Below are 144,179 nucleotides of genomic sequence, written 5' to 3' on the forward strand. Positions count from 1 at the left end.
TGAAAATATTCAATATTTCAAAACTTTCTTACAAAGTTATATATACAAAGGTCAGTCATAGAGATTTAGATCCTGTAGCCTTTTTGAAATTTGGAGCATTTTGAACAGTGGGTCATGGAACAAGAATATGTCAACAGAATATACCATTTACAGTGTGCTTGGCTATGTATCCAACCCACACTGAAAAAAAAAATCCTGAATAATAATATCTAAACATATTTAAACAAATATTTTTATAGTCAGAAATATAAGTTAGGTTCTTTTTGCAGCTTTTGATAAGCTTCTTGAGGGCATGCTTGCTAATAAGGATGTTCTAATTATTTATCAGCTCCAAATCTGGAGTAGCAATCTCTGTTTTTTGTCTTTACAGCTCAGCTGTAAAGATGTGAGCCCAGACCTCAGATGTGATGACAGATGTGAGCCTAGACCATAGAGGGAAATTAACTTTTCTCACAGGATTTAATAAATACTTTCAGACAGTAAAGGCCTGCTGAGTTTTAGAAGTCCAGCATTTATTTCAGCTCTGAAGAATATCTCCTTTAGGGTTAAAATGCCTTTTCCTCTGAACAATCCCCTTTTCAATTTTCTCTCCTTGCCTTTTTCTCCCAGCCTCTTCTCTCTGACTCTTATCCCAGGCTTGTATTGTCCCAGTTTGCCCTCTTGTAAACAAACAAACAAACAAACAAACAATTGGCAGCTTCTATTTGTGCCCTTCAAACATGAATTTGACTGCCTTTAGTTGTGTCTTTGAGCCATCTCTGAGCTATTTCTTTCTTCTGAGCAGCAGAAAACCTGCCATAAATGCACATTTGCAAGTGATACAAGCAGCTTTACATGCAAGCTGTAAGAAAAGTTTCTGTGACTAAGTTCTGAACATCAAGATCTAAATCTGGTGCTTCATTTGAATCATCCCAGTGAGCTGGACTCAATCAATAGCAGTCTTTGCTTTATTCAGGAGCAAACACACTCCAGGTTATTCCTGTTCTTGTAAAACAAAATTATTTCCTACTGTCTGTTTGCATCTCGATTTACTTTAGCTGAATCTGATAAGGGTTGCATTTTAGGACGTGAAATTAGCAGGAGCTACCTAAAATTTGTGTTCTCTCAGGGAAACCAGGAGTTGTATGTCCCATTTATGACTCATTTTTTCAAGGGGAGCAAGGAGAAATTAATTATGAGTCTGGTTCAAAGTACAGCTTTGTAAAATTATTATAAAATGTTCAAGGCGAGGCATAAGAGCTGTCTTTCCAGTAAAAGAGAGGGGGAAAAGGGAAAAAAAGCACCCCAAAATACAGAAAAAAAAGAGAACTGCAGGACCTGCTTCAGTAATGAGGGAAAGAAGGACTGAAGCTCCTGCACACACAAAATCTCCAGGTCCCCAAGACCCAGGGGCTCCCAAGGTATTACAGGATTTCTTTCAATGCTTGGTGCAATAAAACTCAACTGAAAAACTCCTTGTGCTCTACAGAACTCCTGCATTGGAATTGAAGAAGGGTTTACAGGCTGGAAATCTTGTCCAAGTTTTTTTTTTCTCCTGCTGTGCCAGCTGCTCTAGGAAAAGTTGTGATCTCCTGCAAATCTTTCTCCTCAGAAACAGTACTGTATTTATGGTGTTTGTTTTGGTGGAGGTTTTTTCACTTTCAGGACTGATTCATGCAAGTAAAAATCTTGTTTCTGTTTTAGCAGAAATTTAAGAGATAGAAAATCATTTGTAAATCCCTCTACTTTCTGAAAAAGGAGTTAAATGCTAATGAAGAGGCCACTTTAAAAGGAAAATAAAAGATAAAGTAGAGCATGTGCATGTGCATTAATATTTTGCTGACTATGGTGAAATTAGGCATATTCTTAAGTGAAATAGGGCCAAAATATCCTCGTTCTCCCTGCTGGAATGTTCAGGGGGGGATGAGGGTGCCAAGGGGAGGCTTTTAAACAAAGATGTATTAATTGAGTAATTCCAGTTTCTAGGCACAGTCTGTTTGTGAGAGAGGGAGGCTGGTCCATGATAAACACACTGCAGAGGAGCCCTTTGGAATTATTTCATGCTTCTATTGCATGAAATTTTGCTTTTTCTGTCTGTAGTTAAAGGCAGAAGAAGCAGAACTGCATTACCTGAGCAGGGTCTGTTTGTGGAAATTTGTGGTTTCAAAAGCATACAAGGAGTAGGGAGACAGTGGAATTAAGCAATATACAGAAAATTTGCCCATGGATCCTAGAATATTTGCAAAAAGATTGAAATTCAGTTTCAAACAACCCAATTTTAAAAGTTGTGGTAATGAGCACCTTGGCACTCAGCACCTGTGGAAAGCAGATCTTTCCCACCATGTTTTTTTCTCCCAGATTTGCTTTTGAAAAAGAATGCTTGGAGAGAAGCAAAACATAATTGCACCTCCCAGGGATTTTTTTTGTTGTTTTTGTTTGTTTGCTTGTTTGTTTTTGGTTTTGGTGTTTTGGGGTTGTTTTGTTTTGTTGTTTTGTTTTGTCTTGTTTTTTAAGTTGTAAGATGCCTCCAGAGACTGGTAATTCAGCAAGACACAGAAGCTAAACTTTTTTAAAACAGTGGCTTTATTTGGTCATTGTTTTTATGCTGAGAAAGAGAAAATTAGTGATAAAAATGGCACTAAAATTAGTCTGGTAACTTGAAAAAGCAGCTCAGTTCAAGGCAGTGAGAGTTGTGAGTGGAGAGAAGGTGATCTCAGAAAACAAATCCTGGGGTGTCTTTACAGAAGGATGAATTATGTTGAGAATCAAGTGAAGGATGCACTTGAAAGACAAAGGTGCTGCTGGGATATTTGACTGTGGTGCTCTGAGACAAAGCTCAAATAAAAAACAGAGAGAACAGTCAATCTTCCACAAATGCAGGATTGTGTCCTGCTGCTCCCCATACAATGGCTCCTTTATGGGCTGCCTCCTGCCCTCTGTGCTGAGCCCCAACTGACAGCACAGGTATGACTTGGACCTTTGAAGATTTTATATGTTGGGCTGTTTATTTGTTTTGTTGTTTTTTGGTTATTTTAGCACACTTCAGGTCTCCCGAGCAACACAAAGGCATAGCTTGTTCTAAACCTAGGATTTTAAAATTCCCCTCAAATATGAAGAGGAAAAATCAGTACTTAACTCCCTGATATATAAATAAAGCATCCTTTGACTACAATTATCGAACCCTGGAAAAATATTAAGATGCAATTTCCATGCTAAACATCATTCAAGCTCTATGATAGTAATGTGGAAACAGGGGCTGTGTGAGGGGGAATTACTGCTCATGATGAAAGCAAAGGAGTGCAGTCAAGCAGCAAGAAAGGAAAACACGAAATTAATGCATTTCCCTCATTGTTTTAACAAAGCCTGTTTACTGTAGAAGAAGAAAAAAGGTCTTCAGATTAGGAAATCTTACTTCTGGGTTAGGAAAAAGCCTCCATCACATCCAGTAGTTTTTCCCAGGATATATACCGTTATATTTTGCCTGAATTCTTCTCTTCTGCTATGAAAGAACTGCTGTCTTAAATGAAAAAATGCTACAATGTTTCAGCTTCCAATGTACAGAAGTTTTATTGCTTCTGTGAAGTTATTGCTTTGGTCTTTGCTGGATACTGGGCTGGCTGAACACCTGATGCCTGCACTTGCAAGGTCTCTCCCTGCAGACATCTGGCAGAGGTCCCTTGTCAGCTGAAGCCACCAGAGTTCCACACTGATGCAAGAGGAGCATCTCTGCCTTTGGATTTGGAGCTCTGCTTGCTGTGCATCCAATGAAAATTGCCCTTCCCAAGTGTTTTGTTGAGTCATCTCAAAGCACAAAGTGCTTGTTAGTTTTCCCATCCAACATTGGACCTCACTCAACAAATAATGAATCATGGGTGTGTTGTGCTTCTATCCTTTTTCACCTTTACCACTTGCTAATTTTGGAACTTGCAGTTTATAATTACAATGCTGAGCCAGGGCTCTTGGCTTGGGAAATGAGAATGTTTTAAAGGGAAGCTTAATAGCTGCATCTTGGTTGAATACATTGTGAAGAGTTGAGTCTGACCTACATTAAAAGCTTAGCGAACTTCTCATTCTGCAAATGAATAGAGGACCCTAATGCTGAGAGAAAAGCCCATATTAATTTCTCTCTAAACCACTGGGATCCACAGAAATAGAAATGGAAGGGGTTTTGTGGGATCTCTCAGTGCTTGCTTCAGGATGTTATGTGGCAGTGCACTTTGTCAGGGTTTGAGGCAGTATCTGCTGCAGTAACCTGCTGTAAACTGGACTAAGACAATTTGATTTGTCCTAAAACATCTCTGGGATGCCAGCAAATCAAAGACCACTTCTACATTATATGTTTGATTAGTTGTTAAGTAATGTTGGTAAAAGAACAGCTGATTATCTGCATCAGTGAGTTCTGCCTTTCAAGCAGAAGACATCCTTGAACCTTGGTGCAGAGTCTGTATCTGTGATATTCTTGTCATGAAGAAGGGAAGCTTTTGATTAGGGGGAAAACAATTTAAGAGTAATTTCCTTTCCTGAGGCTGCACCTACAATCAAAGCAGGATATAAACTACTGCAATACCCTGAGCATGAGAAATTTTGCTCCAGAGGAAGTCAGCGATCCGGGTTCTTCTGTCTTTTCCTCAGGATATTAAATATTCTCTCAGAGTAAACCATCTATTTGATAATTTTCCAGTGACTGCTACTTAGCTCTGGGAAAGGACAAGCTCATTTTGCCAAAATTGCCTGTGGTTTAGGGTGTTGCATATCCCATTGCTAGGAACATGGCCTACTGAAGAAAATGTTACAATTTAATTATATTGGTGAATGTAATATTATTTGTGAAATAAAACTGCCTTATTAGGATATTTAGCCTTCCTGGATCTTTAGAGAACCGTTAAACAAAGTAATTCCCTATTACCTCAGTGAAAAGGAATTAATGAAAGAGCAGAGTTATCAGAAAAGTCTGAAAGGAAATGATTATGAGGTATCCTGATGTCAGCAGATAGAGTTAAAAAACATTTACATTTGTCATGTGGTGGTCGTCAGTCCTCTGGTGGACTTTTGAGGAAAACTTCTGTAGCCTTCCTCAAGTTTGAACTTTTTACCTATATCTTCAGTGTATACTTTTTTTTCAGCCAAATTTGTTTTTAGGTAGTATTGCTGTCTGCAAGTTCTGTTAAAACTTGCTATCCTGCTCCTGATGGAGCAGTGTAGCTCCCTGGGTGTGGACCAGCCTGTAAGCAGGCTGCGGGTCTGGGAGCCTTTGTGCTCCCTTCAGCTGGCAGCCTGCGTGGGGCACCTGCCCCGGAACTGGAGCAAAGGAGCCTCCGTAGGCCTTGGGGACCAGGGCTGCCCTGTAAGTTGGGGGCAGAGCTCTGGAGTCCCGGGCACTTTGAAGTCCAGGTAGTAGCATGAGCCCCCTGCAATCAGGGCTGGAGCCTCTCAGCCATTGCTTTTCATGCCCTGTTTCATTTGCCCAGAGGGCCTCGCTCCCAGCAGCACATGGGACTGCACCAGATGTCACGATGGTGAGTCCAGCTGAAGTTGGAGGCTTTTGGGCAGCTGGAGGCAGGGGGTCTGTGGGTGGTGGCTTGAAGATCTTGCTGTGAGGCTGTTGGGTCACAGTTTCCTTCGGGAGCTGGAGCTCCCGAGGCCCGAGCATGTCGTCGTCCATTGACAGAAGCTGAGGGACAGTAAGGTAAGCAAGCAAGACCAGCAGCAGCTTCCAGCTCCGGAGTGGAACGGTGAGATAGGAGCAGCAGGGATTGCTGGCAGGTCTGGGAAGAATCCAGGGTCTCTACTGGGACATAATGGTTCTGGCAGCTGAGATTGCTGCAGGGAGGCAGACACTCTTTGGTCTTCCTGATGGGGTATGGGATACGAAGGTAGCGTACCTGAACTTCCACTCTGGCCACAGTCCTGCCCACCCTCTTCCCCTCTTCCTGGTCCTTCCATCATCTCCCCTGGCCAGGAGCCTCCTTTCCTGGCCTGTCAACAGACTGTACAGCAAAACCTCCCTGCCTTGTAGTGGCCTGGGATCTGCTGGAGAACCTATGGAGATGATAAGATATTGTATCAGGCACTGAATGCCACATCTGGCCCTTCCCCAGCCTCACCCCAGGCTTTTATTTTGCTCATTTACCCAGCAATGATCTCACCAGCTTCAGCTTCTACCAAGGCTTCTGAATAGGAGAAGGGGTTAAAGGAGAACAAGATACAATATCAAATCTTCCAGAAATTTCATCAGGCTGCAGATCTATTCCTGCTCCCTGGGAGAGTAAAACAACAGTCTGGGAGGGAAAAGAATGCCTCCATGTCCTTCTGTAAGCTAGTGATGTGTGATGAAGGCACTGCCAACCCAGCCTCTTCTAAACAAGTATAAAAGCAAAATTAGGAGAGTGGAGGGCTGTAAACGTGGTCGACTGGTCAGCTGCCTCTCCTTTTGCTCAGGCTTACCACTGCCACTGCAATTCTGGCTGGATGTCATTTTTCTGCCCTGCACCTCTGTAGCTCCTGTGACTAACATAGCCTGAAACATGAAGGCAGAGCCCTATAAACGGTGAATACAAACCCCACATGGGCTTTGCTGGGCCGGTGTTCCCAGCCCCCAGTGAATCAAGGGGGAGGTAATGTCTGGGTTGCTGCCCTCTCTCCAGGGGTGGCTTACCCTTCCTCCCGCCGTCCTTTTCCTCCTCCCACGTTTCTGGCTCTGCCCGGAGAGAGCTGCTGGGAAAGCAACACAACAGGGTCCATTCAGTTCTCACTTCTGCAAGAAGAGCAAACACCAGTGCAGGAGCTCGTCAGCTGCTACACAGGGCAGGGGACACTTTGCTCTCTTCGACACATCTTGAAGTCCAGGTACTGCAAACCCCAGGTATGTGAACCCTCCAGGTGTGAGGGAGGGAATAATGGCACGATGTCAGTGTGCTCCAGGCACAGCACGGGGACTGAGTTTAGGGACATTATGTTGGTGACACTGGGCCGTGGGTGTGCAGGAGAGCGCTGCCACAGTGTGTGTGTATGGGCTGCAGCAGGACTAGACAGGGTGACAGCAGGAGGGCAGTGTTGGGGCATGGGACCACAGGAGACAATGAGCTACAGCGGGTATGGAGCTGTGTGCTACAATGGCTTCACAGGTTTGAGCCTTGCAGACCCTTCTGATGCTGTCTCAAAGTTTCGTGGGATGTACTGGTCATATCTGCAGCCTGCTGCCTCCTCTGTGTTGCTCCCAGCTTTGGCCTCTCTCTGGTACCTTCGCCCCAGGGACTCACTCCTGCCCAGCCAAAACCAACCTCTCCTTCCTGCAGCTAAACAGTGGAGTTCTATTCCAAACACTGTTATGAATAGCTTAGGAGGGAAGCACGGAGCTTGCAGTGCAGTAGGCAGAGAGCTGGGAAGCAGATGACCAGGATGATGGAGACAAGGGACATTTGCCATTTAAAGAAGGGTAGCAGCTCAGAAGCCTGTGTGATCACATTCCCTGGATGGCTACATCTGCTTGCCTTACAAAAACAATTGTAAGAGATGTATTGATTGCCCTCACAGACCAAGGCAATCTAAAGTTAGTGATATTTGAAGAAAATGTAGGGGTGGGGTGGATGTCTGTTTCAAGCCTGCTCCTTGTGAGTGACCTGCTAGCTGGGACCTTCACTTTTCATTCCTCTCTTTCTTCCACTCTTCCTCATTCATAACTTGCAAAATCATAGTGTGAGAGCAAGACAGTGACCTATCTCACTAGGTGACAGCAGCAGCTCTCTTGGCACATGGGGTGCCAAGCAGGTGATGCTGTTTGGGGATGCATGGGAGCCTGGCCTCTCTCCTGGCCTTACTGCTGTCTCTCCCCCAGTCACAGGTGCCCTCCAACATGGGGCCATCCTGGGTCCTCCTCCTGCTTGCAGTGGCCCTGAGGGCAACAGCTGCTGCCCGCTGCCCTGCACCCTGTGTCTGCGATAACCTCCGTGCCCATGTCCTGTGTCTCAATGGGAGCCTGACTGCCATCCCTGACACCATCCCAGAGGTGGGGAAGAGGAAGAAAGGTCGAGGGATGGGGAGAGAAGATAGGTATGGCAGCCCTGGGGTAACTCAGTGTTTCATTTGTGTGATTGATAGCTCACCAGAGAACTAGACCTTCGGGGCAACAGTTTCATGGTCATCCCAGCCAGAGCCTTCCTTGCCACCCCCTACCTGACACACTTAGACCTGCAGCGCTGCAAGGTGGAGAGGCTGGAGGAAGGAGCTTTCCGAGGTCTGGGGAGACTTGTTTACCTCAACCTGGCCTCCAATGGCATAGCCCTCCTCTACCAGGAGTCCCTGGATGGGCTCTCCTCCCTCCAGCAGCTCATTTTGGAGGGGAATCGCATTGAGGAGATACAGCCGGGTGCTTTTGGCCATCTGGGGTCCCTCACCGTCCTCGACCTGAGGGCAAATGCTTTGGTCTACCTTCCAGACATGGTCTTCCAGGGTCTGCAGGTTCTTAGATGGCTCCGGCTGTCCCACAATGCCCTCCATGTGCTGGGCAGTGAGGCTTTTGCTGCTCTCCCTGCCCTGCGCAGGCTGAGCCTGGACCACAATGAGCTGCAGGCACTGCCTGGTGAGGCCCTGGCCAGGCTGGATGGGGCTACTTGGCTAGACCTGGGCCACAACCCCATCACCTACGTGGCTGAGGAGGCCCTGGCTATGGCCTCGCTGAGGCACCTCTTCCTGGACCATGCCTCTCTCCAGGATGTGGCACCCGATGCCTTTGCCCGCAGTCCCCAGCTCCGTATTCTGGATCTCCGGGAAAACCAGCTGCAGGGGCTGCCACCCCTAGCTGGGGTGGTGGGGCTGGTAAGGGTCAGCCTGGATGGGAACCCTCTGCTCTGCTCCTGCCTCCTGCGCCCCTTCCACAAGTGGCTGGCAAGGGCACGGGTGCATGCTGAGGGTGCCTGTGCTGCACCCCCTACCCTCCGTGGCCGGTCCCTTGACTCCCTGAAGTCCCCTGAGATGAGATGCAGTCGTCTCCGGCCACCCCCAAGCCCCATGGCACCACCAGAGCAACCAAGGGCAGCCACCAAAAGGCAGTGCCCCATGGGATGTGTCTGCTCCCCCGATTTCCATCATGGGTCCTGTGAGAACAGGAACCTGCAGGAGATCCCTCGGGACTTCCCTGAGGACACCCGCCTTCTCGACCTGCGCCGAAACCCCTTCAGGACTGTGCCACCAGATGCCTTCCCTGGCCTGAAGGAGCTGGTGTCACTCCACCTGCAGAGGTGCAGCATCAGGGTGCTGCACCCTGGGGCACTGCGGGGGCTTGAGAGCCTGGTCTACCTGTACCTCACTGACAACCACCTCTCCACCCTGGCGGCTGCTGCCTTTGAAGGGGCCCCACAGCTGGCCTACCTCGACCTGGACCACAACGCCTTCACCCGCGTGCCTGCAGGCATCTTCCGGCTCCTGCCCAACCTCATCTCCCTCCATCTGCAGCACAACGCCATTGGGGAACTGGCAGAGGGTGACCTGGCTGGAGCCAGGGGGCTCCGCTGGCTCTACCTAGCTGGGAATGCCATCAGGCACATTGCCCCTGCTGCCCTGGCTCCCATCAGGATGCTGGAAAAGCTGCAGCTGGAAGGAAACCTCCTATCGGAGGTGCCCACAGCAGCCCTGTGGGGCCTGCCTGCCCTGAGTGAGTTGAAGCTGTCCCGGAACCCCATTAAGCACATAGGGGACAGTGTCTTCCTGCCAGTGGCCTCCAGCCTGCAGCACCTCTACCTGGACAACATGGGCCTGGAGTGGGTGAGTGTTTTATGGGACTCCTAAGGGGCAGTGGCACCACAGGGCATATTACAAGTTCTGCTGCCCAGGGCTGGTGGCCCCTAAAGGGGCATGCAAACAGAGATCATGAAATTCCCAAGCCTTCAGGAGATGTTCCATAGCCTGCCTGGGAAGCCACATTTCTTCAGGCTCAGCTGTAGTATTGCCTCGCTTCAACCTTGCTCCTGGCTCCCCTAGGAGAAACTTACTCCTTTCAGTCCTTAAACACCCAATTTCATTGGGATACAGATCATTCCCTAAATCACTCCCTTCCCCCAGCTCTGGCCAGATTTATCTTTCTCTTATTACAGGCTGTCCTGCATGACTCTTCACTGCTATTATCCTGAATATTTCCATCCTCTCAAGGAAGTGGTGTTATCAGCACCCTCATAAAAACTGTATCTTAACTGCCACCCAGGATCACTCTGAGACCTCCTGCATGTGACCTTCTTTTTAAGAAGGCTGAACAGGAGTCTAATGAGTTAAAAAATGTGATTGAAACTGCTTGAATTAATTCACAGTCTGTTTAAAGCAGCTCTTCCATGCGGCTGCCAGGTTCAGGACAGGTTGTCAGGCCCCCCAGGATGATCAGAAGTGCAGGGTCAGAGATCCTCTCCCCTGCCTTGATCAGCATGCCCCTGACTTACCCCACTTACCCCTCTTCCATTGCAGATTTCCCCCCATGCCTTCACTGGCCTCGGACCCAAGATCAGAAGCCTCTACCTGGAGAGCAACAAAATGAGTAACATACCTGACATGAGCAACTTCACGGGGTTGGAGATCCTCAACCTGCAGGATGTGCCTTTCCACTGCGACTGCCAGCTCCTTCCACTGCGCAGGTGAGTGCCATGATGGGGGCAACAGCCTCAGGGATCTGCCTGGGGGAGTAGCTGCACCTCCCATGCTGAAGGCACAAGCTCACAGCACACTGGACATTTTTGGTCTTCTCCAGTGTTGGTGAGATGTAGCACACATCTATGTGCAAGGATGGAAGCTACCTGGGCTTTCTCAGTGTAGAGAAAGAGGCCACAAGCTGGGGTGGGCAAATATTCAATATTCAGAGGTCACCCGGTGACCTGACCTTACTTTGACTTGATCCTCACTTATGGGCATAGACTTTTGCCCTTCTTTTCGCCCTGCCTCATTCCTTTCCCTGATCTTCTGCCACATTTCCAGGTGGATCAGCAAACTCAACCTCCGTGTAGGGGCCACCTGTGGATCCCCTGCAGAAGCCAAGGGGCTGAAAGTGAAGCTTTCCACAACTTTCCAAACTTGTCCTGGCTGGGGACAAGGCAAGGCTGGGGAAAACAATCCTAACAAGACTAAGGCTGCAAGCAAGTCCAGCAAGAAAAAGAGGTCGGGGAAAATCTCCAGCCAGAGGCTTCAGTGAGAGCAGAGCTTAGGGTTTCCTAAAGTGTGTAGGAATGTGCTGGACACAGGACCATACCTACAGTCTGCCTAGAGCAATTTTTATAGATTTGTCCCCACCATGGAAACATGAATATTGCCCAAGTGCAAAGGAGAGCCTGGTGCCACCAAAACAATGCTGATTTGCCAAAGATGCAGGGTTTGGTTTTGCAGGACACAAGTACGTTCCATAGAGTCTGCAGCATACTTTGGTGATGCAAACAATGAAGCCAAATACTTCTTTCCAAAGCTTCCTCCAGCCATGTGGAAAAGCTACTATCCACAAATTTGGTTTTGTTTTTGAGAGCACTTTCACAGCTTCTAAAATCATAGAAGAGCCCTGAGTGGGACTGCAAGCAGCACCATCCAGTAAGGTCCTGCACTGGCACAAATCTTATGCTAGAAAGCTTAAAAATTATTATTCAAAATATTGCCTTATTTCCCAGCAGTTCCTCAGAATTACAACATATGCACATGGAAGCCTTTTTATTTCCTGCAGAATTTGATCAGTGATCCGTAAGTGATCCCATGATAAGGAATGTGCTCAACCTATTCCACATGACTGCATAGGTTGGGACCTATGAAGTTTGTTTAAATTGAAAAGGCTTCAAAAGATAAATTTATAGGTAAAGATATGTTTTGACTAACTGCATTTTGGTGGCCTGGAAAGCAATAGGCAAGCCTTGGGCCTCTTCCCGAAGTTGGTCACAGGGCTTTAGGGTACAGATTGTAGATTAAATTTACAGTACAACTGTTAAAATAATTAAAAACTCAAACCATGGTCCAAGTCCTCTGCAGTTTTTGGTTCAAAAGCAAGAAATGACAGAAGCAGACACATAGTGCACATGAGGCTGATCCCACGGAGAAGGTTTTGGCTTCTGTGAGAATAGTGTGTGCTTTAATGATTGTAACATATTAGGGTGGGTGTGCTTTAATGATTGTAACATGTTAGGTGGATGGGATCTACCTGTCTATAAAGGGTAAGAGAATTTTTGGAAGCAGCCTGCCTAATTTGGTGAGATGGGCTTTAAACAAAAGAATCCAGTGCAGCTGAGGTCCAAAGTCCCATGACTTCCTCTGGGGAGTAGATTATACCAATCAGTGCAGTGAAAGGTGTTTCTTGACTGTCCCTCAAGGAGAGCATCAAAGAGCTACCACTGAAGTTGTTTATGGTAGAGGTAAATCTTCCTAAACTCCTTCTTGGGTAATCCAATTGCTTGATTAAACCAGATGAGAGGGGGACAATTTCAGGTTCTTCCCTGGCAAGCTGTGGGATGGTGTGAAAAGGTGAGAGGGACAGGGTGCTAACAAGTCTCTCTGCAGGCGACTTGAAGAGGTAGCAGACACAGGGCAGCACGCTTGGAGTCTTACAGAGGTGATCCAGGGACTCCTGAGGTAACAGAAGCCAAGAGGGATAGAGCAGGGAAATATCTCAAAGGAATTAAGGGCTGTTCCTCTAGGAAGGTGATGCAGCCAACAGCCTGGCCAAGGTGCCTTTACACCAATGCATGCAGCATGGGCAACAACAAGGAGCTGGGAGCCACCCGGCTGATGGAAAATTATGATCCTGTTGCCGTTACTGAAACTTGGTGGCACAAATTGTGTGACTGGAGTGTGACTATCAATGGCTATGAGCTGTGCAGAAGAGACAGAAAGGAGGGAGAGGTGGAGGAATTGCCCTCTACATCAAGAGGTGCAGCAAGTGTGAAGAGCTGTCTCTGAAGAAGAGCCATGAGCAGGTTCCAAGCCTGGGTAAAAATCAGACCCTGAGGCACCAAAAGCAACTTTGTGGCTGGGGTCTGCTACAGCTGCCTGACCAAGGGGAGCCTATTGACAAAGCCTTCTTGCCCCAGTTACAGGGGGCATCGTGCTCACACGCTCCAGTCCTGTTGGAAGGACTTTGGCCACCTTCATATGTACTGAGAAAGGCAAACAATACTAAGGCAAACTGCAGACAACCCAGGAGACTCCTGCAAAGCATGAAGGATAGCTTCTTGAGCCAGGTGGACTTCTGTAAAGCTTTTGACACAGCCCCCCACAACTATTCCCTCCAAACTGTGATGGATTCCATGGGTGGACTGTTTGGTGGATTAGGAACTGGCTGGATGGTTGCCTTCGCGGGTAGTGGTCAACAGCTCAGTCCCAGTGAGCATCACTGAGCAGTGGTGTCCCTCAGGGTTCTGTACTGGGACCAGTGTTATTTAATGTCTTCATTTATGACACAGACAAAGGGATCAAGTGCACTCTCAGCAAGTTTGCAGGTAACACCAAGCTGAGTGGTGCTCTTCACTCACCTGAAAGACGGAATGCCAGCCAGAGGGATCTGAACAGACTCAAAAGTGGGCACATGGGAATCTCAGGAGGCTTAACAAGACCAAGTGCAAGGTGCTGCACCTGCGTTGGGGCAACCCCTGGTATCAACACTAGCTGGAGGATGAAGGGATCAAGGGCAGTCCTGCCAAGGACTTGGGGATACAGGTGGATGAGAGACTGAATATGACCCAGCAATGCGCACTCACACCCCAGAAAGCTAATCAAGGATCAAGAGATGAGTGAAAGCATCAAAAGCAGCATGGCCAGCAGGGTGAGGGAGGGGATTCTCCCCCTCTGCTCTGGTGAGACCCCACCCTGCAGTGCTGCATCCAGCTCTGGGGTCCTCTGCACAAAAAGGATAAAGGCCTGTTGGAGCAAGTCCAGAGGAGGCCATCAAAATTATTAAAGGGATGGAGCACCTCTCCTATGAGGAAATGCTGACAGAATTGGGATTGTTCACTCTGGAAAAGAGAAGGCTTCAAGGTAACCTAACTGCAGTCTCCTGCTACCTGAAGGGAACATACAGGCAAGATGGGACAAGACCATTTACAAGAGCATCTAGTGACAGCACAAGGAGGAATGGGTTCAAACTGAAAAACAGTAGTTTTAGATTACGTGTTAGGAAAAAATTCTTTATTGTGAGGGTGGTGAGGCACTGGAACAGGTTGCCCAGGGAAGTTGTGGATGCCTCATACCTGGAAGTATTCAAGGACAGGTCAGATGCGGCTCTGGGCAACCTGGTCTAGTGTAAGGTGTCCCTACTCACAGCTGGGGTATTGAAACTACTCACAGCAGGGGTATTGAAACTAGATGAGGATCTTGAGATCTTTAAGATCCTCTTCCAACCCAAACCATTCTATGATTCTATGAAAAAAGATCTCACTTCTTCAGCAGGCATCATCATCTCTTTTTGTTTCTTCACCTCTTTCTACTCTTCCTGTCCTGATTTTCTTGGAGTTTGCAGCCCATAGACCAGACAGTATAGCACCAAAGTCCTATGGGGGCAGCTGCTTTCCTGATAAATCCTGTACTCATGTTGGACAGCAGCTTGTCACCTCCAGCCACAGCCAAGAACCCAAACTGGCCTTTTGTGCTCCAGCAGCCTCTTTCCCTCTTTCGAGCTCCTGCTCCAAAAGGTGCCTTCAAAATCAGGCATGCACAACCACAGAAGCCACCCTAGTCATGCTCCTCAGCATGCCTGCAGTCTTTCTGCTGTTTCCCAGGGCTTAATATTACAAGTCTGGGGGAAATTTCCTTGCACACCAGGAAAGCAGAGTTATGATGCTGCAGGGTGGTCTGCTTTAAAAGAGGAAGGTCTCTTTGGTCCTCTATTTCCCTTTGCCAGGACCTTCCCTAAAGAGCCACAAGATGAAGCTGCTGTGGGCAGCTAGGGAATGCTCCAAATCAGTCTGTGTCTTCCTGCTTTATGCTGCTGATGGGAACAGGAAGCTCTGTCTCTCCAAATTCTGCATCTGAAGGATCAATGGTTTCTTCTTTCACCCGCACAGCAATGACTAGCAAGAGACAGACAGAGAGAGGGAAAAATAAGTACATAAAATCAACCCATATTGACTTGCATTGTCTGCAGCACCTCCAAATCAGCTCTGTCAATGCAGGTACTCAAAATGCCACAGGCCCTGGGGCCTGTCCACTTCCTGAGGGTCCCTTCACCATAGGCAGCCCTGTCATGCCACTGCAAATCTATCCATGGTCACAGCAGCAATCAGGATGGGACTAAACCCTGGCAGCATTCAGCTGCTGGCTCCCAAAAACAGCTCCTAAGGGAGGAAAAGCAGGTGTGGTCCATTTTCAATCTGCCTGTGTTCAGCTTAAATGAATAGAAGGGGCCTTCATGACTCTCCAATCCCCATGTGCACGAGGCACTTCACCCACCCTCCTTCCCCCTACCCACTAGGGTTGGCAGGTGACCCAGCTGCTCTTCTGGTCACCACAGCACAAGAGACTGTGTTCACATGCTGCAACAGCCCTTATGGGGATTGGGATGTGACAGCCACCTCCGACACACCCACTTTGTCTCTCCTCCCTGACCTCACACAACCAGAGTGCTCAGCAGGGCAGCCAGGCCCTCAGCAGGCATTAGCAGCATTGAGATATTGAGCACTACTGGTCTCACCAAACCTTCTCGGGAGGCAAACCCTTCCAGGGAAAGCAAATGTTTTCTACTCTTTGGAATCTCTCTGGAGGAGTAGGGAAGGATATTTGACATGCTGCTGCCTTTTCCTGCCTGTGGAGGCATCCATGACTTAGTGACCAAGAGGGTGTACAGGGAAAGGTGGATGTGGCAGCAGGGTAGAGTAACTCATTCCCTTACTCTCATCAGGTGCTGGTTCTGGCAAAGCCTGGCTGGTAGCTTTTGCTTCTCGTTTTGAATTCGTGGCAGAAGGCTTCTTGACAGTCTGCTTGACACTGCGGGCTTTGGCAGGTAACTTTTTTCCTTAACAAAGAGAGATAACAGAGTGTGAGCAAAAGTGTGTTTCTCTTCCCCTGAAAAATCAGCAACCCTGCTCCTCCGAGAAACCACAGGCCAGAGACCAGCACAACCGAACAGAAAGCTACGTGGTCATTAGCTGCCAACTGGTTAGGCAACAGAAATTGCCTACTGGAGAAAAATTCTAGTCATCATCTCAAAATATGCTCCTTCATGCTCTCCTTCATTAAAGGCAAGGCCCTTCAGCATGTGTTTAACTTCCAAGGAGCAGGTCCTCTTGGAATCAGTGTGGAGTCAGCTCTGCTTACCTGTCTGGGTCTAGTCCTAGGCAATGAGCATTATTTGCTGCAAGGCGCAGATGTTGTAACTGTAATGTTCTGGTTTTTAGCTGACCTTTTTATTTAGGTTTAAAATCTTTATATTCTTTCAATTTCCCTCCACTTCCCAGGAAGAAATTTTGTCTGCCTACATGATTTGCCACAGCTGCTCTAATAATGACAACAACAATGACAAGATGAAACAATAAAATGGTTTTTCCTGGCCTCTTCAGCCATCTTAACGCCTTCTTTCCCTCAGCACAAAGCAGAGTTGCTCTCCAGCTACCCTCCAGCGGCAGCAAACATCTCCCTCTAACCATGGACACAGTAGGGAAAGCAGCACAATCTCACACCTGGAAGCAAGTGCCATATGTACCTCGGCCAACAGAAAACAGACTGCAAAACAGATCCTTCCCACACACAGCTCTCTGCTCTTTACGTAACAGGGCAGGTAAGAAAGATGAAGCTGTGTAGGCAAACCCACAGCCAACTGAGGGCATCCACAGCAACACAAGGCCTCTCTCTCCTGCTCTGATGGGACATGGACAGGGTTCCTCTAACTGGGCCCAGCCTGCGAGCGAGCGGGAGGGCACTGATCAAACATCACTCACTCTTCTTTCCATAGGGTTTCTTCTTCTTCTTGGGCACCTCCTTGGCCTTCGCTGCAGTTGTGGGCTCTGTCATGGAGACGAGAGGGAAACGAAAGCCAAGTCCCATAACCAGTAGGTAACTGGGATGAAGTGACATAAGCGAGAAACAGATATACCCGTCCCCCCAAGCCAAAGCCCTCTTCCCAAGACAACCTGCTGAGAGGAAAGCAAGACTCTAGGGTAGTTGCTCTCTGTGTTTCCAGGTGAGGTCCCAGGGCAGCAGGCTGGGGCAGCACAGGGGAGAGAGGCCCAGTACAGACTTGGTAGGGGCAGTAAAGAAACAAGATTCATAGTCTGGGACAAGAAGGAAAACATCTGCAAAGGTGAGGCAGTGGCCTCCCTGTGACAAGGGAAGGAATGAACTCTTGAGAGGATGCTCTTACCTTTTACAGACAGAGCCAGAGAGTTGATGAAAAAAGGGAGCATGGGGTGAGCTCCTGCAGCTATCTGGCTAAGGTTATAGAGATGCTTTATAAAAGGGAGCTGTGCAGGGATAGGACCACCTGGAACTCTAGCCAACTTCCTCAGGAACAATTAATTCTCTGTTGGTGTGGGGGAACAGAGCCAATCTCAGAACTCAGGCTGTTTTCTCCCCATCAGGCTCCTCCCTCTGCCAGCTGCTAAAATGTGGCAACAGAGGAAAATTTATGGCAGCCAGTGTAAATCAAGGAGGCCATTTGCTTCTCCCTACAAGGCCCAAAACTCAAAGAAGCCATTCACACAGCAAAAGGAAGGAAATCTTTATCTCTAGCATTAAAATTCACAGTAAAATCTTTAGTCACCTGGAACCACTGGTGGTTGAAGCTGGTAGCCTGTCAGCTCACACCATCCCACAGGATAAATGTCTGGAGACTCGCAGTCCACCCACTGGTCATACTCATTGTCCCAGCCATCAAAATGGATGCTAAGGAGACGTTGGACTACACGCTTCACCGTGGCCACACAGATGAGCCGGGGTTCCATCAAGTCCACTGCCTCCACCTTCATGCCTGCCTTGAAGCCATGGTTTGGACAGTCCTGGGTGCAGAAAAAATGAAAATGTGAATAAAGAAAAGCCAAGGCCATTGCACTCAGTCCAAACCCATATTGACCAACATCGCTCTCACACAGGCTGGCCTCCAGCCTAAAGCAAGCAGACAGACAACAAGCCCACAGATCCAAGGCCAGCTGTGTCCTTGGTCAATCTCAGCCCAGCCTTTAGAAGCAAGATCCTGATGTGTGGGGAGCAGCAGCTCAGGAACACACAGTCAGACAATTACCTGACATATCCCTGGGAAATCAGAAAGACCAGCATAGGCCCAGGTGCTGCAGCAGTTTTGTTGATGTAAAACAGCTCCCATCCTCCACCCAACATGCCAGCCACGCATCCACAGGCAATGAGCAATGCAGAGCTCACCAGGAGCCTGGAGCTCACAGAAATACTAGAGAATCACAAGTGACACTCAGAGGGACCCACAAAGGCAAGACACTGATGTCCCAACTTGGGGAGCACATACTGCTGGGCCTTTGAGCTCTCTTTAAAGTGCTGACAGTCAGGAAACTGCAGGCCAATAGAGACTGCATATATTGCATATACTGCATATTGTCTATCCTGACTTCAGGAAGGCTTTTGACACTGTCTGCCATAAGAATCTCATAGAGAAGATGATTGAACTATACACGTTGGAGCAGACACAGCAAGATAGCCCGAAAACTGGCTGAGTGACTGAGCCCATAGGATGGTTATTAGTGGCATGAAGTCTAGTTGGAGACTAGTAATTAGCAGTGTACCCTAGGGGTCATTACTGGATCCAATCCTATTCAACATCTTCATTAACTCTCTGGATGACATGTCAGAGTGTCATATCAAACCAAGCAAGCTTGCTTCTGGTAGAAAACTGGGAGGAGAGACAACATACTAGATGGTTGTGCTGCCCTCCAGAGGCACCTTGACAAGCTGGAGAAATGGTAGAATCCCATATCTGCAGAGGAAGAACCCCAGGCACCAGCACAAGCTGGGGGCAGACTGACTGGAAAACAGTGTGGCAGAAAATGGCCTTGGAATCCCAGTAGACATGAAGTTGAACATGGGTCAGGGATATGCCCTTGGGACAAAGAAGGCTAATGGTAAGCTGCTCTCAGCAGACCAATGGAAGTGACCCTTCCCCTCTGCTTGGCACTGATGAGGCCACACCTGCATTGTTTCCCAGTACAAGAAAGATGTGGACATATTGGAGAGAGTCCAGCAGAGGCTCAGGAAAATGATGAGGGAACTGGAGCATCCTTTCTATGAGAAAAGGCTTAGAGAGTTGTGACTGTTCATCCTGGAGAAGAAAAGACTCAAAGATACCTCATATATGTGTATAAATGCCCAAAATGAGGGTGCAAAGATGGAGCCAGATTCCTCTCAGTGGTGCCCAGTGCCTAGACCAGAGTTAATAGGCACAAACTAAAACACAGAAGTTTCCTTGTGAACATCACGAGACACGTTCTACCATGAGTGCCAATGAGCAGGGGCACGGGTTGCCCACATGGTGGTAGAGTCTCCATCCATCTGGACATGGTCCTGAGCAATCTACTACAGGTGACTCTGCTGTAGCAGGGATGTTGGACAAGAAGTCACTTCCATCTCAGTGATCTTGTGACAGCCAGAGCTGCTGCACTCTTCCTTGCTTACTCCAAGCATCACAACACGTCATTTCTTCCTGGCAGTACTCACTGTGTTGAAGAGACGTGATGGAGCAGGTTTTGATTTGGTCTCTTCCAGGTAACGTTCCCAGTTGAATGTCTTTGCATCATGCCCTGCAGAAGGAAGAAACACTAAAAGGTAAAAAGGCAATCACTGGGTAGACTAAATGGGACAAAAGGCAGAGTAGGCAGGAGGAGGCATAACAACTGGTTGCAGAGTAGGTCAGAAAACCAGCACATACAGCCTGATCTTGGACATAATCCTAGTGCATCGATTCCATAGGAGTCCAGCACCCCTCTCCAGCAGGCAAATACAGAAAAGTGCAAGTTGCAGCTCTGAGCATTTGTGTCAGCCATGGACCCAGATCACAGAGAAAGGGGAGGACAAGTAGCAAGTAGGAAGCAGTATGTTCAAAACACACCACTAAGGCCAATCTTTCTTTCTCCCAGCAGCAGGAACATCAAAGGAAGATGGAACAGCACTGCACAAAAATGTTGCATCACAGAAATTTAGAGTATTGTTGGGTACGGCAAGATGAGGCAACAAAAACACTCCCAGGGTGATAGTCTCTTAGGAGTTTGAAGAAATAAATGCACATCAGATCTATTAATGGAGAAAAGAATACAGATGACTCTGGACACTTTAGCACTGACTCCTGCAGCAATGGCTCTACCCTTCCCACCCTCCTTGTTCTTTAAAAGCTTTTATTCTGTTCAGTTTGGGGATCATACACCTCTCCCACTGATCTGCCAGGAGCTAACCAAGACTTGGTATATGGGCAGAGCTCAAACAACCTGGGTCTCTGAACTAGCCCTGTCTCCCCAAAAAACAAGCAGATTGGGACCTTGTTTTGATTCATCTGAACCTGACGCCTCTCAGAAATGCAACAACCATCAGATTCTGGATGCAGGTTTTTACCACAGGGCAGAGTCCAAATCTCACCTTTTGGAGGGGTCAATTCAATGTTGTTCCTCTTACAAAAGTTGGGAGGGAAGATGGCATGTGAGGAGGCATGATAGCAGAACCAGTCAGAGCCATCATCAGACGTTGCTCCATCAATGCTGATCATGAGATACCCATCCAAGAGAACCTGGGATGGGAGTGAAGGCATGAGTGTAGAGCTCTAGTTGCTCTAAAGCCTCTCCTCCTCACAAAAGATTCTCTCTAGAGTCCCTGCATATTGATTGCAATTGCCACTAGACAGTAAAATGCAATGTTACATGACCCAAGCTTCTCCTTGTGGGCAACTGTCTGAGGCCTAGGAGAATCCAGCCAGGATTTTTCCCAGGCTGGATGAGCTTTGCTGTCACGGTTCTCAAGGACAGGAATCCAAAGCAAAGATTACACCTGGTAGCATACATGACTAATGTCATGGAGTGTGTTTTTAAAAGGGTGCTCCTCCTCTGTCCAATGAACTGTCTGTAAATTGTTTTGCACGATGTATACTATTTAAATCCGTGATTTCCTTGAATAAATGCTCTTTCTTGCTCTTGTAAGAAAGTCACCATGTTACTGTGCCTTTTCACTGCTCAGAACCACATACAGTAACATCTAATATGTTAGTCAACACAAGCTAATCCTCAAAACAGCAATTTCTGCAGGACCGGGACCAACACTAAGAGCCCTGTGAAAGGACTATGTGAAAAACCCTAAATGGTCAGGAGCTCTGTTCTCCCCCAGAAACACTTTATTGACAGCCCAAAAAACCTCTACACCAGCCAGATCATGAATTTGTTACTGGGTAGAAGGGCAGGAGCACCACCCTTGGATTTGCTACTTCGTACAGCAACAAGACTTGTCCCATCCTGTCACTCAGTGATAATTGGTGTCTAGCAAAAGCAATAGGCATGCCTGTCCCAAACTCTGCCATTTCCAAGCAGAGGCTGAAGGAATATTTTACAGACACAAACAGCTCTAGCATCCTAAACTCCAAGTGTCAAAGTCTTCAGCTTGCTGTGAGGGCAAACAGCTTGAGGAAGCAGGAAAATCCCAGATGGATGCTATACTTCCAACATTCAACACACTTCACTGAGGAAATCTGGACAAGAAATTTACTTCTCAACATTAGCCCAAGAGTAGAGCTTACAACTACCTCAACAATAGAGACTGATGGAGACACGCCCATCCTCAGCTTCCTTGTGCTATTCCCCACATGGAGGTCACTTCACAACTCTTCCCTTCTTTCCACAGGGACCTCTCTATGCTCTTTCAGAACTGGAGAACAGATCACTACTGAATGCCCGAGGGTGGAAAGAGCGTGGTTGCCAATCACACACACTGGACACTAGCTGGCAGACCAAGCATGCTCATCTTCATGCTGTCCATTTAAGTACACATGGACATTGTCAGAGCTGTGGGGTAACCTTCCAGTTCCCTCCACACAACAGTTGTCTGCCTCTCTTGACAGCCTTCTCTGCTCCCCCATGCAAAATCCTACCTGGTCTCGTTAATTTGGAAAGATCTGAGGAGAAGCTGTATTATCTCAAGAAAACACAGCAGACTCCCTTAGGCTTACTGAACTTACCTTGCATACAGTGGCCACACAGATGTTGCCCAAGTTCAGGGGGTCAATGGCTTCCAGTTTCATGCCTCGCTCAAACCATCCACCTTCAGAATAGACAGCTCGTACCTAAGGGAGACTCTTGTTTAACATGTGCTGCCAGGGTATGGGACAGTCCCATCCTGACACCAAGCACAGCAAGTACAAATAGGATTAGAAACTCTTCACTTGGATCAACGTGGGATGGGAAAGCAAAAATATTGAAAGAAACACAAAAAGCCAGCCAAACCAGCACTATGTTTGTGTCAACAAAACTCTTGCCATGCCTCTGGTCAGTCAGAGAGCCAAGCCCAACTGCTTTCAGCTTTCTAGTTTGACCTGCTCCTGCTTAACAACAGCCTTGACACCCTAAATACCTTACTGCCTTTAGCTATAAGAAAGACCACCCTCAACAACCCCCACAGCAGCATGTACGCCCAAGCAAGAAGCGCAATCACTGCTTCCCTTCTTTGTGACCCCCACAGAAAGGCAGACTTCTCCTACCTTCTTAAACAGATAGGGGACAGCATCACAGTAAATCTTCCGGAAGGTGGGATGGTTTGCCATGTCATTACGTTTTTCTTCTGTGAGGAATGGAAGAAACAGAGAGGTAAAGAACCTGCAGCAACTGCAGTAAGAAAACAGACTGGTTATTAATTTTCCTGTGAGAGCTTAGCTGCTATAATCCCCCTCATATAAGACCATTTAATAAAAAGAACAGGTCAATCCCTCTACACTTTTCATAAAATGGGCTGTGATGAAGGGCTTGCTCAAAAGCAAACGGCTCCACTTCTTGAGCACTACTGATAACACCTCTACACGCAGCTGTAATCAACAGGGAGAGGCAGTAAGGAATGGAGACACAACTAAAAGGATCAGTAGAGCTCAAGTCTTGCTTTTTTCTTTGTCTTTTACTTTGTCAGAGTAAGCTGATCAACAATTCCTCTTGGTAAGTTCCAGAAAAACACAACCCTATGGCATTCAGTGTTACAGAAGCCAGTATGAATTTCCTCAAAAAGACTATAAACATCTCTCATGTTGCAAGGTCTGCATTCTCACACTAAGGGACAGACTGCCTGCTTCAGGTAAGAAACCCTACAGTCCCCTGTTCTGATCTGTGATCTGCTTTTATCTATCCAGATAAAAAAACCAGCAGACACAAAAGTAAGCAGACTTCACCTGTTAGATCTTGAGGGAACTGCTTCACTCCCAGCATGCCAAGACTGGTGTCAATAGCAGGGTTCAGGCAGTTCCCAGCAAATCAAAAGATGGTTGCAGTGGCCTGATCCTTACCTGTCTTCTTTATGTCATGGCCCACTCTCCGTGACCAGCCCACAGGATGGATGAGGGGACTCCACATGTGGCACCAGAAGTCATCATCACTGTCACCGTCCTCATAGAGGAGTCTCAGCCTGCCCCCAATTACTGTGTCCACCACTGCCATACGTGTCTGGGACACGTGGTTCTTATCCACCACCTCAACCCGCATGCCCTGCCGAAACGGGTACTTCATGCTCTCCGCCATCTGGCAACAATCAACAGACGTGAGATCAACCACAGTTCTATAAACACTCCACAGAACAGCTTTCCCCACAGACATGCACCCTGGTAGTGTCCAAAGCTGACTAGGAAGGCATGCATAGGAGTTGGTTCATTGCTGGAACAGGTAGCTCGCAGCCCCAGATATTACAGTGTGGCTGGGCACACACCCTGCATCTCCCTTTTGTCATGAGGCCTCACAAGAGCTCCCCCAGCCCAGCCCAGCAGCGATGCCCAACCACCACCTGTAAATGTTCCCAGTGAGAACTTCTGTTCATGAGAAATAAGGAATTGTGTGTGCCTTTTGCAGTCCATGAAAGAGATCACAAGGGTTTTGAGGGCGCAGTTAGTTGGAGGTGTAGCTTCCCAAAGGGCAACAGATTTTTAGTTGACTTCAAAAGAGGTTAGGTTCTTATTTTCACCTTTTTATTCTGATCATAGGTTGAACTACGTGATGATCTATCTGTCAACTCCACATCCAAAACCAGTTACTTTGCAGACTGACCCAAAGGCACAGGCATGTGGTGTCACTGGCTGCTTTCTGACTTTTTTTGAGATCTTCAGTTTGCTCATACAGCCCTGTCCTATTCATCCACAAATACCCAATGGTGTTTATAGAAACCCTGACATTTTGGAACTGAGATCCCAAGATGCTGTACAGCAACTAGGAAACACAAAACAGATACCCAAACCAGCCTACACCTGAATCCAGAAGAACTTTTAAGCCGAGATCTTCCCCTTCTACCTCCTGTTTATTAGGTGGGAATAGAGATACTGAGGGGAGAAAGACAAAAGCAATGTCTGTTTCCCTCCACCACTTCTCTTCCAGCTACAAGCTGAGGCGCAGGAACAAGCAGATATAAACAACCTCTTATCCTTCTGAGAAGCAACATGGGAAGCACTAACTGCATGCAGATCTCCAGCTCAGTGTCATCACGTACCTTGCACACAGAACAATCTATCCTCTGCCTTCCTGCCTGCTGTCTCTGGGATTGTCTTCCTTATCTTTCCAAAGCTCCTAGCCACTGAAGACCCTCTTCCCTTTAACAAGGTCTAATCTCAGTGCAGGCTAGACAAAAACAATCATGAGAACTATAAAGATGCCAAGGCCATGGCACTTAAAGGAAGCCTGTGCCCTTCTCACTCCCTGCAGGCTGCTTTTCTACCCACACTGAAGGCAAAGTTTTTTGACTCTAAGAGCTATTCCCTGGCACTCAAACAGGGCAGAGAAAGGCCAGGTTGCAGCTGCACTGGCCTCTCCCTTGAGCAAAATGTCAAACCTCATCCCCCAGTACTTCCCAGCAGACCGTGTGACAACAGCTTTTAAAGCCTGCCTGTGACCCAAAGCAGACACTGTTGTGTTGAGAGGGCATGGAGGCTGTGCCATCCATTACTCACAGCATCATGACAAGTATCTTAGAAGCATGTGGAAGCACTCATTGCCCCTGCCCTGCCCAGGTTTCAAGACACACAAAAGTTGCACAGATCAGAACCAGAAGAGACATGTTGAGCATATGTCTTGACTTCAGCTTCATTTCCCCCACGCAAAATGACAGCCTCCCACATTTACCTTCATGTGGAAATCCACTGGGATGGTCCTAGCTCCCACCAGCTTTTTCATGAGGTAACTTCTCCAGTCAGTGTACTTGGCATGGATAGCTACATATGGGCAGGGAAAAAGTCCATCTTTATGACCAAAATAATTACCGCACCACACCTTTCATCTCTCTGACAGCCCATTAGCACTAAAAGGCCTTCTTCACACTCAGATTCTGTACTCTGTTTTGCCAGCTTGCCCTCACATCTGGCTGAAAGGATCACCATTACAGAATGAACTGGGCCAAGCAGACATTCAACTCCACTAATCTAGATGAGGAAGTGGTAATACAGCAAAAACACATGAGCCATATCAAGCAAATCTCAGCTTGTCACTATTCCACTAAACTGGCATCCCTCTCTGAACTGCTAGCTGTGCAGGGACTGGAGCCACTGCACTTACTAGAGACACCGCACAGGATATAGGATGAAAAAGCTCCCCCGAAGTTCAAGTTCAGCCACCATGTGGGTTAGAAGGAGGAAAAGCCACCTGCATTAGCCCCCACAGGTCTGACATCAGCTCTGCATGCAGCATCCACAGGTCCATGACAGGGGGATGCAGAGGGAGCAGTCCAAGCAGTCTCCAGCTTTCCAAACTCAAACTGCTAATGGTAACAAATGGAGCTGCAGTCCTACATGCAGCACCTGCTCCCCTGTGCTAGGCATAAACCAAAGCTTCTCCATGCCCAGGCACATGCTGACCTCTCTTGCCCCACACTCACTTTGTGGTGGTACCAGGATTTTGCTGTTGATGGCACACCAGCCAATGGGGTGAATATCCACTGTGCCCAAATTGCACCAGAAGTCATGACCAGCATCGTTCTCAAAGCCCTCATACCGCAGAAGGGCCCTGTATCCTGCCAGGACAGAGGAGACACCAAAGTCATTAGAGGTCAAGAATTTGGCACCATAGGTTTAGTACCCACAGTATGGCCTTCAGAGCTCCACATAGGTTACCAGAGCTTCTCGAGCAACTATTCCAGTAAATTGCCCAGCAACCAGAAGAGGAATCACATGCTGGTTTCCTCTCACTCTTGCATCATGGTATTTCCTGCTCCAAAATCTCTCAGCAGTTGTAGAGTCCAAAGAGCTGCTGTTTTGCTTGACCAGCTACCCTTAGCTCTCTAAAGCTTCCCTCAGAGCTTAGATGTGCCCAGCTGTCAAAGATTACTTTGGAGACTTACCTACAATTTGGATGACAGATGCAATCCAGTACACACGGCTGGGGAGCACAGCATCACTGTTCAGCACTTCCACTTTCATACCTTTCACCACATCATCCCACTGATCGAAGAGCGGCACCTGAAAGATTGAGGCAGCCATGTTGGGAGAGGGATGTGGGAATCAGAGCAGGCTTCAGGCCCTTCTAGCTTTCAGAGACATGTCTCAGGCAGCTACACTTTCACCTTAGATACAGGCTTGCATGCCTTACCTCTCCTAGTTCTGCCAACATCTTGAAATACAGTTAACTGTCCCAAACATCTCATTGGGATGTACACTGATGATCCCAAAAGGCAGAATACCATACAGCAATACTTGACTGTTTCACTACCAGATGTCCTATTATTCCAAAGTAGCAGCCAACATTCCTTTATAGCATAAAAACACTTAACAATCAATAAAAATGCCATATCTGCCTGACCTAGACTTAAGAAAAAGGAAATGTTGTCACTATTATCAGACCACAACTCAAAAGGAACATAACAAGTCTTATAAAAATTGGACATGCTGGAGGGGCAGTCACTGCCAGGCTCACATAAACTGAATTCCTCTCTGCACATGACCCTGGGCTATACTCAGCCATACAAACTGCAAAATTAGCTTCCCACTATCATCCTCAGTCAGAACTAATTCTGTTCCCAGTCAGCACCGAGACATCGCTACTGATGCCTAGAAAATAGATCTTTCCAACAATGTTAGAGTGAATACAAAAGCAAGCCTCTACAAAAGCTTTCAGGTGACACATGACAAAAATCACATGCGGTATAATAACTCTACAATTTTTATAAAGTTAGTCAATTAGTATACTTATCATCTACTGTCAAGTTATAACATTAGTTGGTTAGGTAATAATTCCTGGGGTTCTGACCCACTGGAAGCAGTCCAGAGGTTTCTTTTGCCCCTCTTTCATTATGTCTGGTTCATATTCTGGTTGGAAAACAATGTTCTTGTAGTTGGTTCTTTTCTTAGAATAAGACTACAACATTTCTGAATATGTTTATGAAGTTGACTTACTGTTCCTAAACATAGGGAAGAAGAATTGGAAAAATACTAGAAGCTACAGCCATGCTTTAGCAATCTCCACTCCAAAGCTACAAATATATGAAAAACATAAAAAGCTAAAAATCTCAAGCATCACTACCAGCGGTGCTTCTATGAAGTCCCCCTGTGCTTCCTTCCCCCCAAATTCCTGGACTCTGTGAGACTCCCATTCTCAGCTGCAAGAAACCCTAACTTCTTTCCTTGCATCACCTGGGTCTCAATAAGCCCCTGATGGGCCTCTGCTCACCACCTGTCTCAGGAGCACAGGGCCCCATGCATATGACACACCCCGAGTGCCCTGTCACACAAAGCAAAGTAAAACTCACATGTTTGAAGCAACTGACAGGAGCTGCCTTGTAGCCGTGCTCCTGCAGGTACTTTCCCCAGTCAAAGCCCAGGACGAGTGCTACAAGCAGACATGAGAGCAGAAAATCAGATGAGATCACAGAACAGGCACAGAGATCAGTTACCTCTAGACTACAGCCTGCAGCCTCCAGGCACTAGGACACAGCACACAGGGATTATACATTCCACTGCATTTTCTGTGGTGGGAAACTAGACCTTATGTGAGTGCATAGTCACTAATCCCCACAGGAGGCAAAATATATTATTAATCAATATTTGCTGTCACTTGCTTCTGGAAAAGGGGGAGCAGAGAGGGCAATAAAAGGGGTCAAGTCCAGCCCAGGGCTAAAGCACTCCAGGGAGAGTGCACCCTTTCACATTTAAACCACTTCACATCTTTGCCTCTCAGCAGTAACACTGCAGGGTCATATCAGCAGCACTTGCTTTCCCAGAGGGTGCTGAGAAAATCAGAGATACTAATTTGAGAGATTAATCCCACAGTCACTCCTGGTTGAAGGCTACAGCTCTGCTCCAGCAGCAGTCTGCTCAGGGATCACTACCTGGTGCTGCCATGCCCCAGTACTGCCCTTTTTCCTAACACAGTAAGTTGCTGCTCCTTCAGCTGCAGTGAGTCCTTATTGCTTAAGCTGATCAGTGAGTGGCTTGGGGCAAATATAACTCCCCATGAGCAGCGGGGCAGCAAACGGCTGGCAGAAGCAGGAGACCTCTAAATCACCTTTGCCAGCAGAAGTCAGCACCTCGTGGGTGCTGGGACCACACAGCTTACACTTCAGGTCAAGTCATACGAGAAGTGAGGATGAAGCTACAATAGTGGATGGGCAGGAAGAGGAAAAAAGATGTGCCCTGTGTTCTACCAGCCTGTGTTAGAGTGATGCATACACGTCATACACAGCAGTGTACCAGAAAGGAGGAGGAGGAGGACTGCAGAGCTTACAGCCCTCAAGGGGTCCCCATTTCTGTGACTCCTGCAGCTGCACCTCCTCACACCTCACCTACACTCACCATCCTGACCTGTCAGTGTCCCATCTGCGAGCTGTCCCGTGCCCTGCGAATGGAGGAAAGCCCCAATCTTGGCTGACCAGGATGCCTTGTGCAGAACTTTAGCTTTCTTTGTTGGTGGTTTCCCCTACAAAAGAACAAACATTAGAAATATTAATGGCACAGAAGAGTAAATCACCTCCTGCAACTGGGTATGCAGCTCTTCCTTGGGACAATTTTCAGATTATTAATATTCATTAATGGTCACAGGAACAAGAAACAGCAAATAAAATATCAGTGTGCCCTTTCTTAGCTTTAGGGAACACCACCTTTAAGCTGTCATGTCTTTTCTGGGGACTTCAGGCAGGAAGAAGCCACTGGGAATGTCAGTCTGATATTTAATTACAGAGCAATCACCTACCTCTACATACAGACACATCCTGCTCCATCCCCAGAAGAGCTCACAAAATTATAAAATCTCCCTGAAGAGCTGGAAGTCTGCCTTCCTGAAGTTCAGGAATGTGACTTTACTCCTTAGCTGACCTATATTCCTCAAGATTGAAAATTCCAGCAATGCATGACCACTGCAGCTGGAGCCACTGCCTCCAGTACTGACATCCCCAATTAGTTCACTCACTTTGCTGACCATCATATCTACTGTTGCATTCCCTGTGCTACAGCTGTCTATTCCCTGGCTTAAGAAATTACTTCCCATGCATTCCAGGAGTCTCCTGGATTACCTACAACTTGTCATGCTACTTTTTGCAGGTATAGGGGTGATTGAAGTCCCCCAGCATGACAAGACCCTGCGAGCATAATGGAGCCTGAGAGACAGATGGAAAGGTTTTAACTGACCTGCAGTCTGGCCAAGATGCTGGCCTTTTTGGAATTTGAGGAGTAGCTCCTGGAGCAGGAGACACTACAGAAACGTTTGGTCTTGGAGAAGAAAGCCTCTCTGGTGCCCACGATTCCACACATTTCACACACAGCTGGGAGAAGGAAGGCCAAAAACGTGAGCATTTGGCAGAGTCAATGCACTACAAGGACAAAGCTGAGACCAGCTAACTGTCATTATACAGAGCAGATCCCCCACATAGCCCATAAAATGCAGTCTGAAGCCAAAGCTGCTCCCAAAGCATCTCCAAGGTACAGCCACACACCCTTCACTGCCCCTGAAGATGTTTCAGGCAGCACAGGCAGTACCTGGCTCGGAGCCACTGTCTTCTGTGAGCCGGCCTGTGGATGGCTGCTGCATCAGAGAGGTCGAAAGCTCTCCAGCTTCCCGGTCTGCCACCTCATCATCACTAGACTCCTCCAGACAGGAGCTGCTGTCACTACCCATGCTGCTGTTGTAGCACGTGAGGCTGTCATAACCCCCAAAGATGTCCAATTCATCATCCTCCTCATCATCATTGCCTTCCTCCTCCATCCGCTCCAAAGGTGAAGTTTTGTGGCAGAAGGCAGACACCAACTACAAAAAGAGCCAGTTTGCTTTAAAATAGACATTTTACACCACACTGCGCAATAAACCTGCCTTTGCTACTGTGGGAGGCCGTCTTGGTCCAGGGAGTGACCTCAGGGTGAACAAGGAGTCCACATAACAACCCCAAAGGCAGGACACTGAATGCCTTTCCCCAGACAGGTCCTTTTACTGGTATTCCACAGGCTGCATTCTGCTTCCCAAGAGGAAAGTGCCACAGGGTTGTAGCTAGATAGAAAACAGCTTGAGGAACATGGAAAAATACAGGGCAAAGCACTGCCCATGCTGATGAAGGACAGATGAGATTGTGTCCTTCCAGGCAATTTTCCTCTCAACATAGTTGCACAGCACCACAGTACAGACACAACCACAATAAAGCAAGCACAGGCTTCCAGAACGAGGCACAAGCTGAACATTCCTGCCACCACAGCTCACAAGACCAGCACATCCTGGAAGTCAGCAGAGGCATAGTCAGCAGTCCATAGCTGACCTTGGTTCAGAAACTACACCTGCAGGATAGCAGAACGTTTGCTATAAGTTCTTGCATAAAACCAGATGCCTCCACAGCTAAACATCTTCACTAGCTCTTTGTACTTGCTGTTACAGCAGGAGAGCTGTGAGGAAGAGACTGAAGAAAGAGCACAGAAAAACAGCGTGTCTCAGACTAGAACAATCTTGAACCAGGCTCCAAAAAGCACAAAAGAAGCTGGGAAAAGGTGTTACCAACTCATGAAGGAGCAGCAAGAAGTCACCATCAGTACAGGAAGTGATGGAACAGAAAGGCAGATACAAACAGCTACATGAAGCAGGATACAATTGTTCCTCCAAGTGGGCAACAACAAAAGATCAGCAGCAAGCCCATCACCTTCCAGTGCTAAATTCCTTCTGATCCCTGGCTTCTGGTTATCATTATAGAGTCGTGGACAGGGAGATCAGACTTCACTCACTGCTATCTCCCCGCATCCTCCCCGGCTTTCACACAAACAGACCCAAGGTTGCTCCCTGAACAAAGAGCTGCTCTACTGCGGATCCACGTCCTCAGACAGCATTCCTGACATCCGAAAGGCCTGAACTCCTCTAAAAACGAAATATTTTCATCGCCTTCTAATCCCTGTGTGGGTGCACCTTACACCAGCTCGTAGGATGTGAGCACCACTGTCTTCCACAACAGGACAACAGGTGAGTGAAACTTGTGAAAACGCTACAAGTGCCCAGAGCTGCCAAGCAAGGGCAGCATCACCCGAAGCCTCCTCAGGAAGTTGAGGGGGACGCAGGGGCCCATCCCGCCGGAATCAGACGGACCCACCGTCGCCCCCAGGAGCATCCCAGCCCGGGCCCCAGCAGAACCACCGTCCCGTCCCGTCCCGTCCCGCTCACTTCTCCCCGGTCCGGCTCCATCGCTGCCCGGACGCGGCCAGCCCGCCTCACGCGCGTGGACAGCGTCCCCCGTTAGCTGTGCGTCTGATTGGTGAGAGCAGGGGAAAGCACAGCAAATCAGCGGGGAGCTTGTTCCACAGCGCTGCCCGCGGGGCACGACGGGAGCTGTAGTTCTTTCACCGCGGCCAATGCTGCTCGCGGCGGTCCCGCCCATGAACAGGCCAGGCCCCGCTGCCGCTTCCCCGACCCCGTTCCTGTTTGTAGGTCGGGATTAGCCCGCTCGGTTCTAGAATGGCTTGGATTGGACGGTACCTTAAAGATCATCCAGTTCGAACCCCCTGCGGAAAGCAGGGTCGCTTTTCAGTAGAGCAGGTTGCTCGGGGCCCCATCAACCTGGCCTTGAAACATTCCCAGGGATGGGACGTCCACAGTTTCTCTGGGCGACCTGTGCCACTGCCTCTCCACCCTTACCATTAAGAATTTTTTCCTGTATCTAATCTCAGTCTGCCCTCTTTCAGTCTAAAACCACTACCCCTTGTTCTGTCACTACGTGCTCATATCAAAAGTCCATCTCTCTCCTTTTTTATAATCTCCCTTCAGGTACTGGAAGGCTGCAGTGAGGTCTCTCCAGAGCCTTCTCTTCTCCAGGCTGAACAACCCCAGCTCTATCAGCCTGTCAAGAAGCTTATGTAAAGGTAAGTCCCTGAAGGCAGTTCTATTTTCCACCTTACCCCTTTTATTTTGTTATCACTGTCACCGAGTTGATGTTGTAGGAGGGAAGAAGAAAAAAGAAAAAAAAAAAAAAAAAAAGGCTGTACTGTACATTTCTAGTCTTTATGAAATGGTGCCTTGGGTTTTAGCTTTTATATTTTTCAGATTCTCTGCTTCTTACTGTGTAACTCTGAAACTTCATGTTAGGTGTTAGTAAGTTCTCTTCACAGAGTGGTTAGATAAAACAATCCCTTCCCAGCTAGAGAATCAAGGACAACTAGCACCCAAAAAGCATAAACAGCAGCAAAGGAAAGGGGGCAAACAGGGGGCTGATACTTCGTTGCCTGGAGCTCTGGTTGGATAACTGACCCCAATATGTAGATGAACCAAAACTTATAAAAGTGTAAAGACTTGTGACCGAGATCCATTTGGATTTGACTTGGGTGTAGCTCTGGCTGGGCTCTTGCACTGCCAAAAGTGTATCCTTTCAATAAATACCTATTTTATCCCTTTTGCTCTGTCTGATCTCTGTTCCAGGTCAGCCCTTCCAGGCATCAATAGGCTTTGTCGTGAGTGGCTGAACAAATAATGTGTGAAGCACAACTCAGTACAGTTTTAGCTGCAGGTGAGAGTAAAGCAGCATGGAAAAGGTTCATTGCAAAGGCTTACCTTACACGTGGATTGCTCTTCCAGACAATCCAAAGGCTCTAACATGAGGCTAGCCTGTTGGTCTATCCTTGTGAAACACACTGAGAATTGGGATAGTGGTCATAGCCCAAGTACAGAGGGACAGTGGCAGGGAGCTGGCAAAGCCAGTCTGCAGCTTGATCAGCAAATTTCCATAGCATCAGGGATTCTCCACATTCAGGTTTTTAAACAATCCTCCAGCAATGTTAAAACTAGAAAATTGTTTTAAGAAATATAGTTAATAATGAAATAAATCATAATAACTGTTATTCCCTTGTAAAGACTGCTAGATATTGCACACCATGAAAAGACACAATACAAAATTAAGGCTCATTAAGTCTTTCTACTGTGATAATCTTTCATGGAACACATTGTGAGCTATAACTGGTGTGCATCCCCTGCTCCCTTCCCAGAGTGCAACAAGCAGCATTGCTGCCTTAGGTCACACACAGGCTGGCTCAAGGCTTTTTGAAGGCTTAAGTAGAAATGAGTTCTGTTCCCAGTCAGCACTGAGCCGTTGCTACTGATGCCTAGAAAATAGAATGGCACAGAACAAACTTAAAGCAGTCCCCACACCATGGCTGTTCATTTTTCATTGCGGTTCTAAATAAGCATTTTCAATAAATAATAGCATTTAAATACCTGAATTAGCTTCAATTTGATTGAGGAATACTTATATTCTTTTCAATAATAAAATCTCTGTTATGTAACAATAATCATAATAACTCTGTAAACTCCTTTCTTTAGGGAGAGAACAGCACTAAAACCCAACACTTAGATTAGACTTCACCTTTCCCATCTCCTTCCCTACTGCTGTTCTGGGCTTGGTCTGTGTTTTGACATCATCTGCAATAAAAGTTTTAGAAAAGATCAGTATCAAAGGGCCGCTGTCAGGTGCAATGACAGAAGGAGTCCCAGCTGCAATGGGAGGGATTATTGCCGCAGGACAGGGGGCCAGGCTGCTTCCTCAGGCACTCAGCTCCAAGGTGTGCAGCTTTTTGTACTTCAGCATCTGCTCTGTCCCTCATTACCATAACTTCCTTGAGGAGCTTTGTCTCACTGGCTCATTGCGCTTGTCTACTGGTACTGTTCTCTCTGGGATGCTGAGCTCATGTTCCAGGTCCCCAGGCTTCATAAATTCATTTGCTGCTTCTCCCGAGCCTCCTTTTTCACTTTTCTACTCAGTTATTTCAAGGAGCTCATGAGAATCCTGGTGTTCCAGGGGCCTTTTTTCACTTGCAGCATTAAGTGGCAGCCATTCGGTTACAGGACTTCCAAATTCTTGTGTGCAGTGGGAAGTGGCACATGGCTTTCATAAGGCTTCTCCTAGTTGACATAGTGAAAAAACAAAAGACATTGCAGGGTTTAATTTCTGTCATGAGGACTGGGAAGGGAACCATTTTGAAGAAAAAGTACAAGCCTTGACTATACATTCACAGTACTGTCTTTGAAAAAGGAAAATATGGTAGATGAGCTTGGAAAACCAAAAGCAAACAGAAGGAATAATAGAAGAAAACACATTCTGTTTAACCTTCGGCAGACTAATTTTACCAAGGTAACTGTGAAATGAAGAGAGGCGTGTCCTGCACTATGTAAGAACAGGCAACAGCCTCCTTTCAGGTGGGAGATTTGAACAGTTGCTGGTTTTCCTTGTCAGATCATCCTTAATGTTACACTGATGTTCTTCTGCACTTACAGCCACTTGTCATTAAGTTACACTGTACTATAGACATAGTAATTGAGCAGTGAATAATCCAACTCCAGACACAACAGGCAACCCAGTTGAGGGCACAAATACGTACTTAGCCTGTCCTTCCTTGCTATTTTAGTACCACATTAGATCTTTTTTACTACCACATTAGATACCACAGTATATATCAACACAACTCTACATACAAATACTAATGAAAGTAAATATTTTTGTCCAAATTTTAAAAACTCAAACAAACAAACAAAAACCCCAAACCAAACCAAAACCCCATAAAATAAATAAACCCAGTTCCAAGGCTGTCCTGATAAGGAGAGGGAAGAGTTAACTTCCTAGGAGATAAATCTCAGTTTGAAGCATTTACCCCATCCCAGACCCCCAAGAAATCTGGCTTTTGCAAGCTGAGCTGTGCTGCCCCTCAGTCCCTCTGTAAGGAAGGACCCCTCGATCCCTTTTCAAGAAAGACATGGGGCACCACTATGTCCTGCCAGGTTACCTTCCCCAGCAGAAAGGACAGCCTGGAGCAGTAAGTCCAGGTAATGGCAGAAGATATCACCATCCACAAGGCCTGACACATAATATGCAGCTTACCAAGATGGAAATCCCTTTACATGTCCTTTTCTGAGTCCCAGTTAAGGGCTCTCTCTCACTGTTTGTGGTGACATGGGAGAATTGGGCCCACCTGGCCAAAAAAACGGCTTGAAATCCTTTAATACAAGCTCGAACTGAGATAACAGCAGGCAAACAGAAGAGCACCTGAGGTCTTTTGTGGGTTTTTTTTTAACTCATTAGTTTGGAGTTCTAACTTCTGGTGGCTGTAACTAAGGCTGTGGATGTGGTTACAAGCCCTGGCAGTATGGATGGTCATAGACCCAGGTCATTCCTCAGGCTGCTCTGCCTTTCCATCAACAGGCCTGCTGATCTGATACATCTGCTGGATGCTCCCAAAGCCCTGGTCACCACGACATTGTACTGGGAGCTCATTTCAGTGCCACACTGGTGTGGGACAACACAGACAATGGAAAACAAAAGTGAAGAGGAAACAAAATTAAAGACTCCTTGCTTTTCAGGGCAACAGAAGCTCTGGACTTTCAGCCAAAGTAGCAGGGCTGGCAAAGAGTTTTCTTCTGGTAATGACCTTTCAAATCCTGCTATTGCACTGGGGACTGTGGGGACATGAGGAGAACCAAAATACCCACTTGTCAGTGCTTGTTGCATCCCACATAGCTCTGTGCTCCCAAGATATGCCAGAGCCTGCCACCACCCAGCATACCTGGGGAAAAGCACAGTCTGAGCTGTGCCAACTTCACCCAGAGCTAGGAAAGGCTTTAAAGATGACTGAGATAGATGGTGGCAACAGTAATTTCTCCACCCACCCGAAATCCACCACACTCCCACCAAATCCACCAGAACCACGGCTGATTGCCCATAAGCTACCCACAGCATCAGTCATGGAACAGGTTTCCCTTCCAAATATCCAATATCCCCTTCAGGAGAGTTGAAACCAAGACCCTGTTCTAAGGGAGTGCAACTGAAGCAACTTGAGCAAACCATCAAAAAACATTTCTAAACAAAATGTCAGATCACAGGCAAATACTGATGCACATGCCACACCTGCAAGGCTGATAGAACAGCTCAGTAGCCATGATGCAAGTACAGATGTTGCTGAGATCCCTGTGATCCCTGAGATCCCCTGTGGATGTTGTGATTTCACATTTTTAGGGGCCAGGCTAGGATCTGTCTCAGGCAGGGATCTATGACACACAATCTGCTTTGTCAAGCTGAGGGAAGAAATGGCTCCTTGGGCAAACTGGCAGATACCCCAATGTTGTAGGAAGGCAGCTGCTGAGAGGGTTTGTAAAAATAAACATTCCCCAGACAGAGCATCCTGTGGCTGGTCTTCAAATAAAAGCTCATTTTTAGGGTAGGAAGCCTCATCACACATAGGCAAAACTGGTCATTAGGAGCAGACTCTTCTGGCTGCTTCTGTCAGGTTCACTACAGGACCTGCTCCAGACTGTCCAGAGAGGCTGGGCTGGAGTCCTTGAGTTTGGCTGAATCTGGAAGCAGCAAAAATACCATCTTGAAAACACGCGGTGGAGTTTCTTGCAGAGAAACTGTGTATCACACACTGGAAAAAGCACTGGAAAAATGAAACAGACGCTGGAATGGCTGTCACTTGTCACCATCATTTACCTCAGCCTTGTCATGGTGCTGCTACTTCCAGTAAGAGGCCACAAGCTCTGTGTTACATGGGGCTCTGTCAGGCTTTGCCTGGGCTTGTCTTGGCCTGCCAGGAGCTGCTGTAGCTTGTTTTACTGGTACAACAGTTGTCTAATGACCAGGTGACTGCTCCCAACATTATCTTGGGTTTTGTGCAATTATCTAGTGTTTGGGCTACCCAGTACAAGAGAGACATGGGCATAGTGAATCCAGCAAGTGGGCAGCATGGCAATGAGAAGACTAGACCCTATGTCAATTGGGGAGAGGCTGAGAGACCTGGGACATTAGAAGGTCAGACATTAGAAAGTTTACATCACTGATCTACATGTTGAGTATAACCATTAGCATCATTGTAACTGGACAATGAATATCTGACTGGATTGCTAGAACTTTAGGTGCGAATTGTTTTTGCTGGTCCAAGAGTCTAATAAATAGGACTCAACTGAATGGCAAGGGATACAGATGACACCCTAATTTTGTTGTCACCCTGAAATCTTCCCACTACTCAAAACAGCCATAGTAGTTCCCCAAATGCTGGATTCTGGTTCTCCAGTAGAACTAGGGAAAGCAGAAGTGGAGGGATGTGAGGAAAAGAAACCCTATGCAAATTTGAGACTATTGATCATCCACACCACCTCAAAATCTGAACTTGGCTCAGAGTCAATGCCTAGAAAGAGGGACAGAGCAGCTGTGCTGTCACACAGAATACATCATGGCATCTTTCAAGCAAGTCTTTATGTTAACAGCTGAAGATCTGTAGTGTGCTCTGCAAGGTCCCAGGACTTCCCCCACTTCACCTGCTTTCATGCAAGTCAGGACAAATCCTCACTACGGTTTATGTGCTCACTCAGTGGCAGAAATAAAAGCTGTTTGCACTAAAAGCATATAAGTTAGAAGGCTGGGCACATTTTTCACTTCACTAGCCTGTATGTGGTCAGAAGGAATTTTATTTATGCTCCATCCTGAGAAGTCACCCAAGGCTGAAAACAAAACTAGACTTTGCTTGGTGGCTGGAAAGGAAGAGGAAAGCTTACTGCAGAGAGCACAAAACTAAACAATCCCAGGCTTCTGTCCTGGCATTCAACACATGGGGGATATTTTGCTTTCTGCTCTCCTGTGAGTCAGGAGCAGTCCCTCCCCACTGCACCAGGTAACTGTGGGCTGGGTGCAGAGCTGGTCTGCACCACACTAGGGTGAGCAGTATGAAGTTTAGCCAAGGGTGAATACCAAAGCCCAGGGCTGTTTTCCTTAAGCGTCCTTAAGCCTGCCACAAACTTTCCACCATATCTTGCTGAAGGCTGGCCACCAACCCCATTTTAAATACAAGCTTCATTGTCCTAACCGTTTTTATATCCAAAACCCAAGCATTTTCCTCCCACTTTGGAAGACCTCCAACATCCATTCACATTGTAATACACCATTACTTTTGTTTGGCACTTGACTGAGTATCCCATTGAGCCACGCTTACCCCCTCCATCATCTTCCACCAGCAGTTTTCTGAGGTCAGCTTGCTCATGTTATTTGTCTGGGATCTGCAACTATGCTGATGCTCCAAAACAGCTGGCATTATACAATCATGCTCTGGTCACATCCTTGGTCCCATCTGGGTCTTTCAGGTAGGTGTGTAACGCCCTGGTGGTGGAGTTATTCCCTAGGCAGCCAGAGCTGTATGCACATACACACCATAAGACTGGATTTTGGAAAGCCTTCAATGAACCAGCTTGAGCACAAGACGCAACGGAACCGGATTAACTCCATGTGTGGGCAACACACAACTGGGACCACTGCACGCGCGGTCCATGGTGACAGCATTTCTGTTTGGGACTGCCCCTGCGTCCAGCAGGTCACCAGCTGTGACACAGGGTGACTGGACAGCCACTCAGCATCCTGGTGCAGCACCTGCCTGCAGGAACATCCACACAACCTTACCTCGTGCTCACACTTCAGTGCCAAAAGGCGTACAATATACTCCAAGTGAAATAGGATCTTTTAATATCACATATCCAAACAAATAGTTCTCATTTCAAAATGCAAAATAGGTCCTTTGAAGATCAGCTGCTCCCAGGCTGTGTGAGCAGGGCGGGGCACAGCTGACTGGCACGACTGTCGAGGTCAGACCTCGTTTCTTTGGTAAGATACATGCCGGGAACAACGCGAATGCAGAGTTGTACCAAAAGAGTCCATTTAGAAGACTACTTAATACTCCACATCCCTTATTAGAGATTTGCATTTTAAAACAGTCATATACATTAAATAGCTCTCCGACGCCTAGATAGCAAACATTTGAAGTAGCACAGATTCCGCTACCCCCACCATTCAAAGAACAAGCAACACATGTGGGAGAGAAGGGAAACATTAAAAACAGGCTGTCTGTCTCACACAGTTTATTTAACAATAGGTAATAAGAAATCAATTTTAACAGTCTATACAGTGATTGAAAGTTCTTATTTATAAGTAACCAACTTTAATTGCATGATATACAACATTTGAGGGTTTTTTGCTTTCTATTTTCAAGTTTTACAGAAAATGGAAGAGGGTGGGAAAGGGGTCATGGGAGAGAGAAAGCAAGCATAAAGAAGAAACCCCAGGGACTTTTTCTCAGGTTGAAATAATCCTGTTGGAATTGTTTCTTACCCTCTTTTTTATGTTTTTTTTCCTTTGTTAGATGTAAAAATAACAAAAAAAATTCTTTCAAGAAAACAGAAACCACAATATATATACTACATCCATTTGGCAGCTGCCCCTGTGTATTTCCAAAAATGTTCTCTTCTCTCTACATGTACAAATTACTTTAATACTTGAAGATTTTTTTAAGCTCAGACTCTTGTATAGAAAATTCTTGGAGGACAAAAGTAGACTTCAGGAGGGGACTGAGTTATTTAATATTTTTACATTTTTCAAAGAATTGACATATTTCCAACCAAAGAGGAAAAGATTGGTATTTATTTTTATATATATATATTTATATATGTAATGTAGTTTTAAAGCAACATTAACCCCTTTTGTCCTCCGGTTTTAGGAAAGATTCTCCTGTGTTTTTCAGTTGTTCTGTTTTTGTGGTGGTTTTTTTTTGCAGTGACATGAAGAAAAACCAGAATAGGGAAAATGTTTACCATCTGCCTCAGTAAATAATAACTATCAATATTACATATTTTCATTAATTTAAAAAAAAATAAAACCTATTGGAGGCGTGAGCAGGGCATCCTTTGGTGAGCAACCAAAAGACCAACTTCCTCCCCCGACCTCCCCAACGCACACGAGGAAAAAAAAAAAAACAAGAAAAAGGACTGGTTATGATTCCAGCCATAACAAAAATATATTCTTTGTACTCTACTGTCCCTCAGGTTCATTGTCGGTTTGTTTTTAAAACCACAAACTACTGCTGCAGAGTTCAGATGTGTTCCAGGGAAAAATGTCCTTTTAGCTAAGAAAGATTCAAAAAAATTTGTCTTCAGTACAAAAAGTCTTGCGAAAATAAGTTTTTTTTATTTTCTGTTTTTTAATTTTTTTTTTTGCTCCCAAAATGCTACAACGTGTCTAGTGTATGTCTAGTGTACTCTGTGAAAGGTTTGAATTCAAGTCTGAGTTCTCAGAGCTGAGCCCCAGTTCCGTGGCGCTTGTACCATGGAGGCCTGCCATGCCGGGATTGCTAGCAAGCTGGGAAAGCATTGCACTCTGGTCCGGGCTGGCAAAGTGCCCTTGATCCATGGGGTTAGCCTGGGCAGCTACCAGTCCTGGATGTGGGGAGCTGGTCTGCGGGGAGACGTGGTGTGGAGAAGGCTGAGGCTGCATCCGAGGGGATGGGCTGGAATGAGGGGGCTGGGACTGGGGCCGTGGTGAGGGTACAGGCTGCGGAGAACGCACTTGATTGGTGAGTGATGAAGGGAGCTGCTGGCCCTGGAGGTGCGGGGACTGGGCCTGATTGGGAAGCATGTGCTGCTGGGGGCTCATAGGATTGGGTTGAGCTGGGGACCCCATCTGCTGCTGAAGCAGCCTTTGCTGGAAAGCCTGTTGCAAACTGGCTCCTGTCTCTGCACTCATGGCCTGTGGAAGCTGGCTTATTTGTCCCATATTTCCTTGCTGCATCTGCTGCATGTGATGCTGCATTCGCTGCTGCTGCTGCTGGGGATATCCAACACCCTGGGGCTGCTGAAACTGGTTGTGGTTGGCCATCCCTGGGCCCAGCGCTGGTCCTGCTCCCTGCTGCTGCTGCTGCTGGTGGCGCTGCTGCTCCATCATCTGGTGCCGTCTCATCAGGAGATCTCGGAACTGGGGAGCCATCCCCGAGTGATTCATATTCATCTGCTGCGCCTGAGGATTCATCCCAGCCATGGCCTGCTGCGGCTGCTGCTGCGGTTGCTGCTGGGGCATGCTGGGCCTCTGCACTCCTGCCTGCATGGGGTTCATGTTCTGCATGGCTGGATTGGGGTGCACCCCTGCTTGCTGCCCTTGCATGGCCTGCTGCGGCTGGAGCCCCGGCTGCCCCTGAGGGATGCCAGGCTGCCCCGCCATGCCCTGTGGGTTCTGGGACCCTGCGTACTTGGCCGCCCGCTGCTTGATGAAAGCAGCCAGCAGCTGAGGGTTGGAGTGAAGGATGTTAAGCACCTGCTGCTGCTGCATGGGTGAGCTGGGAGACCTGAGAGTCCGCAGTAGGTTTTGTAAGGCCGCCTGGGGCAGAGGTGGTTGCTTGGACTGAGCAGCGCCAGGTACCTGACCCATCCCTGGCTGAGGGGCCATATTCATCGGTTGACCAGGCTGAGCTACTGACATCATGGATGGCCTCTGCATTCCTGGCTGCAGCTGAGCTTGGGGTAAGGCCCCCTGCACCCATGGTGGCTGCTGCTGAATTCCTGCTGGCCCCATTCCTTGATCTATATGGCCACCAGGACCTCTGCCTATCTGAGGAGGGTTCATTCCCATCGGTGGCATCTGGGGCATCTGGTGCTGAATCGGCCTTTGGAAGATCTGAACCTGTGCCATCTGGCGCTGGGTCTCTGCTGCCCGCTGGATCTGCATGGCCATTTCTACTGCTGCCGGAGGAGGACCCTGAACCGGCGGCTGCGGTGGCTGAGGTGGAGTTGGAGGCGTCACCTGGCCCCCTGCCTTGCCCTGGGACACAGCGCTGGGGGGCTGAGTTCTTGGCATGGTGTAAGGTGGCATGCTGTTGGGAGGTGCAGGCTGAGGCTGTGACACAGGCTGGGGCGGAGGCTGGGGTTGTGGGGTTTGTGGTGTTGGGGGCTGCTGGCCTGTCGGAGTTGTCGGTGTGGCCGGCGTTGGCGAGGGCAATCCTTGCTGCTGGCCCGCCACACCCGTACGCTGCATGCTCGCCATCCTCCTTCGGAGCATCTGCGCCTGCTGCAGGCGGTGCTGGAGCTGCTGCTGACGGAGCTTGTGTTTGATGTTGAGGCAGAAGGGCACAGGGCACTTGTTCTCCTGGCAGTGCTTTGCGTGGTAGCAGCAGAGAGCAATGAGTTGCTTGCAGATGGGGCACCCTCCGTTGGTCTTGCGTTTGCAGCCTTTGGTGTGTTGGACAACCCGTTTCATCTTCTGACAGGACGGCAGCGAGCAGTTGGCGTTGCGACACTGGCAGGCGTGGACCAGAGACTGGATACAGCGCTGGATGCTCAGGCGGCGGGAATCGCCGGGGCTCTGCGTTGTGGCAGTCTGCTGGTTGTTGCTCTCATCATCTAGACCAAGGCCTAATTTTTCCATCTTGTGGTCGTGGTTTTTAGTGTTATAGCAGGTGATGCACAGGTCATAATCCTAAAAACACAGCAAAGGATAAGTTATCAGTGGTCCTGAAACTCCATACTATAAATGAATAAATGATGTCATGCCACCTCAACAAATTACTCCCAGTCTGTTCCAGGCAAATTGTTGCTCTAGGGAAAAATTCAATTTTTCATGCCATATTGAGGTACTACAGAAGGAATAAATCCAAATTATAGCCAGGGAAAGTGTGTGGGTGTAAGGGTGTCTGAAAGCTACACAAATACATAAACCCTGAAAAACAAGTTGTTTCTGAGCTAGTAAGTCACACACTATTCAGCTGGGCCAGAAAAATGCCAACAAGAAAGGAGAAGAAACAGGCAGGGGACAAATAGCCACTCATCTGCTCCTGCTTCAAAAAAGAGGGGAGAAGTGGCAGAAGAGGTACCAGTTTTCAAAAAAGAATTAAATTCTTCAGTTTTTTCTGCAAATTTTCTGTTTGTAAATATGAGTTAAAACAACTAAGAATGCTGAAAGAATAGAAAGCATTCTGTGAAAGCAACAGCACATGAATTTGGGTTCAGTAATGTATCTTTAAGAAAAAGACCTCAGTTCTTAGGATTCATTAAATCATAGGAAATTTAGAATTTGCTCTCTGGTATATACCAAGAAGGTAAAAGAAGGGGGGTTGTGTGTGTGTGTATTTATAGATACATGTAACCAGGGGAAAATGAAGTATCAAACTGTAATTAGGATCAAATCTGAGTTAGTCAATCCCTTCCAGCAGGCTAAAAAACTAAGAAGCCAGATAGAATAATCCAGTTTCCAGTGGGCATTGAACCAAAACCCTGGACTCAATTTTCAAACACACTGGTTTTGCAAACACTTCTGAAGACACAAATGCTGCTTACAGCATTCTATAGAGACATAACAAGAGCACTGAAGGAGTCACAGGAGTTTTGGGATCTGACTTGCAGCACAGCAAAACCTCTGTGCCAGTAAACCAGAGAGCCCTCTTTACAGAAATACTGCAGCCCCACACTTCCGACTCTGGAAGGAAAATGTATGCATTGCTCTTCAGAAAAATCACCTGATCCTACCATTCCAGTTCAAGCCATGACTACAGTTCCCAATTTCTTAGGCAGCAGAATCTTAAATAAACTACAGAAAACAGAACTTTATTTCAGCTCTCCACAAAGCAGAAATCACACCAAGCAGCACATGAGTAGAATCACTTGTTAAAGAAAATGTTTTCCCTCCCTTCTGAACAGCCTGCACAGATCTTTTTTCATCATTAATAATGAGAAATCAGTTCATGTAAAGAACACTCTGGGCACAAAGATACAGGGACAGAAGCAGGGAAAACTTCACCAAACATACCTCACAGACAGTGCAATGCCATCTGGTCTCCACATGATGCTTGCACTCATTGCAGGTGTAAACAAAGCGGTCTTGGCTCTGGGTATGCAGTTCCACCAGCATGCACATGGTTGACCACTGAGCCCTTCGTAGTGAGGAGAACTCCAGGTGCTTGTCTCTAGCAAGGGTTAGGAAAGCATCACGCCCATCCATCAGGTCACATGGAATGAGCGGGTCAGGCTCAATGATGGGGGGCAGGGAGTTGGCTGCAGGGCCAGCAATGAGACGGATGACAAAGAAGACCTGAAAAAATAAAAAGGCTTAATATGCTAGCACTTATCAAGAAGTTTTGGTCACTAAACCTCATCACAGAGTGTACAGTTCCAGGATCAGCTAACACTTGAATGATCTGCCGCCAGGTGGGGTGTTTCTGAGGCCTGGGAAATCTCAGACCTCTGGGTGCCCTGCAGGTTAACTTTCCTCTGAAGAAATACGAAAGGGGCACCGGACTGAACAGTAACAGTAGAACTGGTGCGACAGTTTAGACTGTTAAGAAGTTCTACACAAGCTGCATTTGTTCCCACTGCCCTTGCAGCAAAGAGCACCCAGACTTACTGGTACTGGTCTGTCTGGGTGAGCCACTCAATTCTCCAGCCAAACCTGTATAATTTACAGGGCACAACTCTGTTTGAAGTACCAAAGCTTTGTACACCTCTTTACTGAGGTAAAAGACACTGCTCATTCAACCAACTCTTACCTCCTTGTGCTTCTCCATAGTGGCATACAGTTTTTGGGAGAGGTCATTGGACACATTGGGCATGCCAGGCTTCTTCTTATTGCCACGACTCAAGCTGCTCTTGTTTTTGCTAGTCTTCTTATTGTTCTTCTTTTTGGCATTTTTGCTGTCTCCCTTGCTCACCTAACAATTTTAAAGACATTTTATGTCAGGTATATAAACACCACCACATTATTTTTACATATTCTATAACTGCAGGACAAAACACACTTCACTCATTTACTCTGAAGACACATACTAGGGTCTCCAGAAACATTAGATTAACTCCATTAGATTACTCCTAAAGATAGAGATCAGTAACACATACATCCAAAAATATTAAAAGCATAGATGTTCAGGGCATACAAGCAAAACATCGTATAATGAAACTTGTTTGTCTGTTACAGCTACACAGTCTTGAACAATCACAAAGGGGTTCAGTAGATGAATTCTCAATGCACTTCAAAAGTAAAAGTGACTGCAAAGTGCAATTGATATCACACTAAACAAAGGTAAAGACTTAAACCACCTAGATTTAGTTTGCTACAGCTCTGACGGATTTACTTCTAACAGACTGCATTAAACTGATTTTGGTATGAAGCTCTTGTTCTGAGTCCAAAAGGCATTACAAGTGTGACTTCTAGCATGCACCTGTCATACCCTGCAACAATCAAACAAAAAAGGTCAGCTTAATTTCAACTATATTCTGTTAGCAATGGACAGTTTATTCCTTGCTGGGCTGCTCAGAGAATCCCTCAAAACCCCACAGCATAAGATGATCAAGGATCAAAGTAATTGTTAGCCAAACAAGCATTTTTCCTAAGCTTAAAGTAACTTTGCCAGAATGGAAATTCCCAGTGAACATGGATGACTATCACATCACTCGACAGTACAGCTTATTACTGCCCCTTCTTCAACAGGGAAATATAGGATCAATAAAGAGTTAAAAATATATTTTTTAATAATAATAATAAAGTTAAATAGTAATGTACTGCAAGCTGGCCCACCTCAGGATTTTGGGGCCAAACTGCTGTGAAGGCTCAACGAAATATTGACCAGCCTCACACACAGAGCTAAACGATCCTTCACAAGTGGTTTCTATACAAGTGGGTATATTAGAATGATGAGGACTTGAAACTATACCTTGTGGAAAGCAAACAATATCTTCCTAAGAAGGATGTTACTTAATGCAAATTTGATATCATGTTGCCCGATTTCCTGCACTTTGCTTAATCGAAGTCCTTGAAAGAAGGTATTGCAAAGAGCAGCACAGGAGGATCACAATTTTTAATTGTAACATTAAACCTAATGTGTTTTGATCCAAAGATTTTCCAGCCAAAAAAATTCTAAACCACCCAAAAAATCTAGTATCTGATAAGGTGACAAAACAACAGAGTTTAAACAGTTCATTAACAAGTACTACTGTGTGAGCAAAACTACTAATCTTGTCTTAGATTCACCACCTCTTCCATAACAGCTCAGAGCATCCAAGGATTGGCAGATGCATAAATTCTGCACCTGCTCACTTTCAAACTTATTGTTGAATTAAGAGGCATCTCTTATTTTTGAGGGTTTTTTTTGTTGAACTTCATAACACACTTGTACACTCTCAAAAAAAAAAAAAATTGCACTAGACACCAGCAAGAAATTTCTCTAGTTTAAAGTAGTCCAACAACAGATCAGCAGTAATTTGTGCTTCAGATCCTCAATGCCTCAAAGCTACTAAACAAACCTACTGAGAGTCAAGTACTAACTCACAGCATTCCATTACTTTCTCAGAACATTCTGCTAAGACTGTTGTTATAATATATAAGTTAAAAAGAAAAGAGTGAGCCACTATATTTAAAAGCTAATGCTTAAACTTCCAAATCAGGTGGCAACATCATCATTGATAACAACTGCATTTCAGCAACAAAATATTCAACTAGCAGCTATTTCAACAAAATTGCCTTTGGTAACTAGATAGTTTATAACCATATCAATACCTGCTGTAATATAATGTAGCTTAGTGGCATTTTACCAGCTCTAATTTTTAAACTATATTAGAGCGAAGTGTGAAAAACCCAGTTAACCAAAGTGCCTTGCCTCCCTCTTTTTTTTATAATTAGCCATATATAATCAGAATTTTTACATTAGATCTTGAAAAGCAGAAGCATCCTTACATCAGTGCTTTCATTACTAGTGTTTTCTTCTCTCTTCCGTTCTTCTTCCTCTTGCTCTAGTTCCTTAATGCTCTCCTCCAGAACATTAGGCCAGAAGTCCCCTTCAAAGTAAGGGAGCTCCTTTGCACTTGTCAGACGGTCTTCCGTTGCCTGCTTAAATATATCCTGAAAGAAAAAAAACACTTTTGGTTACCACTATTACAAGTCACATAATGAAAAGTAGCCTTCTCAATGAGTGACAAGAAAAGGCATCAGCACATTAAACAAAGGAAAGCTTAGTATTTAAATTAATTTTATGAGAGCATATTCTAAGTGCAAATTTAACACTGTATCTGTTACAGATATCAAAATGTATCAAATACCTTTCAAATATTCCCACTCAGAAGAAAGAAATCATTACTGTGTGCTAGATTTCAATGTGCATTCCTATCAACTGGAGCAATGTAATCACCATAATCTCAACGCTCATCTAAGTCCTGATAATTCCAAAGATTTTACCTACTTCTAACTGTACCAGCATCCTAACACTGCAATTTGATCTAACACAAGAAGATTTAAGACTCCATATATGTTCTTTTGCTCTTTTACAATATACCTCAAGAATTCAGTTTGTTCTAAGAAACCATTTCAAGTCTTTTGCTAGAACCATTTCAGAAGCTACATGTTTTTAAGAGAACGTTTTAACTCTAAACTTTTGGTGCTCAATTCACTTAAAACTAATGCAGTAAACACCAAGAATCAGGCACAATGCACAAGGCAAGGAAGAAATGGGTCCATCTCCCCCAAGCACACACTTAACACACCTTGTAATCATGGACGATGCGCTCCGACACAGACTTGTCCAGCATCTTTTTGTACCACTCTTGCAGTCGCTTGGGTTTAGGTATCTTTTGATCAGGAGGATGGCAGTGGAAGATGTAGTCATCTCCTTCACTGGGTGGGCACGCCCAGATGTGTCCAGTAGTATACCTGGTGTGGTCAAACAAACCGGGACATGTGGGCGCTGACAATGGACTCCCCTGCGCTCCCCTCTCTGACACCAGGTGGCGCCACCCCCGAGCTGGCAGCTGTTCCCGGACATAACGTTTCCATCTTTTCACTAATTTTCTAAAAATCCAGCACGATATATGGAGCATTTATATGTGAAGGGTGCACATTTTACAGCCTACATAAAAAACAAAGCCTGACACAAACTGCAACTGCCATCTCCCTAAAGGGGGAAAGATCAAGTCTAGGTATTTCAGTAGTGAAATCTTGAGACAGAGCAGTAATACTTTATCTAGCAACATTTGAAAAACAGATTTACTTAAAGACAGAACTCACTTTTCTATTGTTAATCCTCTGATTTTTGAGAATCAGTTTGAAAAAGTCTTAGAATTATATCTGGGAATAAAGAGACGCTGCCGACCTATGGTATTGGGTGCACAATCTAGAGTACTACTAAGATAGATGACAGCCAATTAGTAGCAGCTGCAGCAAATATAACATCTAAGATCACTTCTTCATCCTCAGTTCTTCTTTATTAGTTTTTGAAGAGAACTCTAGTAGGAGGAATAATCAGTTAGAGAAAAATAACAATCCTTGCCCTGTTGAGAAAAAGCTCTGCAGAATCGTCCCCAAGTCCTGGGAGCTGCATCCAGTTGTCATTCCTTCTGCCTGAGAATTCAGCTGATACTGCTTGACCAAGATTGTTTTCCCAAAACGAGAACCTCATGTTACTCATTAGCATAGAAAATAGCATTAAGTAAAGCTGAGGCTTGAGCTCTATGCAGCAAATGTACAGACTCACAGGTTAGAAAACAGACAACAAAAAAAAGGAAGCCTAATGTATGCTTTTGAAGTAATAAAGAACACACCACCTCACTGAGGTACTGAAGATAGAACAACTTACCTCCATTTCAGCTCTTGTAACTTTTCTCATCAGCTGTTTTAAACACAGTCCCTAAAAATTTCTCCACAAATAACTTCACCAACCTACACCAGGTACTGACAATAGAGTGATGTCTACTTCACTGGCCTTTCTACTTCAGTAATCATGGTAATTTAATTTCCACTTGTTACTGCAGTTATTGTGAGTTCTTTTGTGCTGTCCAAGTATATTTTCCTCTTTCTTTCCTAACTCTCCAGCTTCTCACAATTTCAACTACTCAAGATTTCTTAGTGGCCTTATACAACTGTTACAGAGTTAATCAGTGAAGACAAAATATACAACTTAAAACAAGGGTAAGAAGTTACTTGCTAGCCCAAAGGAATGACCTAATTAAACCCGTGGCATTGCATACTGTCAACATTTTATGGGCTGGAGAAGAGGCTAACTGTTCCTACTTAAGTTTTTATGTAAGTTTGGAAACAAAAATACCTGGAGCGGAGGCCTCCCCTGAAAAGGCTGGAATCCCTTTTTCTCTTCTCCTTTTCAGCTGTACACTGTACAGTTATTCTACCACAGGTTGATACTTGGGCACCATATTCTTTACTATAGGATGTAGTAATTTAATTTGCAGCAAGAACTACTCAGCACAAATGCTGTGCAGAAGAAACTGTTGTAAGATACTTACCCTAGTTTCTTAACATATTCTAGATATCCAATTAGTATTTCATGATAGACAGCAGTCCTCAAGCATTTAGGGCGGAAGAAATGAACACTGTCAAGGTAAGATATATACACTCGCCTAAAAAAAAAACCAAACAAAAAAACAAAAAAGTATGAGAAAGAGGAGAGATTTTGAAGTAATTCTGCAAGATTATTAATGTTATTTTATGTATCTGAAGCATCCATAACAACAGCAATCTGCAAAGCCTCGGATTCTAATTTACCACTAGAAATCTGGCCTACTTTTGATACACTAACCTCATCTCCCTAAAACTATTCAACCCCTTCCTTGAGAATGCAGGTGTGTGATCCTTAAGGCAATACTGTGTGCCAGCCAGCATCTCCAGTAAGAAACAACTCTAACATTACAAAAGCTATTTTGTTTCTAGAACCTAACAGCACACTAAGGGTCTCACATGAGCAACAGGGAAGCTCTATTCTGACCTACAGGAGGTTCATCCAAACCAGAGAGTACCAAAGGAAAATCGACTTTTGTGGGGTTCCTTACCTTTGATTGGGTGGAGGGCAGTCTGAGCCATACTCCTGCACATGCATCCCAAAGAAACACAAGTCTACACCATCAATCTCCTCAAAGGCAAAAAGTGCTTTTGTTCGGTAAGGGAAAGACTCCGCCATCTCTCCACTGTCTACAAACCTGCAGACCAGAGGGTAAAGAGGAATTCCAAATACATTCACATATCAGAGACTGCATGTTGCTAGGTGAAGGCAACAAAGATGAGGGCTACTCTAAGTGCAATTTTAGTGCAATTTTGAAGTTAAATGTTTAGAGACTACTCAAATATGAGGCACCTGGTTTTTACTGTGAAAAAGACACAAAAAATTATTATGCTGCTGGAACACCTGTTTGTCTCAAACTGGCTGATGATGAGGTTTTAAATACAAGTCTTTTTTAACTGGACATTAGAAAAAAACTTATTTACAAAAAAGACTCTCAATATTGAAACAGGCTGCCCAGGGAAGTGTTTGAGTCACCATCCCTGGAGATACTTAGAAGATGTGTAGATGTAGCACCTGGAGACATGGTTTAGCAGTGGCCTTGGCAGTGCTAGGGTAACAGCTGGACTCAAGCTTAGAACTATTTTCCAACCAAAATTATTCTATTTAATCAAAGTTTATTATGTAAGTACAAACAGCTCCCACTTTTGCCAAAAAAAAGCAAAACTAGAAACAAACAAACCTTGCTTTCATTCCTGGTTTTACTTCAACAGTTTTGTCAGATGCATGTACCACTCTAACTGTGACCTCTCCTGCCTCTGGGTGATTCTGTCGTCTTAGGAAATCATTGACTCTGTTCTCCAGGAAGGTACCAAGTCTTGTAGCTGGTAACCCTACAAGAGGAAAATACAGCTTTAAACATACATAAAACTGAACTGTTCATATGTGGTTTCTCTACTGAGATGTTAGATGAAATATTAATTTTAACACATGCAGTATGTTAACATAAATTAAAATTTATCTTAAAACCCTACCACTTCTAGATGGGGTGAGCTGTCTTTCCCCTGCAGGCACATTTGTGGGTTATACATTATTTAAATGAATAAAGAATCTGTATTTCAACATAATTTCTATCTTGTCTTAAAAGTCAATCACAATTAAGGCTTCTCCTGAATTGATGTTATTAATTACTTAAACTAGATTACAACATACTGCTTTCAGACATCTTCACAAGCAGTTTGAATTTTGCATTTGGGAGTATATTCTGTCTATAAAGCCATACTAAGTATGGCAAGGTACAAGTTAATACCTCCACTTACCAAAAGAATGTATTTCTGTAATGGAAGTGCTCCAAAATATATGGTAGCCCTCTAAAACAGACTATTAACTAACACTATCACCTGTGAATGCAAACACTCTGAACACTACAGAACTCATGGTCAATACCGACCAAAAGTGTCCTCCTTGAGCTCCAAAAAACTTAAATACAACACATAAGAGCCACCTCTTCCTCATTCTTAACATATTCTTTAAATTTGCTGGTGCAAATGCCAGAATCTTACTTTTAGCAGAGAATTTGTTCTCTTTCCTGGTTCGTCCCGTCTTCTTTAGGCAGCCATCACAGACGAAACTGAAGCAAAAAAAAAGAGAAAGTGAAGTCACCCCATGTCAGACCACCAAGTTCGCTAGCATCTTTCTAATGGTAGAAAGAAAATCTTTAACCAGATCTTATCTGGTCTGGAAAATACCTTAACAGAAATTTGAAAGAAAAGCACAAGAAACAACCCAACTGTTTCAGAGCTGCAGAGGAGGATCTAAGTTCCAGGTGCTGCATACCCTATCAGTCACCATCAGAATGCCAGGGAAGTCTCCACTGGAAGGTCTGACAATATCAGCTCAAAGTATTCTTGGAGCAAATATGCTCAAACTGTTGTCTCTGATGATAAGACACTGCAACACCAAGCATAAGGCTAATTTTTTTTCCTAAATGCCCAAATAGAGTGTAGACTGAAATGATTCTATGATTCTTCCTCACTTATAGGACATCGACCCTCTTCTGCAGCAATGCAGATGTGACAACAGAATGTTAAACTCAGTTTCTTTTACAAGAAATGGGACATTTAAGCTCTTATAAAATTTTAACACATAATTCATCATCCTTTCTATAGTTTTTAAATCAGAAGAAAATATGTATGTTGATCAAGAACTGTGGAGCATCTAAAGAAAACTACTTTGGTTTTTAAATTTAATCTGAATACTGAGGTAAAAAATGTTGATTTGCCTGTTAAATACTTGTAACAAAATTTTTTGAAGATGACAAAGCAGTATGATTTGAAACAGATCAGTCTGAAACTGTTACCAGAACTAAAAACATCTTTTCATGATGGGCTGGTATCTGTAAACATAAAAGGCTGAAATGCTCTCTTCCACACAAAGAAGCATTGGAAACATTAAAGACTAGAAAACTTCACACACAACAATGTAAGATATACTGTCTAAATTTGATGTTAACCTATAGATTGTGTAAAATTTTCAGGGAATGTAACTCCTTCCATTAAACAGTCTTTTAAATATAAGCAATATAAGGAAGTTTATGCATGAACTCCATCAAATAGTAAATATCCTATCTACTTAATAAGGAGAAATTCCTCACCCAGAAGGCCAGATTATCTCATTATGAAGAACACAGATCTGGTGCATTTTTCTTCCACACTCTATACATTCAACAAATCTGTATAAGGCAAAAAAAGGCAAAGGGAAGCAAAGGTTAGTAGCATCATTGCTTGTTTGTATATTTTGTAATATTTTGTTAGAGCACTTCCAGCATTTAAACTTTTGAGACTATTTAACACAGAGGTCACATTTATGCTGAGAACAGCCTTCAAAACAAATTAAGAACCTGCCAGCTCAAGTCAGGCAGACAATGTAGGGACACATTATTACCATTTGCTTATCTTACCGCCATCCACTTTTTTTTACTCAAATGAAGCCCTTTTAAGGATAAAATCTGTAAACTGCTTGTTGCTATAAAGAGTAGAGGAAAATGGATTCACACGTCAAAAAGGAAGAAGTAGGTGAAATATTTGGCTGTTAGTTGCTGCACTATATTTGACCCCTGGGATATATTACAAATATACCACAGAGAGGTAGGAAGGAAAAACCCAGAAGCAAATACCTAACTCACTTTCAGAAGATTAGAAGAGATTTAAGCACGACTGAGGTAAGTCATATGGTTTAGTTCCCAGATGTTGGTGAATATAATTCTCCAAAATACTTAAGGTTGCTTCAGGTATTGGGACAATTTGACTCCTTTTGAACATGCCTGTCTAAAAGTTTGAGACTTTGAATGAATAGTTGCAATCTACGTGCATCATGTAGAAACACACTGTAAGTCAGGCTTATATTCTATCTTCCCCTTAGACAAAGGGAAAGAAAAGTTATGAATCAAACTACTATTCTCTGCTTCCCTTGTTAAACAGAAGAACTGGCTGATCCTTGTGCCTTTACAAGGATGGTGTGGTAACAATAAATATCCTTTTCGCTCATTCATTTGAGAACTGAGCTAATGTTTGCAAAATAGCAGCAGAGGTGTATGATGCAGGACTGTGTAAAGCAGCTTCAAAAAACCACTCAGGAATATCAAGAAAAGCAGCTGAGTCACCATCATCTTAATGTTCCTGAATGACTACAGTTCTGCTTCCAGAGAAGTACAGAATAACTGGCTGATTCAAAATACAGCAACTTTTCCTTCTACTACAGCTGTCTGTAAAATGCAGCAACTAGAAACACCGACAGCGCTAAGAGCTACTGCCAAATGACTCAAATCAGTTCCGAGACTTGAGCATTTGCCACAACAAAGTTTCAAAGCAGAGCTATCTGCATTCATCCTTCTGTTGAATCCACATGCAAGACAACCAAATGGAGTCATTTCAGCCTATACATCCAGTGTTACATATTTCTCAAGCATAGCCACAGTGGTTTGGGCTCTCAGCACTGAATGCCAGATCTGATGATTACTGAGCAAGCAACCCCTACCCAACCAGCAGAGCTACATGAAACTGGAAAACATTCAAAGACAAAGCTGATGGTGAATGAATAACTCATATCTTACAAAGTACTTATAATAAAACGAAGATCATTCAAAGAGTGACAGCAATACTTACAGCTCAGGATCCAGTGTATCATTTTTCCTTTTTGAAAACTGTTCTTTGTTTATCGTGCTATGGAGAAACAGGCAATAAAACTCAGTTTTAACACAAGACAACAAACATTCATGCAATACCACACCTATCCACCAAAACTTACAATCAGATTTTTTAAACATTCACTGGCACTACAAGGAAAGTAACTGTATTTTACATGGTGTCAGACAACCGAAGTGTTAGCCACTCCACTTTGTTTGTGGAAAACATTTTTCTCTTGTAGAGAAAAACAGTGCTCCCTTATTCAGTTCTACTAGAGGATAAATATTAAAGCTTCCTGACAATTCAAATTTTGGATAGGTCTGATCACTATTTAATGGCAAAAAGACTACTTGATATACCTCTCATATTCTGCAGGCAGAGAATTCCAATTATCTTTGATTACTGAAAAAGGCAGGTTATCTTTTTTCAGAGTCTCCTAGCCCTCCTCCTACATCAGCTTCAAAGGATAAGTTTCAGCTCCCACACCCTGCAACCCCAGCCCATCCACTACTATACATTATCTTTACCTTCTCTACATAATTTTCAAGGCCTAAAATTCTATCTTTTTGACACTGAGATCCCAACTATCTTTTAAACAACCTGGTTCAGAACATACAAGAAAACTCCAATTTGTGAGAATTTACCCCAAAGAATGTTCAGCATAACATGAGAAGATCAGTATGTCCCTCTCAGAGAAGCAATGACAGACTCACTCCAGCTTGCATGAGATGAATTAACCTTCCTATCTCCTCTTATTTCAGTGTTTATTCTGAAGAGTACCACCTGCAGAATACTTGAAACTCCTTATAAAATAAATGATCAAATATCTCAATTACCTCAAAACTATTCTTATAATATGATGCATGGAACTTAAACAGGACCCATGTATATTCCTATGATGTACTCTATACTGATTTGAGAAGCACTGACTCTATATTGACTAAATTTTGGATCTTTGCTTCTACCATAATAGCAATTCACCTGTCCAGAGGGAGATGGCATGGCCCGTTGTACTGACTAGCATACATTATTTCTTCCTTTTTCCTTCAAGAAAGGTAGATCACAGAATCCTAGGGTGGTTTGGGCTGGCAGGGACCTTAAGAAATCATCACCCTCTGCCATTGTCAGGGACACTTTCCACCAGACCAGGTGGTTCAGAGTTCCACCTAACCTGCCCTTGAACACTTCCAGTACTGGGGCATCCAGAACTTCTTTGTGCCATCTGTTCCAGCGCTTCACCACTCTCTTTGTGAAGAGCTTTCATCCAATCTCAATCTACCCTCTCTCAGTACACATACATCATCCCAAGCCAAAACAGATACTCCCAGTACTGTTCTGCATGTATCCGCTAGTGCATCCAGGATCTGGATCCAAATGAAAGTTAACTCAGTTTGTCCAATTATCCAGTTCAACAACTCTCCCTCTGGTTTCAGATTTCCCTGAATTCCTCATTTTGTTCTACCTGCAGAGTTGTTGCACTGCCTTCCCCCAAAGGGATTTCTTGAATAGCTCAAAGAGTAACTGCTTGGCACTCATTTGTCCCTCAAGGGCTTCCTTGGTCTCCAAAAATTCCGTTTCAAGATATTTTTTTGTGGGGAGGTATGAGGAGGATACAGCAAAATGAGAGATTGCCCCAACAGTTTTCTACCAACATGGTAAAATCCATGCACAGCCTTTTATGATGTCCTCAACAACTGCACAGAATTTCTCATAGACAGATGGCATTCCAGTAGTGAAATATTTGTACAGCAAAAGGAGGTTGCCTGTTTCTAATTTGGATGAAAAACGACCTGATGTTGAATACAAGTCTAATAGCATAGCTAGGGTATAAAGAAAATGGTACATTTGACATTTCAAGCTTTGTCTGTCACACACTTGCCTGCAGGTATGGTTATTTTTCAGCAGTAGAATACTTCTGCTTTTTTTTTTTTTTTCAGGGAAAGAGCCATTTTCTCCTTTCCTTCTATTGGTAGAGTTGCAATTTCAAGCACTAAGTGCTTATTTTTCACTAGTTCAGTTAGTCCAGGTTTTCAAGACAAGCACAAGTCCAGGCTTTTATGAAGGATCCACCTGCTACTAGCCTAAAAACCCTACAGCTGAACTCCCCTTCCCTAAAGAAAGTACTGTTGGCCATGATACAGCTCATGAAAGCACAGCCCAAGCAAACACAAGTAACTCACGTTTGAGGTTGTGATGGGTCATCTCCCAGAGAAACGCTCTCCCCTTGGATTTCATTGAAGCACTTCTCACAGAAATGATACCTGTCAGCAAGAAGGCCATATTTGGGTGAACTGCTCCGTCCACACAACACAGCCCAAGTCAAGCAACGGAGCCACCAATCACAGCAGGCCAAGGAAGGGACAGGAGCAGAGAGCAGGTCATCAACGGCGACAAGGATATTCAATGATGCAGATATATGGGCCCCACATTGTGTTTGGTTGGTTTGGTTTTTTGGTTTGGATTTTTTTTTTTGCGCAATCAAAGCCAAGTGCAGACAATGACAAGCATGAAGGAGAAATTAAAAAAATAACACACACACGAACAAAGAAATGTGGGTTTGCAGGACAAAAACAAAAACATAGAAGCAAGACAAGACAACACAAAGCAGAAAGCCAAGGCAAAGCACAGATTAGCATTAAATCTCTCAAATGGGTTCACAAGCAGCAAACGATAAAAACAAATTAAACAAGAGTATTCCATTTTAGCATACCCATACCCTCTTCATTTTAATAATCCATGCCACGTACAGCAAAGAATTAAAATGAGACAGGGGAAAGAGCAGAAGGAAGAAGGAACTGCTTCTCTGACTTGTACATCAGCACAGCAGTTCTGTTGGGAGAAGGATCTGCAGGAGATCAATGGAAGAGAGGAAGTCTTCCATCTTAAATGTATAAATGCTGAAAGGTCACAGAATTCTCTCCCAGTTGAAAGGAAAAGCTAAATACCAGAAACTTTAGGAACAACAAAATCTGTCCTCAAAATTCTTACAGACTAATAGAATTGTCAAACTCCATATTAGCTAACATTAACTAGACACATGGATATGATTCTGTCATAGCCCAGTCTGCCCATAGAACAGTCCAACCATCACTACAACAAGCATCACAGAGAACAGTTTCATTTTTACTTCAATAAAATAGAGACTAATTCAGGATTCTACCCTAGCCTTCAAAAATGTTCTAAAGCTGTGGCTTCTCCATTATAAGGCATGCTAATTGAGTGCACGAAGACAGCTAAAAATAGAAATTTAAAAATTCAAACAAGTTCATTATAAAGTCACAATCTATGTTATTAGCAACTGTTAGGCTAAAAAGACAGTTCTCAATAGCCTTTCTCAGTTTTCATCTGAGATAATGCAGAGAACTGTATTTCTGAAATTATACATTTCAATCTATAGATATATGCATCTGTATATATGATATAATCTACAAGTCACATGTAAGCACCTGTTACAATGCAGACATTCCCATCTAACATTTGAAAATACGTCAAATGTCAGATTTCTGAGCTATAACCTTGGTTTACCTAGTACTTGCAACAGACAAACATAAGCAGAAGATACTGATATGATATGACATGACATGCTCTACACTACATACAACTCTAAAATACTTGTTGTGGGGTATTATAGGACTAAAGAAGTAGATGCTTAAAAACCACCATTTACTTCTATAAACCTCTATGAAGCTTTAAAAGGTTAAGCTACAATTTGTATAATCTTTGATTGTTTTCATCTGACCAGGTGTTTAAAGAAACTACAATTCTTGGAAAATTTTGGCTTTCAGGTGAAATCCTCCATGTTTCTGTCATTCTGGTTTGTTTTGGAATGGGTTTTTTCATTTGAGGTTTTGAAATGAATGCAGAGCAGGAACTAAATAAATTTATGCATCTTGGAGTTAAGTGATTCTCTGCTCTAGTACGTGCATTCTGGTGGCAGGCAAGTGAAAATGGGAATGTTAAAGCATGTGTTTGCCTGCTTCTTCCTTCCTCACTTCCCCAGTTGTCAGAGACAACTAGCAAGGAACCTCCTTTCAGAAGTCAAGTAAGTTCAAATGCTTTAATAAACCCCAAGCAAAAAAGATACTCTAAAGAGTTGCAGAAGGGACAGCATTTTACAGAGCTACTGATAGCTACTGCCAAGACAATTCCCTTTACGAAACTTTGTGAGGAAAAGCAAGCATCAATCTGCTGAAGATCTGAATACACAGGTCTTCCAGTTAAGATGGGCAATACAGGAGTAAGTTTGCTCTTTGGTGTTGACATCATGAGAAAAACAAAGACTTGCCAAAAACAGTATGTATTATGAGTATTAATACACTTTCTGCATAGTCTACTCAGTGTTCTGCATGAAAAATGCTGCTGCACAGTAGGAAGCAAAGGCAACAGACTTGTATATATGATTTGTAGGTAATTGAGTATTTAATTAACCACAGGATCAAAATGTAGCAAAATTTAACATTTCTGCACACAAAGGAGGGAAGAGCAAAGGCTGCAGTGAACTTTTGCTCAAAGAAATCATTATTAACACACAAGGCAAACTATTCAAAAGCACTTTCAGCAAAAATTTTTATCTTAAAACATAAAGATGTACACATATAAAGAGGGTGTCTATGTAAATGCATGCATGCCTGTAACAGATTGATTGCAGCATGCACAAAGCCGCACCAACGGAGTTTTCCTTACCTGTTCTGGTAACTGTAGTAAGTGGCATCTCGAGGGATTGTGCATAGCTGTTTGCCATAGCAACACAAAGTCTGTGGTGAGAACTCCAACTGCAAAGAGGAATGGGTCACCTTAGTATTCATGCATTTTCACTTGCTCTCGTGGGAAGCAAGTGTGACCCAGACAGTGAACACTTCCACCTTACTCTCTGCACAGATCTCTCTGTACAGCAAAGTGTACGAAGTGCTAGTCACAAAAGACATTAAGTGGGCTGTTATTATCAAATTAATTCTTCTCCAAAGACAGAAAGCACATCAAAACAAGAGAAACAGAATTCCAGTATACAGTGAAATACAGAACTTCTGAAGTAAAAAAAAAAACCTGCCTAATTTGCAATAGGAAAAGTTTGTCCTTATCAAAATAAGTCTTCTGTTGCTGACTTTCCCCCCACCTCCACCAAGGACTTAGATACAAATAGATTATTTAAGGGACTAGATAGAATTAGAAGATTCACAAAATGCTCAAATTCACATTACTCAGGATTGCTAAATCCTGGTAAACTTTGGGAATTTTTGATGCACCATAACTGATGACAATTGCAACTGCTGTATTTCCCCCCTTCAATTCAAGAAGCAAGCAACAGACTAAAGATATTTACTTTCTTACCTTTCTTCCACAGCAATAACCAAGGCTCTGCATAACTGGGTCAATTTCTTGCTCAAACACCTCTGCCAGTTTGGAACAGTACTTGTATACCCGGGATGTTTTGCGGTTATACAACCAGGCATTATTGAACATGAGCCAGATGTCATCCACATACTGCCAGGGTTCCTGATACTGTCCTGTGTCCAGCTTTCTCTTGATGGTAGAAAGATCCATGGGGTTCTTTACTATGTCAAAATAATCCTGCAAGAAAACGCAGCACATCAAAACCCTCCTAGAGAATGATGTTGTGACATGGCAGCATGCACATTCTCAGCGTATAAATTCTTCTCATCAAGAAAAACAGGTTCCTCCCTGACTTGATTGTCAAACTGCTTGTGACACATAAAATGCAATTCTCAGTAGTACCATATAATTCCCCAGTGCTTTCTTTTCATTATTCCTTTATTTCTCAGGTGCTGTTCTTATTCACAACTAATGAAATCCAGTCACTCTAATTTTAATCAGTAAAACAAGTATTACAATTAGTAGAAAATGCCAATGTTTTTGCAGCCATTGTGATCCCAAGACATACATGGGACTATTAATATAAAGCAACTGTTTTCAGTAGCCCAAAAAACCTAACAAAGATAAATAACTTTATTCTATGATAAAACTTACGTCTCCTCTAAAGAATGCCTTTTCCAATCCATCATTGATTACAGTGTAACGTCTACAAAAGTCTGCAGAATGACAGTCAACTGAAAGCTTATTAAAAATACTAGCAAGTGTATAAATGCTTGTAATACAGCAGGCCTTAACATTTTGCAGCATCTGAGTTAAAAAAACCCCACACCAATAGCAAATAAGAATTCTTTCAGGCAAAAAACATGGTCTGAAGCACCTAAAAAGGACTTCTATATCTGTGCATTTGTTTATATTTTGTAAACTTGTGTGGTGAATTCAAAGAGTTTAAAAACACAGATCCTTGAATGGTGATTGTCTTGTCAAGACAACTCTAAAACAAGCAGAAAATTTAACCTAAACAAACCTTAAACTGTTTCTTCCTTTCCTATAACAGATAATTGTCAATGGACATTTTTAAGTTAGTTTGATCTGCCTAATTTCCCACATATTCAGACAAGATTTATACATGATGAGAAACACCTATGAAATTCAGCAATAAAAGCATCACAACATGAAGCAACAATCATAAAAAAGCCATATAGCAGTGGGGTTCTGTTGGCAAATCATTCCAGTGCATGCTGTATCTGCTTATTTAGTACAAGGAACACAGAACCAAACAAACATTCCTAAGTCAGACTTTGTATGTTCCACTAAGTTAAACCTCCTCAAACACATCAATATGAAGATGTTAACAAGACAGACATAAGTTGTTCTCAAACAGGTATATCAAAATACAGTAGTTTTGAATTAAAACCAGGAAATTATCTTCCTAAGACACTCACAGGAATTCCTAGTAGCTGGGGATCCACAGGTTGTCGAAATGGAAGAGACTCTGGATCCTGACGGTAAAGTGCCTCCAGTGTTGGCATAAGCGCCTGCCGCAACTCTTCTGGTTTGAAAACTTTGGGAAACAATCAACATTAGAAAGATAGCAGAAACAGCTGGAAGGAAGAAACCTGCTAGAAAACATGATGTGTGTGGAAAAAGACACAGACAATGGGTTTAAGGTACTTAGCATGGCTTGTTTATCCCATGCAACCCTGAGTGGCGAGGATGATATTAAAATGATCATCTGAAGAAAAGATGATCATAAGATGACATTGATGAGTAGACATAGTTCACATTCCAAATACATCCCCTCTCGGAGGCCCCGAGAAAAAAAATTGTCTAGAGGATCTGTAACTGAGTATTTCAAATCTCCATTGTATTGACAATTCTACGACGGCTTAGTGTTTAATACTAAAGGCTTAAAGAACTTGCCCAAAGCCAATTATAAGCACACGTATTATTAGATATTTCTGTCCAAAAGCCACAAAGAACAATCCATATAAGTAGCACATAATCCACTAAGTACCAAAAAGGAAAGCCCAGGTTTTTTTACCCCTGCAGAGATTTCTCTAGGGAGATGCAGTGAATTTAAGTCAAAACAGTCTTTCTGCTTACTTTTTTTCTTAGACTGCCCAGCTGCTGGAGAAGATTGAGTTGCTGGAGTAGTAGGTCGATCTTCCCCCTCTGGTACTTCAGTCTTCATTTCAGGTTTCTTCTCCTCTTGCTCCATTGGGTCTGGTTTACTTTCCTCCACGACTGGTTCTACTTTAACCTGGAAAGGAGTTAGGAGCCTGTCACTTAAATCTTCTGGGAGGCCACCCATTTCCATCCTTTAAACCTGTCATGCTGCCCACTCACTCTTCTATCTCCTTTGTAGTCAAAACTTGCCTAAAACTCGAGCAAATGTGTTAGAATGCATCTTTAAACATTGCCTAGTAGCAATGACGAGCTGCTAACAAGTTCTGAGCTGCAAGCAGACACATGGGTACCTCTTCAGGCAGCTCTCGCAGCCTCTCATACAGCAGAGCTGCCAGGATGATGCGACTGGCAGCCGCACTCCTGGCTGTCCTTGGTGACAAGTTGTCAAAGCCCAGTAAAGCAGCTCATCATGTACATATAGAATCATTTAGTTCGGAAAAGACCTTAAAGATTAAGTCCAATATTAATGTGAAATTGCCCAGTCCACTACTATGCCACATCCTAAAGTGTCACAGTTACACATCATCTAAATACCTCCATGAATGATGACTCAACCACTTCCCTGGGCAGCCTGTTCCAATGCTTGACAACCCTCTCAGTGAAGAAACTTTTCCTAATATCCAAACTAAACCTCCCCTGGCACAATATGAAGCTATTTCCCCTCATCTTAGTATCCGCTATTTTAACAGCTCTAAGATTGACCTGAGTGCATTCTCACACTGGCATTTACAAAAGCTAAGCTTCATAACAATCACATTATAATGGTCCTTCCTGCAGCCACTGATTTTTACACAATTTCACCACAAAACACAGACCCTTTTTTAGGGATAAGGTAAGACAACAATCAGAACTGGAGCAGCAGCAGGTAGCACCTACAGCTCACTGAATTCTGGAAGGAATTACCAAAAGCATCCAGTAGTAGTAGATGAAGGTATTCTACCCAACAGCTGGTCAACAATCTCACCTCAGATTTCTCCTCCATTTGCATCTCTGTCTGTTCTGGTTCCCCTTCTTCAGTTTTAATCTCCATTTTCACTTCCTGCAAGGGTGGCTGCTGCTGTTCTGGAACAGTTTGCTGAGAGTTCACCTCTGTGCTGCTGGTGGATGGGGGATTGGATACCTGTCCATCAATGCTCACAGCTGGCTGTGAAAGCTGAGGGAACAAAACACATTACAAACAGGCTTCTAATGAACCTATTTTTCTTTTTTAATCTTTCACCCACGCTACATTTCCACTGAATTTAAAAACACTTTAGTACTTCTACTTGCTTTCCCTGAAGAATATAGTGTCCCACAACCTCAGCTATTGGAAAACATTATCAGAGGCATGCATTAAAAGGTCTTGTCTACAGAAAATTATATTGTTTCCCCTATTGTACAAGCACTATGCTTACATGTATGTATAGGTAATCAAAAACCTCATCCATGTTTCACAGTGAACTTCAAAACATGTACAAGAAAACTGTAAAATACTTCCTCTTTGTAAACAACAGATGATCTACAGACTTGTCTTGATGGAAAAAGTTTACTCCCCAAATACAAAAAAAAACCCCTATTTTAATACTAAACATGCCAGGAACACACAACTGAAAATTAAACCTTACACACAAACATCAGCAGGAAAAGCACAATGAAGTATTTCCTTACAGGTGTTGTGGGGTGCTGAGGTTGCAGCGGTGCTGTTGGTGTGGGAACAGATGCAGTCGTGCTTTGCTGTGACAAGGGCTGCTGTTGTTGCTCTGCGGAAGGGGTAACTGGAACTGGAGGTTGGACTTGTGGAGGCAGCTGTGTCTGTGGAGGCGTTGGAGTCTGCCTTTGAGGGGGGTGCATAGTTTGGGACTGTGGTCCAGGTGGCATTGCCTGAGGAGCAGGTGTGGGGGCAGTGGTGGCAGCAGCTGCTGCCGCCTGCTGTTGCTGTGATCCCAAGCCTGGGGGCGTGTGGTGAGGTGTTGGGGTTCGGCTAGGTACCGGAGAAGGAGAATTTTGGTGCATGGGAGGCTGTGGAAGAGGTGGGCAGTGAATATGGCTCCCTTGAGAACCTGGAGCCATTGCAGGAGAGTTCACAGGACAGGAAGAGCTGGTCATTTGTGCCTGTGGGAAAACAGGTACACATTTGCAAAGACTTGAAATAAAAGAGCAAGAGAAATTACTGTCAAATGTCTGCTTTCCTTTAAAAAAACGTGACAAACCATCTGCTTCACTTTTAAAAACTCTTTCAAAAGCAGAAACTGTCTACTTGATTTATTTTGTTCTACACAAAGATAAGGCTGTTTTATAGTTTATTTTTCTCTCTTTGAGAAATTTCAATAGAATAACTTATACTTGTTGATATACTTAGAGAACAGCACACCTACACTTTGCAAAACATTTCTTTCTAAAACTGCAGATTTGTACATCCTGAATATGGGACAATGCACCACAGTGAAGAACTGCATTCAAATACACTTAGTGTGCCCATGCCTCCACCCCCAAGATGAGAAACTGAATTTATCATCACAAATAAGTACAGCTGTAACGCTAGTATTATAAAATTATAAAAAAAAAATTGTATTGGTCAAGATAAAAAACTGTAACTCCACAATAATCTTGCCTGCAAACTAGGAAGAAGCATCAATGAGAAGCAAACTGACGTTCCCTACTTCTTCCTGGCCTGAAAGGTTCTTGCTGAAAAGGGAGAGGGAGAGGACAGAAAGGAAACTGCTAGACTGTAAGTTCAGATGGTGAGTAGTGATAACCCTCTTAATCCCCCAAAGCCAGCAACGCACAGGTGCGGATAGACATGCCTTTTTATGACATATTATGCCATCTCTTAATTTCTCAGGCTCTGCTGCTTCGCTGTTCAGCAGGAGAATCTTAACTACTGCATGCTGAGTCACAATTTCTTCTTTGCTCCATACAAACAAACCTAAAACAATTTCTCTTAAATTCCTTAAATTTAAGCCTGAGAAGTCAACAATATTTCACCCTTGCCATTCCCAGTGCTACACCAGGAAAATGAAAAGTCTCAATAAATTAATTTGGTTAACTATAATTCCAAAAAGTCTCTCAGGGAAACAAGTTGTTCTTCACTACTACAAACTGAATAACCATAACCAGTATAAGACAAAGGTCACCAACACCACTTCAAGGAATCAGAAACTTACTTGGGATACTGGTGTCTGATTGCCAGGCTGAGTCATAGGCATGTTCGCTGTGTTCATTCCTGGGGAAGAAGCAGGGAACTGAGTCTGTTGTAGAAATTGATTCTGACCAGAAGGCTGGCCAACTCCTGGTTGCTGCATACGTGAAGGAAATCCCATCTGGTGGAAAAGAAAGCAATTAATTTCTCATGATGCGCATATACCTTTGAAACATTTTACACAAAAAAAAACCCCAAACCCCAAAAACATTTATCTTATTGCAGAAATTGATGCTTGCCACTTATCTGTAGGATAAAACGTGAAAAGCCTGCTTATAGCTCCTCTCAAAAGACAGATTTTATGATGATTTCTCTTAAAAGCTAAGTAAAAGGATATTGATTTCAGACTGGGACTGTGACTTAAGATTCATTTTGGTTCCTTGTTTTAAGAATGCAACAAAAAGCCACTTCCACTTAATTTTTTTGGCAATTCTCACTGCAAAGATCTAAAGATTTACTATAGATCAGGTAAATGTTACAGGAGAAGCAAAAGACAGAAACCAAAGGGCCAAGAGAATGAAGAAGTGATGCTTAATTTATTTTCAAATTTCTTTTATTTATTGATTTTAAGGAAACCACAGACAAGAGAAGCAAACCTGTGAACTCAACCATGGAGGGAAGGCACACTGACCTGGTTCATGGCCCCAGCCTGACTTAGCTGTCCAGGGTGCTGAAGAGGTGGTGTTTGTCGGGGTCCCATTGGTGACAGCTGCATGTTCATCTGGCCAAACTGATTCATTCCTGTGAGTTTGTGCCAAAAAATCATGTGTAAACAAAGGCCTGAAATCTCCTGTAGGCACCATTCAACATTTGGAGAAGAAATGCTGTTTCTTTCTAATTTTGCTTTTCAGCAATCAGCTTTCAATCAAATTTTGCTTTCTATTAACTAGTTATGTGGAATGATTTTAGTGTTCAAGTTACCTACTCTTTCAGAATACAGACCAGCTCTTCCCTCCTCAAGAGATCTGTTTCCACTGTTACTAAAACTGATTAAGTTTGAGAGCTCTGTAACACGCAAAAAATACTGCTCATCACACCTGCTACTGAAGATGAACTTTCCACAGAAAGTTGCATTACCTTAATTACATATGAGAAATTCACTTACTGAATATCAAACTGTATCTTAACTTCAAGTAATTTGCATGTTGGCTATAACACATCTTGAACATGTAACAAAGGTTCTGACACTTTTTTCTGAGCAGTAATTGTCACCACATTCCCTCTGCCACCAACATATCCCTCACCTGAGCTGGCTGGGTTCACCATGTTTGACTGATCCCACCATCCTATGCACACAAGACCAGAAATTCCAAAAGTATCAAGGTCTTTATCTAACAAAGCAAGCAGCTAAAGTGCAGCTCAAAGTCATAAGATGAAATACTACTAGAGATACTGTTTTATATTTATTATATAGTTATGTTAAAATTATCCAATATAGATAGCTATTTTCTTAAATGTTAATTAAAACTGTACATGATACAAGGTCTCTGATGCTTCAGTAAGAGCTGTCCAATTCCTTTACAAATCACAGTAGCAAATTTTCTTCAAATACTCACCTGGCTGTGCCTGCATGCGGTTCATCATCTGGTTTGGCACATTGGCACGTATCAGGGTTGGGTCAGGAAGAGGACCATCTGCAAAAAAAGACATTGAAAAAGATAATGTTATTCAGAAGACCACCAGGATTTATTCATCAAACATTTTAGTGAGAATTACACATTAAAACTAATGTATAAAGAAAGTAAATGCATACAGTAACTAAGCATTATTAAAGAGTTCTCAAAGTGTGAGGCAAACTCAAGAACTTCTCTGAAAACAAAAGTACATCTCAGTGACAGAAACATTCTCTCAGAGTGAGCTATCAGAAACTGGGGACAAAGTCGAAGCATGTTCTCAAGGCACAACAATGAACAGTAGCTCAAAAACAACTCAGGTACCTATTAACAGGCTACTGAAATGACAGTACAGGATTTCCTGCACCAGGTAATCAGTAACCCAAAGGTTCTTACTTGCAGACATTCCTGGCTGTGGCTGTCCCATATTGGGTCCTTGATTCATGGGAGCTTGTGGCATGCCTGGAGCATTCGGGATCATATTTTGCTTCTGCAGCCTGGTTCTTCGTTTCTCCTCCAACTCTTTCTGAATCTTGTAGATCTTCTCTGCTAGCAAGTGATAGTACTCTGCCTGTTGGGGAGGAATAAAAGCCAAGAAAGGTGATGAAACACACTCTAAGAAAAGGCAAGTGGTCCCAGTGATTCAAATTTGCAAAGCAGCCTTACACACATTTTGGCTTGGGTTGGGAGGCAGTCTTCCCCTTTGCAGGGACTGTCAGATAAGAGGGGGAAAAGGGGCATGCTAAGAGCCCTGCTCTCAACTATTACACCAACACCAGATTTTTCTCATGTCCAACACTTTTCTGGAACAATCACAGTGAAGAGCTTCAACACTGCCTTTAGGGGACTGTGACAAGTCTCAGGCACAGCACATCTCAACTCCTGGCACAATCAGGCAGCAGCCTTCAACTTGCTGGTTCCTAGAGCCCATCTGGCAGCCCCTAAGCACTTGTTTCCTCAGCTTGGGAGTCTCATCTATGCTTTCATTTCTCTTCCTCCCCAAACACTATAGGATCAAGGTAGAAATAAGCAGAAGTAGACAACAGGGGATGGCATCTCACCCTGCTGTTTGCTGATTCATACATATCTCCTTCCACCTTCCGAGCATATGCCACCAGATTCTCCATACGTCGATCCTTCAGTGCTGCAGGGTCAGGAGTAGGAAATATGGCTTGGACTCTGAGGAGGAAGAAAAAAATTACAGAAATGTATGTAAGTGATTAGAATGTTCCCAACCAGCATTAACCCCAGCAGTTTTAACACAAAGCAGTAAGCAAATGTGCTGACAGACTGCATCTACTGCTACTTCTTCCAGGGGCAGTAGAGGTTGTAGATAGCTTGAGTCCTTGCAGATGGCCTGAGTATGGAGCACAAAATTTCCATTACAACAGCCCCACACCAGCAGATGCAGTTCCATCTTTCCTGCTTCTGCTTTCCCTTCTCATACATCCTGACAAAATTCACTCCTTGGTCCTCTAGTTTTGCAAGTCAGGCTTCTGTAACCCCTCTGCCTCCAATACACTTCTGGGGCAGCAGCTCACGAAACAGAAGACTGTTTTGATATTAGCTACTCACAATTTATGAACAAGGTGGTTTCTGAGATCCTGAGTAATGTCTTCATGCCACTGCTTTCGAATTCCAGTATTGGATGGTTGAGCTGTTGGCATGGCTCCCAAACTGGCAACGTTGGCGCTTTCACTCATCATGGGGCTTCAAAAACAGAGTGAGAATTGAGTGCAAAAGTCTAGCCCCAGCTTAATTATCTTACAGTCATAGCCTCTTTTAGAATAATGTTAGGACAAAGTGCTAGTTCAGCCATTTCCTAATCAATGGACAAACTGCAGAAATAGCTGCACACACACCAAACAACACCATGAAAGAGTACATGCTGTTCTACCCAAGGACTTGGAAAACTGCAACAAAAGCTACAAAATCCAAATGGAGAGATAGCCATCAATGGCATTTACTCCACTGTTTATGCAAGAAGTGCCATGAGATCAAAACAACATCACTGGGGTACAAAGGAATCAACTTACTTTTGAGAATTCATGGTTGAATGTAACATTGAGTCAGGCAGCAGATTAGGGGGTTGAACCCCTACTCCTCCATTCACTCCCATTGGATTTGCATCTAGAAAACAGAAGAACACAGAAAAAATGAAGAGCTCATTTACCACGCAAAATCAGTAACTGTTCAGCACTAACAAGGGTTTATACTTTCAAGTACTTGGACTTTTGTGAAGGCAATTTAATTACCCATTGCTCTCTTCACCCTCTTTCTTTTATAAACTTAGAAATGAGTCTGAGGCACAACACTGGTGACCTCCAAGGGAAGCATCAAACCCATTAACTCTGCACATCTTCCTGAACTTATCAACAAAGAAGTGATTTTAATTTGCTGCAAATATTATGTTCCACAGACCTTTCCTGTGACTCTGTAATGAAAGATTTCAATCACTACTTTTTTGTTTAGAAGCAGTTGGATTTTTTTTTTTATTCAGAATCTTAGGATATACATTCACAAAGGTTTCTAAAACTTAAAACATCACCTACCACCCACCTCAGACAAGATCCTTCCTCACCCACTTCATACTTAATGATCCTACAACTAACTCCAATGCCTGTAAGGAAAATCTGACAATCTTTTGCAGGAAAAACCTCTAATTTCTGAATAACAAAATCTGGTTTTCTGAATCATACCAGATCTTGATGACCATAAAAATCACCTGTTTCCTTCACACACTACAGTTACCTCTCAATCAGTAAAAAAAAATGCAGCAGATTTTTGTCTGGAGCTTCCATACAAATCGTTTTGTAAAGCTGCAAGTAGCACGAAACCTGTTACCAAGCTTCACATGTATTTAGGACATTTGAATCCTACAAATGCATATTTCAAGCAAAATTACACACTGCATACAGGAGAAACCCACTGAAATAAAGTCTATCGAGCCTAATACATACCCCTAATATCACAACCAAGTACTCCACAGATTTTTCATAAATCTGTTCAAAATCTCCCTTCCTTTAGTCCTTTTCTTCTTTCCAAATTGACTTTGTCCTCTGAAAGCACGCTAGCATGCAAGACAACAGTCAACCTTTACCTTAACTCACCCTTTTCCAACTGTCAAAACCCACCATTTGTTTGAGCTACTAAGGACTGCATTTTTTCACATAGCAGTCCTCATCAAATCCTGCTACTTCTCCTAAACTAGCCCTGTTGTTCTGTAGGCCATGAGCTGACAATTCCTAAGCTCACCTGCTATAATTCCCTCCTTGGCCACCTACTCCTAATAAGGATGCAACAATCAAAAGTCTACACTCTCCATGCTTGTCCTTTCTACACCAAGTTTCAGGTCTTCACACTCCAAGAGTTTTTTCTACCCCATTTCATTGGATTTTCTTAGCAATTATACAAAGAATGTCCACTGTTCTGCAAGGAATGCACAGGCAAAACACTGTCTATAAGTAATTATATACATAAAATAGGAATCATTTTGCTTCAGAAAAGCACAATAGAAAGATTTAGAAAGAAGCAAATAGAAATATTTGCTTCTAAGGTACAATAGAAAATCATATTATTTTAATCTAACTTTTAAGACTAAGCTCTCAGGACCTTTGCCCTTTCACTTGTTTTTACACACTGGAAGACAAAGTTTTAGCAAACTACATGCAATCTGTGAGGGCCAGTCATCTCCTTAACAAGACTATTCTACCCAGCAGTCTTTTCCCAAGTAACTCAAGAGCAGCATTCCCTTTGCACAGCAAAGTAGAAGTTAACCAACTTCTGCTGGCTGGATTTTGTGTGTTTCTGCACCAATCTCACATTCTGCACACAAGCTTGTCATGGGACACGTAGGCACGACCACTGCAATCCCATACAAGCTTGTGAGAAATCACTGTCAGCTCTTTATTCCTCTTTTCTGCTAAAAAAGCCACATCTACTTATGCAACTCAAGCAAAGAGCTTGAGTGAGAAAAACTCCTGTGATGCAATTTCAAACTATCAAACAGATTTGATGGTTAAAGGTGACTTCATCATTGATAGCTAGGTTCCAAATCTGTGATATTGCTTATAAGCTATCTAGACAATTTAGAGCTATGTGAGATCACATGACAGGATTCAGAGAGGATTCAGCTATTTACTATTTTTCATTTTTAAACAAACTTTACACATCTGAGATACAATGTAAAATGCTCTGAGTGACAGGGAAGTACACCTGAATGCTGGCATTCCAATGCTTGCGTATCTAATTAAAAACTTCCCCAATAGCCTGAAACTTTCATTACAGTACAATTATAAAGCTAACAAGAAAAAAAAAAGCCTTGGGAAATTATTTTTTTTCCAAAGAGACTAGTTTTTCCAGAGAACTTGTCTTCCAGGAGAAAGCACCTGGGCCCCTCTAATGTTCCTGTTCCAGTGAGTAACTTGCTATTTCAAGTCTAACATATCACAAAGCCCTACCTTTTGCAAATTAACTGGCAGTATTAAGTTAGTAGGTCAAGAAAATTTGCATTAGATGTAGCATGGGGAAGTTGCCTGTAGTTTGCATTTTAAGGCTAACAGATAAACTTACTCATAGGATTCATGGGGCGCAGACCCTGGGGTGACTGTCCCTGTTGCTGATTCTTCACTTGAGCCTGGGGCTGTGTCTGCATCTGGTTCCCTTGATAGGTCAGTCCGAGGGCTGCATAGGCTCTCTCGATGGAGCTGGGGTCTATCTGATTGGTAGTGTTGATGCTGGGCGTTGTCTGCTGCCCCACGCCCACAGAGCCGGTATTGGCAAGTCCCACTGCAGCTCCGCCCAGCAGCGCTGCGAGAGACACACAGAGTTAGTGAGGAGAGCAGAGGGCAGCCAGAGAGGCCTGCCAGTACAGGCACAAAGAGTGCACAGGCTGCTCAAAACTGAAACATCTCCTTCTGGAAGCATGCAGGGAACAGATCTGAAAAACGTATCACAAAACAGAGAGAAGTTTTGACCCAACCAGCCAATCCAACATGCTGTTTTCCCCTTTGAGCTGCTCACAGGAAATCCCACTCCTAAGTATTTAGGACACATCTGCTTGCTTCAAACTGAAAACAGAGGCACACCATGTCACAGAGGCAAAAGGCAGAAGTGTACATGCAACCTTCCACCAGTCACTGCAACACCTTATTGGTTGTTTTTTCTTCCTTTTTCTTAAAGAAATAGCTCACATTAGTCATGAGAAGAGCCTACAGTGACATTAAAGCAGGAAGAGGGAAAGAAACCCCATACAGGTAACACAATGACAAAAATCTTGCCTAGCATTTTGTCAGGGATACCAAGGAGACACAAAGAGAAATGGAAAGTGACATCTGATGTAAACAAAGAATGAAGACAGAACCAAGTATCAGGGCTGAAATGACACAATGTGCATGTATGTGCACATCTGTCTCCAGAATCTGCCCAGCTGGAAGAAGTAGCAATGAAAAGCCAATCATTTGGTTGAGAGAGCTATTACCACTCTCTTGATAAAAAATACAACAAAGTCAGAAAGGTTTCATAAACACTAGCAATCAAAGTCAGAAAAATACTCTGAAACTAAAGAGAAAAATCACTTCAACATGTTCTGAGAACATCACCACGACCATATGGGTGCAAGAAAGTTTAACTCCCAACATTAATTTTATGGTTTATTTAACACAGAGAATTCCCCAGTAGACTCACATTGCTGATTTCTTTTGTCCCCAGCATTTTTGAGAGGCAAACATACAGGACAATCATGTCTCGTACAATTCTTCCAATGTGAGATGATTTGTCGGGAAGATGCGCAATGTGCCACTGAAAAAGAGAAGGAACAAAAAGCATTTACAAACTGCTGCTGGTATCTCCACATGGTCATCACAAACTGGGTAGAGAGTGGCATTTCTCTCAGGGCACACATCTGTATCAACACAAGTCAATAAAGTATTATTTGAAATAGTTCAGCACTAATTAGCACTGAAAAGGTAGCCAGATTTCTTCCAGTACTCTTGGCTCAACCAAAGCCTGCTCGAAAATCCTACGTGATACACCCAAGCCTACAGCTTGAAGGATACCTCCATCTACTCAGGTATCAGGTAGACTGCGCCAAGCAACTGAGATGTCAACAACTGGCACAATCCAGATGAGCCAAGGTTATCAAAAAGGGAGATTGCATTTTAATAAGACAGCAAGAGGTTAGAAGTGCCAGTAGCAGTCAAATTCATGGCTTGGCATTGCTTGAGATTCATCTCTTTAGTTAAAGGAAGACAAGTAGATCCCTATTTGCAGATTTCTGCTTTGTGTCTACCTTTAAAAAAGGCAGAATCCAGAAGATTTTACAGTGAGTTACAAAGTTAGGCATGAGATTTTTACTCATCTTTGTTATATCTGGTCCCCTCTAACTTGTATAGACTTTATAGAGGCTCAGAAGTTGCTTACAATTCCCTGTCTTAAGCAAATAAGACAACTTCTTTAACTTATTTCTCAAGTCACCCACTAGTCCATCTCTTTCTAGGAGCCCTTCTCCTCCCTCAAACCTTAACCTCATCTACATGAGCACTCCCCACTTACCTTGGCAAGATTTGCCAGCCTGACAGTGTGTCATGTGGTTCAAGACATTCTTCATGGTTCGGCAATGCGGGAGGTTGCACTGTCGCACCTCCCCGTTGGCCTGTTCTCGACGCTGACACTTGTGAGCATGTAAGAGGAGAACGAGTTGCTGCTGAATGAGTTTGCGCTTTTCTGGATCTGCTGTTGGTGCTCCAGACCCCATTCCTTGAGAAGCTGCTGGCCCCATCCCAGCTTGCTGTACCTGAGGAGCCTGCTGTTGGCCCTGAAGAAGGTGAAAAAGAAATTGCCAGAGATTTTTGAAAATAATTCATTTAGTAAGCAAACAGCAACACAAGAAAAAGTCCAATAAGAGAAATAAGTACTACTACATTCTCTGATTAAAGAAACAGCCCACTCATGTGTAGTTCTGGAGGACTCATTAAAAATGCCCCTTAGCAACAGTCCTGGCAATTCTCTTGCCAGCCATAATTTCCTCCCCATATCACTCTATTAGTCCTAGCTCTTGCCTTATCAATGGCCAGCAGACCTTTGCACATGCTCACAGGTTTATTTGCAGTGTTAGACCAACCAGAAAATTATTAATAGCATTTAGATCTCAAATCTCCTCATTTTGGAGGCTAAAAAGTTTCATCCACAATCCTTGCATTAATGGAAGAAAGTTCACTTTTATAATGAATAGGGTTTTCAGTCTCAGTATAAGGCGTCTCAAGTTGACTGCTCCTTGAAAAGGAGAATGAAAGAGAAGTTCTGGGAAGTTTTTAACCTTTTTCCATCAGCAAATTCGCACATAGGCATTCAAAACAAGCATCTCTAGTTTCTGTTAGAGATGAAGCACAGTTTCAGGATAATAAACAGCACAGAACTAATGTCAGATATGGCAACTTACGTCTTCTCTGCTTCTGCTTATTTCTTCAGAACTCTGTGTTCCTTTCAGGTGACATCAGAGGAATGCTCAAATAAGAAAGGCTTAGGTACTCTTATTTTGCTTGCTTCACTTCAACACAACAGACTTCAGTTTCTAATCAACTCTTCCCAGAGGTTCTACAGGATGTTCCTGGAGATCTCCTGATCTTTAAATCCCAGCTACCTGCACTTCTAAACCCCAGTTCTCCTGCAGCTCTTGGCTACTAGTATAAACCTTTCATTTTACAAGGCAATTTCACCAATTAGTCAGGCCTTCAAGTTCTGTGCATGTTCCAATATCGCTGTAAATGTCTTGTCTGCAGTCTGGCATTCTAAGTGACAACTGAGATAGCAACAACTTGAAGTTCCTACGTTCAGCTGGGTACCAGTTCAAAGGAGTTATATGCTCTGCACTGAAAACAAACTTGACAGCTGGGGTTCTGAACAAGTTTTGGCTGCTTTTTTATTGATTCATACAACCAACTGGTTCGCTCATCTTCCGATGTTTCATGCTCAACTTAAAAAAACCATTAAATAAAACTCACAGGATGGAGCTGTTTGTAATTTATAGGTACTAAAGTTAACTGGAAATGATTTTTCAGCAACAGTTAGTAAGATCAATAGATGGATCCTCCCAGGGGGTGTGTGGGAGTGAAATGTGAAATTTGAAGCAGGGAGAAACATAAGCTATTCAGAAATAAGAATTTGTTTCCTAAATTTAAAAAAAAAATATATATAGGAAAAAATAACCCTGTTAGACATGTTGTATGTCATACCCCTAATCACTTTGAGCTTTGAAAATGAGGCATCAGTGTTAAACTCAAGCCAGGGAATCTAACATTAAGGCATGTGGTGAGGCACTGGCATTTGCAAGTTTGGGTCGTCCACTTTTCCCACCATTTTTATTCCCTTTTCCTCAAGTCCTGCTGCAATAAGAGTGGTGGTAAAATGGAAAGGTACCAGGGCTACTACAGTTGCCAGGGAATCACCTCCAACATCAGGACTGTTGCACATGTTTGTGTAATTCACAAGAACAAACACAGGGTTGGGGTTTCTAAGCCCTATCATAGGTAATATCTGTTTGAGAAGGGACACTTCTCTTTCCCAAAAGCATCAGTACAAGCAGGAAAACAATTCTCCAGATAGAGCTATTCTGAGGAGAAGGGTCCCAATACAGCAACAACAAAAGAAAGGATAGGACATGAGAGCAGAGGTGTCCAAACAGGTTACAAAGCCCATTTCAGTTAAGGAGCTCCATTTCATTTTCCCTATTAACACGGTTTGAAGGCGAAAGAGTGGAGATGCAGCTCATCAGCATACAAAGCCAACTCAGCCCTCCCCCTCATATCACTCTTAGGGGTTGAAACTAGTGCATTCTGTGTGGATGCTGAGCACATAGTTACAGTGGGTATGAGAGCTGCAAAAAACTTACAATGTGGCAAGACCAGAGCATATTGGTCCTCCTTACCACAACATTTTCTGAATACACCTTTCATTCTACTTACCATGTTAGGCATTCCTGCCCCAGGAACTGGCTTCTTGTCCATTGGAAACTGTGGTAAGCTATTCTGCAGTCCAGCTTTATTCTGCATCTGAGGGCCAAGTCCACTGGCTCCAATCTGCTGCCCAGTATTCTGACTATAGGGCTGGCCATAAGGGCTGGGATTGCTCATCATTCCAATCTAGGAATTAAAATGGTAAGGTGTCCAAGTAAGATAAATTTCACAATGTAAAAGGCAAATGAATACTTCAGAGAAGCAAGAGCAGTCACAGCCACCAGCCAGCTGCACTGTTCCACATGCTTCCCCTGCTCCTTCAGATTCACACATTTACCCATCACACAACATTAACTCCTCAACTAGACAGTTCCTGTAAACACAAAAAACCCAACTTAACAATCTTAGAGATCTAACTGGATGGAAGTGGCCTGATTATTCCTTTATAAAATATTTGGTTATACAGATTTCTCATTTCACCTTTCTGAATCACAAATCTGTACCATGGACCACATAACTTTCCCAGACTTGAGTCTCACCTCCCTGCACTTGTGCAGACTCCAAATGGAGACAAATAGCATCTTCACTCATATCAGCAGAGTTTATCCCAAAAACATCCTACCCAACTGCTAGCACTCCCACAGCTCTTCTCCAGACAGGCATAACAATCCATGTCTGAATTATCAGTACGCAAACATTTAAGAATACACCACAGTCATAGGTAACACCTCACAGTCACACCAACTCATTTACAGTACTAGAGGCCAAAGGAGAGGACAGGTAGAAAGTCTGCAAACAAATCTACTGAACCATTCAGCCACAGGGGAAATAGATTCATGTTCCATACAAGCCATATGCATATCCAACAGTTCTAGCACACCAGAAGATATTGCTTGTTCTCTTGGAATGCCCAGAACCTAAAGAACAAGGAGCAATCTTGCCAATAAAGTTGTTTGTCCTCTGACATTTTTTTCCATTCCTTGCATTTCCATTTATTTTCCATGGGAAATTTGGCCTTCTAGGACCAAAAAAACTAGACATAGAGGACCAGAAAAACTGGCGATTTTTGTTAACATTACCAAGTTCACCATTACTCAGGTAGGATACTCAATAAGCCATAACTCAAAAACAAAGGCACTAAATTACTTCAAAGACCTGTGTTGTTTCAACTCACATTAGCATTTGACTATACAATGTCCAGTCTCCTTGATGCTCTTTGGTTCAAAGCATTTTCCTGCACTCAAAGAAGAACATAACTCCTATGGTAGGTTTGTTTCTAATCACTTCTACATGTATTCTCAAAGCATCATCCCCTAGCAGAAACACCCTGTTTCTGCTCACCAAGCTTCTTCAACCTGCACCAGAAGTAATCAACAGGCCCTGAGACTACCTGCAATTAGTCACACATCCCTTTTTCAGGTTGTAACAACTTCCAATCCATTATAATAGCCTTCAGTTTGCATTCACAGAATAGGGCAGGATCAAACTCAAGCTACAGGTAAACGAATAAAAAATTCACTAAAGAGCCTGCCACTTTAGACATCTGATATGCACAAGTGAATTCACTTGAGGACAGCCCCCCTCCTCCACACGTAAGCAATAACCATAATCACACAGCAGTAATTCATTAGAGAGCAATGAAAGTAATCTCTACACATGGCAGCAAAACAAACTATGTAATGATCAAGCAGAACTAAAAGCCTTCCTTCCCACTGCCATGTCTCAACCACAATGAATACATCTATGGTGACCAACAAAGCAGCTGCTGCCAAAACCAGGACAGGTAAGACCCCAAGCCTTCCTTCTTCTCCCTCAGAACACCACTAAGATCTTACGTGCAAGTTAAGCAGAAGGCCAAGGGAGAAGAAAAGCAAAAGGAGTCAGCAAACACACTTTTAGAAATATTCCCCATCGTCACTGCTGCCTCAAATTCAAGAACAGGTTTTCAAATCTTAGTGAAGGCCTGAGAGTGAGAATTAGTCCCTTAAGAAAACAAGCTATGTTTTCCACTAAGACAGCCAGATCCCTCTGAGGGGATCTCAAAACTCCAGAGAGAGTTTTGAAAGCAAGGATATCCCCAAAACCATAAATTTCTGAGCAAAGCTTTCAAGTTTATTAACAATCACAGCTCCCAAAGTCAGTTGACATCTGAGAGTACACCAAAGCACAGACTATGCTGGCTATCACTATCACCAGCCCCACTTGACTTCTGTAACTTACGTTGCTATCAGCCTTAAAAAACAAGAACAAACCAAACAATTCAGGATTAAAAACTGAAGGCATGTTTTCACAACTTGGTGTTACAGGGAGAAATCAAGACACCCAACTTGGACAACTGGAAACTTCACACACTGATATCAAAGGCTCAGGTTAACTGTGGCATTGTGAGCCAGCTCTATCCTGACTACAGGTAAGACACTCAAACCTAGACTTAAAAAGGATACTTCTGCTATGTCACCCAAAACAAATTTCTAATGAAACTCACAAATGAGGTTTCACCAAGCCAATCAACATTCATATTTGCAACAAAGCTGAACACAGATTCTATGTGAAGCTTCTGACTTTTTCAAATTACTCATCAATTTGATTCAACTCAAACATCAGCCACTGGCACTGTCTGAGGAGTGCAAGACCAGTCCCCTCCAACAAGGCTCTCTCCATGGTAGAAACACAGGGCTCCTCTCTCTCTCCACCCCACTGAGCCAAGGGATCTGGCAGCAGAACACCATGTGCCCAGCTCAGTCTCCTGCTCCTTACAGAGGTAATATTTTCCCATTCCAGGTTACAGGAGAGGCAAAGACCAGAGAGACCAGAGAGGCTCAGGCTAGGTTGGCAGGCAAGCACACCAAACCGACTCAAAGCCAGACACTCAAGCAACACCTAAGCCAAATTCCTCAAGGTCCACACTGAGTCAAGAGAAGGGTAATTTCGTAGATTCTCCACATGGCACAAGGTGGCCTTGTGATCCTGCACAAGAAGCAGGAGTATGCTCATGTTATTTGCTATGAAGTGTTGAGAAACATGAATAAAAGCAAACATGTAACAGGAAGAAATGTATGGCATCATGACTACAGAAGGAAGCTCAAAATCCTGTATAATTTTATCAGTAGGCAGCAACCAAAAAGACTGACACATAGTTCATCAGCACATTAATGTTCATTGGGGGAGATAGATAAACAACCAAGTGCAGAAGAGCCAGCCAAAGAAAAGTGGTGTTACCATCACCGCATGAGAGAAGTACAAGGCTCTATCTGCAATACAATACAAAAACATACTGTAATTTCACAATTATAAGCCACACCTGATAAGCTGCATGTTCAGGTGTCAGCAACGTTTAGGTCTTCATCAATATATAAGCCACACCTGATTATAAGCCACACTTTCGCTGGCAGCAGACTTTCACAAAGTTGCCAATTAGTAACAGAATCGAGGGGTTTACTGGCAGGTGCTGACCTTGGAAACATTATTTCCAAGCGAAAAAAGATACAGACAATAGCTGCGGCAGCGTACCCTGCAAGTTTTATCAACAAGCAGAAAAAGATAGGAACAATAGCGTGGTCATTTTACAAGCATTTCCAACGAATCCGCATTGCCTTTAAACAGCCACTCAGCTGGGTGGGCGGGGAGCCGTACAAGACTGAAAACACCAAAAAAATACACAGAACTATCAGGGCTTGGATCAGTGACACTGCCCCGCTGCCGGGGCCACGCGGGGTCCAGCTCGGCTCGGGGCTGCTGCGGGCTCTCACTTCCGGGTTGGAAAATTTCTGAACATCGTTCATATATAAGCTGCTCCAGAGTACAAGCCGCACTTCCGGGTACGGACCAAAACTTCAGTCAAAATGGTGCGACTTATAATCGTGAAATTACTGTACATGGCCTAATGAGTAGCTACAAGTCAGCCAGTACAATCTCTACTTACTCTTCCGGCCACCACTTCCTTTTACCACCCTTACTACTTCTTTTCATATTCATCCAAAGTTTTTCTTCCTCTCCTCACCTCACAGCTTCCATTTAATTTCATCACATATGCAAGAACTTGCACACAAGGAAGAACAGACAGAAATCCAATTCACAGTAAAAAAGGAAACAAGGAAGATCACAAAACAATAGGTGGTTCATAGAAAGCAAAGGTAATCTCAAATGATTCTACCTTTTACATACACAATAGAAAACAATTTGACTTTCCTGCGTCCAAGAGAAGCAGGGGCTGTCAACACCAGAATGCTGAAAGGTGTGTATCTCTCACCATGGATGATATGAGTTCTGGAAACATCCTAGTTTACAAGCATCAGACAGGGTTACTCAGGTACTCCCCCCATTTAAGAGCAGTAACTACAAAAGCAAAAAAAATTCCCCGAGGTGCTGTTCTAATGCCTTGAAACACACGCATCTTCAATTCAGGAGAAGGTCAAGTGACTGTCTCTGCTTCTAGTTTTACTGTTAATACCATAGAGTACAAATTGAAAAGGAATACCTGCTACAGGTATGCACACAGACATTGCAAATATTCTGTTTCTCTGTAAGAATAACTGTGTAATTAACATTCTGATATTTGAAAGACAGCTAGATATCAGCAGTAGCATTGAATCATTATGAGTTTTTAGATTTGCAAAGGTAACTATAAGCATGGAGAAGTAAACAAAAATCAGTTTTAACAGCATTCTTTCAAAGAAACCAGTATTCACAGTATCAACTATGTATATCTCTACCAGGGAAACTGCAGTGCATGGACTAGTTTAAGGCTATACTGATGCTATCTAGTATCTTTCCGTATCCACAGGTTCACAAGTGAAAGATAATTAACTCTCCCCCAAACAGGAAATTTAGCAAATTTAAGTAAATTCCAGCTGGGTCTTCAAAAATAACAATTTACTGTACATCACTTCCTAGTGCCATTCTACTGACTGGTAGAGCATTACTGAACACAAGTACACCCTAACTACATTTCACCAGTGGTGTCCGCTGCATTCTTTCCAAGGACTGCTATTGATTATTATTATTTACACTTCACTGTATAGTATTTTAAGATGCCTATTTCAAGACACCAGCATTATGTCACTGCTAGTTCTGCAAGAAACTCCCCATGCCATTCCAGAAGTTTAGACTCCAAGTCTTCACTGTTCTATTTTTCCCTCATAAACATTCCTCTCTTACTCTCTGCTAGAAAGTGAGGAATTATTCTTATTTTTTTTTCCTGCCTTGGTTTACCAAAGAAGATAAAGCTAAGGACTGGAACCCAACACTACCCTTTGAATGGATTAATGTACTTGATCATATGGTATGCTTAGTCATAGACTCTGAACAGTATGGATACATTTACCTCTTAAATAAGCACTGAAAAAAGAAAGGCAATCAAAAACACTGACTACCTATCTAAAATAAGAGGCTGAATAGGCTAACACTAAGGAACATACCATGCTTTTATTTTCTTAATCTAATCTCACAATTTGAGGATGACATCTTCAATCTCTTCAACTTTGAACACAAATCTATTATTTTGAAATATCTTACTGTTCTACTTAGAGGAAGTTAGAGATTCTGACACATTAGTTTTTTTCTTTGTAAAATATTGCCATTGAATCTTTTAAACAGAAGTTAAACTGATAAAGCTAATAATAGCAGAGCTTTGTACTTACAGAAAGAGTAAACCAAGTCACAGAGAATTACTACTGGAACTAAACATTTTAAGTTAAATGCTCACAGAGGTACTAGTAATGCCCTTACTAATCTGAACTGCCTACACATACACTTCATTAGTGGAGTACAGGAACATTTCTTGAATCAGAGAGGAAATGGAAGTGACCTGCAGGTCACATCTAACACTGACAGAAATGCATAGAGCAACTTATACACAAAATACCCTCATCCCCTCATAGAAGGCTGGATAGTTAAGATCTTAAACAGGGCACTCTTAACAGAACCCAGTGGAAGAACAAAACAAAGGTTTTAACTAGATAAAATTCCAAATGAAGAATGGTTCAAAACCAGAAACATGAAGCAGCTTTTACCAAATTCAAGCTTTGTGATAAGTTATCTGTTCACATTTAAATCACAGCCATAAAACTATCTAGTGAAACAAAATGCCTGAAAAATACTTAAATGATGACAGAACACAAGCATTACAAGCAATTTCCAAAACACTATTTCAAGAGTAAAAGGCATGTCTGTTATCCTTTTAACTTGCACAAAATCAAGCACACAGAAAACAAAAAACTATTCAAGAACACAAAACTTGTTACAATTCCATCCCCTCCAAACTTCCAGCACTTCCTTTCAGGGTAGACTTTCACAGATGTTTTTATGCCTGTACTGTCACCAAAGTAGGATTCGCACCCTCCTCTAACAGACAAGATCAACTCATTTAAAAAATACCCTCCCTAGTACAGGGATACTAGCTTTCTGACTGATGACTACACACTGGACCTGAAAAACAATTAATCTTTTTTTTTTAATGGCCACCTGAGTTTCAATTTCAGTCAGGTTTAGCTTGTCACAACCCAGCCTGTCCTGCAACTGGCAGAGACAGCATCCAGAGAGAACTGCTTCTTTGTGTGTCAGTGACTGCTAACATCAGGACAGAAAACTACAGCATTATACCACAGGATGGAAACATCAGATTGTGACAGGACAAGTTTATGAACAGAAATCACTTACAGTGACATTTGGAATTTCAAGTCCTAGAAGTAGCATGCACAACTAGAGAAGGTCAGAAGTACATAGATAATGAGCAAAGCAAGTGACTCACTTTGTTGCTAGTCAACATTTTGGGAAGAGAGGAAGAAAAGTTCAGTAACTCCACAGGATAACAGAACAAAGTGGAAACAACCAATTTCACTTTCCAAATTGACTAGCCCCTTGGAGCTTATCTTTCCTGTTAGAAGAGCATAACATCCTCCCTCCTAACTACTCAGCATCATAGGAAACCTAAGCTATTCCATACAAACCATTGCACAGGACACCTCTATTTCACTGAGAGAACTCTGTGAAGCAACTCTCCCATCATCTAAAGGGTCTGCCTTTGGCAAGCTAGCATGATGAAGTCAACAATCACAACCAAAGCATCTCATCTGTTGTTTTTTTTCCTCCTACTGAAGGAGAGCTTCTGGATAATGTGCATTTTTTGCAGCAATGAAGGAAATCTACAGACGTTATTACACAAACTCCCACATTAGCAGTAACACGCTACTAAATTTACCAGTTAGAAAAACTAGCTTTTAAAAACAACTGCTTAAGGTCCTCTGTTTTCATCTACTTTTTGAAGATTTGTAGGTGGGAAAACCCAAAAGCAGATGGGTGGGGAGATAAAATGGTCAGGCATTACTGTTCTCAGACTTTGCTAACTCTACTGTATGAAGTGAAACACAGGCTCCCTGCCAACAACCAAACCAATAGAAGACATTCTGGAATTTCAGCCTCCATTTCAGACTGTTCTTTCTCATCCAACAGTTTCAACTCCTTTATGAGGACTATGTCCACTATACTTAACACAAAAAAAGTCTCAAGATTGTTTTATCAGTAATTAAAGAACCTAAGTAGTTTTAACCAGTCTGTGACTGTGAACCAAAAAACAGAAGTTACTGTGTATTTGGTCTGAATATTCTCAAAAGCATAAAGTGTTTTAATTTAGATGTACAGAACTTTTGGAATTTAAGTAAGAAAAGAATTTAGACTAAATCAGTCAAAAGCTTGATTTTACATTCTTTCTTTACTTTTAGATAAATGAGTTTATTATAGTGCATAACTCTAGCTCTGATAAGATGAAGTTGCATCTCATTTAAACACTCAATACGTCTACTCTTGACCTCTGAAGACAGCTTTCTGAACATCAATTTATTTTTTTTTTTTTTTTTGCAGCCAAGGAATAATGAATGAGGTGTTATGTAATTCCAATGCAAGAATACTTCAAGTAGCTACATATTTATTATCACTGTAAGATGCATATAAATTTTCTACTATAGTAATCAAACTTTGCATCAATTTTCCTATCAGGCAAAAAAACCTGAAATGACCAGAACCCAGAATCATCTCATTACTAAACATATATGTATACACACACACATATTCCCTACTAAAGTTAGCACACTGAGCTTAAGCAAGTAACTAAGGCCAAATAATTTAATAATTACTGTTCAAAGACACCAAAGTAATTTCACTTAACATATTAAAGCATGACAAAACCATTAATACACAGCGTAATTTTTACATATGTTTCAAATACATATATAGACTGTTACTTATCATTCCAAGTCCTCCAAGTAGACTGACTTTAGGCATCCTGAGATTAATTTAGGTATTGCAAAGCAACTTAAAAAAACCTCTCCCCTCATTTGCCAAGAAACACAAAATACCCACTCCAAGTGAACTAGAACACTCATTTTCTAGGTTTTTGATCAAAACACCAAAAAAATGGAGAATACTCAAGTGGTTCCTACTCTAAGCTGGTTAATTGTGCATAACAAAAATTAAATTTAGACATCCTTTTGTTAGTTAAACCAGTAGATCTTTTCTCATCTTTTCTGTGACTTATGACAACTTTCTTCCAACCTTCTGGATTACAAAAGCACATTTATTTCCCTCTCAGTATTACTTTTTTTGTTGAGCTTTCTGCTTTACTCTCCAATAGACAAAACCACTGCAAATTTTAAAACTAGAACTGAGTCAGATTAACAGTCTTAAGAACCTAACATTGTCTTCAGATGTTTACACCAGCATTCATTCTCCACCAGTAACTCGAATACCCAGCACACACAGTGAGGAGATCAGACAATTCAAATCTGCACCTCTCAGCATCTGCAACAACACAAATACTCAGCTGATCTCACACAACAAATACTTGAATTAGCTGTCCTACAGAAAAAAGCACCACAACATCTAAAAGGTCCTGATGGACTACCATCACACTCACAATACCAGCATCACATTAGATGGAAAAATATAGCTGCAGACAAAGCATAAAACAGAAAAAATACAATCAAGTTACTATTCAGTGTTATGGATCAACTGCACTATCACAAGATTTCTAAAACAGGCTTTTTAATCTAGCTATAGTCTTGCTTCTTGTGCAAGATTCAATTTTTGCTTCCTACGACATCACAAATTCCACTTTAGCAGCATATAAAGTACTTAATCAACCATACAGGATTCTTAAAGAAAAAATCCTCCAGAATCCACAGTGCAGAGGATTAATTTTACAAAACAAAATCAACAATGAGGAAAAGTAATGAAGTCTAGCTTGTCTTACCTTGTTCATGGTTCCAGGTTGTGGCCCTCTTAGTCCAGCCTGCCCTCCCATCTGTGGAGTGCCTTGTTGCAGTGTCTCAGCCAACAAGTTACCAGCAGCACTGCCCATGCCTGGGTTTGGGTACGGCATATTGGGTCGCCCTCTGCCTGCTCCAATTGAACCGTTCATGACTTGCCCCTGCATCATCCCCTGTCCGTTGCCTGCTGCCAACATCCCAGGATTCATGCCAGCATTCATCCCCGTGTTCATTCCCATGCCAGGCTGGTTAACTGGGCTGTTCACTGTTGGCATCATTGCTGCTGTGGATTGAGCAGAAGGACCCTGGTTTGGTCCACTTGCACCCATTGCCATATTGGGAGAAGTCAACCCAGCCTGTGCCATGGGGCTTTTCACCATGCTATTTAACATTCCCATTCCAGGACTATTTTGTTGGGTTTGACTGGTCATGCTTTGGCCAGGGCCACCAACCCCCATATTGAGATTTGGGGAGCTACCAGCCCGTAGAAGTTCAGAAAGCTGCTTGTGTTTAGAGGCAGCATCTTGTGCCAGGCCAAGGCTGGTCTGCAGCTGATTAATGTCACCACCATTGGTGAGTCCAAGTTCTGTTGAGCTGATCAGTTCATCTGGCAAGTCATGTTCCAGATCAAAGAGTGATCCAAAATCTGAAAAACAAAACAGATTGTATATGAGGTCACAGCAATTAATAGTGTCTGAGTTTCTACTTTTCAATTTCCAGTAACCAATGAAACTTGACTTATCATATTTGAGCAAAATTCCCTTATCAGTTGTCACTGAAAGCTATCTAATTCATCAGGATAAAAGTAATTCTAAACTTTTTGGGTCTAAACTAGAGAAAACCATTCTACTTCAGCCTTCTACAATATGTGTTGAAAGACCACTGGATATCTCAGCCTATGATCTCCCAACTTGAAAATATTGACAAGGGAGGAGTGAAAAATACATACCGAAATCCCTCAGAGTTAGCCAATGGAATTAAACAGCAATTACAAGAAGGAATTACCAAGTTGATAGGAAAACACTGTTTTCATAACTTTTGCTAAACTCTGTCACTTTTGGAACCGCAATAATTAATACAGCAATATAATTTTTAAAAGTTTACTATTTATAAAATAATAGAAGCTTCGTTACAGGGTTTTATGTTGAATTGGGTTTTCTGGCATTTGGTTTGGTTTGTTTTAGTTTCTTTTTTTTTTTTTGGGTAGCTCTTTGGGTTTTTTTATTCTTGCACATGCAGCCATTACCAGCATTGAATTGCCAAATTTCATTGAACTTCACTGGACAGCCAGTATCTTCTCACAACAAATACTGTCAGAAAACAAAGTAACCCTCCTTACCACAAAGCCGTGAAAAACACCAGGATGAAAAAACAAATTCCCATCTCAAGAGCCCAAGCAAAGCAATCCCCAAGGTAACTAAGTGGCAAAAGATTGCTACTTGGAATACATAGACACAAGAATATTACATAGTACCCAGAATCGATTTGCTCAAGACAACAAGAAGTTCTCACTTCTGCAGTAGTAATACACACCTTGGTCTATTTAACCTATTGTAGTTAAACCAAAAATAACTTGAAAAGCTTATGGTTTCTGACATGCATTAATGACAACTTCCCTCTCCAAGTGAGAGGGGAACTGTCATGTTGTTCTCACCAACAATATGTATCTGGTTAGGAATACAAAGCTCAAGTGCAGCCTTGGCTGCAGTGACCAGAAATAGGGGAGCTCAAGATCCAAACGGTTCAAATATTAGTGGAAAAAGACTACAGCTGAACACCATGTAAGTCAGAAAAGTTCATCAGCATTATGGATCTGTTTAAAATGTTTCACATGATACTACATCCAAATTACCAAACACCTAGACTAAAAGTTTCTACAACTTCACAATTGTCATCATGTATAAGATTGACTTTAGAATTCTGAAAATATGGTTTGAGATTGACAAAAATGCATGTACACCACAAAAGGGATTTTAACACTCCTTTTATACACTCTACATTACCCCAAACCGCCAGAGACAGACTGAAAATTTCCATTAAAGGATTTTCAAACTATTAAAATCAGGTAGCCCATTCTTCATTACCATGTATCTTGTGCTAGATGTTATGCTTTGCAAGACACACTAAGGACTGATCATTCATTTGCATGACTGGCATTTTTGAAGATTTAAAGTGAAGGAACAATCAGAAGAGTAAGTCTTTGTCCAACTTCTCTTTCATCTAAAATGACGAACTTAATGTTGTGTGTCAGCAGATTCATCTAAAAACACACTACACACCCCCATCCCCACACAAAAAAAAAAACCTAAGTAAAAAATTAAAACCAAAACCAACACCAACTTACAATGCTCAGTGTTTAGCTTAAGAATTACATTTCAATGAACATGGGAAGATTTAGTGGAAGAGACCCTCAATTTAGAGATAAAGGAGATGGAAAATGCAATCAAAAAAATTGATGACACCTTAAATCAGCTTCCATTGGCACCTTAAGAGGACTGTTAGGACAACTGCTGAAACATCCTGAAAACACTCTGCTAATAACCTGACAAGAAGCCCATGAGTGAGAAAGGAGTAAAAGATACAATCAGGAACTCACAAGTTAGTCTGTTGTCCTCAATGAACATACAAAACAGAAAACAAAAGTTGAGTGACTGGAAAAAACATGACCCAGCACGAAGCCTGTACCTACAACATAAACATCATGGCAGCCCAGACACCTCCCATCAGCACCCACACAGTCCAAAGGCCACGTTTTTGACTGCAGCTGGGCAAAGACTTTCTGCTCTTGAACAAACACAAAAACTTCCAGTACAGGGCAAGTCCCAAACTAAAAGTCCTCACTTCACCTTTCTTGAGTTCAGACCACTGCATATTAAGCCCTTCACTGGAAAGTGACTGCTAAAAGTTTAAATATGAAAAACTAATTTGTTTTTCAAACTACCACATAATATTTTCTCAGGAAGACCACATAGATGATTTTAGATGTAACACCACAAAGGGGCAGTGCAATTTTTGTTTTGAGAGACAAAGATTTGGTCATCTTGACTCACAAGAAAATATTAATCTGCTTCTCTGAAGACCTCACTCTTCTTAAAATTCTCCCTCCTCATAAATGAGGAGCTAGTTTCAGCTTTAAGGCTTATTAGTCCATTACTAACTGGAGCGTCCAGGTACAAGCTATCTGAGCTCCTTGGCCGGGTCATTCTGTGACATCAGTGGACAGGAAGAAAAATGCCATAAAAACTGTGTCATTAATTCTTTTTATTAATGCCTTAAAACACAATGTAGCACCAGCTACATTAACAAAACCCACCCTCAATCTGAATGGCTGTGAAATAATCCAAAATGGATTATTTCCTTACATCAAAACATCTGAGACGCTCCATATAAAACTTTCCACATAAAACTAATTTGCTAGGATTTTTAATCCTAGAGAATATACTACAGACCATTGTAAAACAATACTGTCAACTATTAGCCAGAAGGGTAAGTAGTAACTACCAAGAATGCAAGATTCTGCTGTGTGTTTGCTCTTTTTAGAAGTCTTTTCCAAAAAATAAACCTTCAAAGTCTTCTTTAGCCAGTAGATAAACACTTTCAATTGTCTGGCCAGCTATGAAAATTACATTTTTAGTCAACTGCTGGGAGGCAGAAATTTTCAGATACAGGACTGAAACAAAATCTCAAATGAGCATAAAGATGAATAGGACCTGTACATCTAACAGCTGTAATCCATTTCAGTCTTCTACACAGAATTGGTGCCCTAAAGGCCACTGTAGAGAGTTCTACCTATGGCCAAGTCAAAAACTGTCAAGGCTGGGCCAGGCAGCTCATAAACCATGTGAAACAAGATCATATGTACTCACACAAGAGCCAAAGACATAGCTTAAGACAATGGTGAGAAGTATTCAGAGAACTGATTGACTTTCCAGTACCGAGCCCATTGCTACTCCTGCAATCTTTAAGGATACACACAGATTCCTCACAAACAAAATCAAACTTGTGGGAAGGCAGAGGAGTAAGATTAGTCCTGCAAAGGTTTGTCCACCAGATTCATCATCTCTAGAGATCCTGACACAGAAAAATTGGGATGTAACAGAACAGACAGTATCTGCCCTAAAGCCCAACCATCCAATAATATACTGGAAGGAAGTGGCAATGGTAGAGCTGAATCCTGGTGTCAGAGTGATTCCCCATTATGTTTATGGTATTACTAGTGTATTTCTTTCTACAAGTAACAAGAACATACAGAATAGATTGCTGCTTCCACCCAAGAGGCAAAGAAAACCTCCTCAAAACAACATCTAAGTAGTAGATCCAAAAGTCTTAACCTGTGATCATCTCGACATGCAAAGGCATATCATAACTCCTTTTAGGAACTATACATTTATTTAGCAAGTCTTCAGGGGAAAAAAGTCAAGAAACTGACCTAACTTGCCCGGGCTACATTAGACCTGTAGTGAGAAAAACCACTGTTTGTGAGAACAGACAGTAGGAGCAGGTCCATCCCTATCAGTGGCAGTTCAGTAAGACTGGATTAAGTAGTATGAAATGTGCCCTAAACTGTAAGACAACTTCAAAAATCCATGTACTAACCTGCATTGCATACTATGGACAGTCTTCCTGAGTTTGGATTCTGCTTCTGAAAGTCTGCCTTTGACAATGTCTAACCTGCAAGATGCAAGGAAACTGCCACCCTAGGCTGAAAAGCCACCTGGCACCAAAATGGACTTTAAACTAATACATGCAGAATGTGCAATCAAAATCCTTAAGTCAATAAGACTCCAGTGTCTTATCAAGTGATCAATTTTCAAATTAGCTACAAAGAATTTATTTCAAGAGCACCTGGTAGCACCAGTGATACAACAGTTCCCAAAGCAAGCAAGGCAGCAATTTCTGTCAGTGCTTATAAAGCAGGGAAAATATATCAATACTAACTACTTAGCAAGGAAATCAACACGTGTTCTGGTGGCACATACGAGTTTTTTACATGCTTTCTAGCCTACAGTCAGGATTCCACCATTTTCTCATTTCTGGATTAAGACAACAGAACATTATTTGCCTTTCAGAATAAAACAGGAATTTCTGTCTATATGGAAACTATCTGGTCCTAGAAAATAGGCTGCAGTGAACAATACTGGTTTTCTAGGAACTTCCCCACATGCTACAAAATAGCAACACTTTATTCTCACAGGTACAAACCCTCAGACTCAAGACATTCTAGCGTTGAGAAGAGTTGGTATAAGCTGAAGGAAAAGCATCATGTGTGATCAGCAATGCCTCAAGAACCCTGCATGGCAGATAGGTCAGACAGCTGCTGACTCCTGAGCCTATCTCTGCCAGATCAGCAAAGAGGTAAGAAACTCAACAGCTTCTGTCTCCTTTTTCCATTTATTTTATTCCAAACTGAGACACACCAACTCAGAAAGCTGCTGAACAGTTTTACACAAATGTTTCTGAAGCCAAACAACCTCTTAGTGGATCAATTTATATCACAGCCATTGGGTTCACAATGAAACAAGCAGGCAAGGCTAAACTCAGGACACTGAACACAAAGCATGCACAGGGTTGACAGGAACCACAGATGATGTTGGACCACATGGAAAACTCAACGCCTCTGCTGTGCTTTCAGACAAAGAGTAACAGTAAGGTGCTGAGGTCAGTATCTTCCCTGCATGGCGATACAAAAGCTACCCATAACTGAACAGTTACATGTAATACACAGAAGTGTAATTTCTCTACATGTAATAGAGAAAGTGCCCACAAGATCCCACCAGTATCTTTCCCACCAAAGAAATCAGCCATTCAGGCAGTAAAGCACCAGCATTACAAGCCCCAAAACACACTGTCTGAAATGCCCTCAAAAAAGAAAGCCAGAACTCAAAACATAAAAAAGGCAGGACAAGACAAAGAGACACAATCTCATAGGATAATCCTCAATTATCCATGAAAATGCAGAAGCAAAGGTGAAGCACACACTTGAAACAAAATGTTAATAAAGTCATCAATTCCCAAGGCTTCTACAATGACAGGATATTAAGTTAGACAAGTCCAGGCAGTTTTATCAGGGAAGAAGAAAAAAAACTCAACAAAAAAATGCAAACAAAACCCCACATGCCTAAGGAAGAGGCACACACCAATCTGGTAGGAACTTTGTTATACCACACTTTGGAGACCAGGCCATCAAACCCCTTAAAAGAGGAGGCTTTTCACGTAGCTCCTCTAAGAAGCCACCCAATGGTAACAAAAGCTCTGCCAAAATGTCCTAACTTAAAACAAAGACTTAATTTAAATTAATCTACTAAATTGATTCAAAATGAAGGGGGCAAAACATCCACATCAGCCTAAGATATTAAGGCCTAGAGTCATCATTGCAGCTACTGCTTCCAAAATCCTCAGACAGCACTCCCTGTATAACCCTAATGGGGGGGTGATCCCTTGCTCAACAGCAACTGAGAATTCATGTTCTGTATTTGAGTAACAGTCTTCAGCATTAGACTTCAATATTAATTCTGTTCCCTGTAAAAAACTGGGAAAGCACTGCCACCTTCCTTCCCTGCTAATCCAGAAAAGACCTGTTTCTTCACTACATCAAGAAACATTGCAATTTGAGGTAAGACTGTAAATAATACAAACAGATAGCATATTTTTAAAAACCTTATTCAAAACACCTGGAAGACAACAAACATGAAGGCTCAAAATACGTTAGCACATTACGGTAGTACACAATTTCTGGCACAAATATTTTTAAAAACAAACAAATATTTGTTGATCAAAGTCCAAATCACCATCTAAAATGCACATGATTCCAGTATTAGTTGTAACAACCAGGCATAAATGTAAGCATTTTACAAGTGTGAACAACAACAACAAAAAAATCGTTCTAAAGCAGCAACAGCATATCATTCAACATCTACTGAAGTCCTAAAATTAGGACATTGTTCTTTCCATGTTTTAAGCCATCCTAATCCCTATTCAAACACTGGTGTCAAACACATCAACTTTCACTTTTCAAGGAAAACAGTCTCAATTTTGTGAAGTCTCAATAACCTGCAAGTTTAAATCATATTCTTCCCAAAGTAGTATCAACCAAAATGCCTATTTTAGTAGACTCTGATTGAGGCATGTTTTTTAACTTTGCAGTTTCATACTCAAGTTCTTCAAAAAACTTGCATTTAGAGATACAGATGATAGTAGGAGTTAACCACAGAAAGCCACAGTGAAAATGCAATGGTTATGAGTCTGGAATACAGAATTGTAACTGTTCTAGGGAAACTGAAGTGGTGTTAACATACAGAAAAGACTGAGGTCAAAATTCAGGAATAGGGTGTGTTTAAAGATTTAATATTACTTAAGGAGGAATTTCAGAGACATTTTTATTACCTGTTTATTCATGCTGTTATACAAAGGTACTAGTCTTGCCATCACTGATAACCCACAAAAGATGAAGTTTTGACATTTCAATTCCAAAATGCTGAAGTCACACCATTAATAGTAATTTCCTTGTGAACATGTTGCTCTTCGCATGAATTTCATTGGGCTACCTTTAACTTTACTCAAAAGTCTCTAAATTAGTACCCTTATTCCCAGTGGCATCTGGGTATGCACACAGGTCTAGAAAGTTAAAGAAGCTGGTGGACAAAAACTGGGTACATGCAGGATGGGAACACCCTTATGTGCACAGACCACACTGAATTCACTTCAGAAGCAATTACAAATCAGTTTCAAGAAAAGAGTAAAGTTCACTTCATTGTCAAGCTAACAACGACTTTGAAATGATGCAATCTGCATATACAATTACCAAGAAGTCAAGTCACTTTTCTGAGTTCATTCAACATTACTCCAGAGTCAAAGCAATAAGAAATGCTGAATTCATGTACAAAAACTATGCAAAAAACCAAAATAAGTCAGCAGATCAGATTTCATTATCTTAAACCAGCAATATCCCAGATTTCCCAAAATTACATTCAGCAACATGTAAAAGGCAGCTTAATCTCACCAAAGTTTGTACTGAGCAAGCCATATATCAGCATTTTACTGGAATTTTACTTTTTATTAGGATTCCAAAAAGCAAAAGCCCCTGAAAATTAGTGTCTTTCCATTCATTAAAACAGTAGGAGTGTGTTACAAGCTCTCTTAAAACAAGAGAAAATGTCTATTCAGTGGTATTAGGAAGTCCTACCAAAAAAAGGAAATAGCAAATCTTGTTTCTGCAAGCAGAGACCGTTCAAAACTCCTATCCTTAGATCTCCTACAGGAATACAACAAAAGATGCAGTACAGAGGTGTTCCACACCATCAAATGGGGAAGAGCCAAATCTTTGTCTGCCCCATCTCACAACGACCACTAATAGAAAATAACCTGTTAGGCTCTGTACCTAACTTGCACTTTTTAATGAAAATCTTTGATCTCCAACTTCACATGCTTGATGTCAGGTGTGTTTACAGAAACAGCATCAACTGAGCAACAAGTTACTGTGGTTTGAGTCCATCAGAATTCAGCACTTCAAATTTTCTCCAAAAAGATTTGGAAGAAAAAGGTGCTTGAAGGAGAACATTGCACATCAAGTTTTTAAGAGAACTTTAAGTGCACTGACATATCAATGTACTTAAAGAAAACTTGTTACTATTTAGGAAGAGAACAATAGGTTGTCAGACACTGTTCAGGGGAAGGATCTCTGCCCTAGTTTAAGTTCTACCTAAAGTTCTACAAATTCAAGGCAGACACAGAAGTTTTTTATCAGGCACATCACCATATGCAGAGACAGATGTATTTTACTTCAGCCTGCTGCTGGAGTTTAAGTAAAGACAGAAAAACAAAATCCTTGGAGACAGGTGTGCATTGTTTAGTTGTCAGTGACATCTACACAGCAAAATTACTCCATTTGTCAAATAATAAATCTAAGTGATTTTTGGGCAAATCCTCTCAGAAGGAGCACAAATGCAAGTGATAAGCAAGGTTGAAATAGTATCGTTACACAGTTGGAACAAGCACTGAAAGGCTCCTTCTGCTAAGCAGCTAAGCAAGACACTGAGGTGACACACTGGAGATGATCAAGCAGCCTACAGAGAAGATGCAGGAAATGCATACTAAATCATACAAAATTGAAATTTAATAATAACGTGGTATTCTCCAAGTTATAAAGATGCAAAAATCCCAGAATTCCTACAGCATAAGTTAAGCATTTAGTTCCACTATCTTATTAGACACACATCCCCCAAACACATATACTAAAACCTGGAGTCTGATAGACCCTTTCTAGATAAAATTTGGTCTTCTGCAAATGCACAAGTGACCAATAATCTGAACTCAAGGCAAGCCCTGCCCTAGGACTGTGAGGAACAAGATGGAAAAATTATTAGATTTTTTCAAATCTAGGATCAAAATTACCAACTGTTTCCCCAAACAAAGGTTTTTCCCTGTAATATTAAATTTGTGACTCTAGTGTTCAATTGCAATTGTAAACTGGTTTTCCAGTCTCAAAGGTTTTTTTATCCATAAGTGCTCAATACTCAGTTTTACACCATGGCATGTATGGTCCTCATCTCAGAGTATTTCTTTTTTGAAAAAAAATAGGTACCTTTCTAACACCACTCAGAAGAAGTACCTGCCTATGTCAGAGACAGAGACACCATGGTGAAAGATGCAAAATAATAAATAGAGCAGTTTGGAAACCTACAAGGTTCACAAGTCTGCATGATTTTCTTTAAAAAAATCACTAAGCACAATATGAATGATTGGTTTCCTTTTAAAAGAAGTCTCACAGACTTAAATTTTCTTAATTTATATTTAGTCCTAATACAGTTACTTTGAGAGCGTGTTTAGCTACGCAGCAAAGCCACTTTTGTCACACAAGAATCCACCACTGCAATATTTGACTTACAGTACATGCCATCCATCAAATGACATTTTAAGGCAAAACCAGCAAGAAATATGGTTTTTGACAAGGGATGAAAACATTTAACTGATTGCTGTAAGTTAAAATGTAGCTAATCATTTGGGAAAACAAATTGATGAAAAGTTGTTAATTTTAAATGTAGTTCATACAAACAAAAACCACACAGCTCTCAGAAAACAGAATTGAAAAGGGCAGTGAAGCAAGATTAATACAACTCATTTTGAGAAAAGAAACATCCCGATCCATTCGGAACAAATGAAAGATGAGTATCAGTCAAAACTGCAGTAGAACAGAAGAAAAGTTTCATCACAGGTCTTAGACCTTTGATGTGATGGAGAGTAAAACTTAAAAGGTCAGAAACAGTTCCTGACAAAGAGGAACACCCAGACTTTACAAAAGATGGATACTTCAAGGGAGATTGAAGATGCACTGTTGTGCAGAAAAATGTGACTTTTGGATATAGTAAACTGAAGGATGTTAAGGCACATACCACAATTATATTCTCTGATCTTCGATGTAACACCCATGCCAGCTAACTGTAGAAAACTGACTTTCAGTGGCCCAGCAAGCCCAACACACTAAGCACTAAAATCCCATTTTCAGATCCAGCAGCCTAAAGACACGATACTATACAAATACACTGTAACACTTTCCCAGTTCACAGAAAACAGGTTATTTCTAAGCAGGAGGAGGATGGGGCGGGGAGGGTGTAAAATACAAATACAACTAAACTCTCCTGCCCTGAATATGCCACATAGAAATCTGTACATAGCAATTTCAGAACACCTGCATTACTGCAGGAAAAGTTGAGGGATCCACAAATAAAAAGACAGCTCCCTGTTTCCCCTCCAACATACCAAAACAAGCGGTTTAAAGCATCCAATTAAAAAGTTATCTTTATGAACAACTATCACTCATTTTACCCCAAGAGGTTAATTCCTCAGGATGCACTCACGTTATTCTGCTCTAGTGGGGGGACTAATATGCACAAATTTGCTAACATGATGTTTAGGCAAGTCTTGTTAGAGTAGGTGCAACGTATCAAAAATGTTGCTGCCAGTTAGGAAAGGCAAGCAAAGGAGCTACATTGGCAATGTAGCCAGTGTCATCTTCTGTCAGTGTAACCGTGCTGGTACAGAAGTGTAACAAAGCCACTGCTGTCACCAAAAGATGATCCCACTGTAGAGTTGTAATGGCCCTCAGAAAAATTTAAGGCCTGGGCAAGATACATAGATCTTTATCATTCTTCTTTGCAACAGATTTAATACTTAAATAGAGGAGAGGGAAAAAAAAAAAGTTGTAGAAAATCCTGTGTACTTCAATGAAATCCCACACAATCCTGTCTCTGAAATTATTCCAGAGCTACACATTAAAGGAAAAATGAATCCATCCAAAAATTCTAATATACTACAGGACACTGAAAGTACCAAGACTTTCTAAACTACTTCAAAATGTTTATTACAAGATATGCTACAGACATTACAGTTTGCCTCCTAAAGGATGAACTGGATTTAATAAAACAACTTAAAAGCACACTAACACAGTATGTTCCATGGCAAAGCAAATTCTGAGCAGGGAACACGTGAACCATCTATAACTTTTAATACAGAAGAAGATGCAGCACTGCAACAAAAGTGGGAAATGCAGCTATATCTGGCTGCTGCCAACGTATCAAGCATATTAGGACTATCTTCTTTTTAGAAGAAAGCCACCAACATTAGCACATTCCAGGCCCAGAATATGAGTATCATCCAGGTCTACAGTGAAAACATGAGTTAGAGACTCCTCTTAGTCTTCAATATAAATATACTTAACATCTGCAAGTTTGGGAATAATTTAACAGAAGTCAGTCATTTTTACATATCCAACAAACTAAAATGTTTCAAATTAGGAAACTAATCAAAAAGTTAACAGCAAAAACAGCACTAAGCACAGGTAATGCAAAAAGTTTCATCAACAGTTCAAGTTTCTTGCCTTTCTCCTTCCCTCTAACAGTTTTAAAAAGAGTGCTTGAGTAAGTACATAAGCACCATGTTACTTATTTCCTATAATTAACCGAGGAGTGGGGACAATACAAGATTCTATAAGTGGAATTTACTTAATGACAGCTATTGCACTATTTCAAAGCAAATTTAACCAGCAGATAGGTTAAAAATAGTAAACTTCAAAGCAGTTTCCCACAACAGAAATATGACAAAACTGCAATCTCAAGCAGCAAATGAAAAAACACAACTCTCAAAATACAGTCATTGGTTATAAACCTCTGCATAGCTATCAGGTATGACAATCCCAATCACTTTGGGAAAAACTGAAACTGTCTGAAACCTACTGAAACTGTCCAGTCCTTAGTGACCAAAACTGTAAAAAGTTCATTTATTAATTATTAAAAGTTGTCCAGTAAGTTAACAACTAAAGACTAAGTATACTGTGAAAGTCTGCACCTGTTAAACTGAAACACATTCACAAATTATCCAACACTTATTTGATCACAAATGTCTGAATTTAGATGTGTGTTCATTTGAATAAAAATGTGCTTTTAACTTCCACATTTTTAAAGTATCAGAACTTTTCTCATAAAATATTTTTTCGCCTCTCTGAACAGAGCAAAATAACCACTACCAAGACAAATTAAAATCAGTTACTATTGAATTAACCACCGTTTTCCAAATCTAGCACAAAACCAGCCAACAACTAGTTGTAGCTAAAGAGTAGCTTCTCCAACCTTCTTCAACTCTCTTACTAAAGACCTGTTGATATTAGGAAAAGTCATGTCCTCCAATTACAACATAATATTGGCTGGATTTAACATGCACTAAAAGTCACACACAAACTTTTCAAAACTAATACGTCATTCATGGTAGAAAAGGCAAAATCAAAATTTTGGAGATGATCCCAAGTAGAATCACATACACTGCTCAAAGGCTTGCTATTAAAACCTGCTGTTAATTGTCAAAGGGAGTTTTTCAGAAAACAAACAAACAAAAACTCACAACAACTACTCTTCCCTTTTCTTGCAAGTTGTTAACTGCATTGAACAAGAGCACAGGTGCCTTCAGAAATGCCACCACTCACCAGACTGGCAGGAGGAGGCCTCCTCCATATCCCATAAGATAATAAGATCTAATGTGAGTTCAAAGAAACTCCTGTGGGACAGGTAACAGAGTATTCTCATAGCAAAATGACACCAAATACTCACCTGCTTCGCAAGAAGCATTATAAAGCTGAACAGCCTTTTGTTACTTCCTCCTCCCCTCACCCAGTACAACCAGTTCATATTTGCTAGGGATTGGGACACCTAAAATTTCCATGCTGTAGCTTGCCTTCGCAGCATCACCAAAGATCTTTGCAGGACCACATGGAAGTCCCTTTTCTCCTTACAGCTCTTAAGTCTACAGGGAAATTTCAGACATTTTGCTCTTGCAGCAAAGAAACAGGAGATGCAAGATTAACTACACTCCATATTGATTCTTAATGCAAATAAGGTGAAATAAAATTTCATCCCTAAGAAGATAAGAGTCTCAATAACCTTATGCCACAAGCATGGCATCTGGATTTTGGTTTTAGCTGTTTTTTCTCAAGCTGATGGTCTATTTGAATCAGAAAAGCAGTATTTTTATACACTTCTGCAAGGAAGAAAAACGAAGGATTGTGAAAAGTAAATCATATAAGCAGACTACTCATAAGGAAAAAAAGAAAAATCTCCCTGTTTAGAAATCTCTCGTTTCTAAACAAACTGTAAAAGAACCCCATATATGCCAAATAAATACAAAACCAAGACATTTGTGTGAACACACGTGATTCAACAATATAGCGTACAAAAGCATCGTCTTTAGCACTACTTCGCATTTCTGCAACTGGCATTATGCTTAGCAAGGAGCTCGGTAATCGCTACTATTGTGAAAGACACGAAAACGACGAACTGTTAAGTCCTATCTGCAGCTGATCAAAAGCACAATAAAACGAAAAGCTTTGCTTTCAATCACTTCCAAAAAACCAGAAGGGCAAAAACATCCGAACATCCTCCCCATGCCATTAACACGAATAGCTTCAAACGAAGTGAGAACAGGCGAAACAGACGGGAAGGAGAAAGGCAGGCTCGAGCTAACAGCAAGCAAAAGGGAGGAGGAGATTTAGGCAAAAGAGGGGAAAAAAGGGCAGTAATTGCGGCACCGAGAAGTGGGGAGGGTCTGGGGCCCCGAGACTGACCTGTGCCGTCGCTGGCGGACACGGAGAGCGCCGGTGAGGAGAGTTTAGGCCGCTTGGCTGAAGGCGGGCCCGGCTCCACCACATTCTCGGCCATTTTTAATTTTTTAGACAATCACTCAGAGCAAAGAGAAGGTGGGGGGTGAACCCCAAAACCTTCACGTTCTTCTGGGGCCCCGAGTCAGCTGAAGAACAACAATAACGCCGAGAGCGAGCGAGGAGGATCTGGCGGAGAAGGGGGGCCAAGTTCCCCTTTTTCTGCTCCTCGGGCTCCGGGAGGGCGGCAGCGGAGAAGCTGGGTGAGGTGGGAGCTGAGGCGGGTGGGGGTGAGGCCTCTTCCCCCAGGCGAAAGGGCTGAACGAAGATGGGAAGAGCAGGTAAAGCCCCCGCCAAAAAAAAAAAAAAAATTAAAAAAATAAAAAAAAGAGGCTGGTGATATTTTTTTTTTTTCAGTAAAATTAATCCCGGCTGTTGTGCTGGTGCTTCCTCGCCGCCGCCACCATCATCATCTTCATCCTTCGGGGGGTCTCCTCCTCCTGCTGCCTCCTCACCGCCGCCATCAGCCTCTTCCTCCTCGGCGCCGTCCTCCTCCTCCTCATCGCCACAAGGAGGCGGGCGAAGGAGGGGAGAGGAGGAGGAAAAAAGAAAAAAAGATCACCGTCCTCTAGCAGCGGCTCCTTCCCCCTCCAACACCACCCTGCGAAAAAATACCCACCGCCAGCGACAGGGCTGGGGGGGAGGCGGCGGGGGGAGTGGCACGGCGTGCGCGGGGTCCCCAGCTCCACTCGCTTCTTCCTCGCCCGTCGCTAATGGCTGCAGAAAGGGGAGCTGTAAGGATGAGGAGGGTGAGGATAAGTCCCAGGAGTCTCCGCTTCACATCTTGTTGTGCAGGGAAGGAGGAGGGGTTGTTGTCCTGATGGAGGCAGCACCGATCGCGGGATGGGAAGGTGGGGGGCGGGTTTCAACACCCTCTCTGCCCCCCCTTTTTCTCTTCTTTCCCCTTCCTCTTTCTCTCGTTCGCAGTAGCAGGCTGCCCCCCCCTCCGGCGCAGGCAGAGGGGCCGATCCCACAGCAGCGGCAGGAGGAGGAGGAAGAAGCCGGCCCCTCCCGCCCTCTCTGCCTACCTTCCCCCTTCCCGGGCGGCCGAGAACGGTGGCAGGGAGGGGGCTGCCTGTCTCCGCTCCCACGGGCGATGCGGGGCGCGATGAGCGAGGGAGGAGACCCTGGGCCGCTGTTCGGGTGCGGCGGGAACTCCCCGTTCGCCTCTGCGAGGGTGGGGAAGGGAGCGAAGAGGTTGGTAGTCGGGGTGGGAGGAGAGGCCGCGCAGCGACCCCTCCGAGAAGAGGAGCGAGAGGTAAAATTAAAATAATAAAACAGGAGAAAAATCACGGCGGGGGAGGCCGGGGGATTCGCCCCGGAATGGCCGGGCGGGGGAGGGGGTCCCCGGCGCTGCCCGGCGGGGGGGGGCCGGGGCGGGACGGCGGCAGCGCGGGGGCCGAGCGCAGGCTCCCTACTGCCCCTGCCTGGCGCTCCGGGGGCGTGTGTGCGGAGCGGGCAAAGCGGGGGCGGAGGGCAGTGCAGGGAGAGAGAATTCCGGGAAAAGGAGAAGATAGAAAAGGAAACAGAGAGAGAGGGAATAGCGAGGGTACGGGTAGGCTGGGGTTGGGGGGGGGGGGTGCGTTTGGGCTCCTCGCTTCTCTCCCCGTCCCCTGTCCGAGCCCCTGGGTCTCTGTGCGCTGCCCTCCCCCTGGCTCGCCCCGTCCGGCTCGGCCTCTCGCTCCCTTCTCCTCCCTCCGTCGCTCACACACAAACAAAATGGCGGCTGTTGTTCCTTCGCTCTCCCGAGCCCTCGGAGGGAAGCGGCGGTGGCGACGGCGGCCGGAAATGAGCCAAGAGAACACGGGGGGCGGGGCCGTCACAGGGGCGTGGTCAGCCCTGCGGGCGGGGACTCGGCGGGGCGGGGCCCGGCGGCGCTAGCGCACACAATGGAACGCGGGGCGCCGGCGGGGTGGGGGGAGTGGGACCGCCCCAGCCGCCGTCACGAGACCGCGTTCATCCAGTCAGCGCTCGCCTCTCGCCGGGCTCTTCCGCAAACTCCATTGGGCCCGCCCCTTAAAGGCGAAGGGTTTTTCCCTTTAAAAAAAAAAAAATTAAAAAAAAAGCTCCTTCTTCCTGCCCCGCCCCACACGCCCTTATCTGTCGGCCCAAAAGTGCGCGGCGTAGGCCTGGGGAAGCCTGGCCGGACCCTGTTGCCCTCCCGGCCTGCTCCACCACCTGGTGCCTGCTGCGCAGCCCGGTGGGCTGAGGCGCCCTGGGGAAGAGCGCGGTTCTTTCGCCGCCGCCCTCCTTCCCTCCTGGCTGGCGGCTCCCGGCCGGTTCCCCGCGGCGCCGGCGGGCGGGGCGCTCCTGCCGCCGGTCCCGGGCCGTGCTGCGCCACAGACATGGCAGCCCGGGCCGGCAGCCCCGGGCCAGCCAGCAAAGGGGCTGGGGAGCAGGGCCTGCACCCCGAGGTGGGCGAGTGGATGTGCGAATCACAGAATAAGTTAGATTAAAAAAGCCCTCTGAGATTATCGAGTCCAACCTGTGACCACCATGTCAACCAGACCATGGCACTGAGTGCCACGTCCAGTCCTTCCCTAAGCACCCCCAGAGACGGAGACTACACCACCTCCCCGGGCAGCTCCCAATGCCTAATTGCCCTTTCTGTGAATAAATTCCTCCTGGTCTGGGGGCGCTCTGTACTGCCCATCCCGGGGGTGCCCAGAGCTGCCTCAGGCTCCTGTTGGCGTTACAAAACATGAACAAAAACCCAAAACCCTCACACTTTTATGCCAGAGGGTAAAGAAGCCCACAAGCCCCGCGCTCCCTGCCAGGCCCCCGCGCGTGCCGCGGATGGCGCAGAGCTCGCCGTGAGGGATCGCAGAGCCCTGACAGCGCACCCGCCCTCAGAGGGGCTGTCGCAGGCACAGGTGACACTGTGGGGTCCTTCGCCAGCCCTCTCAGCCCCTGAGCCGTCCCAGAGGCTGAGGACCCGCCACGAGTTTTCCTCAAATCTCCGAGGGCTCATCCGTGAGGAAATGTCCCATCCCGGCATTTCCTCCCGGCGCGTTTGGGCTCCGTCGGGCCGCGCACCATTACAGGATAGGAATGGAAGGGAAATGCAGGCACGTGCGTGTTTTTAATGGAAAATCAGGGGATGTTGATACAAAACCAAACATTTGCGAGGAGGACTTCCCTTGCCGCTCACCCTCAGGGCTGAGCTCTCTGCAATCCCTGTAAGAGCCGAAGCAGGTATTTGGGAAGAGCCTAGACTAAACACGGAATCAATACTGCAGCCTACAAGAGGAGCCTACAGGCAGGAGGAGATTCACAGCCCTGTAAGTTATCCACCAGCTCCCTCACATACTCCCACTCTTCAGCTTCCCTTGTTTGGGTTTTATTTTAAGCAAGATTGTGCTTGTCTCACCCAGCGCAAAAGGAAAAACACAAGCCACTCCAAAACTGCCCAAAGATTGGATTAGGCTTCCTGAAAAGTCTTGAAGGCATAGGCAGCACGCTAAAGAGAGGTGGAGAGAGCCTTGCAAGGACAAATAAGCCTCAGGAAAATAATCTGTAGAGCAGAAAGTCTCAGAACTAAAGCTCTCAGGACTAACAGCCTTAAACCCAACAGTGACACCTTAGAAACTATGTTTGCTTCTCACAGGGTTTTTGCCTTTTATTGTTTCTAAATTTCCCAAAATATTCCAGTTATAGATGTTTTATATTGCCTTTTTTTTTTTTTTTACAGATTTACTGTTTCCTTTGTTTGTGAAGCAATTTTTAAACATAGCTAGACTTATTTTATTTTAACTTTTCGGTCTCCTTAGAATTAGAAGTTGACTGAAATAAGTCAATGGTTGTCAGACTATCTAGAGGCCCTTAGTCCACAGTTCAACAAGGAATTAATGCTGGCTTTATAAAGATGCTGAAGTGCACATAAACACCTAAATGCTTTTAGAAGTCAGGCCCTTACTAAACAACAATTTTAGAGCAAAGACAATGTTTCAAGTAAGAGTTTTGTGACACTTGTTCCTATCTAGAGTCCAGATCCTACCACACAGTTCACCTGAAATTGTGCTGACAAACAAAATAAAGTCCTTTTTTTTTTTTTTTTTTTAATGCAGCTTAGCCTCTGATCGGTCTACCTGTCTATCTGTCCTTGAGAAGGGTTCAGGGAAGCATACCTGAGCTGTAGGAAACGTAAACTCTTAGATAAATGCTACCAAACATACATTGGTATGTCTTCTGAATATTAATCAATAAGTGATTAACTTCAGTAAAGCTATAGCTCTGCCTTGCAAGCTTCCTACCCAGTAAAATATCTTCATTCTTTAGACATTAGAAGGTGATATTCAGTTGGCTTTCCATATTAGAGATTCAAATGCAAGCTGATGTATATGGAAAATAAATAGAAAAGAAAGTAATTTGTGGCTTTTTCTAAAAAAGAAGTCATCAAAGTTAAAAGGAGAAAGAAAAGGAAAAGTCAGGAAAATAAGGTTATGATAAATCATATATATATATAAACAATGACAAAGAACTCTTCAATATCTGCTAAGTTTTCTGAAATCACTGCAGTTTTCTTAAATGAACCTTAGTACACACACAGCTCATGACAGATAACATTACTGGAAAGCAATAACAGAACACAAAGCATACTAAGAAACAAATACATAAACATACAAATAAAACCAGAAGGATATTATAATATTACAACACACCTATTATCCAAAAACTTCTCTTCTTTGCTTCAGTTTCCCCATTTTACAGCAAGGGTAGTAATATTAATCCCCTGAAAATAGTACCTAGAAGAACTGATTAACTCATTATTGTCAGCAATTATAATAGTCGTTGTGTACTTTAGGATAACTGGATGAAAGCACCATTAAGTCCGGTTAAAGTGAGAATCTGCTCAGGAAAGCAATAACGGAGGAATGCAGAGCCTTGAACTCTTATCGTGGGATCTTGTTTGGCCTTAGCTGGTAGTTGCTGAAATTTGTAAGCATGCCCAGCTGCTTTGAGAGCTACAAAGAACGAGATAAGATCCCTTTGTACTGCAGAGGTTAACGTGATGCCCAGAGCTCAGCAGCCCATCTCCAGTGAGATGAGCGGGGCTGGGACTGTGGCCTTCCCCTTCCAGCTGCTGGATGGAGAAGCGTTGTAAGATCTCGAAGTCACCCAGCCAGCCTCCCCCCTCTCCCTAATGCTGCTTGGGAAATCACTTATACCAAATAAAACTTCCCTGCTTCCCCTCAGCAGGATTTGTCCCACAGTCCTGTGGCCCTTCGAGTGTCTCTGAAAGATCTAGACTCTTGGAATGGAAAGCAGGAGCCAAGGACAGGGCACTCCCATTCTCTCAGTCCTGTTTCTGCTTGCAGTTTGCAGCTCCATTTTTTTGCCTGAGCTTTCCAGGGCTGCTGTTCATGTCTGGCAGGTAACTTCTGTTCCCTAGCTACCTCCTGCCACCACAGCACTCTGCTCACACAGCAGCTGGGGAGGGAGGAGGAATGACCCCCCCCTCCAGCAAGGAGATCTGTGCATGGAGGGTCCTTCCTGGCACAGGTCAGAGGGTTGAGGAAATGATTGAAGGCTGCAATTTTTGCAAGTATTGCCAGGGTGCAGCTATATTTCTGGAAAGCAAGAGACAGCTGTGCCAGAGCAGAGAATATTGCTCAGCACAGCGTCAACATTAAAACCCGGCAGCGTTTTGATATGAGACAAATTTTATTAAAACCATAAGAAGCAACTGTCCAATAGTTGGTTCTTTCTTGCTTTTAGCATATACATAAAAGAAAGGGCTGGCGTTCTGACAGCAAGCAAAATGCTTTCAGTCCTCAGCCTCAGAAACACAGGCTTCCTCAGTCACACAGTTTTCAATAGCTGCAAACACAGAGTTATGTTGCTAAATGTTAAGGGCTCAGCTGTTTACCAGAAGAATGTTTCCTCCCTGGAACACATGGTTTTGCTTAAAAGAAGTTCTCCCAAAAACCCACTTTATTTAATTAGCAAATGCAACATTATAGTTCTAACAAACATGCCATGCTGTCTTCCCTTACAAGAGCAAAATAGGAAAAAAAGACAAAAATTGACCTCTTCATTTAAGAGAGGGCCAGAAGTACATTCTGCCTAGGAAATACTGCAGCTTTGAGGTCTGATGATCTAGAGCCAAATCTCATGCTTGAAATGTATGTATCTTTGTGTGTTGTTTTCATGTCCTGGTTCATGCTGAAAGCACAAACGTGGATTGGAGCAAGAGGCTCGCATGCTCTCTCAGCTTTTACCAAGGTCAAATCTCTGCATCTCACTTCCCAGGCTCAGCTCTCCCCTCTGTAAGGGGGAAGTGATCCTACTCCCCCTTACAGAAAGCACATTCAAATCAGTAATTAAAAATGTAGTACTCCTGTAGCTTCTAAATGAAATTGCTCCGAAATTAATGCATTTACTTCAGCAGTTGATTTCTCCCAGAGTATTACTGGGATGCAAGCAAAGGCTTCTAGAATGAAAGTATTATATTTTTAATTAAGAGCTCTTGAAGTTGCCACATGCTTTGAGCTTGTGGAGAGTGAAATGGTGGCAAATTTCTGAACAACTCAGTCAGCTCAGCAAAGTATTTACGATTATCTGCTAAAAATGATCGTTGTGAGACAGAGCTTAAGCTAACATGGGAAATCTGTGCTGAAAGAATTACAGATATTGTAGCAACCCAAAGGAAGCATACTGTTCATATTCCTCTTATTTCTTTTGTATCCAATGGAAAAGTTCTTGATAAGGTTTATTGCACTGCAGAGGTATAAACAATACACTTTGAAATTTGCTGAATTTAAACTCAAAACTTACCTTTTCATTTGTTTCCTGAATTGTCCCACAGACACAAATCCACACCACACATGTGTTTATAAAGAACAGAATACATTTATTATTGCCATACAATCCCTTCCTTTCTTGCTTTTATTTTCTCAGTATCTCTTAATTTATTTTTTTTTTTACTTGTTACAACATTCTTCTATATGGTGAACTACAACGTGGTGTTTGATGTCTGCAATCAAAATGCAAAGAGAGGGAAAAAGTAACTTTTTTTTCTGCCTAAATGGTTTTTATGTTTTAAGATTTAAAGTGATTCCTTCAATGGGGTTAAGCAGAAATTTACTCTGTTACAGGGAATGTACTGAATCAAGAGGTTTTCAGTACAGAGGGTATTGGCCTTCTGACAGAGCTAATGGGACCCTGTTGTTCACAGAATAATACACTTGGTTTACACAATCTGAGCTGGTTTTACAGCTGCCATGGAAGAAAAAATTACACAGGAAATATAGGTCTGGTTGCTTTTTTTCTTTTTCTGCTTTTCCCTTAAAAGATCTTGCACATTCTTGGCTTTTTGGCATGAATTCTTTCCTTCTACATGCAAATAGCAGTCAATTATTAACCACAAACACCAACATACAATTGAATTCTAATGTAACCACTGTGTGTAAAACAATAGGGTTAATCCTCAGTTCCCTACCTTCCTAATTTATACGGAGGACGTATCACTTCTCTTCCAAGAAGTTTCCTTGTGAACCCTCACATTTCATTTCCTATGAGTTTTTCTTTTCCTTTGGTTTGTTGTAGCAAGGGATGCTGACATCAGGCGACACCAGACATTGCGTTCTCATTTCCTGCCTGTCTCTCATGCGAGGTCTGGGAGCCTTGGAGAAGGGAGCATCACCCCGATGGTGCAACGCTGTTAAAAGGCACCGAGAGAGCAGCCAGAATGCAGAAGCTGTGGCAGCCCCCCAGCAGCACACTTTTTCTCCTTGTGCTTCTGTGTTGCATCAAGCCCTGGAGAAATCATTTTAGCAGAACAGTGTTATGGGCTGATTTGTGATACTTACTCCAACCTCTTTTGCCATCTCAGATGCCTTCCCGTTGATTGCAGGACGGACATGGGAGAGGGTGTCACAGCATGCTCCAGATTCAGGACATGGAGGTGGTCATAAACCACATCAGGAAAGGGCCAGTCACCCAGCTCAGCACAGGCACCATGATAAAGGTGCAACCACCTGGGAGTAAAACGAAAATCTTTTGAGATGGCTGGACTGATCATGATTTCTTAGACCAGCAGGCCCAAGGAGAAAGGAAGGTCGTGGTTGTCAGGATACTTTGTCAGCAAGGACTGGTTTATCATTTTTCAGAAGTGATGAAACATTTAAGTAGCTTTTAGGGGAAGGTAGAGAGTTTTTTAGTGGTCAGAAAAGTAACAATTTCAAGGTTGCTGTTACTCCTCTGTCCTCAGTGTTTCTGTGACTGCAACCTTGTTGCTAATTAAGAATCGGCTTCAAGAAAGCGAAACACAAAGCACAAGGTGCACAATCTGCATCACAAAAGGCCAGAAACATTGATTCTTTCACCATGTGACAAATAAGTATTTTGTGCAGATGTTTGAGTAAAGTGTCTTGGCCATGAGCATTCTGCACGGTGCTGCTAGGCCAAGCACCAGGTCCAGGAGAGCTTCTCTGGGTGACACGGACAATGAGCTGACCTGGACAGAGAGAATTCTTTTGTCTCAGCAGGAGGAAAAAAAGCATTGAAATATCACCTGCAGAAAAAATCCCATTTGCTGCTGCTGCTCTGCATGGTGAGGGTTGGCCCCATGCTTGGGAATGGACAGAGGGGACTTTGTCTGGCCCTGCTGGATGTGCTCCTAGCATGCCTGCTGCCTGCTTTCCCTGGGACATCTTGGGGGTGATGTCCCAAACAGCTGCTCTGGCAAAAAGGACAGTGCTGCTGGACAAGGAGAGATGCAAAACTTACAACACCAGAGTGAGAAGCATAGTGAAAAGTCTGGCAGCTGGATGTGTCGGTTGTCTTGGCAGCTATGCAGGGTTTTTTCTTGTTTGCTCTGTTAGGTGTAGGCATCTGAATTCCTGCTGAAAAGGAACAGGGGTGTTCAAAGCCTCTTGTGAGTTTGCAATTTGCTGGTTCATATGTCTTCCTATCTGTGGCACTTACAGATATATATGGATAAATGTATATGTATATTTATATACCTCAGAGGTATTGGAATTAAATGTGTTTTGTTTTGAATATCTAAGCCATCCCAGCGTAGTTAGCTCCTGCAAGAAAATTCTTCTAAAATTATTTTCACCACAGTGAGCATCTTCCACAGAGGAGTGCATCAGCTTCCAGAAGGTGAGACATGTGGAAGATTCCCTGTTGCCATGCAAAGGAACCAAGCCAAGGACTAACAACAGTGGTCTGACTCTACAACATGAAGGGAGAGCACGTCTGTGCTTGCACAGAAGTATCCCACATCAGTGCAGAATGGGCCTGTGGATTCCGCCATCCCTCCTGGGTATTTCAATTAAAAGCCGAGAAGGAAGTCCAAGAAAATGCCTAAAATGGCTTGAGTCCTTCCTCACAATCTGGAAATGGAAGTCTGCGGTGACTAACTCCAGCCCAGCCACCAAACCCCTCCCTCCCCGACTCTGCATTGCTCTGTTCATTCCCAGCTCCTCTCCTGCGTTTTGCAAACAGTCGGCAGTGGAAACAGTGAAGCAGCCTGGATTCAAACGCCAACACCGCGCGAGAGGTATGCGACTGCAGCAGGGACTGTCACCAGCCCATCCCGGTGCCTAACCTAGGAAGAAGTGGTTAAAATCCGGCGGGGGCAAGGCTTGATTATAAGCAGAGGAATGACTTTAAAAGAGGCTGCCGCCACGCCTGCAAACAAAGCCCGATTAAATCCTTCCATGAACTCAAACTGCCTTCAAAACAGGCTTTTAACAGCTCCTCCAGTTTAAATAAAAATTGAAATGATTGTTTATAATTTCTAAGCCAGTTCAGATGATGCCTTCTGACTTTCTTACAAAGTTAACAGCAATATCTGTAAACAACAAAATTTGCTAACTGAGTGGTCAAGAAACCTGCATCCGTTACCCACAGAGTTGGTAATATGAGGTTTTTTTGTTGTTTTTTTTTTTGGTTTTGTTTTGTTTTGTTTTTTTTCTTCCTGCTCATTCTGTTGTGATCATGCGTTTGACCTGAATTTGAAAGTATCAGTCTTGAAGGAAGAGTTGCCTGGACACTGGGAGTAGTGGGAACTCACTCTGATGGTGGATTCCTCATGGGCACCAGCCCACTCCCTTCTCTGTTCACTCACATCGTGTGACAAGCATGAAGTCTCAGCTCTTCTGCTCGAATTTTAACCATCTAGGTGCAAATACCAAGTGATTTTGTGTGATTTCAGCTCCTTCCATCACCCATCCGCCTCACATAAAAGTTCATTGAGATTTGTTTTTTGTGTGTTACCTATCCCACAGGAGTGTGCGGTGTCCAGAACCGTGACAATGCAAAAAATGAAGAACAGAATGGGATGCTTGTCATCCCAGTACTGTATTATTCAAAATCTTACCTTCTCTTTCGGTTTAATTCGGTCACAACTTTTTCCCAAAGGACTTTAAGAGTCAGAGCTTTCTGTGCTCATGACTGAAGGCTAAGGGAGGATAAATCATCCACTGTGGGGCCCAGGATGCCCTGTCTGCTCCTCTTTGGTTCACAAACAAAGAGGAGAAAGACATCCTTGAAATGTTTGACTGCTTCTGAGACAAAGACTTCCTAGCTCTTCATTCAGCAATGTAGCAAGATCTTTGGGAGACCAAATGTGCTTGGAGATGAGTTTATTCACAGGGTGTATGAGGTGTTGGCTGGAGAGGTGCAGAGCTGAGCTGTTGGCATATGCCCTACCCAAATTTACTCCTGCCCTCAAGTTTGTGACCTCAGTGACTATTTAATAATGTAAACCTACCTTGTATATTCCCTGCAGAGGTGATTAAAAAGGATGAAGGCATGAAGGAACACCTGAGCAAGGATATCACCAGATGAATTCATTATTTCTGCTAAGCTTATTAAAGACAGATCAATTAAGTGATCACACTGATATCACGATTAAGATCAAATCAATAAATCAGTAGATTCAAATGGTTGATCAACAGGTTGTATATCTATCAAAGTGACTTGTGAGGTTGCCACTGAAGGAATTACTTAGATTTTAATCTTGTCTAGGAAGATTTCAAGGAGGAGGCAGAGTCTTTTCAGGCTAAAACTGCAGTGAGCTTTCCAGCAGTGAAGAACATAAGCCTTTGAAAGACATAAGGATATGGAAGGAGATGTCTCCCTTGCATAGAAGGGGATATCCAGTCTTAGGATTTTTTGCCAAGCTGTATGGCCCAGGTCATATGGTAATCTTGTTTTCACTGTGTTTGGGGATGTAACATGGTGGGCATCACCACGGTAACTTTCCTTTAAGACATCTTTCTTAAGCCTTAATTTTACTTCAAAATGTATTTATTGTCTCTATATACCCTGTTTCACAAGTGGCCCAGTTTTTCTCCACTGCCAAAGCAGAAGAGAAACCATGTTAGGTAAGCCTGGTTACTTCTGAATGATCTTGTTTTCAGCTCCAAAACCTGCCATTTTAATTAATTTACTATTTTGTTTTAGTATTCCTCTAAGGGTATTTTTCACATAAACACACCTGGTCACCCATTCATACCAACAGAGAACCAAGAAGAGATGGAATTGACTCATTAAAACAAAGACAAAAAACAAACATTGTAATTTCATCATTCCTTGGAGGGTTTTATTCACTTTCATGTTTCTTCATTATGCCAAGCACAGCACTGAGGGCTTCCTCTGGGCACACAGCCTGGAGCCTGACGTGGCCCCAGAGCAGGCTGCAGCCTGGCCAGCCCCATGAGAGCCTTCCCTCAAGTCTAGCTCATCTTCCTCTGCATGCGCTATCCAGACCAAGGCAGCATGTTCATGGTTTTATTTTGGGTAGTGGATGATACAAAAGAATCATGTTTCTCATTATCATTATCATTATCATTATCATTATCATTATCATTATCATTATCATTATCAATCATTTGTATATATATGTGTATATATATATGTATAACTTCTACTTAAATCAGCCTTGGGTTCACACTGTAGGGCTGTCTGGCCAGTTGTGAACCCTGGTGGTTTGGATGGTATAAGCCGTGCCAGGAAGTCCCACCAGCAAGTGACCTTTATTTTTGCCTGATCAGTTTTGGTCATATATCTGTATTATAAAATACAGATGTGTAGGAGGAAGCCTTGCCAGTAAGGTGGAAGTTTGTCTTGCAGCGGAGGTAAAGGGAGTCTCACTTGCTGTCTGTGGAAATCTCCCAACTTTCAGAAAAATACCTGGTATCCTGCTCAGCACACTTTCTCCCTGGTAGAGTTTCCTCATGCTAGTTCTTCCTACAGTTAAAATATTGTGAATTTCTTATTGAAAAAGAATTGGGATGCTAACTTGGGGACATTTTTCCTGTACTCTCATGGCTTCTGATCTAAATCTACAAAACATCGTTTAATTAATTACTGTTTGATCAATAAAGTTTTCTCAGTATTGACTCTACTTTAGGGCTATTCTCATCCCTCATCCCACAAAGTCCTGTCCAAGCAAGGGTCAAAATGTATTTGAATTCCCTGTTCATGGAGGCCCCAGGCTTGTTGGTAATGTGGTGGAAGGCTCTTCACATTTCTTTGTCACCAATGTGAATTACAGCATGCCTGAGGCAATATGTGGGCCTTAAAAATAAAAAATTAAAATGTGAAATAAAAGATGCTTTGATTCTTCTTTTGCAGAGACAACACAAATCGGGGTGTGAGGTCTGCACAGTGCTCTGGTAGAAAGTAATTTCCTGATTTAGGGTGATACGTAGCTAAGGATTTTGACTGATCTCATCTATATGTATATTCAATCTTTCCAAGATACTATTAGTAAGCATAGCTGAAATTTGAATATATTACTTTATTTTATAAAGCCTCTTTTGTATTATTTTTAGGGGGAGTTATCTGTGTTACTTGCAACATGAAACAGCTTTGGGTCATCTGCAAGTTTAATCAACCTAATCTTTCAGGCAAATAATTTATATGAAAACCATGTACAAGCCTGTTCTCAGGACAGATCCTGGCTCACCCTCACTTGGTCCAGCCTTTCATTTGGAAAATAAATCATCTTTAAAGTCCAAAATAGCACAGGGCTTTGCCACTAGCTCTCTACTAATTTTATCAGGCGTGTTTTTCTGCCTGGTTTAGCAGGACATTGCATGAGACTGGGCCACAGCCTGTGTGGAGCTGAGCTGCTGCACCTCTGGAGCTTCTGCTGTTGGTCTGCTTTGGAAGGAAAGCTGGTTGGTGTGGTATGGCTAGGTCTTGACTAATCCAAGTTGGCTGCTTCTCATCTCATTGTCATATCCTGGATGTTTACAAATAAATTCATTATTTGTTCTAAAGAGTTATAGTTAGGCTGACTGGTCTATGATTCCCTTGGCTTCTCCTGTTTTCCCTTTACATAGGAACTCCTTTGGCCTTTTTAAACCCGGGGGGGGTCTGGGCATATCCATCACTAACTCCCCAAATTAACCACTACTGTCAGTTCGTACTGGGTGAAATTGCTCCTGCACAATGAAATTGAAAACATTTACCTCATCTGTGTGCTCTCTAACCACTGCTTGATTTCAGACTTGCATCTCATTCCCTTTCTTGGCTGCCTATTCAGCAGAAATATATTCACTGTAGGCTGCTAATAAAAAAAAAGTATTAAAGACTTTGACTTTATTGAAAGTATTTATCAATAGCTTTTGCTATTTATTGGGTAGCAGAGCAACCCTTTCCCTTAGTCATCTTGATTTTACCATATGAGATGAAGTCTTCTGTGAATGGTGCCCCATGCTGGAATCAGGAGTGTTCAGTGGTCTTTTTTTAATCACTGCATGATATGAAAGATTTTTGGAGCTAAGCTGGTTGTGGTTTTGAATTAATTTTTTTTTTAAGTTCTTCAGGGCTCCGTCTCAATTAGAAATTTGGGCTGCTAAAAACACTGAGATCACCTCCCAACCCCACCACTTGAGGTAAGCCCAGACAACTCAATTGCTGTCTTGAAGGCCTTGTTTCTGAAGGTCTCTTCCCAAGATCCCAAACTCCACATCTGCTCAGTGATGCTTTTGGCAAGGGGACCAACAGGAAGGGCTCTGTATGCACAGCCTCCCACCTGTCTCTCTGAAGGGACATCTTCCCTTTGAAAGACAATTCCCAATGTCCCTTTTGGGATGGTCCTGCTTTGGCTGGTGTGGTGGAGGTTGGTGATGCTCCTGAAGGCTGAGGCTCCCCTGCATCCTTTTGGAAGCCCTGTCGCTATGGCGACTGTATGCAGCTTTATGATCTGTTTGTTGTCCACCTCTCTCAATCAGAAATGCTTCTGGAGCTTTTATATTTTCAGTGATTTTCATTCAAATTCACTAGTGGGTGGTTTCGAATTCAAGAGAGAAATTATACACTGTGAGGAAAAACTTCAGAAACCTATGTGGTTCACTGTTGCACTCTTTTATTTTTGTACAGTAATTTCATGATTATAAGCCGCACCATTTTGACTAAAATTTTGGTCCGAACCCAAAGTGCGGCTTATAATCAGGTGTGGCTTATATATGGACAAAGAACAAAAAGTTGCTGTGTTAGTTTGGAGGACAGGTGTCTGCTGAGAAAGGCAGGAACTTCTCTTTGAAATGGAGAATGTAACCCCCCTCTCTCCAAATTATTATAATTTGAAAATCAAGGGGCTTTCAGGCAAAAATACGGAAATTAGGAATAACAGTTCTTTTCTAGGGAAATTAAAATAGAAATACAGCACTACAAAGAAACAAACTCCAAACCCTGACAAAGTCAGAGTACAACCTGACACCCCGTCAGGCAGGGTGTTGGTAGCAGTCCCATTTAATGGTGGCTGCATCCTCCTGCAGTGACAGATGTGGTTCAGTTGAAGCAGTGCTCCTGTAGAAGGTGCAGTTTCCCTCTGGAGGTCCAGTGGTGATGTGGAGAAATCCGGTTTTCCTCTGGAGTCCAGTGGAGAAAGGGACTCCCTTAGTGTCCCAAAGCCTCTGTTTTTATCTTGGTAAGAAATGTTGGGCTCTTCCCCCTGGCTGGAGCAACTTTCAATGGGATGCAGTAATTTTATCAGTCACACAGTGGCACTCAATGGGCCATTAGCAGACAATGACTCCCTGGAGGAAGGATGGGGTGTGAAAAGATAAAGAACAATGCCCCTTCTGGTTTCAATGGATGGCCCATTAGCAGATTATCTGCCATTGAGATAAGGATCACTGTCCCCACCCTCAACAGATGGTGATAGAACAGATACCTTTTATCACACTCTGTATTGTAACATGCGGCTTATAATCAGGTGCGGCTTATGTATGGACAAAAAACCAAAAAGTTGCTGAAACCCAGAAGTGTGGCTTATACTCAGTGCGGCTTATAATCGTGAAATTACTGTGATACTTTTTCTAGATTTTATATTAATTTTGTGTCATTGTCATACTGCTCTGAGAACATTAGAGAGAAAGAGAAAATTTTTTACTTCACCCCCTGGTTTGAATGCAAAACTCACCAAATTGCTCCCCAGGATCCAGCTAAGGTGCCTGTGGCATTGAGAGGAGCAGCAAAGCTGCCCATATGCTCCCCTGCCCCAGTTCTCTCGGGACCAGCAGGAGCCAGGCAGGATGGACCAGAACCCTTAGGGCTAAAGGCAATTTTGCCCTGGAGCAGACCTGTGGGTAGCCCAGGGAGATTTCCTTGGTGCTCCCAATTCAACCAGGGGATGAACAAAACAGAGGAGCAATGATGGTGAGGCCTCGGAATGTACACATGGTAAATGTACTCACCTTTTCTCACCTGCTTATTCATCATCAAGGGACATTTCAAACCCTGGTGGTCACTCCTCCCAGCTTATAAACTAAAGTTTTTACCTGCCAGGTCAAAGCACTTCTGATTTGATGGTTATTTTAATGAAGGTTCACAACTTGGCCCATCCTTCTCCAAGGCTTCTGCCTCTTTGTCAGAGAGCTTTTATTCCTTGCCTTCTGCATATTCTTCCACATGCTCTGACCCATCTGCCACAGCAGTCCTAGGAGGTGAAGATCTGTTCAGCTTTTACAATGTTAGCACTTCTGCATTTGATAGTAATATTTTTGGGAGCTATTTTCTTTCAAAGGAATTCAAATACCTCTCCTTACCTTGGTTGCATTTTAAAATTTTGCCTCTTGGGAAGAGCTCTTTGGTTGGGAACTCATGGTTTGCTCTGAAGGTTTGAGATTATCAATGAGGAAATCTTATTTCTCAAAATGCAGTTTAAAAAGAGCTGCCAGGTGACTAATAATAAAAATCTATAGACATGAAATCAAGAGATTATTGGGGAGAAAAACTGAATGCTTTCAAATATAGAAAATAAGGACTCTGGTTTTAGTTGTGTTTTCATGTAGTTTGGTTACTAGTGTTCATTCATTTTGGATAGTCAAAATAAACTTCTTTCTTTTTAGCTATCCTAATGTTTTTACTTACAGAGCATGACAGGATGCTCTTAGATTTGGTGTTCTAAAACATAGCAACATTCCTTAACAAATGTACTTAAATGGCATAGGGTATCTAAACAGCAGGTTTTGACAAACCTTTCAGTTTTATGTACAGAACGGAAACGCTGGGAATCTGTTTGGTTCAGTCCCTTTGGAAAGGATGTTTCTTTGTTTCTTTTTCATCTAGTCCTTGGTGTGACGATGGGAAGAGGCCTGAGGCAAAGAATGGAGGGCCAGGTTTGCACCCAGGATCTCATGGTGGAGCTCAGTCCCTTGGCTCAGTATCAAACTTATCTTTTGTTATAAAGAAAAGGAGACTGAAAAAACCCTGTTTTACTGTGTTTACATCTTAGGAAACTGAAAGAACAGCAACTGAATTCAGAACAAAACAATCAAATATCACATCATTGATGGTTTTTAATTTCTTTTTTTAAATAACCTGTCTCCAACTACAAAACCATCTTCTGGTCAGCCAAGTTTGCTGATGGACCCAGTTTCAGTTTCCAGCTCAATCACAAACCACCATTTAACTGGACTGAGTCACAAACTTACCCTGCAGCAGCCCCTCAAAAGTCTGTTTTCTGGAGCTACAAGTAGGTCACAGAGTGGTGTGAGCAGGATATCTAGAAGTGGATGGTAATACCTCTGGGTGGGACAGGCTCTTCAGCTGATACTAATCCCAGTTTTCATGGCATACTGGGACAAGGAAGAGCCCTGGGGATCCAGAAGGTGCTGTCCAAAGCAGAGGACACTGTTTGATAGCACCTATGCTAAGCAGGAAAGTCATCTTCAGAATACTGCCAGTGGGAGACCTGACAATGAGCATGTTCAGCCCCTTACTACTCCAAGAGGTGTGTTGTTTTGGGATCATTTATGTAAAAGGACAAAGCAGGATTGAGCTGGGATTCTGAGTTCCTCAGAAACACCCCATGGACATTTTAAACCCCAGGACTGTGCAGCATATGAACAGATTGCAGAACTCACTGGGATTATCAACTCCTTCTCAAGATCACCCATACCCTATGATCATGGTTTCTGTGCTTCTCTGAGTAAGGCTGACCCTACAGCCCCTTTAACTTCAGCTGGGATTTATTGCTCTTAGGGTTGTTGAACCCCTCTGCCTCTCCAGAGAATGGACTATATCCAATAGCAGCAGATTCTCCTCTCAGGAAATTGCACAGGCGCAGGGAAACCCAGAGATTGTTGAGACACCCTAAAACTTCCCAGATAGAAGTTCCCTCTCCTGTTTTGCTGGTGCTCTAGTAAGTCCATGGTGATGTCCCACCATGCCAGACAGGCTCCAGCCATCGTGCTGGAAATGAAGGGAGAGAAGAGTGCTGAGTGAGAAGAATGCCTATGTGCCTGCTGCTGTCACTGCAGCCGGTGCTGGACAAAACGTTGCAAGGAGATGGAAAGGCCATGGGGAAGGTGGTGGGAGGGCACTGGAGGCGGCACCTGCCTGAGGTTGCAGCAGTTCCAGGGTGATTCATCCTGGACTGGGAGTAATCGGCTGCTGAAACACTGAACCCTGAAACTGTTTCGTCATATTTAGCATTTCCCGCTATATAACATACAACTTTGCAAAGGGCTCTCTGCTTGGGGTTTAGCTGCAGCAAAGCCCTTAGTCACCTCCTGGACCCAGCAGCCATGCGTCAGTCCTGAGGAAGGGAGTGTGCAAAACAGATCTTGCAGGAACAGGCAAATTACTTTCGCTTTCTCAAGGGAAACACCCCAAACAAACAAACTAACAAAAAAAGAAGATAGTAAGAGCAAGCGAATATTTGAAATCAGCAGGATCCAAAGTGAGCTTCTTCATTATAGAAAAGCAAGAACAATCTACTGGCATGGTATGGGGGTTGAAAGTGCCTGAGTGATGGCTGCAAAATCTTTCTGTTCAAGAAGGTGCACACACTGATGGCAAAGCAAGTTATCAGAATTTTGCTAACTGCTTGCTGCAGTTTTTTCTGACAAGGCTCCTCACTCAGAGCTGAGAAAATAAGTGTCTCCTCAGCAAAGCTCCATGGGCCAGGGGACTGACACATCCAGGCTCCAACATGGTCTGAGAGGAAGATAATCCTATAGAGAAGATCTACTGAGAACATTCAGCATCAAGTGTTTTAAGATCCTTGGTTTCATAAAATGTTGTTGGATCTATTTTCCCAGCCTGGAGAGCTTTATCAGAGTATTTTGCCCACTGCTCTGCCATCTCAGTCACTGAACTGGAAAAATTCACCCCCAGAAACAAACAGGTAGAGATTGCAGTGATCATAGCACTCCTGGTGGGAGGCATGAAGCAGATGCTCTCAAAGATTGTCAGGTCCTCCTATCCCGTAACCAGTCCTGCTGAGAGAGGCTGCAGCAGGAGCCCCCAGGGACAGTATGGCACATTTGCAGGGCTCACTGCTCTGTGCTGGCAGCCAGATGCATTCTGAAATCTTCTAGCCTTCAAATCACATCTAAAGGTGATCCAAAATACCTTCTGCTGGCAATTCAGTGGTGAGGAGTCTCCCATCCTCAGTACGTCAAATGTCCCCTATCTTTGGTATGACGTCATTGGGCTATGTGACTCCCACACCTCTGGGAGAGACCCCCGTCACATCTTCTACCCCAGCAGCCAAATTTATAGGCCAGTGAAAGGCCACCCCAGCCATAAACCAGGAAGAAGCCCTTGTAGAAATAACCCTTCTCATTAAGTCCTGGTTGAGATGCACTTTGCAGTGCACCTTGTTTGATCTATGCTCCAGCATCTCCACAGACTTCAGCCAACATCTTGTAGGTGATGTTTTCAAATTTCCTCTCAGTATGATGAAAGACTGAAAGTTTAATTTATTAAAAGAAATAATCTCAGCTCCTGAAGCTGAAATTTCAATTTCATCACCTCGCCCAGGAGCTGAGACCTTGGCACAGATGAATAGTGTCTATCTGTTAATCCAGACCCAGAGAGAAGAAACGAAGAAAAAGCTTGTCATTATAGAGCTAAAGAGAGAAATAATTTTGGGGGCCTGCTCACACCCGAGACTCAAAAAGCACTGATGCATTGAGGCCTGAAAGTGTATTTTCACAGAGGTCAAGTGCACGTCCCCAGCATGGAATGAGCAGAATAAAAATTGGCGTTAAATTTTGTGTGACTGAAACTTTGATTCAGAGTCACTGCAAGTGAAAACCCCAGAGAACATGAAATGCTGTTAGAGTTGTACTACAAGGCTTTGGAATTTTTTTCTCTACCTGTCTGGTGCCTGATGTTCCTGCAATTAAGTCTTTTTTTTTTTCATAATGTGTGTGCAGAAGAAAGAGGAACAAATTGATTTTTGGTCTTCCTTGTATCAAAACAGTATGGCTTGCTAAAGAAAGAGCTTACATTTCAGCCCCAACATATATCTCTCTTACATTCTGGATAATTCTTGAAAGAGATCCCAAAGAATAGATTTTGGGGAGGAAAAAAGATGCACACAGGACCTATGCATTGCTGCTCACAGAAGACAGGTGAGGATGGGAGCCCTGCACAGGAATGTTGGATGCTAGCACCAGCAGCACATGACTGCCTGGAGGTCACCCCACGGGATGGGAAATGGCTTGGGCAGCCAAGGATGAGGATGGGAACTCACTGACAAATTACTTGTGATCTTGCCATGACTCACTACAGAAACTTCCCTACCTCAGCTCGTCTTCTTGAGACATCTTTACTGGTGACTGATTCGTGGCAGTCTGTTTTTTTTTCAAACTTAGAAAGCCACCCAAACACACAAGCACTGAGTAATTACCATACGTACCTAGCACCAAAATAAATAAAAGTGCTTGCCCTGCACTTTTCTGATCCAAAGCTTTGTAGACTCTGAGTAATCACTTCTAAACCGGTGTTACACATGTTTGTGTTGCTTTCCCAGGCCTGCCAACAAGAAAGCTGAGGTGGAGGATGAGCTTGATGTCCTGGAAAAGCCGCAGAGTCAGACTGAGAGAGTGCGGGTGTGGCAGAGCTTTTCAGCTCCTCTTGCTGCACACAGCCTTCCCACAAAGGCAGAGCCAGGGCTTGTCTGTATTTCTCTTCCTGCTGTCCTTCTGAACACCATTCTGCACGCAAATGTGCCCATGGACTTGAAGCTCATGCTTTCCAGGAGCTGCACCTTACCTTGCCTTCTTCAAGCCTCTCTATGGCTTATACTGCAGCTGATCCCAAAGCAGGAGAAAAATGGTGGTGGAAATTCAAGGAAAGAAGGAAGCCAGGGAAGCTCTGGCAGCTTTTATGTCTCCTCCTAAAGTTGGCATGGGCATGCATGAACTGGGGGAAGCACATATATGCATCTCTCTTGCTCACAGCAGTTTGGAATGGGAGTAAGAGGACCTATCACCCCAAACCCAAGCCATTTTCCTAAATGAGCTGTTGGAGATCTTTGGTGCTGCCTCCCAAAGTCACCTCTGGCTCAGTATAGCTGGTGGCACCCATCTCCTTCAGCAGTGCCTGCAAGTGTATGGGAAGCAGGTGGAGGCACGAGTGGGGAAACAGGGAGGTGCAGAGGAGGGTGGATGGACCAAGTGTCCAGAACAGAGAGAAAAAATTGAAATCCCAGAAAGAACCCTTCCTTCTCTTGGAAGACACTTTGAAGGGCTGTTTTAAAAGATTTCTGCAGTGAGAAAGAAGAAGAAGATATGCTCAAGGTACAAGCACATACTGTTTTCAGGTATGTTCATGGGTCATTTAGGGACAGCTTGATCTATTTAAGATGCAAAAGATAGTCCAAGGTAGACTGAAAGTTTGGAACAAAACTGAAGAACATGATGCTGTTACAACCAGATAAACAGCCTGATCCTCTTTCAAAGTTAAGCAGATTTTAGTATAGTTATTTCTACATTATATCCTACTGTTTTGTACTTCAGATGAAGTGCTGTCTCCAGAGAATGAAATCTTTCTATATCCACATAGCTGGGGGAAGCTGCTTAGGTCCAGCTGGGGAAAGAAACCTGTCCCTGGAAAAAAGTTATCCATAAACAGTGAAAACACTTGTCAAAATTGTACAGAGAGCCTTCTAATTAAAAGAAAAGTAAAGCAAAGAAAAACAATCCCCAACCTGTTAGTCTCATGATGAGGAATTCAGCTTACTATTACTTTACTCTATCTGCAGCTCTCCTTTTTCAATGGCTGGGAATGGATATGCATATTCAGTGCTCACTCTGATTCCAGAACTGTATTCAACCCAAAACGTAAAATCACTTTGGTTAAAAGCTCTGTTCCTTCTTAAGTCTCCAGCCTCAGAGCTTTCACTCATCAGTGTAGTGCCAGTGTTCAGATGCTGTCTTTCATCTGGAGGCAGGAATGCCAGTGTTTCATCCTCAGGGTGTCAGAGTTTTCCAGTCAGATGTTGGACAAAACTCCAATTTTCAAGGACACTCTCATAAGCCCAAGAAAAAATATTTCAGATCCATAATAAGGAGTTTATTCCAGGTATTTTTCTAATTTGTATGCAATATTTTAGTTATGGCTCTACCCATGCCAACATCATGGGCTGCTATTTTGTTGTTGTTCCTGAATTCCAGCTCACAATAATAACACAGCTATATTCCTAGTTGGCCTTGGCCAAGACAAGCTATTAAAATGAGTTTTATTTTGTCATGTTTCATGCTCTGAATCATCTTCAGGAAGTGTGGATCTGGTGGAAAGGCACTGAACAGGCAGGAAAAACACCAAGATGAACCTCTCATGCCAGGATCTACTGGGACAAGAGCAATAATGCTCCTTGTCTCCTAATGCTCTGCAAAGGTGTGTGTGGAAAAAGGCCCATTTTTAATGCGTGTAAAATACAGCCCCTTTTTTTTTGCCAGTTGTAACTTATGGTGAAATGCCTGTGCTGACTCTGTCTTCTGCTGCAGTGGAAAATGCAGCACCAGGCTTTGTCAAGTGTTTCCCTGTTACTGAAGTAATTTTGCTCAATGGCTGCTCTGACAGGGTGAAAAGAAGGCCATTTCATATGACTTGAACTGTGCAGCCTGATACAATCATTAGGAAGCTTTGAATATGTTATAAATAACTTGTGATACTAGCACAGCTTTGTGCAGGTGCCTCTCTGAAGCCCCTACCCTGGCAGCCACTGTCAGCAGCCTCCACTAAGCTGGAGGCAGCCCATGATGGCAGTCACTGGTGGGGATGGTGGGCTGGAGAGACCATCCTCGTGTTCACTGTGGAACGCTGCCTCCTTCTGCTTTGCAGCACATGAGGAAGGCTTGGGCCCTTTCTACTCCCCACACTCATCACCCCATGCTCTCCTTGGCACATGCTCTTTGCTTTATTTGTGTAGGGTTGCAGCTGTGCCTGGATCCCATAGGGCCTTGGTAAGGATCTAACACAACTCATTGCATGGGAAAACCCTTTTTGAATGGACCAGAAAATTTCAGGGCTGTCAGGAGAGAAGCCTTCTCCTCAGCAAAACAAGCCTCTGAGCAGCTGCCAGTTAGCTGCTGTAACGGCTCATGATGTCAGGTAGTGTTTGAAAACCAGAGATTTATAATCCAGAGTCACATAAACTCTACGGCAAATCAAATCTGTGATTAAAAAGAAAAAAAAACAACAACTCTGTAATAAAAAGATTCAACACAGGAAGTCTGATAAACTGTTGATTTTACTTAGGATAATTACAGTATCTACATCTAGGGAGCACTGACAGTTCAAGGCTTTAATATACTCTAATGTGGTTTATGGGCAGCAGAAAGGAGCTGAGTTGAGCTCATCATCCTCACCTCAGGCACATCTGCTCTATGTGCAAAGCTCTGATGAGCACGTGCTGTTACAATAGATAGGACCAGCCACAGGTGCCTCCTGTCAAAAGCACCACATCTTCACGGGCTGCTGCTCAGGGACGGCCAGGGATCATGAAACACTAAAGAAGATACTACAGTTACAGACAGCGCAAAGAGCTTCACAACACACTCAAGGGAAAGAGCCCAGACTGGTATTCTGATCCCAGAAGAGAAATGGGAAAGGAGAAAATAAATCAGGCTGCATCATCTTCCAGGAGCTGCTTTTAGTGCTTCAGTAGATGGTTGATCAACAGTGGCCTCAAATCCAGGGCCACTGTCATCACCTGTAGCTCCATTCTGCCAATGCAACCTACAGCGTAGCTGAGGAAATGGCCACAAAACAAGTAACAGCTGAGGCTCTAACAGTGATTTGCGGCACAAACGCTGCAGCTGCTTGTGATTTTGAGCATTTGTTGTGTCCCTCTCCCACAGATGCGATCCTGCCCCTTGGAGTCTCCAGCTCTAAGCAGGATGAGCCATGTTAGTGAGGTGGTGGAGGCAGTCACAACCCATGCTCATTGCATGAGCACAGTGGTTTCAGAAACAGTAAAAACAATTTTTGAGAGAAATGTCATATGTAACATGGGAGCAGAAGGAGCATCTCTGGGTGCTGGTTTCAGGTTTTAAAGGTGGGTAGTGCCTTGACCAAAAAGAGACTGTGGTTTGGGTTTATCATCAGCTGACTATTGTCTGAAATGAAGCTGAGGCTCATGGGTGACATCAGGGGGCACAGGAACAATGTCTGGGAAACAGGTAAAAATCCTCTGAAGCAAATCCAGCATGAGCCTTTCTGCTTTCTGAATTTTACCCTCCTGGCAGTTGTGTCCAAAAGGCTCATTTGGATTCATGTTTACCTGAAACATCTCAAGAAGATTCCACATCAATAAAATGATATCTGTCCTAAAATGGCTCAAAAAGGAAGGGGTATCTCATTTTGCCTTCTACCTGGGAGCAACACTTCTTTGCCATCTTACCGCCCCACTGAAAAGGCACACAGTGGCACCAAGAGACACCCAAAATATCCACTGCAAGGACAAGTTTGTGTTGCTTCTCACATTAGTCCCTTTAGGGAGTCTTGGAAAGCTTCAGTAGGAACCAGAGGCTCAGAACAATCCTCACAAGCTGTTGTCTTTCTTTGTAGACTTTCATCTCAGAACATTACACAGATCAGTGATTTAGGAGTATTTAAATATTTGGTCTCTGCTTAGCTAAGCAGGGAGATGGATGGCCACTCACTCTGCATGGAGCAGTGGGACACAAGAGCCTTGGCACCTGAAGCCATCTCTCATCCCCTAAACCAAACATGAGTAAAAGGGTTTTGTGACAAGCATAATGACTTTTGCACTGAAACCACGCAAAACTGAACTCATGTTTTACAGAAAAGGCTGCAGATCTGGAATGGATTTTGGCAAGCACACACCTTTTAAAAATCCAGAATACTGACATTTGGTGAAAGGTAGGAGGGGGAAGAGCACACAAAACATCCAAGCCCATGTTTTTCATTAAAAGATCATGCTACATATATAAAATATCAAAATGAATAATTTCAATGCATCCAATACAACTGCGATGAAGAGACTGATCCAACAGCACAACACCTCTCTGTGAGTGGACAGGAGATGAATGCCCCTTTTGATCTGCACTGAAAATGGTGTCTCCGAGGACATGGGAGAAGAAGAGGGATGAAAAAGATATTAGGCATGCTGCATCACAAGAGAAGAAAATTCCCTTTAATTCCCTTCCCTGCAATAAGCATCCATTTGAGATCCAGCAAAGAAAGATGAAGAGGACATGAGAGTAAGAAAAGCACAACCAGAAGAAAAGGATACATTCTCAAGGGCACCATCAGTAGCCTGGCACTTTGCTTTCCCATCCTGAGTTTTGATACCTACCATGCCGGTACCTCCGATTCCTTTCCAGAGGAAATTTCTCTGCTGTGTTCCTGATTTATGTGTTGAAGCAGTGAGGTCAGGACTTACCTTTCATGCAAGGACCAAGAAATCAGATGACTGAGCCATATTCACAGTCATATGTAAAGAAAAGGCAGCAAAGAGACAAATTCCAGGCTGCTGCAGTACAGTGGGTAAATTCTTCAAGGCAACTGGCAGTGGTGCATCCCCACACTCAGATTTGGCCTCTCCAAAATCAGTTGGTGCTAATTTCCAATGGGTTTTCAAATCAAACCTCAAATGCCTTTTTTTTTTTTTTTTCTTTTACAACTAGGACCATTGCTGGGTATGGCAGCATGCAAAGACCTGGTGAGCTACCCCTTAGGTGTCCAACGGAGAGAGGCTGGAAAGCTGCTAAAAAAGGGAAAGAACAGGCCAATGTCCTGTTGTGAAGGAGTCAAGTAGCAGAAAGACGAACCAGAACTTCTAGCACACTGTAGCTTCACCTTGTGAGCCCAGGCGAGCCCAAAATCATCCCACTAACAGACCAGAGTGAGCAGCAGGGAATGAGGAGAGGGTGGTGATGGGGTGATGTGGAAACCATCCTGTGGTGAGCAATAACAGGCTTACTGCAAAGCCTGCTGCACTGGGGAGGAAAACTGAGCAATGTTTGGAGCCTGTGGTGGGGGAATGGTGTGTTTCCTCACAGCAGATTAAACTGGCAGTGATATTGGCAGAGGGAGCTTGTGAGGAAAAGCAAAAGCAGGCAAGAAGAGCTTGCTCTTCCTACAGGTTTTGTGGGGAGAAGGTGGTGAGCAAAGCAAGGAGACGTAGGATGCTTCTCTACATCCACCCTCCTCTTCCCCTCCAGCCCCTAGAGGAACCTGCATTAGGAAAATACCCTAGCAGTGTCACCTTCTCCTCTTTTTCTCCAGCCATGGCCTAGGCATCTCCAGGCAGTGATGGCTGTCACCCAGGCTGGGATGAGCAACCTGGGGTGCCAGTGCCTCCTCTTACAGTGCCAAAGGTTTCATCCCTTTGTTGGATGGCAAAGCAGCTGCCATAGGGCAGAAGGATGGGAATTTACGGTGGTCCAGAAAGGGCTGGCAGCATGCTGGCGAAGCAACACTTTACAGGTATCACCTCCACACCTTGCAAGTGCCTTTCTTGCACAACAGCACCACGTTCCTGCTGCCCAAATATAATGTGGGATCACCCCTACACTGACAAAGGGAAGAGCTTGTGTTCTTCACCAAGGATAGGCCCCATCCTCCAGAACATCTCCTTGCCTGCCTGACAATGGGAGCAAGCACAGAGACTGGGGCTCTTCCCATCTCTGAGTTATCTTCCCTCCCTGATCTTGGCTGCTCCTTTTTTGCTCAAGGAATGAAACTCATGGCAGTGTCAGTCAAGGAAGTGGGGTTACTGCCATTCTCTGCCCTGATGCCTTTGGAAGAGGCAGTTTTCCAGACATAGTGCAGATCTTCCAAGTACGTGCTCCCCTCCTGGAAGCTCAGCTCTCTGCCTGCACAGGCTTTGCTGCAGCTTACACACTACCAGTGCTGCTTAGCTCATCTTCACATCAGCAAAGCTGATGTGATCCCAGACCATTTGGGAATGCCATTAGCTTCTTTATTAGGAGATAGTGGGAGAGGTTGATACCTGTGGGCCTCTTTCTTACCTGCACACCAACAACTCCACACTCAAAGGTGTATTTTCTCATATGTGGTTGGGGTTTCACCATCACACCTGACCACAGAGAAGTGGGAGCAGCTCCTGGGGCTCCCCTGCAAGGGATATTTGCACAGAACCGCACAAAGCAATTGCAAAGCTTCCTCATCCCAGCCAAAACTGCATCTCCACAGATACCCTCCTATCTGACTGCAGTAGGAGGACATGATGAAGTTCACTCCATAGTGTGTCGCTACAAACCTATAGCAAGCTGGTTGAGGCTTCAGCCATTTTCCTCAGACATCAGACATTTTCCAACCAGCAGACTCCTGACAGCCTGGCATTTTTTCAATGTACAGTAGCAATTTTGACAGGAAAATTCCCATCCATCCCCTCCTATTTCCACACAGCCCAGTGTGTCGTGTCATCCTAGGGCCACATTGTCCTGATTCTGGCATTTTAATGCAAGACCACTGAGGGATTTGGTGTACGAGACACAGCTGATGCCACACAGCACCTGGAGCTCATTGTCTCCTTCACAAAAGGCAGAGAAGGAAGTTACTGTCTGGTCATTCTGGCTGCTCTCTGCTATGGCCTGCTCAGCAATGCAGCCTGCTTTAGCTGACAGACTTGTAAAAAGAATCAGAAATGTCAAAATTACCTTCTGCTCCACAGCAGGTCTACCAGTGATTTGTTTTTCTCTAAGCCAGACAGCTGCAGGATACACTGTTCTCTGCAGTTTTAACTGTCATTCTCTCCTGATTTTATTTTCAAATCCACAGATCAAATGTATTCTCCATTTATAGGATGGGCAAACCACACTGACATGGTCTTTTCTCCCCTGTGCACCTATCTTCACCACAGGATACTTAGAAATGTGCCCTATTCCTCCTTCCTCCCCAAGAAGCTCTCTGTATTTTGCAAAAAGGGGAAGCTGTAGTAAAAAATGACTGTTGCTTCAGGGAAAAAGGCAGTGGGAATAAATAGGCTTTCTCCCACATCTAGCAGAGGTGGAGAGGTTGAACAGTAAGTTAGGACAGAAAGATACCAGCCTGAGCAAGCAAGCATTCCCTGGGGAAATGGGGCACTTTGTGCCCTTGGAAAAAAGAGATCTCTTGTACCTTCACCTGGTGCTGCCTGTGCCACACAGCTTCTCTTTGAGCTCACTCACTGAAGCTTCTCCTTGTCTCTCCAAACACAGCCCTTAATGCACTACAGAAGACAGAGCTACCAGCAGCCCTGTGCTGCAGCAGCCATGGCCCATCACCTCTGCAGCAGGAGAAGTGGCAGCAGGGCCACTGCAACGCGCAGCAGCTGAAAAGGATTTTCTTTCCTGGGCATGTAAGCAATTGGTGCGTTACGCTCTGTATTTTTCCATTTGGGAAAACCAGGTTTGGGACAGACACTACAAAGGCAATCTGAAATTAAATTTAACAGAGTTTTACGCACTGCAGCAGAGCAGACTTTCAAAGGGTGTTTAGGGGAGAGTGCCTGTAGCCAGCCATTTGGAGGGTACATTAAAAAAAAAAGGCAATAAAAAATACCAAACCCCCTTGCCTTTCTGCAGGTACAGCCTCAAGCAAATGCACATGAAGCCACAGAGAGGAAAATGTTTCAGTCCTCAGCTAAAAAAAATATGCTCAAGGCAATATGTACAGACGAAAGGGGGATGAATCACAACAATGTAGCTGGACCCAAAACAAAGTTCTCAAGGGTATAAATTGGTGAGCATCTGGGTACCAGGTCCTGAAAAACCAAACACTGCAAACAAAATGGACAATCAAAACCAGGGACATCTGACATTTCACTCATCTTGACAGACCATTAAATAGGAGTTCAAATTCCAGGGAATGGCATTTAACCTGGATACCCTGTTGCCTGGATGAATACTTTGACCACTGTTAAGATCATCTTCTCCTTCCTCTTCTGTTCCCTTCCTGCCTCCATCACCAAAACTACCTGGCAATTTCAGGATGAGTTTTCTACCAAGGAAAATGGTAAATAAGCAGTCTAGCTATCAACTCTTCTAGTCCTACTTGTTCCTGTTTTTTTCTTAAGGGTGGAAAACAGAGCCATGTAATTTCAGAGCAATGACACCAACTGCTAAAATAATCCTGACATTTGCTTGCTACAGATTAGAGAAAGCCCCAGCAATCACTGAAAAACCTGCAAGTTTTGGTTCTGTCAGTGGCCCTATCCCCTATCACTACAGTACACTAATGTTTAACATCAGCTATCAAATTTCCCATACTCAGTACGTAGCAAAAATATTACATCCAAAGATGGCATCATGAATAGCCAAGGACAGAAATCTACAATGTCTACCACTACCACTGCTAAAAAAGTGGTAAAAAGAGGCAGCCTTTTGTAGCAGGAAGAATTTATTGGATGCTATTTCAGTTCCCAGCATTTACTGAGGCTCTTGACATAGAGGGCAAAATTTGATGCAATGAGCAGGATACAAGGCCATTTGGTACAGACACCAAAAAGATCATCATATAGTTTTCAAAGGAATGATTTTTGGCCAGTTGGACTTGAACTGGGAAAAATATCACTAGAAAGCCAACCAAGAACTGGTCTGCTTATATACTGCTTACTTCTAGCTTTCCAGCCAATCTAGGACATGAATTTCCTGAGTTTACTTTCACTCAACACATGAAAGTGCCTTATGAACGCTGACAAAAAGTAGCATCCTGTTTCTGTTCCCCAAAGCTAAACAGCTGGAGCTGGGAAGTTAGTGAAAATTTCCTCTGCAGGGGAGATGGTCTAGTCAAACTCAAGAGCAGAAGTGAAAGAATAGTTACTAATGATGACACAACTCATAATTGTATGGATCATTTCAACTCTGCTGTAATAAAGCATGTCCACACAAAAAGCTATTTGCATAAACTACTCTTAGCCAGGCCAAGTCCTGCACCCACTGCACTACACAATGGAGCTTAACACCAGCCTCAGTGAGCCAAAGGTGTGGTTCTCAGATGTGTGGGAGTAGGACCAAACTCACAGTCAAAAGCCTGGCACAGCAAAAAAGCAGCACTGCCCAGCTAAAGAGTTAAGCTTAGCTTAAGTCCCCGGTCTGCAGATAATTTTCCTCCTCATGCTCCGACTGCCTGCTCCTAAACACAAGACAAAAAACTTTGACAGAAAGCTCCAGCAAGACTTTATTCAATGGTATACAATAGGAAGAAATTAGCATGAAAGAAGAATTGTATACATTACTGACTTTCCAAGTCACTAAAACAAGCTCATAGTGACAAGAACAACTGAGTTCGATGACATAACAAGAAGCGTGTGACCATCTCTCTAGTGTCCATACCTGCAAATAGATAATATGTTAATGCTTTTTGAAAAATTACAATTCATAGGAGTGCTGGTTTGGGTGGATTTATTTTCATACTACCACAGCATAATTAACATGTAAATAGGATGAAGGTGAAATGCTGTTAAGGAAATCTTAGGAAGCTCTCCACATTTCACTTCCCCCAAAAGGCTACCCAGGCACCAGTTAGAAGAGAGTGTGAGCAATCCACAACACCACATGCAAGAGATCTCAGTACCAGTTATCTTTTACCCTGAATCCCACTTGAAATATATCTGGCATGAAACAAGGCCAAAGCTTGTCACAGCCCCAGAAGTAACACTGAGCACACATCAGAAGATATTAATTCATGTTGCTGTTTCTTGTCATGCTGCCCATGCAATATGAAGTGATTAGCCAGGCAACATGGACTCAGTTTTCACTGCGTGTTCAGGAAAACATCTTATTATCAAAACTATGGTACTTCAGTTGTCATGTAAATGATGATTTGCACAACCGACTGTGTAACAGAGCCCAAACACAATCCTCAGTTAAAATACCTATTTTGCTCTGTTTCACTCTGGACTCTGACTAGAATTAATTTTTTTTTTAAGTGGGTGGGGAAAGGAACAATCCACAGTTAAGAAAAGATTACTAGATCAATGGTGCAGAATGAAGCAAGTGATAGGCAAACTTCCTATCTATTCTCAATGGACAATAACCTCTCAAAATATTACTATCCCTCAAAAACCCATTCTTGGGTCTCCTATTACTATTCTTCACATGAGACCTTTAAAAAACATTAAATAAAATGAACAATACAGCAATTATAAATAAATGGACCAAAGCTGCAGGAATGCCTACAGGACACTTGATTTCCAGATTCTAGGAAATCAGTTGTTTAAATCTCTGAGGCTGAGTTATAAAACAACTCATCTAGATAACAGAGGGACCCAATACATTGTCTGGCACCTCAGCAGAAACAGTTTGGAACCCAAGCAGTTGAATTCAGGTCATCCTCTAAACCCAAATTGCTCATGCAGTGGTGCAGTATTCACCTGAGACTCCACTTCTAGCTAATTCCATTTCTCTCCTGCTCTCCATTCTTTAGAGAGGATGTCAGTAGAATCACTACTTTTTAACAGCTCCCACACACCCCACAGCTGCTTGGACTTCCTTCAGAGCTCACTTAGAACCAGATGACTAAGGAAACAACCTCTCTGAACAGCAACTACGCCCTCAGACACACCAATCTGACATTGATCATTTATATTTACAGGACAAGTGGACTTTTCATCTTGAAATCTGTGCAGGATACGTACTTTTGGAACTCCCATTCCCTGTTGTCCAGCGGACATACTTGGCGAGTTTTGAGCCAGCGAGAGATGCAGTGGAAGTGGAAAGCGTGCTGGAAGACAAAGTTCAGAGCACATAATTTCAGAATGTATGAACGCATCTCAACGGGAAAACTACCACTGAAGGAATCAAAGAAGAGAATAGCAAGAGTCTGCAGGCAAAGGTGGGGACAACTGATCAGTCAATTAGCTGATAAACACCTAGGAATTGATCCACATTTTCAGAAAGGAGGAAACAGTGAAACGGCAGCAGGGAGCCTGTTCCACAGTGCATGCAATGGCAACTGACTGACTTCTGATGAAGGAGGGAGTGCAGAGTTTAGCAGCTGCTAAAAGTTGCAAAGCAGATGCTGATAAGAAGCACAATCAGAAAGAAAAGAGAGGATTTCAGAGTGAGTAACAGGGATGATATGAATGTATACATGCTGAAGGAAGTTGTCAGTTTGCAGGAGGTATCAGAGCCTGAATAAAAAAAGAATTTGTAAAATTAGAAAGAAAAAAAAAATCTAATTTATGCGTTTAATAAGGGCATCCTTTCTCTTACCCATACAGTTAGTTAAAACCAAGATTTCACTTGGGGTGACACAACATAATTTTGACACTAGAATATCCTGACACAGTTAAAAATTTTGCTCTTGTCCTCTGCAAACAGAATTGCAGCATTTACAGTCCTGTTCCACCATAATCACCTTATAACTCAACCCCACAGCACAGTAACAATGGGACTGAAGATCAGGAAGTTATTCCACCATGGAATAGTTTATTTTCCAACTCAGGCCCAGACTAGCTAAGAGGTATTCAAGTTTGGCATTCACATGCTAGTGGGACCAATTGATTTAATCTTCCCCCCAAACTGGAAACAAATCACCTGGTTATCCCAGACTGACTCTGGATTAGCCCGCACATAGACAAATCACACAGGCTGACATCCAAGTGATCCAATTACCAGGGGAAAGAAAAATATGTAACTTCTAGGCAAACCATGATCAGGAAAATCATGCTCAGAATGAAAGATTTATTATTCCTTAAAAAAAAGGTTAAGGCTTATCTTCCTCCCTTTTCTTCTGTGTCTTATTACATCTCTCCATCTTTCACTTTCTTCTTTCTCTCCTTTCTACACTCTAGAAAAACGTAAGAACTTTAAAATTCTTATTTCTGGTGGATTATGTGAAACATGCTACAGAACTCATTCTGTCCCACGTCTTCAAAAAAGGAGGACACACAAGCTCCACAATAAAAGTTTCCCTTACATTGCAGACGCCCCATGCAACTGTGCATTCCTCAGAGGTAGCCGATGCTTGGTTGGCTTGACATTCTATGCCTGTGAAAATAAAGATTGAACAAATATACACAGGAGTTGAAGATTTACATGCAACACTAACTGGTAGATTCCTTCATAATAGCAAATGTAGGCAAGGGAGGAGGAGCTCTTTTGTGGTATTTAACACACCAGAAAGTATCAAGAGCTATGGTTTAATGTGTACTGTTTATCCAAAAGTATCATATCAAAATATACTTAATCCTGATTTCCTCCTTCCTCTATTTCTTTAGCATTCCAAAGTTCCAGAGGGCAAGAGTACATAGCTCATCTGCTGGAAACATGTGTCTGCTTCCCAAATTTCAAGGATAAATATTTTCATTTTTGCCTCTTGTGTTCACAGAGATGTCTTCTTACGATGAGTTGACTGTATATTTACCTTAACTTCACTCCTAGGTTTCTCTCAATACAAATTGTTATAAATTATTTGCAGATTAATTTGCTCATGTAATGCTGGAGTTTGCCTGCCTTTATTTTATAGTCTTGTGACGGGTAAGTACATCCCAAAAATCCACAATAGGAAATATGGTTTGGACTTTTTTGGACTTTACCTTGGAGCTGAGTACCAAGAAGGATCCCCACCCCTAACTATTTATCAGTTTGGGTTATGTTTTGGGCTTTTGTGTCAGATAGCGTGGATGAAGGAGATTAAAAAGAATGAGGAAACAAGAACAACACTGAGAAAATAAATCCTACAAGCCAGTTCTCCATTCTAAAGCCTGAAAAATTTACTTCTGCTCCAGCTCAAGAAGGAACTTCGGAAAAAAAAAATAAATTCCAACTCCCCCACCATCAGCAGCACGTACCTATGAGACTAACAGTTTAGTACTTGCTAAAAGATGGTTTCTTTAAGAGTCAAGCCCAAATGATTTAAAAAGATCTGCTGATAGATGATCATCTTAGAACTGAATACATGGGATTGCTGCTTTCTTGTTTTGCAGATTTTTTTTCTGGCAAAGATGTCTGAATGAGCTCCAGTTCTCTGCTCACTCTTTGTGTGCATGAATATGCTTAGAGGGAAAGGAATTTGTTTCACCAATTAAAGATTCAAAAACTTTCAAATTCCACAGGTTTGGCTGAAAAATGTGATCTCTAGAGGTGCACAAAATAAAAGAAAGACTTTTTTTTCTAAGATGCAAGAGGTGTCAACCTTGCTCATGAGAAACTACTCAAAACAAGACTAATGTCTAAAGAAATTCAGTAGCAACAGCTGTTTTGCAAGATTTGAGTGAACCTGTATTTATCATATGGTTTACATCAAAGATATGACATACCACAGCAAGAAGTCCAAAGCTCAATCTCTTGCCTACCTATAGAAGAAAACAAAATCCAGTACTTCTGAAAGGTCTGATGTCTTAAATCCTGAATCTCCCAATACAGCAATAAAACTAAATCTGATTAAGAATATGGAAGATGCTCAAGATCCTTGGAGAACTTCAGGTACTTTGGATAATTGTATAAAATTCTACACCTGAGATTGTAGCAACAACTTTACTATTACTGCAGTATGGACTTATGGTCACAGGGCATAGTATATTAACTTTTTAATATCTAGCCAGAGTCTGTGCAGTAACAGATAATAGTGAGAAGATGAGTAGTAGGAAAAGATGAGGAAATTAATCTGAAGGGAGAAAAGTCAGTGTAAGCTAACTTTAACTCAGAAAGCCTCTGCTGAAAGCAAGGAAGATACATATTTATCTTATTTTTTTCTCTTTCCCTGCTGTAAGCAAAATATTGGACATATTAGACTTGAAGTCCATCTAGCCCATTTTTTATGTTATTTTGTCTATTTTTTTTACTCTCTAAGAGGCCCTAACATTAGAGTTGCATGAATTCCATTTTTAATTTTTCAGGATTTAAAGGACTCTGTATTTTGCCTGGGAGTGAGAGGGAAGAAAGACATTTTAGGTAAGGAAAAGAAGCAGCACTGAAATTAATTTCAGTGTTACTCAAACGTTCACTGACAACCTGAACTTTCACTGACTAAAGCATGACAGTGCCAAAAGTTTAAGAGACAGATGAACTTCTGTGGAAGTGTCTGAGAAGGAGTCCTCTGGTGATGATGGAAAGCCCTTCCAAAAAGACACCCAGGTTTAGCTCCCTTATCAAGCACACTGGAGACTATGGCTAGCACTGCTACCTTTGGCTGCCAAAAAAAGGCCTCCCAAAAGCTGAAGCACTTTTTGGTCTTGTACTTGCTTAATTTTAGAAAAGGACAATATAGCAACAAATTAAAAAAAAACAAAACACATGGACAATCATCCTAGAATGAAAGCTGATGATCCTGGCTCTTGAAAGAAAGAGTTGCTATTTACCATCTGCTGACCCAAAAGAAGCTTTAAGAGTCAGATAGTAACAGGTACCGGAGGAATACTGAATGACTCTTCTATTGCCTTTCTTTTGACAGAGTATCTGCAGGTAAGGACAGAAAGATACAGCTAAAACCTGAAATACCTGTAAATAATTGTGAAAGATGCAATGGAAGCATTTCAACTCAGGGAGCTGTGGAAATGCCTCCTATATATTGGCAGCTTCTGAATCTTGACATCATAAGAACCAGCCCACTTCCTATGCATTTTCTATTGCAGAAATCACCTGTATATTTACATATCAAGAAATAAATCCAAATCCATTCCATCTAATAAACATCCTGAGATTCTCCTCTGGATTCTATGTAACATATCTATCTTTGTGAAGCTGGATTCGTGGTACTTGGTGTGTCACCGTCAAAGCAAGGGGACAGTGTTTTGATGGCATGTTTTACACAGTTCAAAGCTATACTGGTCATCTTACTACAATAAGACATCACACATTTTAGACCAGAAGATAATCCAATATACTAACCACAAGTTAACACTCTCCAACTTACCATGTTGCAGTGACAGCACCAGACAGCAAGCCTTTGAAGAAAGACTAAAGCAAAATGTGAACAGAACCTGGGTCTTTCCAGAGAAGAATGAAACTGAAACACTGAAAATCTGCTCCTTCCCTCTGTACACTGAATACAAACCAAACTGAGGGCAGGGGGATCTTCTGAATCACATTATTACTGAATCATAAGGCATGTGCATGGGGAGAACTGCATGACACCCTAACATTGATGCCTGACTTTACAACAATGACAAACTTTCATTACCATGACTGGCATTACTTATCACTCTTCTAGTGTTCTCCCACTCTAGGTTTCTCTTCATCACTAGGACTGGGAGATATTTGTATCCTGAATTTTATCAAATCAAATCTTGTGTTGTTCTTCCCTACATATTCTATTAGTTTTTCTCAGTTTGCCATCACTTCACATCCTATGTTTGAAAACCTAATTAAAGAGGTTTTTAACAACATTAATGATCTGTAACAAGGAAGTAAGCAAACCCAGAGCCAACATTGATCTGGGAACACCAATTTAGAGATCCCTTCTACTCTGTATGCTGTCAATTTTAGTCTGTCATTTGCCGTCCAGGCTTCTCATAACTGCTCATACAAATTAATAACATGTTATGCTTGAGCAACTCAAAAAAGAAAAAAAAACCTACCTATGTCTTTTTCCTTTCCTGTTTTTCCTAATCTACCTATATTCTCTCAACCTACCACATATTGGTAGGACTTTTAAAAATATTTTTAAAGAACTGATAAACAAAGTTTACTACTGAAAAATAGCATTTGTCCATTCTCCTTCCAGCTCCTCCACACCTCTCTTTCATCCCATATGTCCTATTTGCTATTTATTAAAGAAAATGCAAATATATGAGACTGTATTTGGTCTGTCATGGAAGGTACAATTAATTTTGAGGCAGATTTATAGAATGAAACACACCAGCATCTCCTATCTTAAAATACATCACTCTTATAATGAATAATTATCTTGAATTACAGGATTTTATATATTCATTCTATACATTTGTAAATTCTATAAAGGTAACTTATGTTCTAATAAATCTTTGAAATTCCATTTGCCTATCAGCAAAATGCTTTCCTCTCTAACATATTATAAACCTAAGAGACTAAGTAGTAGTCCAGTGTCCACCTTCTTTTGAAATTTCTTTCCAAGATGGTACAGGTTAGAGACACTTAAAAATAAAATCTTTAATGTAAAGAACCCCAATTTATTTCATAAACCCTGTTCTTTTTAGTGTTATCATCCCCTGTCTAATAACCAAGAATAAACTGAAGCATGGATAGACAGTAGCTGTCTCAAAATACAAACATATCTGTTCCCAGGAAGAGAAGTGAACCTGCTTAACCCATTTTCAGACCAGTGTGTTAAGGTGTGTTTTCTCCTTATTAAAAAACAAACAAAAAAACTTCAACTCAAACAAAGCTTCTGAAAGTAATTTTGTAATTATTATTTAAATATGAAGTCAAATCAGGTGCATCCCTCAGTAGCTGTTCTTATAAACTTGAAGTCTCATTTTTCTGAAATGTTTTATTTCCATACAGTCTTATTGACAGGAAGTTGCCAATAGTATTGGTTCCAAGGGCGGTTCTGTGTGGTCACATAAAAGCAAAGTGCAACAAAACTATTCCAATGGGATCAGGATGGGCCATGCCCGCCACTGTCCTTGGACCTGGCCTTGTTTTGGGAGTTCTACCAGCCTCACACTTTAGGAATATAAGTAAATGGCTACCTGGGGCATGTTAAAAGGGCTTCTGTCCCTCATGGCTGAAACAAGATGGACAGTTATGGTGCAAACAGTACTTTGTCATTTTTGAGGCCAAAAAAAAGTGTTTGTACTCATTACCGATATTCTAAGGGACTGAAAATAGTGACTTCGTGCATACAAACCTATTTCATGATAGAAACAAACCATCAAGATTATACAGAAACAAAAATAAAATCAAACCAGTACTAATAATGTATTGCTTTTTACTCTGGCATTTGATTAGTCTCCTTTGTAACTGAACAAATAATTTTCTAGGTGGCAACAAAATTCCCCCTACTATAACACGTACTAAGTTAGTTAGGCAAGGTAGGTTTTATAGAATGAGGAGTCAAATTAATTTGCTGGTCCATGCCCTTCCTTGCCAGACAGACAGAGAGTGTTACAAGACTTCATCTTAATGCGTGTCATCGAGAAGTCGACACTTACAGCAACCTCCCCAACTCTGAAATATAATTCCTCCCTTTGTAAGCAATGCCTGTCAACCCTGAATAATTTCAGTTCCTCTTTATTATTACTCCTTTTCTTCTTTGTTGCATTCAAAATACACTCAGCAGCATCATGTCTGTTGATCAGGCATCAAGTGATGCTACCCTTTACAAGAAAAGGGTGAGGAAGAAGCAGTATGGTGACAAAGGTCACAAAAACAGATTATGAGACTTCAGCACTACATAAAATAGAGATTAGCAGAAGAGTTAGTTACTGAAAGCTTTGCTGAGTTATATCCTCAGCTGCTCATCACATACAAGTCCAAACTGTGTCCCATACTCATTTACTTACATAGATCCATAATGTGGTTTCTGCAAATGGCACAGTTATCAACCACAATGTCCCATGCCCACAGAGCTACGGCGTTCCACTGGAGAGAGGGGGGAAAAAAGAAAAACATCATTTTGATTCAATTTACAGAAATCCTCACTACTCTTCAAGATCCCATGTACTTTTTGAAATAGAAAAGCTGAGACATTTAAGAAAAACCAAATCTTAGAAGTCCAGAGACATTCCTCATCATGAGTTTGTGTTACTAGGAAGTAGTGGCACATTTCTCTCACAAACCTCCCAGACACAATGCCTCCTTCCCACTTCAAAAACAAGGTAACTCCCACAGTCCCTACCCCACTTTTAGTTTGTTTAGTTTTCGTTGTGGGGTTTTTTTTGTTGTTGTTTGTTTGTTTTTTTGTGAAACAAATGCAAACATCTGGATTTCTATTCAAGATCCAATGGCAAGGATGCAGCTCATGTCAAATCCTCAATTCTCTAGGAAAGGACAGTCCCTTGGAGAAAGACCAATTCAGATGCCATTTCTGTTAAGAGGAATTCCCATTATTTGTAGCAGTTCTCCTAATGATCACCCTTCAGAGCAGTTGGGATCAAGAATTAAATCTCTAATGCTACTCTGTACTGACTCCTGAATAATCTTCCCTACAAAAGGTTAATAAGCAACAACCTATCAGCAAGCTGGATATAAAAATTTCAAAGTACTACCAAATCAACCTTTCAAAGACCTACTTTATACATATAAAAAAGTAAGAGCATTGTCCCACGCTAGTTCAGGGGAAGGGTTTGAGGACTTTAGGCAAGCTATGCAGAAAAACATGGCACCTTTTCATTCTTCCAGACAAAATCCATAATCACGTCTTTTGTAAATTCATTAAAAATATGGGCCTGCCTTCAACATCCAAAGCAATCCAAAATATTGTACTGGTAATCAGGATAATCTTCATTTAGCACTTAAGTAATATAGAATATTTTCTCCCTTACATTTTTCAGTATATATTTGCACTGACTGTAGTATAGTAAACCTTCTCTACTGTGTTCCGTTTCCATCTCAGGGTTTTCATTGCTTTCCCTCAGTTTGGAACACTAAAGGAGGAGTGTTATCAATACTTCTAAGTATTAATAGGCAGTAAAACTTTGATAACCTCTTCAATTTTTCATTAGTATTGATATAAAAAGTATTCACAATACTACTAGATCATTTAGGACATGCACCAGTAGTGATCTCATTTTTTTTCCAATCTTCCAACTTCAAGTCTAGCTGGCCTTCAGGCTGAGGTACTAATCTCTCATGGACTTCATGCATACTTCAAGGCAACTGAGATAAAAGTTCTGAGCACCCTTATCTCCCCTGTACACTCCAGTACTTAATCTCTTGTGCCATCATGGTCTGCTCTGATGGCTCACACACCTGTACTGAGCCACACATGCAGCAAAGGTCTTGCTACCTTGCTGAGGAGGAGGAATCCCGCTGACACATAAATTATGCCACTTCCTACCACTTTCATTGCATCTGTCCCTATTTCCAAATTACAAACAATTATGTCACCCAAACACTTCCATCTGCACAGATCCAAAGGTTTCCATCATCACTGATGGCAGCTGCATTTCAAACAAACTCATCTACAAGCAGGAATCACTAGAAATGCTTACTGATATTCAGTCTAGGGGTCACTTTTCTTAAATTATACCTTAGCCACACAATTTATCCCCGGTTCTCTACACCCTGGTGAAGAGCCTCGGAGCATCACCGTGACCCAGATGACAAACTGGTGGCACTGGATAGGAGAGCGATATTATGGCCGCTCTGAGCGAGGAGGCAAAGCCAGGATGGCACGAGAACATTTGCTCACTAACACGTTGTTATGACTCGATTTAAATAAGGAGAAGAAAAGTCAGCCACGGACATTTCTAGAAAGCATTTTACGCAGCACATGGGGCAGCGGGGGTGGCTGGGCCACAGCGGCCGGGGTGATGGGGAGGTGGAAGCACTCCAGCGCTGCTCGCCGGCCCGAGCTGCCCAGCGGCTCTGGATATGGAACAGCCGATGCCCGTCGGGGCGGCAGCGTCCGAGGGGAGCGAGCGGCGGAGCGCCGAGCAGGGCATCCCCGGGCCGGCACGGCCCTCACGGCGCCCCGGGCTCCTGCTCCCGCCCCCGCCAGCCGCGCCCGCTGATTGGCCGGCTCCCGCTGCACGTGCGGCAGGGAGCCTCAGCCATTGGCTAGGACGCACGCCAGGACCCCCCCGAAGGCCTCGCCCCGCCCCGCCCCTCCCGCCGCTCTGCTGCGGAACTGGGCGCCCGGCTCCGTGAGGGGAGCGGGAAGTCGCCCCCTTCTCCGTCCCGCTCACCGGCATTAGGCCGGCCCCAGCCCCACCCTGTCCCTCCGAGAGCAGCCGGAGGAGCGCGCCGGCAGAGCCTCACTTTCTTCACTTCGAAGCGCTTCTTGCCGGCGCCGCTGTTGGTTCCGCTGGGGGTATCCACATCCATTGCGGCCGCCATTTTGAGTGCATGAATCGGCCCGTCCTACTCCGCGCGCGTGCGCGGCAGGGCGGGGAAGGGGGCCGGGGGAGCGGAGGCGGTGGGAGGGGCCGCACATGGCCACGCCCCCTCCGCACCGCCCCCTCCACCGCGCCGGCAGGTGCGGAGGCTGAGGGCGCGGTCACGTGGGCGCGCTCTTGAGGGCGGCAGCCAGGGCGGGGCCGCGCCGAGCTCGCTCCTCACTCTGCCGGCGGCGTTCGGGATCTCGCTACAGCGCCTCACTGCCATCCCCTGGGATTTGCCTCCCTGCCCTCTTCACGTGAGGGCCTTCAGCCCTCAATGAACTTCTAACTTGTTTTCGCCCGTCGTAATCGATGCAGAACGAAGTGGGGCCGATGGTGTTGCTGCTGTAGCCTTTTTGTTCTCCCGCAGTCCAGGGTTTTTTTAAAAAGGAACATTGAATTGCTGGAGACAGGACGCGCGTTTTTACGGCGTGCGATTTGCGCTTACGGTAGTTACAATCACCGTGGGTTGAAAGGTGCTGCCGGAGTTGCCCAAGCCTTGCCTGTTCTGTTGCAAGGATGGAGACGACAGGCACAGGAGCTGCTTCTGGGAGCTTCCTCCGTCAGTCCCTTCCTGAGAAGGTCCGTGGCAGTATTCCCCATGGTATTGAAACTGAGGGCAATCCACTCCCCAGCAGTACAACTGCAGGTCTTGAAATGTCACACAGCTTTGCAGGCCCCCGGAGATGCGATCTCTCTGAAGAGCCACCCATTCTAAATCCATTTGTACACTGTGCCACTCCATGGACTTTTGAAAGAGGAGGTTGTATGAGCACTAAAAGGCCATTCTCTTGCATAGATACAGGCTTGTGCCCACCAACACTGTTCTGGTCTGGCTCCATTGTACCCATCTTGCTGTGTGCGAGCTTTATCCAGAGACCCAGTGCTTGCTGGGGTGGAGTGTCTGGCTGTCTCCAAATAGACTTAAGCCTAAAGCAGGGACCTGCAGTAAGAACGAGATGATGCTGTCGTTGGATGTGTTGGAATAATTTTAATATTTGGATTTGGATTAATATTAGGAAGACATGTAACACTTGTGCCTTGATTTAGGTGCATACCTAAATATTTGCAGCTCCAGGCTGAGCCTGAAAGTTGCACAGACAGTAAAGGTAAGTTTGAAGAAGGAAAATGCCCTCCACCATGTAAACACCCTTTAATACTTCTTATTACCTACATGGAAAGCTTCCATTTCACTGAACTGCCCCTTTCCCCAGATGCTGCTTGATTTTGGGGCATCTCTATTGCTGTATATTGCAGCTGCATAAATTCAGGTTTCTGTCCTGTTGCTCCATATTCAGGACTATTGCAAATGAGTATTTTGAAAATGGGAGTTGGGTGCTTGAGAAAATGTACTTTTCGACTTCATGAAAATAGCTCATTTCAAAGCAGAATTTGCAAGATTTCTTATTAATAGAAGCATTAATTCTAACCCTAATTCCTAAATGTGTATGGCAACGTCTCCAGCGGGACATTTCTCAGTAAGAAACAAGACATTGATCAAACATGTAGACTAGGGAAGACACATATCAGAGAGATGTTAATGTTCATTTTCACTTTAAATGACTACTGTAGTATAAAATTATAGTCTCCCCACCTCAGCTGATGTCGCCAGGGGGAGGTGGTTGCCAATGGGGTAAAGCCATGCATCTGCCAATCATGTGGTCTGGTTTCATCTTTCCATATCTGGCAGCAAAAACAATGTAGCAATGCAGATCTTAAGTCTTGCTAAAAAGGTGGGAGTGTTCTTAGGAAAACAAAAAAAGATAGCAAACAGGACAGAACACATATTGCATATGCATTTACTGATCTATGTATGCAGATACATTTCACTGAAAAGTGCATTAAGAGATCTCCAGTACACTTTGCAAAGTGAAATTAGTGACAGTATAGCCCTGCACTTCATAAAAAGAGTTAAACTACCTTCTTTGCTTGAAATAATCTGTTTTCTGTTGATTTCAGTGCTATCCCTAATGTCTTTCCTCCTAGTAAAAGTATATCTCCTCAGACCTCTTTTCCCCTCTTAAGGCTATATGTTGTAGAGGGTTGTCAGGAGCTGCTGCAGGAAGAAAGGCTGCAGCTCTGAAGGGCATCAGTCTCACAAGAAATGTAACAGTGTGGTCCAAATTACCAGGGATGCTTTGGAGAATGGATCATTTTTCAAATCTCTGGGACATGCAGGGGGAAAAAGAGAAGACTGCCAAACTGAAAAGGCAGGGAGGCAGATGGACCAGGTGACATGTGACACCTGCTGTGGTTACTCCCAATTAAAATGAGACAAACTCTGTCCCAATTGTCAAAGACTGTTCCAAAAGGCAAGGTACCACCAACCTTTCAAAACCAGTGTCTTGGAGTTTAGTCACTGCCCTTCTCCTTTACATTCATTCTGTTGGTGGTTTGTTGTTTATTTTTCTGCGGTCACCAACATTATCCTATGTGGGATTTATCCCTCAAAGGCTTCCCTCCTCCATACATGCATTTTTTGAATGTGTGTTCCCGACTGGACTGCTGTGGAACTGCTCCTGGAGGGGTGGCTGCTTGCAGCCCTGGCTCTGCACCTGCACACGGACTGGGCAGAAGGCCTGGTGGTGGTCATACTGACACAACTTGTCCCTCCAGGGCAGAGGAATCTACATGGCTGTGGGAGGATCCCCCAGAACCGAGTTAGAAGGAAAATGAAGACAGGAAAGGTGGATTTGCTTAGTCCTCACTGCCTGAGCTGTTTGCATTCTGCTTCCCAGCCCCAGAGAAGATGAACAGTTATGACTGGTCCTGCAGTGCCTGGGTCACCTAGAAAAAAAATTGTTCTGAAAGAGAATTGCAGCACTTTTCAACACTCTTCAGAGCAAGTCATGAGAGTAAGAATGGGCCTTCTAAGACTGCCAGGAGCAAAGAGGGGGGAAAAGGGAGGTGGCCCTTTTCTAAGGGCTTATAAACCCCAAGTTTTCTCTTGCCTTTCTCTGCTTCACCCTTTCAGTGCTGTCTGCTTAAGGTGAGGTTTCAGTGGTGCCCTAAGCAGCGTCAGGCAGGAATTACCTGGTATATGGGACTAGTTGCCAGTCAGTAGTTGCCATCCAAGGAGCAAAAATCAGGTGCACTTTATTACTTTTAAAGAACTGTAGGGCTGACTGGCTGGGTGCCCTCCAGTTGCTGATGCTAATAAAATTATTTGAGTTGCCCAAGCTGGGATTTCTAGCACCCTTTGCTTTTGGATGCACAGACAGCATTCACAAATTATTGTTGGGGCAAAACTGAATCTACAGTCATTTTGTGTTGCCACAAAACTTTCTCAAAGTTTAGGAAGTAGGCAACCTCCCAACAAAGCTCTGTAGCATGTCCAGTTGATTCAGTGTGCTTCCCCATTTTTCAATTCAGGGAAATTGAATTCAGAGAACAGAGCCAGAGGGATAGATTAAGCAATATATCCCATAGATTTTTGGATCAGACTGTGCTTGCTTTCTGCAGAAACCCAAACACCCCACCTCTGTGTATGTTTTCCAGATGATGGCCACACTAAACCCCATATAGTACCCCTGTCTTTATAATCCATTATAAAAACCTCAGGAGAGAATGGGAGCCTCCAAACTGGCTAAAAAGAACAGATGAGCTTTTGAGAGAGGAGCAGGTTGTAGCATTTATTGGGATGGTGAGTGACTGTTGCTCTTCCTTTCTCCTGGCATTTTACCTTAAACTGCTTGATAGCTAAAATAATGTGCAACCAATGTGGCAGCCTGTAGGAAAGTGGGTGCTTGCAAAACCCACCTATGTACTGACTCTGCCCAAACTCCTGCAGAGCCTTTCCCCACACATGAATAAACAAACCATTGGGGCTGTGCCTGCAGGCTCAGCAAATGACACTGTCCCCACAGTGGGCATCTCGGGCCCCACACCAGGCCTAACAATCAGCTGCAGCTGATACAGAGGAACAGGGTCAGGACACAGGGATCCCAGTATGTTACCGTGAGGATGCTGGGCTGATTCCATTCCGCTTCAAGGAAGGGCTTGAAGCTATCCTTCGTATGCATGAGCACCCCTGTGCTCCCCAGCTTAATCCTTGCTCCCAGCTAAGGAGCTGCATCTTGGAAGGAATCCAACACCAACCTCACCTCCCTGCTACCCCTTTGCAGTTCTGGGCGTCAAACTGCATGCGCTGATCGCATCTGGCTGTGCTGCCACCTCCCGAGAGAAAGCAGCATCCCGGCTTCTGCTCAGAGGAGAGGAAACGCTCCGCAGGCAGCTCCCAGCCTGCGCGGAGGGCCTCGGGGAAGCCAGGACTGCGCACGCCGCCTGCAGCCTGGGAGGCAACACGAGGGCCCAAGAGTCACCACACCTCTGGGTCAGCGGCAGCCCGGGCACCTCTGTGACTCACAAGGCTGAGGAAGCAGGAGGGTGACTGCCTACAGCAGCTGAGGAAAAGAAATGCATACACAGGGAAGAGTGAGGGCTTGGAAGAGAGAAAGAATCTTTAACTTGAGCTGGGATCCCAATGAGATGTCAGAGACAGGCTAGGATTGTAATTGAGAGAGAGGACAAGCCTTTCGGAGTGTAACTAACCTGAA

General features: G+C 43.3%; 4 protein-coding genes across 9 annotated transcripts; 1 reads left to right on the forward strand and 3 right to left on the reverse strand.

The window, feature by feature from the left end:
* Nucleotides 1–7,762: 7,762 nt before the first annotated feature.
* Nucleotides 7,763–14,133, forward strand: CHADL (chondroadherin like). Its single transcript, XM_033057646.2, is given in 5 exon segments — nucleotides 7,763–7,984; nucleotides 8,077–9,738; nucleotides 10,429–10,595; nucleotides 10,933–11,116; nucleotides 11,118–14,133. Coding segments are annotated over 5 exon segments (2,277 nt in total). The 3' UTR covers nucleotides 11,160–14,133.
* A 16-nt stretch (nucleotides 14,134–14,149) lies between these two features.
* On the reverse strand, nucleotides 14,150–32,467 carry L3MBTL2 (L3MBTL histone methyl-lysine binding protein 2). Of its 6 annotated transcripts, none has more exons than XM_033057840.1 (18): nucleotides 31,698–31,780; nucleotides 30,830–30,948; nucleotides 30,044–30,311; nucleotides 29,696–29,829; nucleotides 28,874–28,988; nucleotides 27,823–27,902; nucleotides 26,419–26,536; nucleotides 25,957–26,091; nucleotides 25,209–25,297; nucleotides 23,393–23,624; nucleotides 22,604–22,683; nucleotides 22,085–22,189; nucleotides 20,503–20,650; nucleotides 19,591–19,673; nucleotides 17,675–17,909; nucleotides 16,854–16,919; nucleotides 15,809–15,931; nucleotides 14,150–14,990 (listed from the first exon to the last, which is right to left on the reverse strand). In XM_033057840.1, the coding sequence occupies exons 2-18, from the start codon at nucleotides 30,893–30,895 to the stop codon at nucleotides 14,881–14,883; spliced, it is 2,187 nt and encodes a 728-aa protein (XP_032913731.1). In that variant the 5' UTR covers nucleotides 30,896–30,948; nucleotides 31,698–31,780; the 3' UTR covers nucleotides 14,150–14,880. The 6 variants fall into 6 exon arrangements, with proteins under 6 accessions (XP_032913731.1, XP_032913729.1, XP_032913733.1 ...); XM_033057838.1 differs by having other exon boundaries at nucleotides 28,865–28,988; XM_033057842.2 differs by lacking the exons at nucleotides 30,830–30,948; nucleotides 31,698–31,780 and adding an exon at nucleotides 32,010–32,467 and having other exon boundaries at nucleotides 28,865–28,988.
* A 6,528-nt stretch (nucleotides 32,468–38,995) lies between these two features.
* On the reverse strand, nucleotides 38,996–100,308 carry EP300 (E1A binding protein p300). The gene is made up of 31 exons (XM_033057671.2): nucleotides 98,886–100,308; nucleotides 84,766–85,427; nucleotides 75,531–75,707; nucleotides 73,123–73,384; nucleotides 72,256–72,369; nucleotides 71,143–71,379; nucleotides 68,607–68,700; nucleotides 68,146–68,280; nucleotides 67,632–67,749; nucleotides 66,967–67,141; nucleotides 66,514–66,591; nucleotides 65,589–65,698; nucleotides 64,923–65,078; nucleotides 63,427–63,870; nucleotides 62,744–62,932; nucleotides 61,696–61,852; nucleotides 61,035–61,153; nucleotides 59,590–59,829; nucleotides 58,945–59,033; nucleotides 56,442–56,522; nucleotides 54,241–54,297; nucleotides 52,731–52,808; nucleotides 51,640–51,707; nucleotides 50,820–50,970; nucleotides 50,130–50,276; nucleotides 49,587–49,700; nucleotides 47,835–48,000; nucleotides 47,032–47,196; nucleotides 44,852–45,013; nucleotides 44,116–44,397; nucleotides 38,996–42,789 (listed from the first exon to the last, which is right to left on the reverse strand). Exons 1-31 carry the CDS (start codon nucleotides 98,977–98,979, stop codon nucleotides 40,564–40,566), a joined length of 7,347 nt encoding a protein of 2,448 aa, XP_032913562.1. The 5' UTR covers nucleotides 98,980–100,308; the 3' UTR covers nucleotides 38,996–40,563.
* Nucleotides 100,309–128,812: 28,504 nt separating this feature from the next.
* RBX1 (ring-box 1) lies at nucleotides 128,813–139,642 on the reverse strand. The gene is made up of 5 exons (XM_033057420.1): nucleotides 139,505–139,642; nucleotides 137,086–137,164; nucleotides 131,580–131,650; nucleotides 130,297–130,382; nucleotides 128,813–128,992 (listed from the first exon to the last, which is right to left on the reverse strand). The coding sequence occupies exons 1-5, from the start codon at nucleotides 139,580–139,582 to the stop codon at nucleotides 128,980–128,982; spliced, it is 327 nt and encodes a 108-aa protein (XP_032913311.1). The 5' UTR covers nucleotides 139,583–139,642; the 3' UTR covers nucleotides 128,813–128,979.
* Between the last annotated feature and the right edge of the window lie 4,537 nt (nucleotides 139,643–144,179).

Source organism: Catharus ustulatus, chromosome 4 (genome assembly GCF_009819885.2).
Source record: "Catharus ustulatus isolate bCatUst1 chromosome 4, bCatUst1.pri.v2, whole genome shotgun sequence".
Lineage (NCBI taxonomy): Eukaryota > Metazoa > Chordata > Aves > Passeriformes > Turdidae > Catharus > Catharus ustulatus.

Coding starts and splice junctions, on each gene's coding strand:
- L3MBTL2 (XM_033057838.1), bottom strand. CDS start 30,895: ATGTTTAGCTGTGGAGGCATCTGGTTTTATGCAAGAACTTATAGCAAA. Junction 20,651..22,084: donor GTGTGGCCACTGTATGCAAG/GTAAGTTCAGTA, acceptor CTCCCATCCCAG/GTTCTCTTGGATGGGTATCT. Junction 15,932..16,853: donor GAAACCCTATGGAAAGAAGA/GTGAGTGATGTT, acceptor CTCTTTGTTAAG/GAAAAAAGTTACCTGCCAAA.
- EP300 (XM_033057671.2), bottom strand. CDS start 98,979: ATGGCCGAGAATGTGGTGGAGCCGGGCCCGCCTTCAGCCAAGCGGCCT. Junction 72,370..73,122: donor GGCTGGCAAATCTTGCCAAG/GTAAGTGGGGAG, acceptor TCTCTTTTTCAG/TGGCACATTGCGCATCTTCC. Junction 65,699..66,513: donor CCGCATGCAGGCACAGCCAG/GTGAGTATTTGA, acceptor ACAAACTCACAG/GAATGAATCAGTTTGGCCAG.
- RBX1 (XM_033057420.1), bottom strand. CDS start 139,582: ATGGCGGCCGCAATGGATGTGGATACCCCCAGCGGAACCAACAGCGGC. Junction 137,165..139,504: donor AGCGCTTCGAAGTGAAGAAA/GTGAGGCTCTGC, acceptor CCCTCTCTCCAG/TGGAACGCCGTAGCTCTGTG. Junction 130,383..131,579: donor TTGCATGGGGCGTCTGCAAT/GTAAGGGAAACT, acceptor TTTGTCTTCCAG/CACGCTTTCCACTTCCACTG.